Genomic DNA, 141,999 nt, shown 5'->3' on the forward strand with positions numbered 1-141,999 from the left:
GGGAATGTGCCTGCCCTGTGGATGGGGCAGATAAGCCTGTGGGCAGGGCTTGATGGTGGCAGCTTCCTGATCTGTTACATTCAACAGAGGACAGAATGAAGCCCTTTCGACAATAGCAGAAAAGTTTTATTAAGAGATAAAGATGACCAAATAGCAAAGGGACCAAACGTTGAACGACAAATTGAGTTAATCTTTATTCAGAAGACAGTGGGCAACCAAAAGGGGTTCTTGATCAATATAGTAAAATGATAAAATCAGCACTGTAGGACATGATTAACAGAGTAGATAAACTGGTAAATCAGACACTAGCTGATAGGTTTTTAGACTAAGGAAATATATAAAGAAATGACAGAGGTGGCCAGGCACAGTGGCTCACACCTGTAATCCCAGCACTTTGGGAGACAGAGGCAGGCGGATCACCTGAGGTCAGGAGTTTGAGACCAGCCTGGCCAACATGGAGAAACCCTACGTCTACTACAAATACAAAATTAGCCAGGCATGGTGACACATGCCTGTAATCCCAGCTACTCAGGAGGCTGAGGCAGGAGAATCACTTGAACCAGGGAGGCACAGGTTGCAGTGAGCCGAGATTGCACCATTGCTCTCCAGCCTGGGCAACAAGAGCAAAACTCCATCTCAAAAAAAAAAAAGGAAAAAGAAAAAAGAAATGACAGAGATAATTTTGCTTGGAAGATTTAAAGGCGTGAATCAAAGAAAACTGAGAATTTAAGCTTAAATGACTAGGATAATAAAATGAAGCTGCTTCTTTCCCAAGATAGGTGCTTGTTCCCAAAATTGCACAGCATGGAAATAAGAAAATACCCTCAGAGGCCGGGGGCGGTGGCTCACACCTATAATCCTAGCCTTTTGGGAGGCCAAGATGGGAGGACTGCTGGAGCCCAGGAGTTCAAGGCCAACCTAGACAACATAATGAGACCCCCATCTCCACCAAAAATTTAAAAAGTTAGCTGGCCATGGTGGCACGCACCCATAGTCCCAGCTACTCAGGAGGCTGAGGTGAGAAAATCACCGGAGCCCAGGAAGTCGAGGCTGCAGTGAGCCATGATGACACCACTGCATTCCAATGTGGGTGACAGAGCAAAACTGTCTCAAAAATAAACAAATAAAAAAAATACCCTCAGTGATGTTGCATTCCACTTTTGTGAAGCAGACCACCATGCAGTTCATGTTGGGACTTGAATGAGAGGCTTATTGTAAATGCTATTATATTTAAGAAATTTCTGCTTTTGACCATTATGGAGTGACAGGAATTAGATTTCCTCTTCCACCTTAATCAACTGGAAAAAAATGAAAGTCAATGGTTTTTAAACATTTGACAAGAGTCATCGAAGGATTATGACCCCCAAGAGAAGGGAAACAAATGAGGTGAGACTTAGACTTGCCACGGCTTACTTCCCGGTGGCGATTTCCAGGCCACTGCACAGGTAGGTGGATTTCAAACAGTGTCCATTGGCTTCACTGAACTGAAGAACTAAAACCTCAGTTTAGGGAGTCAAGGCATTAGAATTTATAGAGTAAATTGCCTGAGACAAAGGAGCTGCACAAGGAGGAATGAGAGCTCTGGAGCTCAGCAGAGTGGGACCGTTGCTGATCTATGCTGAGTGCTGACTGGAAGCTGAGCTGTGTACAAGTGAGGGAGAGAAGTACCAGAAACCAGAAAGTCTAACAATTCCTAAAATTCACACAAGGAGGGATCATTTTGTACCAACCAGAATGGAAGGACGTAATATAAACTCTAGATTAATGGTAGCTTTTGATTGCACTAAAATATCTAACCTATTCTACGTAAGTTAGCTGTGCATTAGGATCAAATCCAGCATGAAACAATGTAAAATTTGTCAAAAAATTGTAAGTCATTCAAAAAAGAAATAATATTAACCAAAAGAAACTTTTTAAAAATAATTGAAATGGACCCATAAATGCCAAAATTGATTGAATTAGTATATTAAAACTTTTAATGCTATTAAAAATGTGCTCCATATGCTCAAGACAATGAGGACAAAAATAGAAGATATTAAAAACTTAATAAATTATATAAATATATATTATATATATATCCTTTAGGATATATACGATATCATATATCTATATCTATCTGACTGGTTCTGTTTTTCTGAAGAACCCTAATAAAGATTTATGTACTGAGAGTGGTTCTAGAGAAACAGAATTTCAAGGACAAGTTTTCTGATTTGGATCTGAGTTTAAAGATGCTAATGACTCTATTTCCAGTAGTAAAGAGAGCACTTATACACCATGGCATGAACTGGTAACAGAGATAAATGAAATATCTGCATTGGATATTTCTGATCAACCACTCATAAGAAGCAAGGAACTAGGCAACTAGCAGCATTTACTGGCACATGATAAGCACTACTGAAGTTTTAGCTTTAAATGTTAACATTGCTCTTTTCTGGTGTTCAAGTCTTTGCATTACACATCTGAAGATTGAGGACCAGTGTTCTGTCTCAGAAGAGACGGTAATTCCAGCCTACGTTGCTGAGCTCCTGTATTAGATCTTTGAGGCACTGCTATTTCAATATGAGAGAAAACTGTCTCCCCAGCATCTGCAGACACAATATATCTGATTTATAAATTTAGTTTGATCTCTTTGCATTACTTGCCAGGATTGCCAAAGGGCAAGCTTTTGAAGCAAAATTCCTCAGAAACCCACTGAATGAAGCAACAGTTTCACCCAAAAAATCACACCAGTTCACAGTCTTTACTACAGACTGAATATTTGTGTCACCCCACCCATTCATATGTTAAAGCTTTAATCCCCAGTGCAATGGTATTTGGAGGTAGATTCTTTGGGGGATATTAGGTATAGATGAGGTCATGAGGGTGGGGCCCTTTTGATGATGTTAGTGCCCTGATAAGGAGAGTAAGAGACCAGAGCTCCCTCTCTGTCCACCATGTGAGGACACAGAGAAAAGGTGGCCTCACTAGGCCAGCAAACTAGGAAGCAGGCCCTTGATAGACACTAAATTTGTCATCTTGGACTTTGCGGCCCCAGAACTGTGAAAAATAAATGTTGTTTAAGCCACCCAGTCTGTGGTATTCTGTTATAGAGACCTGAACCAACTAAGACAGTCCCCTCCTTTCTCCCATCTAAATGGGAAAGAATGTTTATTGCAGGATCATAATTCCCGGTATACATCCAAAAGAACTGTTAGCTCCAGTCACCTCCACTGTTAGAAGCAGGACTAGCAGTCTCTTCATAAGCCAAAGTCCCAAGATCAACTTTTCCAAAACTTAGGCCTATTTGTCAACATTGTTTAGATCTCAGTAATTGCTAAGCTTCCTCCTTAAGCCTTCTGGCTCCTTGTCTACCACAATTTTCAACTTCCCTACCCTCAATCAATGCTCCACAGGGAAGGTTACAGGAAACCTCCATCTATAGTCAAAACAAGGAAGGAAGATAATTAGGAGGATCATACTACTCATGGAACAAAAGAAAAGTCTTGCCTATTTAAGTCGATGCTGGCATTTCATAATACTAGCGCTCTAGCTATAGCAAGAAACCACCCCTACATGACTCATTTAACTATGCTGCTGTCTGGCAAGACACAACTAGCATATAATAGCCGCAAGGTCTACAAGACAGTAAAGGGGCCAGTGCTAGAGTGAAACAGGATGAGCTCTACTCTGGGAGATAAAGAGATTTTTTAAGACTAGACTTTCTGCTAACTAGCTGTGAGACTGTGGAAAGTGACTGTAAAATGGACATTTTATTGACCATATACAGCCAGTGTACTGAGCAATGAGGATAAGTCACTATTTTCACCAAGCTATAGGGGATTTGGGAACCAGATTTCCTCAAAAGTGCCTTTCTCTGCCACATTTAATGAATCTGTGCCCATGTCCATGCTAAACAGCCAATCATTACATTATTAAGACACTCAAGATACTTTGGAAGGCTCATTATCATCATACCAAAGCTGCTTAATCCTATAGGGTCACATGGGGGTCCAGTCAGTGGGCTTGAATACAGCTTTATATAATGCCTGACTTCAGGAGTTGCTCTTGGTGCTATCTGTGCAAAAAAGAGTTTCTGGACTTAGAGTTCAGTTGTGGCCCCTTATTAAATACTGTCATAATGCACACGTGGGTTGTATATGGCCTAATGATACACCAATCCTGAGCCTTTCATGTTAATCCATTTTCTCTTAGGGATGCCAGGCAAAATTTTTCTTTAATAAGAAAATTGTATTTTACTGTTGCTGAAAATTCCTTGACCTCTCTGTGTTCCCAGTTGACTAGGGCAGCTGATTATTTCGTAATAGACCCTCAAGCCAACATCGCATGCGCTTCGTTTTTCAGTCAATGTTTCTCTGTCTTGGACATCATTGATCTGCCATATACCTAAGTCCCCTTCCCTGGAATTCAGTGCAAGTCTCCTCTCATAGAGATGCATGGAAATAACAGTGATAACAGAGCAGTTCCTATGTTTGTCTTTTCACAGGAAATTGTCCTCAGCCTATGAATCGAAAAGAACATTTTCACGTTTTCTTCTCTTGCCCACTTTCTCACCTCCAGCCCACCCCTTTCAAACAACGGCAGTCTTTCCATCTGGTCTTGTTAACCCTTGGCTGAGGAAGCAAATTTTTCTATGTGATTGATATCTTGAATGTAAATCTAGAGCTTTGCCTTCACAGCCTGACAGGAATAAATAAAAAGACAAATTGTAGGTGCTTTGGTTGTCACAGCAGGGGCTCCTATCATGGCATCAGCTTTCTCGTCCACAAATGTGTGAATGGCCTGAAAGTCCAAGGTAATTGAAAGGCAGGCATAAACCTGTTTTCTCAGACATTAACGGAAATTGCCTCCTACTGAGGTCGCTTTTCTGGCTTAGTGTTCTGAGAAAGAAACAAGCCATTCTGTTTTTAACACAAGTATTGAGTACGCTTTAACTAGTCCATCAAGGAAGAAAAATCTCAGTGGACTGGTATGGCTACTCAGTTCTGCCAATCCCATACTAAGAATGGCCCAATTTATCTCTCTCTTTCTATCTCTCCTGCCTCCCCTTTTCTTTTCTCTTCTGTTCTTTGTCATCTGCTCTACTTCAGAGAAGAGAAAGAGAAGTATTGGATATCCCTGAACACCCACTTCATCTTGTGCCCAAAGTATGCAATATCTTAGTTTTCTTCAAGTTTATGATGATGACCACTTCCACTAGCTATTATGCTGTGAAAATAATCCAAATGCCTGTGGTGGGTGAGTATGTGTGTATAAGTGAGTAAGTTTGTGTGTATTATGTGTGAGTATGTGTGTATTATCTCCAAATAATCCAAATGCCTGTGGTGGGTATGTGTGTATAAGAAATGTGAATAGGAACATAAAGAAAATACAGAAAAATGATAAACCATGGTGCCGTGGTTTGCATGTGTTTCCCAAAGTTCATGTGTTGGAAACTTAACCTCCAATGCACGTGTTGGGAGGCAAGGCTTCATAAGAAGTGATTAGGACATGAGGTCTCTGCTGCTATGAGTGGATTGTGTTGTTGTAACGGGAATGGGTTAGTTATCACGAGGGTGCTTTTGTTATAAAAACGAGTTCAGCCCCTGCTTCCTCTTGCTCTCTCTTGCCCTTCCACGTTTTGCCATAGGATGATGCAGCATGAAGGCCCTGCCAGATGCCAGGACCATGCTCATGGACTTCCCAGCCTTCAGAACCAGCAGCCAAATAAATTTATGCTCATTATAAATTACCCAGTTGGTGATATTCTGTTATAACAGCATAAAACAGACTGAGACAGGATGGGTTCAAAAAATATTGATTAATACACATACCTTGACTGAAAGAAAAAGTGATTACTAATTGGACACATAAGTGGACACATAATAAGCTGGGCACATAAATGGACACATACTAGGCTGTTTCAGGGAATGCTGTATAAACCAGCTGCTCAGCACTTGCAGCTCTTAGCAGTTACAAAACAACTAGATGGTTCACAAGACTCATGTGAAGCTGAGATTAGCCATGATCTTCCCAGCAAAGAGGGCAACCCTCAATCAGATTAGCCAGTTACCTGGCTAGTTGCTAGGTAATCCAAAGTTCCGGGGGTCACTTGTCAGATTTCCTGCTTGGCACTCCACATCCCTACCATACCCTACCTGAATACCGAGAACCCTCCTTCTCCTTCAAGGTGATTACAAGTCATCCTGCACTGGGAAAGAAGGTTACATTAATAACAGTTTGAATGGGGCTTATTAAATCTCAGGGCTTAGAGAAGCAGCACTACTTTTGATCAATTAGGAAATACATAAGATGTCACAGGAAGGCACTTCTCAAAACCATTAGCAAATATTCTCAGGCACCTTCTCTGCCCAGGTAACTTGTAGCGTCCTCATGAGTGGTAAGCGATGATCTGTAGGATGTGCCTTGGCCTCCACATAGCTCCCTGAAGCTAGTGATGATTAATGCACCAGCCAATTTCCTTCTCTTTGTCTGTTCCTTCTGAGGGCCAAATGACTCTAATCTCAGCAGTGCTTTCTGCCCTCTGCCTCCTCCAAGGCTCTATCCCCTTCTAACCCAGATGACCCTCACCTGATCTGAGGCACAGGAAAGGGCAGGAAGATGGAATTCTCACACTCTTTATTCTTTTTCCATTTATTTTTGTGGTATAAAATCATTCCCTTAACTTTCCTCAAAGCCTCTCCATAGGTGTTCAAGAACTTATTTTGGAAGTTTCAAAACATTTTTAAAAATTTAATCTTAAAAATGACTTTCTCCTTGCTGACCTGATGCGACAATCCTAATTCTCCACAGGCAATTGTGAATGCCTCTGTTGGACTAGAGGAAAGGTCAGCACAAGAATGTTCAGAAAAGAAAAGGAGGAAAAAAATACAGTATTTCAAGACAACACCTCTTCATGACAACATTCACTGCTCCTCTCCTTCTCCTCTCCTTGACTTCTCCTTCAGTAACTCTGCTGAAATTCCTTTCTCAAACCTCTTAGTTACATCTACTCATTTCCTTTTTTTTTCAAACCTCAATCTCTGATGATATTTGATAATGCTGACCATATCCTCTGTATTATTTAGGAAGGGGGCATGGTGATACATAAGCGGTAGGAATCTAACTTCATACTAGCTTAACCTAAGAGGAGAAATTATTGGAAGGATACTGAGGTATTTCCTTCCAAATGAATTACTTGTTCAACCTTTTGTCTCAGGGTCTGCATCCGGGCCTAGCATGTTCAAATGTGTCCTCCCATCCAGGGTAGAAATTAACTCTGTAATAACCTCTAACAAATGCAGTTGCAATGTCTGAATGTCATTGTTTTTAACCAATTGAAACCTGCCTCCTTGTAACTTCAACATATTATATCTGCATCTTCCCTTAGGGCACACTTTGATACAAAAAGCTAGATCTGGATCAGACATAAAACTTCAGGCAAGAACACATCAACCATTCATCATGAAAATCTTCTCTAAAATGAAACATCATACAAATGAAACAATTCTGAAGAATAGCATCTTTAATGAGTTTTCTAATCCTTGTCATCTGAAGTTTTGAAATATATTTACCAGGGTCAGAACAATACAGAGATAGTATTTGTATAATATAGCTTATTTTAAATTTCATTTAAGCCCTCTCATTTCTCCTCCCACAGCTGCTGTTTTGTTTTGATGAAAGAGAAATAAGGAATAAATAAAAGGTCAATGCTTCAAACTAATCTACCTGTGTACTCCCTGAAAACTCTGGGACTGTATCCACAGAATAGGGAAAACTATTCTCAAATGCACAATCACTCATGCCTCAGGTATGAACTGATGTTCTTTCAAAAGAAAAAAGAACAGGGGCAAACTTCCAGTCCTATGTTTGACACATACTAAAACCCCAAAGAGAAGACTGAATTGTATTTGTTCTCAGACAAGACACCCCTGTGACCACAGCATAATGAATTCTGCTCTGACATTTTAGTGGTTCAATCTCCCGACAAGAGTAAGTATTCCAGCCAGGCGTGGTGGTTCATGTCTGTAATCCCAGCACTTTGGGAGGCCAAGGCAGGTGGATTACCTGAGGTCAGGAGTTGGAGACAAGCGTGGCCAACATGGTGAAACCCCATCTCTACCAAAAATGCAAAAATTAGCTGGGCGTGGTGGCAGGCACCTGTAATCCCAGCTGCTTGGGAAGCTGAGGCACAAGAATCGCTTGAACCCAGGAGGCGGAGGTTGCAGGGAGATGAGATCACGCCACTGCGCTCCAGCCTGGGCAACAAAGTGAGACTCTGTCTTAAAAAAAGAAAAAAAAGAATAAGGAATTCCTATCTGTGGTGGTTGACTCTATAGGATGAAGTGTGAGATTACTACTCAGGATAGAAATAGTTTGTATCTGTCATTTTTGTTCAAGTCCTCTTTATATTTGGTTCCATTGAGGAAAACCACCCTCTCTAATCAGGAGATCACGTTCTTTCTGTTATACTAGTCATTTTGTAGAGTGTGTTCTGGCCCATGGGCTGTGTCAATCATATTTAATAAAATGATAGGCCTGAATGGAGCATTCAAGTTTCTCTAGCGCAGTCCTCTAATTTTACAGATTTTAAAAAACCAAGGCCCAGAGAAGGTAACATGTATTTCAAGAACACGCAGCCAGCCTGTGCAAAGGCTCATATCCTTACTGATATTAAAAAGGAGGCAAAAGAGTAATTCGATTCAGATTTGGGAGAACAAAGGATTGTGTTTATACAGATGGCTGGGAGTTGAGGAGGAAGGTAGACACTGGAGAAGAAGGAAAAGCTGTCCAGTGCCCAGTTGTGCAGATGTTTTCACTCAGCCCCAGCTGCCTGCTGGATTCCAAGCAAGCTGACCAGGGCCTCCAGGAGACTACTGGGTTTCCGCAGCACAAGGCCTTATGCTGGTGACAGAGATGCTCTGCCCTCTGCATCTCAGAGCACCCGCTTCACACTCAGACATTGTCTGCTCCTTGCCGTTCACTTCCACACAAATGCTAAACCCTTCTTCCTCGCACTCCGATGCTTCTCGGCAGACACATTTGCTGCTCTCAGCTGGAAAAGTAAGTGAAAGAGGCTTAATGGTACATTGTGGAGGTCGGGGAGTCAAAGAACATCACCTCCAAAGTAATAATGTGGTGATCAGAGCTGTAGAAGCTCCTGCCCGGAATGATATAATAAATTATCCCCTGGAAAAGCAGTAGGACCAGGAAATTGGGGCATTTTGCTCCACTCCAAAGAAATAGGTTTTGAGGTTGGTAGCAGGCTTTATATTGGTTAGACCCACATGGGGTGGTTTTATCCAAGTCAAGAGCTCTTCAACTATCTCCTACATACATGCTGCTGTCCATATGAGCCAGCAACTGAGGTCAAATGAGAAGCCCTCAACAAAGAACCAAGTCAAGACTCAAACAAAGAGAGAGAGAAAAAAAGAGAACTTAACTTGCTTTGAGAAAGAGCATGCCATGCAAAAGGCTACAAATCCCAAAAAACAAACCAGAAATGAGTTAAGGAGGCAAGGAGTCTGTGCATGGAAAGTCCATGGTTGGAATACACCAGCCAGGAGTCTTCCGAAGATGAGTAACAAGGTCAGCCAGCAGACAGTGGTGACCGCCTAACGAAAAGTGACCCAGACATGGCTAGAGTCACATATGTATGTCATCAGTCTGTGCTGCAAACCTTGAGGAAGTGAGGGGACAGGTGCCAGCGGGTACAGGCCAAGAGGGCAGAGAGTGAAGAGCCAACAGAGACCTTACAAGTCATAGAGTCCAGCTCCCAAATTTACAGATAGGGAAGCCCAGACAGTGACTTGGCTCTGGAGACCCAGCCATTCCCCTTTCATAGTACTGCCCAAATCATGGGAGGTTTGCCGTGCTCTTGGGGGAGTTCAAGATCACTGTAAGTGCTACTTAAACATAGTGTTAGCAAATATTGAATCACAACGTGAAAAAGTAACTTCTTCTTCTATTCTCTTCAAATCCATCTGATTACTTCTAGAAGAAAGTGTCAGCTTGGTGCTAGTATGTTTTTAACACCCGTCTAACACTTGCTAAACTCACAGAGAAACAGCATAGTCAATGTTGGACCAGTATCTGGCTAGAGTCCACAACTTTATTTAGTTCCATTACATATAACTTTTATAGTTACCTAGTATTTATGGCACGTGATACCTCCTTTTAAGGACATGATATAAAGTTTTCATTTGAAAGTTATTTTTATGTCAGACTTTTAAGAAATGAGTACACAATATGGATAATACAAGGACAGAGTAAAAATCATGAAGGTGGCATGGAATCACCCCTGTTTGGGAGAACATTTCCACATCAGGAATGTGGGAATCTTATCCTCTGAGGTCTGTGATCTGTGCCCTTCTCCAGTGAGGGGTATAGGAGAGGTCAGTGCATGTCAAATCAGTCTGAGTCTTTAACATCCTCAAGTATCTTCTTCGGCCCACTGCTAAACTAGAAACCACATCTTTAAAATCCTCAGTACTGTGACTTTAGCATTCTTATGCTTACAAATATGAAAAGCCCCTTACCATCACATTTTCCCCACAGTGGGCAGGCACCACAAGCTTTCTCAGCTGAGGCAGGCAGAGTACAGCTGTCCCTACCAGTAAGGGTGTAATTTCTACCCTGACAGTGGAGAACATGCATCTTGCAAACTGTCAGAGGCAGTATCCTTTTGCTTCTCTCATCTCGAGCACATACATCCAAGGAAGGTCTGAAAAGAATTTTTAATGACATTATTTACAAGATTTTTGTTCGTAAAAGCTGAGAAGGAGAAATGAAAAGTGATGCTCTGAGCTTAGTGCCCCCAGATGTTATCACCCACAGCAAAAAAAAAAAAAAAAAAAAGGTGGAAACTCAAATCCCCTCATTCCTAGGTCCAACTCACTTAGGTCTTCAAAATATTTGTATTTACTCTTTATTTGCTCACAATTTTTCTAAGTGTAGATATCTAGTGTTGATCTAGTTCTATCTAGAACAGATCAGGTACAGCAAATTAGATGAGAAGGCAAGGTCTGCTAGCAACAGCTGACAAAGGAGACAGAAAGCCAGTGGAGACCAAGCATTCAATGTGATCATAGTCAAATGGGACCATTAATTGCAGGAGAAATGAGCTCATCCCAGCCCAACAGCCAAGAGTTCACGTCCATAAAACTGCATCGTCCAAAAATGGATGACCCTAAATCATCACGGGAAGATGAAACTGTATTTTTCAATGCTACTTTTAAAAGTATCTATGTTTATAAAATAGTTTAGAAATATTTCCATAAGTTTGGGAGCCTGTAATCCCAGTGTTTTGGGAGGCCAACGCAGGTGGATCATTTGAGGTCAGGAGTTCAAGACCAGGATGGCTAACATGGCGAAACCCCATCTCTACTAAGCATATAAAAATTAGCTGGGCGTGGTGGCACACACCTGTAATCCCAGCTACTCGGGAGGCTGAAGCATGAGAATCACTTGAACCCAGGAGGCAGAGGTTGCAGTGAGCCGAGATTGCACTACTGCATTCCAGCCTGGATGACTGAATGAAACTGTGTCCCAAAAAAAAAAAAAAAAAAAGAAATATTTCCATAAAATGTGTTACCTTCTTCATAAGCATTGGTGCTAAAATAGTGGAAAAAAATAGCTATTTAGAAATGTCACTATCAGAAAACTCCACACTTCTGAATGCTGATAGACAAGGAGGGCATTACTGTCACTGAAACCTTAGACAACAGAGCATTTTTGTATACCAGATGGAGTCAGAAAGAGTCTATATTCACACACTTTATTTAGCTCTAATATTTTCCTTTTCTACCAAAAGCTACATTTACTTGGAGTTATTTATAAAACAGAAACAAATCCTGTTGTTTTGAATCTATCTTTCCATCTGTTTATTGAAACTTTAAATAGAACTACTTACAACAGCTGAAAGGGTAAAGACCTTACAATACCACCTTGTTGCCAGTATCTGAGACCATGGAATGACATGGAAATTTATACCATAACTATTAACAACGAGCTGCAGATAAACTAAATGAAATGGGGAAGTTGGAAAGAGGATGAAAATGACTCAAAATAAACAATAATTATTAAAGATTAGCAGCAAAGTCAGAATATTAGAATCACAATGTATCTAGGCTGACCACCATTTCCATCACGCCATTTAGTTATTTATATTCCTCTTCACACCAGAAATTGCTATATACAATAACAATTACCCACTGTAGCTTCAAGAAGTTGGATATCGGTTTTGATAACCAAAATCATTGAAAACCAACTAATTAGTGTTTTGGTTCTTTTTTTTTTTTTTTCTTTTTGAGATAGGGTCTGGCTCTGTCACCCAAGCTGGAGTGCAGTGGCATGAATGTGGCTCACTGAAGCCTCAACCTCCCTGGCCTCAAGCAATCCTCCCACCTCAGTCTCCTGAGTAGCTGGGACTACAAGAGTGAGTCACCACACCCAGCTAATTTTTGTATTTTTTGTAGGGAAGGGGTTTCACCATGTTGCCCAGGCTGCTCTTGAACTCCTGAGCTCAAGCAATTGGCCCACCTTGGCCTCCCAAAGTGCTGGGAGTGCAGGTGTGAGCCACCACACCAGGTCATGTGTTAGTTCTTAATTTTAAAAATGGCCACTAAGTCTAGGGGCTGGATATTTCTTATTTCCTCCCCAGATCCACTTTCCACTCTTCTCCACCTGCCTGGGAGGCTGACATGTATGGGCCACATCGTGGACTTCCTCGGCCTCTAGCTTCAGTTGGTTTGATCAGTGGTGAGCACTGACTGGCAGGAGACTCGAGGCAGGAAGGACAGTGCAGTTGAGGTGTTTATGCCCCTGGCTCACGCCTGTGGGATCTCTGAAGTCCCTAAAATGAGAGTGTCAGCTCTTCCTCAGGGCCATCTCCACACAGCCCTCTCTGTCTCCAGTTTTTCCTGAATGCCCCTCTCCTTACTCCTTGGACCTGGGTATGGCTATACGGTTAAGCTGTTAGCAGTCTAGGAATACTGCCATGGGACTTGTAGTTTCCTTTCCTCTGTTCACATTTTTGTAAATATTTCTGCTAATAAAGCTTTTCTTGTCCTAATTTAATTGTGCCATCTCTATCCTACTAGGACCATGACACAGACATCTATTAACTACTTCAGAGATATCCTCCTACAATGGAATGATTTCAAGTTGGTGGCATTCTCAACCATGCAAATCTAGAGAAGATGCTTCAAGAATCAACAAAAGCAACTGCTGTTTCCCTATCAGTATTGCTTTAAGAGTTTATGTGCCAAAGGAATTTCAGTTTTAATCCTCTAATCCTCTAAAGTTCTAAATCCTCAGCTGACAGTTTTGCCATTTTGCTCCATTTTATATATAAAACAAGCAGTCCTCGAGTAGTCCTGCAGCCTTCTCCACTAGCCAGATTAGAACACTGCTTAATGCCATGGCTGTCAGCCCTAGTGACCCAGACAAATAACAGGCAGCAGATGGACTACATCGAAATGCAAACAAAGACCCTTAACTCTTGGTAAGCTCCACTTTCCATCCAACAGACACTAGCATCTAAGAAATTATCCCTTATCCTTAATAAAATAAAACGGAGAAATGAGCAAAGGCGGCACTTACCCACATTCGTAGGGCATTTTACAAACACATCTTGAATTCTGCAGTTTCTCCCAGCGCTGACATTTAGGCACTGCCTGTGTTAACAGATTTTCTAAAAAAGGATAAGGGAGATGTGGTCATTAGGAGAAAAGCTTCTTCATAGTAAACAAGGTATTATATGAATTGCTGGACCAGGGTCTGTAGTATTCTCCAACTGCAATGCGTTTGCACAGTAACAATAGCAATAATAATCAAGGTGTGATACATTTTACAAGCTATAGAGAGTTTCTAGAGCCACATTACAAATAACTGCATTGGTAGTAATAGCTACCATCTCGTGAACACTTATATTTGTTGTGCACTTTTTATACATTGGGATATTTATGCCTCCCTAACAAATGCCCACCTAAGAAATCAGAAAATTAAGAGTAAAAAGAGTTAGGAAGTTGGTGCTACTTCACACATTTAACAAACTGGCCCAGGCAGCATTTAATTCTACATTGGTCTGAATCCAAGGACAATAAAGTGGCTCCCTTTCAAGAAGCTGGTGCTTATAAACTGTTTGTTGTTTGGACTGCATTCTGCCTGCTGTGCCCATAATGAGGCAAAAAGCAGCAACATCACTTGCCTTATACATGGAGAACTCCCTGGTGTGCTGAGAAGATCTACAATAACCTCTTACATGTGAATGTCTAAGTGGTCTCCCTCAACAGTGAATAAATGTCTGGAGGTCATTACATTAATAAAATTCTTTCTATAACTTTGTGTTTTACAGAAACTGACAATTCAGTCATCATTTCAGTTTTGACAGGTAAACACCGTGGTCCAACTTACAAGAGCATAATGTGACTGCCATCCCCTCAGCTATCCCTGATTGCAATGGGAATGATCTAAAAACATCCTGACTTTTTTCACCTCGTAACAGCTTTATTACAATGAAATCCATTGCCATACACTTTTGCATCATAAAACTAGATAGTCATTTACTATATCTATAAAGGTAGTTTATCTGGAGAATATGTTTTTATGAATACACAAACTATGGAATACTTCCTTACTTTGGAAAATTCAAGAGCCTTGGACATGACATTACAATCTTGTGAACATTCATAAACCTGTAAAAATGATGGCAATGTGAAGTATGCCTGCAATGGTCAGCAGTCTCAATAACAAGATTCATTATTAAAACACTTCTCTTGTCTGGGCGCGGTGGCTCACGCCTGTAATCTCAGCACTTTGGGAGGCCAAGGCAGGCAGATCACTTGAGGTCAGGAGTTCACGACCAGCCTAGCCAACACGGTGAAACCCTGTCTCTACTAAAAATACAAAAATTAGCTGGGCGTGGTGGAACGTGCCTGTAATCTCAGCTACTCAGGAGGCTGAGGCAGGAGAATCGCTTGAGCCTGGGTGGTGGAGGTTGCAGCGAACCGAGATTGTGCCGTTGCACTCCAGCCAGCCTGAGCAAGCGAGACCTTGTCTCAAAAAAAAACAAAACACAACAAAACAAAAAAAAAACACTTCTTTTTAAAATGGTATTATCCTAAATGCAACGTAGTACCCTGAACTGGACCCTAGAACATAAAAGAGACATTAGTGGTAAAACAGGAGGTATTTGAATAAAGTGTATAGTTTAGTCAATAGCATTGTACTAATATTAATTTTTTAGTTTTAACCAAGTTGTGTTATGTAAGTTGTTAATATTAAGGAAGATGGGTGAAGGGTGTGTAGAAATTATATCTGTGACTTTGCTGAAATCTAAAGTTATTCCAAAATGAAATTTTTTAAAAATGGTGCTTCTCAACCAGGGGCAGTTTTGTCCCCCAGAGGACATCTGGAAATCACTAGAGACATCTATGGTTTTTACAACTGCAGAATGTTATTGACATAGGAGGATGCTACTGTTGGGTAGAGACCAAGGATGCTGCTAAGCACCCTGCAATGCACAGAAGAGGCTCCCATAGCAAAGAATTATTAGACCTAAAATTCCAATAGCGTTGAGGTTGAGAAGCCTTAATCTAGATGTACCAAAACTTAAGGTCAATGATTAAGCCATGTAAATTAGTTCTGCACTGTGGTTAAAAATTTACTTTAGGACAAATCGTGAAATTTTAGATTTTAAAAGTTTGCTTAAACTATTATAATGTCAAGCCGGGCGCAGTGGCTCACGCCTGTAATCCCAGTACTTTGGGAGGCCGAGGCGGGCGGATCACGAGGTCAGGAGATCGGGACCATCCTGACTAACACGGTGAAACCCCGTCTCTACTAAAAATACAAAAAAAATTAGCTGGGCATGGTGGCGAGCACCTGTAGTCCCAGCTACTCAGGAGGCTGAGGCAGAAGAATGGTGTGAACCCAGGAGGCAGAACTTGCAGTGAGCTGAGATTGTGCCGCTGCACTCCAGCCTGGGTGACAGAACGAGACTGCATCTCAAAAAAAAAAAAAAAAAAAATGTATTATAATGTCTTTGTGGAAAAAAAAAACGATAGAATTACCTAGCCCAAAGAATTTTTGCATTTAAGAAGAACATAGCTTTGTTGCCTTTACAGCTTGGTTAACCAAGTAAACACACTCTTAAGGCCCACCGAAAGTATGTGCTTTTGCTATTTTAAAAGCAAATTTATTCCCATCAAGACTAACTACAGGGACAGTAGGGGAAAGTGAGGAATTAATGTTTAATGGATATAGAGCTTCAGTTCGGAAAGATGAAAAAAAAATGTGGTGATGGTTGCACAACAATGGGAATTACTTAATGCCACTGAACCATACATTTAAAAATGGATCAAATGGTAAATGTTATGTTATGTATGTTTTACTAGAATAAAAAAAAAGACTAAATACTAGAACAGCCAACATTTTAAAACATCAACTTTGGAAGCTGGTAAGTCTTGGATTTTTTTGTTTGTTATAGGCTTAGAAGTAGTTACTGTTATTCACATCTTCAGAAAAACACACAGATCTGAAAAACATCCTTAATTAAAATCCACTTTAATAGAATTTTCTACTGGGTAAATGAAACTTCATACCAAACTGTGCCATAAAATAGCTGAAGTAGCATTTTAGACAGACTAGTCTACAATCTCATTTGGACCAAAAGTGCAACCTCGTCAATTGTATATTGTTCTCTTTCATTTTTAGAATTGTAAGTACTGGTCCATGACTTTAAATATTCCAAGTAAACTCATGTTTATACTTCAGTGTTTACAGAACACAAAACAACTGTCCTCTGAGATGAGCTTTGATAACTTAAAAGCACATCAGGACAGGCAGGGAGGGCACTCCAAGGACGTGTGTCTTGCCTATTGTTCTGCCTCTCATCCACTTCACATCACAGCCCATATCTACCATCAGTATCTGAGTGCTCCATACCCTGTCACATGGAGAACTTAGTTAGAAACATCTAATTCACCTCACACCATCACCTGTGAAATCTAGTACTTCATCCTCACTATTAAAAATAAATTTCAGCGTTTAATTAAAAATCACATACTAGAGAGATAATATCACATAAAATAGTATGCAAGTGAGTTTTTCTTCATTCTCATTTTTGTTACAAATACAATATTTTCCGTTTATTTAAAAAATGTAAACAAAGAATAAATAAGGGGTTATTGTCAAACAAATCTATCTCATCTAAAATTACCTGTAAAAAGAAATAATTTGGCTTTCTAAATCCTTTCTACCTTAGGTTCTTAAAAGACCATTTTAATTTTCTTGGTGTTAAAATACTGGATTTTTGGGTTTCCACATTAAGAACAATTTCACAAATCACAACACTTTTCCTTCAATAATGTCTGCTTTAAAGTGTTAAATGAAAATGCTTTCTAAATTTTCAATTTCAGAACTACTGATAAACTCTTTGAAAGCCCAAAAATGAAACATACAGAACTTTAAATAAATTATGATCTCAACTCTGTACTTATGAAAAATGCAGGGGAAAAAAATCAAGAGGAAACAAACAAACAAACAAAAACAGGTTTTAAAAATCCTTTATTGTCTTGGCACCATAACAGATATAAAGCTAATCTTTCACAAGGAGGATTTAAGTTAAAAGTTTCAGAATCACCAGGCTATCCTTGCCTTTCCTTGCTTTCATGAGTCTTTCTGTGCCATGTGAAGAAAATCTGTTACTCAGTCTACAACCTGACCCCATCTTAGGGAGCAAGAATGGAGGGAATGACTCACAGCTATGGTGATACAGTACCATGAAGGTTGCCACAAGGACTCTCACTTGCCTGGGTACAAGTGTCCTTGGATAGACACGGAAGCCACTCACCTTTTTGTACACAGCGGGCATTTTTCATCTCAGGACTCCACTTAAGGCTGGAGCCACAGAGAAATGCTGAAGGACCTTCTAAGGACATGCCACCTGAACAGGAAACAGTCACCTTCTCACCAACTGTGTAGAAAGGCTTTTGGGGGTGACTCTGTATGCCATCCATCAGTACAGGTAGAACACAGGCAATTTCTAAAGATAAAAGAGAGCAAAATATAAGGGTCATTGCTCTCCTAAACCATCTTTTTAAAAAAGTCTTATGTGATGCAGATACACTTGTTCTGCTTTTTCATATTAGAGGACAAGGAGAAAGACGTAAGTTCACTGTTAGGGTGGACTGAAAGACATGTCACACAGAGCCTGGCATGTAATTGACCCATGAATAACTAAAAACCAAAACAGCTCCCCCTCTCCCACCCCTCCCCTCAAAACAATGTGACAACTTAAAATGAGCAACCCCAATAGCGTCCTAATGCCCAGCCTACTGTTGAAACCAAACTTTTCACAGCTGTCACTTATTTATGTGCTCTAGTGATGTTCCACCAGGAGAGTTTCATTAACTTTCATCCAGTTAGATATTTTGCCATCTGAAATTATTAAAACACCACTTTTATTTATTTATTTATTTTTATTTTTTAGGGACAGGGTCTGTCTTGTTGCCCAGGCTGGAAAGCAGTGACTATTCATAGGTCTAATCAGTGTATACTACAGCCTCAAATTCCTGGGCTCAGAAAAGCAATGGGGAAACGATTTCCTGTTTAATAAATGGTGATGGGAAAATCGGCAAGCCATATGCAGAAAACAGAAACTGGACCCCTTCTTTATACCTTATACAAAAATTAACTCAAGATGGATTAAAGACTTAAATGTAAAACCTAAAACCATAAAAACCCTAAAAGGAAACCTATGCAATACCATTCAGGACATAGGCGTGGGCAAAGACTTCATGACTAAAGACATAGGCATGGGCAAAGACTTCACGACTAAAACACCAAAAACAATTGCAACAAAAACCAAAATTGACAAATGGGATCTAATTAAACTAAAGAGCTTCTGCTCAGCAAAAGAAACTATCATCAGAGTAAACAGGCAACCTACAGAATGGGAGACAATGTTTGTAATCTATCTATCTGACAAATGGCTAATATCCAGAATCTACAGGGAACTTAAACAAATTTACAACAGAAAAACAAGCAACCCCATCAAAAAGTGGGCGAAGGATATGAACAGACATTTCTCAAAAGAAGACATTTATGCAGCCAACAAACATGTGAAAAAATGCTCATCATCACTGGTCACCAGAGAAATGCAAATCAAAACCACAATGAGATACCATCTCATGCCAGTTAGAATGGTGATCATTAAAAAGTCTGGAAAGAACAGATGCTGATGGGGATGTGGAGAAATAGGAATGCTTTTACACTGTTGGTGGGAGTGTAAACTAGTTCAATCATTGTGGAAGACAGTATGGCGATTCCTCAAGGATCTAGAACCAGAAATACCATTTGACCCAGCAATCCCATTACTGGGTATATACCTAAAGGGTTATAAATCATTCTACTGTAAAGACACATGCACACGTATGTTTATTGCAGCACTACTTACAATAGCAAAGACTTGGAACCAACCCAAATGCCCATCAATGATAGACTGGATAAAGAAAATACGGCACATATACACCATGGAATACTATAACGGGTTAATGTCCTTTGCAGAGACATGGATGAAGCTGGAAACCATCATCCTCAGCAAACTAACACAGGAACAGAAAATGCATGTTCTCACTCATAAGTGGGAGTTGAACAATGAGAACACATGGACACAGGGAGTGGAACATCACACACTGTGGCCTGTCAGGGGATGGGGGGCAAGGGGAGGGAAAGCATTAGGAAAAATACCTAATGCATGCGAGGCTTAAAACCTAGATGATGGGTTGATAGATGCAGCAAACTGCCATAGCACATATATACCTATGTAACAAACCTGCACATTCAACACATGTATCCCAGAACTTAAAGTAAAATTTTTAAAAAAATTAAAAACTCCTAGGCTCAAGCAATCCTCCTGACTCAACCTCCTGAGTAGGTGGGATCACAGGCACATGCCACCACACCCAGCTAAAGCACCACCTTTAAACTTGCAGACATAAAAGTGTTCAGTGTTCCCTGACTTTTCATCTGTATTCTTTCTTACTCAATTACAGTCATTAGCTCAAATAGCTTACTTCAAAAAATAAAAGAGAAGAAGAAAAAACACACATAGTATAAACAGCAAGTCAGAATTCATGATTAAAAAAAAAGTCTTGCTAATATCCCTAATGGACTTTGGACAATATTCTACAAAGTATTGCTGTATCTTTACAGCATTGTCATCAGAAAACCCATTCATTCATTTATTCATTCAAAAACAGCATTTGATGGATGCACTGAAGGCTTTGACTTCATCACAATGAGATATATCAACGTAGCAAAATTGAGCTAATACTCCATGAATATATACAAAAATCCACAGCATTTTTTGAATGCCTATATTTTGCCAAATATGTTGCGCACTGCTTGGGACACAGCAAAGTACAAGTCACATCTTATGCCTTCCAAAACTTCATAATCTAGTATTGAATCTGCTTGTTTCTAATGCGTTTGCTGCTTTGACATTAAATCTCCTACCAAGACAAAAAAAATAGAAAGACTGTACAAAATTAAAAGGAAAACTATTTCTGAAAGAATCAGAGCACTAACAAGGCAGTGCAAGTTTGAAAGTCCAAGATTTCAGAGAGAAGGGAAGTCTAATGTGGTGATTACATTTACATTTGGTAACACATTTTTCCTTGAGGTATTTGTAAATTAAAAAAAAAAGAAAATATGCTGAAAGGCTGCTAAACTGAAGAGAAAACCATAGCTCAGAGGCTAAAAAGATAAACAGCTTTTAGCAGTCTCACAGGACCAGGGTTTTAAAAACTAGAGTCCAGTCCTGTCAAAAAGAAGGGGCCAGGTAGAAAGCCCATACCTTCAGTTGGAATCCCTTAATGGACACATCCTTGGAATAGAGATAACCCAGACATAAGCCAGCCTTACTGGTTGCCATAAACAAAAGTTAGTCTTCTCTAGAGGAAGATAGCATCATCCAATTTTTAAATTTTCATACGTAAAGTCTGACATTCAATTAAAACTAATTTAACATTCAAAAAGACAAGAATTGACCAAATTCCAACCAAAAAAAACAATAGAAACAGACTTACAGTAACAGACTTACCTAAAGAATGAAATTAACAGATACAGGCCCTGAAACAACTGAAATTAATATATTTTTTTAAATGACAAGATGGAGAATTACAACAGAGAATTAGAAAATATAAAACAGTAAACATAAATGTTTGAAGTAATTGATGTTATTTACTCTGATTTGCTTACTACACACTGTTTACACATATCAAAACATCGCTTAAAAACTATATTTTTAAGTGAAAAATTTTAATATTTTTAAATATAATAATGTAAGAATATAGGCTCATTCATTATAATAAATATACCACATTAATGGAAGACGTTAATACCTAATAGGGAAACTGGGTGGGAAGTAAGGAAGTAGATGGGAGCTCTCTGTACTTTCTAGTCAGTTTTTTGTAAGCTAAAACTGCTCTAAAAATGAAGTTATTAATTTAAAAATTCACTATGCAGTAAAAAAGTAGACAAATGAAACCTCTAAAGTTGAAAAATAGCCAGGCATGATGGCTCACACCTATAATCCCAGCACTTTGGGAGACTGAAGCAGGCAGATCACTTGAGCTCAGGAGTTTGAGAACAGCCACGGCAACATGGTGAAACCCCATCTCTACTAAAAAGTTCAAAATTAGCTGGGCACTGTGGCAAGCATCTATAATCCCAGCTACTCAGGAGGCTGAGGCAGGAGAATTGCTTGAGCCCAGGAGGCAGAGATTACAGTGAGCCAAGATCGCACCACTGCACTTCAGCATGGGTGACAGGAGTAAAACCTGTCTCAAAAAAAAAAAATATATATATATATATGTGTATATATATATATATATATATATATATATAAAAAATATATATAATTGTTTTAAGTTGAAAAATAAAATTGATAAAATTTAAAACTCTATAATAGAGTTCTTAAAAGGAGATTATACAGAAATATACAGAGAATTAATAAATTGGAAGATAGGTCAGTTGAAAATATTTAGAATGAGGCCAGGTGCAGTGGCTCATGCCTGTAGTCCCAGCACTTTGGGAGGCCCAGGCAGGGAGATCACTTGAGGTCAGGAATTCAAGACCAGCCTGGCCAACATGGCAAAACCTCATCTTTACTAAAAATACAAAAATTAGCCAGATGCAGTGCTGCATGCCTGTAATTCCAGCTACTCAGGAGGCTGAGCCAGGAGAATTGTTTGAACCTGGGAAGCGGAGGTTGAAGTGAGCCGAGATCGCACCACTGCACTCCAGCCTGGAAAACAAACCATCTCAAATAAAAACAGGAAAAAGAAAAAGAAAATATTTAGAATGAAACAGAGGGAGAAAAGATGGAAAACAAACAAAAAAAGGATGTTAAAAAATATAATGGTCCAAAAAATGTATAATTTGTGTCCCATAAGGACAAGTGAGCAAGAATGGGACAGAAGCAATGTTTTAGGACATAATGGTCAAGAAATGGTCTAAAACTGACAAAAGACTTAAAGCACAGGTTCAGTAAAAGCCCAGAAAAATATAAAGAAAATTATACCTAGACATCAGAGTAAAGTTGCTGGAGAAAACCAAAAACAAAAAACAATTAATAATACCCTTTTCCCACCCCAGCACTACTGGGCCTGCAGGTCTCTGTCAAGCCACAAATGCAGGTCTCTGTCCCACAGGATGGGGTTTGTTAAAGTTGTTAATAATAAGGCCTACTTTAAAAGATACTAAGTGAAATTTAGAAGATGACAAGAGGGTAAAACTGATCACTATGTTCGGAAATGCTTGGTGATACAGGATAAAAATAAATACAGCACACCCAAATACAGGATGATATTTTGTGTAACAAACAGAGTTATCATTTGTCAGATTGCTTAGTCCTGTGTAGAAGGGAACGTGATAGTCTGTGCAGTGTATGCACATGAACTGCCAAAATATGGTGTGAAGATTGGAGCCAAGATCGCTCCATTGCAATCCAGCCTGGGAGACAAGAATGAAACTCCGTCTCAAATAAATAAATAAATAAATAAAATAAAAAATAACTGCTAGCTTAGAATGTCTTACCTAATAAAAATATCCTGGCCAGGTGCAGTGGCTCATGCCTGTAATTTCAACACTTTGGGAGGCCAAGGTGGACAGATCACGAGGTCAAGAGATGGAGACCATCCTGGCCAACATGGTGAAACTCCATCTCTACTAAAAATACAAAAAGTAGCTGGGCATGGTTGTGCAAGGCTGTTGTCCCAGCTACTCAGGAGGCTGAGGTAGGAGAATCGCTTGAACCCAGGAGGCAGAGGTTGCAGTGAGGCAAGATCACGCCACTGCACTCCAGCCTGGCGATAAGCAAGACTCCGTCTCAAAAAAAAAAAAAAAAAATCCTTTGAAAAGTCAAGGTAAAAGACAGACATTTCATCAGTCGGTTCACAATAAAGGAAAAGAAGCCCTTCAAGTAGAAGTTTCTTATTAATCTTTTCAAAGAACAAACTTTTGGCTTTATTAACTCCCAACTAGCAAATATTCATATTCATATACTATTTCATTTATTTCTGCTTAAGGATTCCAAGAGAAAGAGAGAGAGAGAGATTAATAAGTAAAAGACAATGCCCATCAGTCAATGAACGAGTGGATAAAGAAACTGTGGTATATATATACGATAGAATACTACTCAGCCATAAAAAGGAATTAATTAATGGCATTCTCAGCAACGTGGATGAGACTGGAGACTATTATTCTAAGTGAAGTAACTCAGGAATTAAAAACCAAATATTGTGCCAGGCGTGGTAGCTCATGCCTGTAATCCCAGCACTTTGGGAGGCCGAGTCAGGCAGACCACGAGGTCAGGAGTTCAAGATCATCCTGGCCAACATAGTGAAACCCCATCTCTACTAAAAATACAAAAATTAGCCGGTCGTGGCGGTGTGCACCTGTAGTCCCAGCTACTCAGAAGGCTGAGGCAGGAGAATTGTTTGAATGCTTGAACCCAGGAGGCAGAAGTTGCAGTGAGCTGAGATCGTGCCACTGCACTCCAGCTTGGGCAACAGAGAGAGACTCCATCTCAAAAAAAAAAAAGAAAGAAAACCAAACATTGCATCTTCTCACTCACAAGTGGGAGCTAAGCTATGAAGATGCAAAGGCATAAGACTGATGTAATGGACTTTGGGGATTCAGAGAGAAAGGGTGGGAAGGGGGTAAGGGATAAAAGACTACAAACTGGGTGCAGTGTATACTGCTTGGGTGATGGGTGCACCAAAATCTCACAATCACCACTAAAGAACTTACTCGTGTAACCAAACACCACCTGTTCCCCAAAAACCTATGGAAATTTTAAAAAATTAAAATTAAAAATTAAATTAAATTAAAAAATAAGAAAAAGACAGACAAACCAATTATTTGTAACGGGCAAAAGACATGGACAGCCATTTCTCCAAAGAATAAAACCAATGGCTAACGAACATATGAAAACAAGCTTAACATTATTAGTCATTAGAAAAAATATAAAAATAGGCCGGGCACAGTAGCTCGCACCTATAATGCTAGCACTCTGGGAGGCCAAGATGGGTGGATTGCCTGAGTTCAGGACTTCGAGACCAGCCTGGCCAACATAGTGAAACCCTGTCTCTACTAAAAATACAAAAAATTAGCAGAGTGTGTTGGCACACACCTGTAGTCCCATCTACTCAGGAGGCTGAGGCACAAGAATCACATGAACCTGGGATGTGGAGGTTGCAGTGAGCCAAGATGGAACCACTGCACTCCAGCCTTGGCAAAAGAGTGAGACTCTGTCTCCAAAAAATATATATATATATATCACTATACGCTCACCACTGTGTCTGATGCTATCAAGTGTTAGTAAGGACAAATGCAATCTTGATTTATCAGATTATGCTAGAGATGTAAATCAGTACAACCACTTGGAGGGCTGGCAGCCTCCACTAAATCTAAATGTATGTATACCCAAAGTATGCATACCCAATTACTCAGAAATTTCACAATAGGTATATTCCCAAAGGGAGAAATATATGTATGTGTGTGTGTGTACACTAGGGCTTTCCTCATATAGCACAGAGCAACTGATTTAGGAAAAATGTATCACTGCAGCTCGGCCTATTCATTTGCTGAACAAACTTATATTGCAAGAGAGATGGAAGCCAGAGTAGTTTTAGGGTGGTGCAGCATGCAGATGCTGTTATTCAGATGCCTCTATCCGAACAGAACAGGAGGCAAAGCATTTAAGAAAGTTGTTTGATTGTGGTACATCCTGAGTAACTGAACTCTAAAGAATATCCTAATGGTCTTCATCTAAAGAGAATTCCCTGGCCTACTTTAATTTGCATCAGAAAGTTTTAAATTGCAATGAAATTGACCTCACTGCATGGGAACATTACCAACTAGAGAAGGCGGAGGGCTTATTCAAGTCATTCCTAAAACTTGAACAGGATCATGTCAGACTTACAGGAAAGGAAGGCCGACACATGGGCCATATGGTGAGTGTTATTTATCTTGATTCATTCTCTTCCACGTAATTTTCTCATCTTAAATTATATACAACTGACGCCACTCACTCTGACAATGCATTTCCCCAACAAGCCATCGTAAATCTTCTCCACATCTGGCCACTGGGTTTCCAATAAGAGAGTATCCTTCATTGCAAGTGTACACTACGTTTTTCCCCACAGGAAACATTGTACCTTCATCCTAAACAAAAGTAAAAGATGGAAAAGGAAAGAGTTTGTCTATTTTGCATTAACAAAACGTTTCTTTACATATATTTGGTCTATAAATCATAATCATCAGGCAAGCTACATTTAATTGATTCAGAAAAGTGTCTATAAAAACATTTTCCCCTATATAGTCAATAACACTAGCACCACCATTAATTGAAATAAAACGATTAATACCACTGTCTATAATGTATTGATTGCTCCCAAAATACCAAGGACTATACTAAGCATTCTACTAAAATTACATTCTATTAAAATTATTTGGACACTGTCCAAATAATTTCTTTTCCTTTAACTTTTAGGAAAAATCAGTTCTTTATTAGATTTGGAGAACATCTTTGTCCGTCAACTCTTCATATTAAGTTATTACCAGGCCGGGCATGGTGTCTCATGCCTGTAATTCTAGCCCTTTGGGAGGCCAAGGCAGGTGGATCACCTGAGGTCAGGAGTTCGAGACCAGCCTGGCCAACATAGTGAAACCCTGTATCTAATAAAAATACAAAAATTAGCAGGGCATGGTGGTGCATGCCTGTAGTCCCAGCTACTCAGGAGGCTGAGACATCAGAATCACTTGAACCTGGGGGATGGAGGTTGCAGTGAGGCGAGATAGTGCCACTGCATGCCAGCCTGTGTGACAGAGCAAGACTCTGTCTCTCCCTCTCTCTCTAAAAAAAAAAAAAAAAAAAAAGTATTATGAGCTGTTCATTGACAATACTGCCATACTGCCTACAAAATGTCAGTATGAACACCCAGAAATTTTCCAATCCTATTAGTATGTTCATGAAAGTTTAAGTTTCTTGCTGATAACTTTTAGGGGAAGCATAATGTTGATCTTCTCCCATCCTACCTCCTACTCCACACTATATGTATGGAATGCTGCTGGGGCTGGGTCAGATTCAAGAACATTTCACTAACCTATAATGGCAGGAAGTAAGCTTTCATGGCGAAGCAAGGAGGAATTTGAAGTCTGAGCCTGGGGGTGGATGAAGGGTAATCACACTCATTCAGGGTCTCTCTTTCCTTACCCTTCTCATTGTTTTCCACCCAAGGGGATGGTGAAAAACTCAAGCCTGGGAGAGGGCTTGGAGCTCAGGCCTTTTCCAGCTCTGCTCTAGGGATTAGAAAAAGATTTCCTGGTATCTCCTTCCCATTGTCAGTCTGCGCTTCCTGGCCCACTCTGGCTCTATCATGGAAGTTAGTAGAAAACAGAATGGGCCAGGCTGATGCTGAGGTTTGAGGGAAATGGGGAGGAGCACATGTTCTGTTTCGACTCATGATCCTATTCCTTCCTCCACCTTGCAAAAACAAAACAAAACAAAAACTTTCATATGAGGAAGTCTGATTCAACAGTGCACAAATGTGGCTGTATATCATAATCACTTGTAGAAATTACAAAATAGACTCTTAGGCTGTACTCCCAACCTATCAAATCAGAAAATGTGGAGGACAAGGGAGAAAGAGCCATCTCTAGTTTTAAGTTCCCTGAGTAATTCGGATGCAGCCAGTTCACAGAGCAATATTTGGGACTCCTGGCTCCTAAAACAACACTACACACACTGCAGTTGGGGACAGCAGCCTCATGGTTTGCTAACATGCATGAGTTTGCTTGGCCTATTCTCTGAGCATATGTTCCATTCAGGAACTCCATGAATTACGGTGACTGTGGTAGGACAGAATGGGTGGTAGAGATGCTAGGTTGATTTTCTCTCTCTCTCTCTGCACAAACACACACACATGTGCGTGAACACACAACTTTCATCTCCCAATAGTGCCTACATTTGGGGAAACAGTAAATTTTCAGTGAATGCATGTTCAAGGGCCTGGGGTTTGAAAAGCAAAATCCCTTGTGAGGAGAGCAGTGCTGGTAACATAGAGAGAGTCCTCATGAACAATATCCTGTGTGAGCCACGAAGAGGCACCACTGGGGCTTCATGCCAAAGCCTCTTCATAAAGACTGAGAGCAGCATTAACGAAAATGTCCCAAAAGCCAAGAACAACAAAAGTCCCTAGAATGAAAAATGGCAGATGACTACTCTTCTTTCCTGAACAGGAAAGTTCAATTGCTCAAAGTAGAATGATCCATATCTCACTAGACTCTAGCTAACTGTCTTATTGACTCCTGGAATAAACCTAATACTTCATCCCAGGGCCTACAGTTATGAGGGGGGAGAAAAAAAGTCAGTGGCAAAAATAAGAGAAGCTCTGTGAGTTAAAGAGCAAGCTTGTAGATTCGCAGTTTGGTGTTTAGGGTGGCAGTGTTTAGTAGCCCTCTGGCATGATTACATTTTTGATTCACTGGGTGGCAGTGTTGATTTCCTGCACCATAGAAGATACACTGCCTTCTGCAGAATTCAAATCACCTTGGGCCAAAGAAAAAAAGTCACACACTAAAACCCTCACCACTAAAACTAAAATGCACATATAAAATATTTTTGGCACGGCTTCACCATAGAGGAAGAAAATAGGTTATGGGCTCAGCAGAGAGATAGAAGTTAGAGCATTATAAAGGAAAAAAATATCTTTCATAACCAACTTGAACAAATCCATCTTTCAAGGCAGGAGGTGATGGACAGAATTCTGTTGGAACCAAAGACAAAGGAAAGCAATGTGGTTCAAGCAACCTGGAAGGAAAAAAAATGTAATTAATGTGATTGATTTGCACAGTATAATAATTATTTTGCATTACGTTGGATTTCTCCTTTGTATCTGAAGGAACTCCATTCATTTAAGTACATTGGTGTAATATTTTTGTCATTCTTAGAACCAAATATCTGCTTACATCCTGTGGTAGAAAACTCAAACATAAACTCAAGCTAACAAAAGACAGTGATTTAAATAGCTGCTAGGTCAGTAGTATGAAAAACAAACAGAAAGAATGAAAAGAAAAGGAAAGTCTTTGGCCAACATACTACTTTCTGCTTTCTAGAGGTCACCTGTTTCAAAAACTATTTTTCCTCTTGCCGTTTGGTTCTGAAATTCATTTAATACAGAATTAATTCTGTATTGAAAATAAGGTATTGGGCGAGACACGACAGCTCACGCCTGTAATCCCAGCACTTGGGGAGGACAGGGCAGGCAGATAGCCTGAGGTCAGGAGTTCCGAGACCAGCCTGGCCAACAAGGTGAAACCCCATCTCTACTAAAACTACAAAAATTAGCTGGGCACAGTGGTGCACATCTGTAATCCCAGCCACTTAGGAGGCTGAGGCAGGAGAATCTCCTGAGCTTGGGAGGCGGAGATTGCAGTGAGCTGAGATCCCACCACTGTACTCCTGCCTGGGTGACAGAGTGAGACTCCACCTCAAAGAAAAAAAAAAAGAAGAAGGTAATTAGAGTTAGTGACCCCAAAAGAGAGGTAACACAAAATTATAACTACCTTTTACTAAGCATTTACTATGTGTCAGGCACCATGGCAGTTGCTCTGCATATGTTCATTACCTCAATTCATACAGCAACACCATGAGATACATGGAAAAAACAATGGCACAGAAAGTTCAAATAACTTGTCCAAGATTATGAACTAATAAATACCAAAGCTGGATTTACGTCTAGTCAATTAGGCTCCTACAATTGTGCACCTTCTACCTCTCACAAGGCAATAGAGAAATAGGAAGTCTTAGTGTCTACATTTTTTTCTGAACGTGTATAACTGAAAGCACATTATTTGGTGAAAGCAAGTTTAAGTAAGGCTTGGAGTAAGAATCTTAAGCCTAAAAGGAAGATGGGAGAACAGAAGTCCTAATATCATCCCACAAGTGCCAATCCTGACACTTTACCATCACTATGACCATCTCTTGGGGGAGCCTGTAATAAAGATAATGATAATGATGACATCTGTCATTAAACAATGGTTTTCAAGACTGCCTCTAAGGTCAAAATAACACTAATATTATCTCCACTCCAGAGACACAAAATCTGAGAGAAAGCAGTACAAATAGCCTGGGAGTGTGGCCTCCTTCTCATCTGAGTTCCTTATAATCTTGCCATACTTTGAGGAAACTGTGGCAAGTTTAATTTTCCTGTTCGTGCTGAGAAAGATGATACTTCCCCTCCCCTGAGCACCAAGAGTGAAAAATCTCTTCAATGACTTTCTTAGGATGTACCTCTCCTCCTAGCTTTATGTCAAAAAGCAGGAAAAATGCATCCTCTCAGAGATCTCCTCCCAGACCCTCATCCTCCCAGAAACATGTGCACAGCAGCCAGCATCCTCTTCCCACCATAATTCACATGCTTGCCAGCTTCCTCAGTCAAGAGATACTGATTAATGCCAGATTACAAGGCACCAAAGATTTAGGAATAAGGCTTCCCACCTTATTCTTTTTTCTTTATTCACCCTATGCTTCTACCAGATACCCAAGCACCTCATCTCTTTCTTCAACTCACATGACCTTCAAATTATTTTACTAGAACATTTTGCCAAGTCCAGTCAGCAAAAATTACTAAGGACAATGTAAAACAGTAGGGTGTGGCATAAAGAATTCTGACCCAGGGCTATGATTCATCAACTGAGCATTTTTGAGAAGGCTTTTGCAGGGTCCTGACAAATGGGAAGTTTAGTGCCAGGCTACTGGGTTCACCCACCAAGATATTCTCCATCTCAAGCAACTGGCTGTATGCTTAATCCAAAAAATAAATAAGAATGGTATATCTGAAAAGTAATACAAACTTTAATGAATGCTTAGTAATCACTTTGGGTGCTTAATCTCATTTAATTCTGACAGTAACAATAAACAGATAATCTTAGTATCAGTTTACCTGCTATTATCATGCTAATTTTAGAGATGTGGCCAGTAACTTGCCCAAGGTCACACAGCAAGTAGGTGGCCAAAACGAATGAGAATGATCGTATCCACTCAGCAGGACTACTCCCAATTACCCAGCCTTCTGTAACACTTGTTTCAGGAAAACCTGAAGCACACAGAGCAAGCTCCTTCAACTCACCCTAGTGCTAAGGGACAAAGCAGTCCCTGGTAAAAATAGCCATTTAACTTCTAAATCTCTCGACAGCAGCGATCATGTGTTCCATGCTAACTGCAGAGGGTACTGTGTTCTATGCAACTGCCAGGGGGTCGGGTCTCCATTACCTCAAGTGCTCCAGCTCCTCATCTTCGCATTGTGTGCTTTCTGTCGTTTCTCCAATGCAGGATCTCCCACCCCCACTGGGAGGTGGGTTATTGCATTCACGGCTTCTTGTTTTCTTCCCTTGGACACAGGGGCTCCAAGAGGACCAGCAACTCCAACCTCCATCAACCCCTCCTACGAGATGAGAAAGAGGTTGATCAATAAGTTCTTAAAGAGGGCTTGGGAACTTAGTGCTATGCTTCCTGCTAACAAGTTAATTGGAGGAAGAGATCATTCTGGATATTGATTACCTTCACTCTTCATTGAGGTTTTCTACAATGTTCAGAATGGCTCTACATACAGACTAGGAATGTCCATATTAAGGTTGCATTAGTGAACCTCTTGCAATAATATCCTTAATTTGTTGATTATTTTACAACTGTTTCAAAGCACTTTTACGTACGTTGTATCATTTATTTACTTCTCACAACAGTGAATGGAGGTGGGCAGGAAATGTTACCATTCTATTTAATTAGACAGCAGGAGAGGGTGCTTCCATTTTAACAGATAAGGGGAAATCCAAGCCACAAAGGAGTGAATCACAGTCGTAGAATTTTAATTACCAGAACAGGCCACTTGGAGAGACATTTAGGGATAAGGATGCCTTTGTAATGCTTGTATATAAGCCTCTATAGTTTAGTCTTATATTTATTCATTTATCGTTCATTTAGTGACTTCTATGAATCAAGCCTTTTGTCAAGCTCTGGGAATGAAGAAAGGAATCAAACAGCCCTGACCTTAAGTAATGAGCATTCTAGAAGAGACAGACATGTACATACATATAGAAACAAAAGTATATAGATTGTAGTCATACTTTGACTACTCATAAAGTCAATTTCACATAGCCCTGTACTAAGTGCTTGAAGCACCATATACACTGTAGAGCACACAGCAGATGTTCAACAAATATTTGTGAGTGATTGATAGTACATCACACAGAATAGAAATAGAAATGTTTCAAAGAGCATGCCATCAGAAAGATTAGGCAATGCAAATATACAAGCTCCACAGACCTTTGCTACAGCAAAACCTTATTGAGATAATTACAGAGGATGAAGGTGTTTTAATCATAACTCTATTCTAATAGAGAATGGGAAGTGGAGGGCACAGTGGGGCTGTTACTTCAGGTGGATAAATAGAGATAACAGCAAAGAGCCTTAACCACAGTAGCTATAATCTGAAAGTAGGAAAGGGAAGGAGGATTCTAAATTCATTTGAGACTTCATCTCTTCAAACACAAAGAAGCATCTCAAGGAGCAGAGAAACAGGGTAATTCCCTTTCAATGTGTACAGGCTGACTAGAGAAAATTCACCCCACTGACCTGCTTGATTCCCTACGAGGACTCCTTGCTCACACGCCGCACCAAATGTGTACGGTTTACAATGGCACAGACAATGGGTCCCCTCAACAGTAGCCAAACCACCATTTTGACAAGGCCGGCAATGACAGGGGTCAAATTCATCCAGATACTCTTCAAGAGCCCATTTCAGGTATAGTTTTTTCACAGAGGCACAAGGTACTTCCTTTACCAGCTCATATAAAGGTGTCAGCTATAGAGATAAAGACATCATAGTCAGTAATCAGGGATTTAGGCAAGAATATTTTGCTTTTCATGTTTAGGCACGACTCTCATTAAAACAAAATCAAAAGCCACTGGTAAGTTTGTTATAATTGTTTCTTATGCAAATACAAAGGAAAACAGTGCACTCTCTTTGCAACAAAATCAAGACAAACAGGGAAAATTAGGGTCAGATGGGGGAGGAATTTTTTATATATCTTTTGTGCATGCATAAGATTTAAAAAAAAAAAAAAACCAGGCCAGGTGTGATGACTCACGCCTGTAATGCCAGCACTTTGAGAGGCTGCGGCAGGGGGGATCACCTGAGGTCAGGAGTTCAAGACCAGCCTGACCAACATGGAGAAACCCCGTCTCTACTAAAAATACAAAATTAGCCAGGTGTGGTGGCGCATGTCTGTAATCCCAGCTACTCAGGAGGTTGAGGCAGGAGAATCACTTGAACCCGGGAGGTGGAGGTTGCGCTGAGCCGAGATCATGCCATTGCACTCCAGCCTGGGCAACAAGAGTAAAACTCCATCTCAGAATAAAATAAAATAGGACATTCATTTTCTAGTTACAGCAAAGAAGCAAGTGAAATTAAATTTAGAATTAAATGTCCTGACTGAGAGATTTAACATATCTCTTAGTGGAAATCATGGATTCTTTCCTCATGGAGAAATTTAAAACAGGTAAACATTATTACTCTGCGTTGGCTATTTCAGAAGAAAAGCAACCTTGAAATCACAGATGTGCTGACTCAACTTTAACAGTCTGCTCTCCCAGGAACAGAAATGTCTCTGCTTTGTAGCATTTGCCAGTTTCTGCAGTGTAGCTGCTCTCACCATAGCCAATTTCAGGCTGCCACCATGATGCCTGAACTGGGAAGAGATATGCACCATTGGTTCCTGAGAGCCCAAGCTGTTGCGAAAACGATGGCTTTGCATAGTCATGTACCTGTACCTGCATAGTGCCTTTTCTTCTTCTATTCCTTTTTTGCCCTGCTAAAATGTGAGCACAAATATGATAATTTATAGTCTTATGTGGAAAAGTACATGGAGACTGTTAAAGAACATGCGTCTTTCTCTAATCCATAATTTAATCTAATCAAGAGTTTCTAAAGATTTGTATGGGATGCTGACAATGAATACAGGCCATTTTGAATATTAACAGATGGTCCTTTAAGATAAGACTTTCTAGGAAAACTTCACCCTCCCTCCCTCACCCATATTTGGAAGCCAATGGGCACTTTATGGGTGTTAGGAGGGGACTTGAGGACCTATTGCAATTTTTGAGTTTATAAAATGTATCTCTGAAAATCAGGCTTTGCCTGGGACATTGACTTTCATGCAGGGAATAGATCATAGAATCGGTTCTGCTATAATATTTGTTTTGATAAGGTGAATTTGTTCCATTGAGATTGATATACTGAAAATTTTGAGTATAGCACAGATTTGAGATTTTCTTATGTGCAACTATGTCCACATGAAACACAGGGTGAACACAAAATGCTTCACACAGTGGAAACAAGCCACATAGGAATATACAAAACTCATGCATACGCATGTGCGTGGACACACACACACACTCACACACCCCTCAACATCTATGTCAGTTCATTTCCTGCATTATAAACTATACCGTTCACGTCTGCTGTTACAAATGTCTGTCGGGTTTCTGACTGGTGTCCTTCTACCACTTCACAGTAACTCACAAGCTGTAACCCTTCCAAAACCCAGAAAGCTTCAGGTCTTTTTCTAGGTAATGCACCACACTTATTGTAGTATAGATACATTTTTAATAATTTAACATGTATAAAACCATGCAACTATTTTTATTGGCACCTGTCTTTTTCATATGAGTGTCACAGATGATAAATTTGAGTGCTGTGTCTCTAACCTGATTTTTTTTCCATAAGCCCTTTATTGTGCAATTTTGCATAGCTCAATGATTTTTAGAAACACATATGTTGCATTATAAAAGAATTGATGATAACAATAAAACATCTTAAAATTCTGCCAGCCAACTTGTTACTATCCTAATTTGTATGACTTCAGGAGCCCACAAGCCATGGCCACACAAAGAAAGGTGATAGGAACATAACAGAAGGCAAACCTATATGCCTTCCCCTTGCTAGAATTTATAACTCCTCTGAATTAGGGACCAAGGAAGACATAATCGAACTTAGATCAAAAGTTAAAAATGCAAATTTTGTCATTAATTTCTCTTGGAAATTGCAAGACATTTAACATTTGCAACTAAAATATGAGTATAACACATCTTCTGTTTCTTATTATTATGTGTGCATTCATTTTACTCTACAAAATATAATTGGGATACGGAAAATGCTAATTACAGCCATGTCTGTTTAACCATCTTGATTTAACCACCTTCGTTTTCCTCATGCAAATAAACATGACTGCTTCCTATTGCTTTAAACAAAGCCTGACATACCTTTTGTTTTATGACTTCAGGAAGATTAGTCACAGATTCTGCCCAGGCGGAATATCGCCTTTTGTTTCCAGCAGGATTGTCCAGCTCTAGGTAACTAAGGCCAGATATGAGGCCTTCACTTCCCCCACTGATGAACTGGTCTCCTCGCAATACATTGTTCTGGGTTCCTATACAGAAGAAAGCAAATGAAAAGTGAAAAGTCTATCAAGTATTAAAAAAAACTATCAAACTGTATGACATCCTGGAAAAAGCCAAACTATGGAAACAGTCAAAAGATAAATTGTGGTCAGAAAGAAGGGAGGGATGAATAGGCAGAGCACAAAGGATATTTAGGGCAGTGACACTGTTCTGTATAATACTACAATGGTGGGCACATGTCATTATACATTTGTCAAAAGTCATTAAATGTTCAATATCAAGAGTGAACCCTAATGTAAATTATGGACTTTGGATGACAATGTGTCAATGTAGGTTCATCCACTGTAACAAATGTTCCACTCTGTTAGGAGATGTGGATAGTGGGGAAGGCTTTGCCTGTGTGGGAGCAGGGGATATACAGGAACTCTCTGTATTTTGCACTCAATTGTGCTGTGAACCTAAAACTGCTTTAAAAACTAAGCTATATTTATTTTATTTTTGGTGGTTTTCTTTTTTTTTTTTTTTTTTTTGAGACAGAATTCTCACTCTGTAGCTCAGGCTGGAGTGCAGTGGCATACTCAATGCAAACTCTGCCCCCCGGGTTCAAGCAATTCTCATGCCTCAGCCTCCTGAGTAGCTGGGACTACAGGTGTACGCCACCACACCTGGCTAATTTTTGTATTTTTAGTAGAGATGGGGTTTCACCATGTTGGCCAGACTGGTCTCGAACTCCTGGCCTCAAGTCATCTGCCTGCCTCAGCCTCCCAAAGTGTTGGGATTACAGGCGTGAGCCACTGCACCTAGCCAAAACTAAGGTATATTTTTTAAAAAAGAAAAACAACTCTTGCCTGAGAGTAGATGATATTAGGGAATTATTGTTCATGTTCTTTATATTTTTAGTGTGAGTATCACATTATGCAAGAGAATGTTCTTCTTAGATGTTACATGCATATATTTAGTGATGAAGTATTATGATATCTGAAACTTACTTCCAAATAGTTCAGCAAATATTATAAACACTTTAAATACATAATATATATTTCAAAGAATCAGCCAATATTGTAAATATTATATGTACATATATGTAGTAAAATTACAAAATACTAATTGTATATAGGAAATGGGTATATGGGTATTTATTACAACATTCTTGTCTATATGTTTTAAAATTTTCATAATAAAATATTGGAAGAAAAACAATTTATTGCATCTGGTATACTAACAATGAATAAAATAAGCTGTTAATTAACAGGAATCTATTACTTAACACATGAAAAGTGTTCTGAAAAGTGTGAAATGCTAATGGAAGGTTCTTTTCCATTTATGTGCCTCATAATTTTAGAAATACTTTATCTCCATTTGTAACGGTCATGACAAGAAATTTCCAACCTTGCAGATCGGATTTTGAGTGGTTTTCATTTCCTTGTAACTGTCCAAATTTTGCAATTTCATAAAATAAGCATATTGTACTCATATTCAGAAATCATTAAAGCCTGACAGGTTTTTTTTTGTTTTTTTTATTTTTTATTTATACACAATAATGGTACATGTTTATGGGGTGCATGTGATATTTTGATACATGCATAGAATGTGTAATGATCAAATCAGGATATTTAGGATACCCATCACCTTACCATTTGTTTGTGTTGGGAACATTTCAAATCTTGTCTTCTAGCTATTTTAAAATATACAATAAATTATTGTTAACTATAGCCACCTGACTGTGTTATCAAACACTAGAATTTATTCCTTTTTTTTTTTTTTTTTTTTTTTTTTTGAGACAGAGTCTCGCCCTGTCGCTAGGCTGCAGTGCAGTGGCACCATCTCAGCTCACTGCAACCTCTGCCTCTCAGGTTCAAGCAATTCTCCTGCCTCAGCCTCCCAAGTAGCTGGGACTACAGGCGTGTGCCACAACATCCAGCTAATTTTTGTATTGATAGTAGAGACAGGGTTTCACCTTGTTGGCCAGAATGGTCTCGATCTCTTAACCTCATGATCCACCCGCCTCAGCCTGCCAATGTGCTGGGATTACAGGCCTGAGCCACCACGCCTAGTCGAATTTATTCCTTTTACCTAACTACAGGTTTATACCCATTAAGCAATCTGTCTTCATTGACCCCTCCTCCTCCCCAGCTTCTGATAATTATCATTCTACTCTATCTCCATGAGATCAATTTTTTTAAACCTCACATATGAGAACATGCAATATTTGACTTTCTGTGACTGTAAATCTTAATAGTTTTAACAAATCACCTGATGCTTCCTCATCTTCATTGTTAGCTGTGTTTTCAATATATACAGTAACACTTTTTGATGCAGTGAATCACGTCCCAGCCCTGTATTACTGAATCACAATCATCTGAGGGAACTGCAGATTTCTTAGTTCCCACCAAGACCTACAGGAGAATATCTGAGAGAATGAATAACCTTTGGAATCAGCATTTTAAGAGAATCCCCCAGGTAAGCGTCATGCATACTAAAGTTTGAGAATCACTGCCTTAGCCAGCACACCTATGTAAGAATTACAGATTCTTTGCTAAGAATGATGGTTTCCAGCTTCATCCATGTCCCCACAAAGGACATGAGCTCATCATTTTTTATGGCTGCATAGTATTCCATGGTGTATATGTGCCACATTTTCTTAATCCAGTTCGCAAGGACAAAAAACCAAACACCGCATGCTCTCACTCACAGGTGGGAACTGAACAATGAGAACACTTGGACACAGGGTGGGGAACATCACACACCAGGGCCTGTAGTGGGGTGGGGAGAGGGGGGAGGGATAGCATTAGGAGATATACCTAATGTAAATGACGAGTTAATGGGTGCAGCACACCAAGATGGCGCATGTATACATATGTAACAAACCTGCACGTTGTGCACATGTACCCTAGAACTTAAAGTATAATAAAAAAATAATAATAAATAAATAAATAAATAAATAAAAAGAATTACAGATTCTACCATTATGATTTTTTTTAAGGCTTTAGCCTCCCTTTCCATACCCCAGTGAGCTCTCTGTTCCAGCTAACCCTTTTCCCCTAGAAAAGGCAGCCCAATGCAAGTCAAGACCCCAGACTGTTAAGCCAAATTTTATGCATTTGCATTTCATATCTAATTCTTATTAACTATAATCTTGGGCAACATTTCTGGGCCTCAGTGTCCCTGTCTGTAAAATGAGAATATGAATAATACTTAACACACAGGTAGGAGGACTACACTGGTTTATTTTTGTACATCACTTAAAATTGTGCTGGCACACAGTAGGTGCCCTGTATTTGTTAAATGTGAAATAAAATAAAATTGGTAAGCAGCTTCCAACTGCCAGCCCAGCTGAGGACTGATGTCAACATCTTCTCAAAGCTCTCACTTCCATTTCTACGTTCAGATCATTCTTTTTCCACTTCATTCAAAAACTTTTCCTCCTCTGACATGTCAGCTTCACGAAGACAAGCACTTTCTCTGGCATATTCACGGCTGTATCTTGAGTGTCTAAAACAATTCCTGGCACATACCACAGACTCCATAAATAGTTGATGAATGAAGCAAGTGAATGAGTACATAAACCTGGTTTTACTACTCATCTTCCTCCTTTTTGCACTCATCTACCAATATCCCAAGAATCCCTGCTTCTTCACTGAGAATCATGACACATGGGTCAGTGTCCACTTTTGCCATTACCCCAAGAGGATTTAAGCTCTGATACTGCTCCGTCTATGGCCTCACACAATGCATTGCAGTCTCACTTCCATCCCCACCATACTATGGAATCTCTTCCTTTAAAAGCAACTTTCTCTTCAACGTTTATTCTAGATTCATGGGGTACATGTTCAGGTTTGTTACCTGGGTGGATTATGCGATACTGAGCTTTGGAGTATGATTGATCCCAACACCCAGGTAGTGAGCGTTTAAGTACCCAATAGTTAGTTTTTCAACCCTTGATTCCTCCCTTCCTCCCCTCTCCAGCAGTCCCCAGTGACTATTGTTGCCATTTTTATGTCCATAAGTACCCAATGTTTAACTCCCACTTAAAAGTAAGAACGTGCAGTATTTGGTTTCCTGTTCCTGCGTCTGCACAGCAAAGGAAACTATCAATGTGTAACAGACAACCCACAAAATGGGAAAAAATATTTGCAAACTATGCATCTGATAAAACTCTAATATTCAGAATCTATAAGGAACTTAAACAACTTAACAAGTAAAAAATAAATAACCCCATTAAAAATGGACAAAAGACATGAACGGACACTTCTCAAAAGCAGCAACTAAGTCTTAATCACCAAATCCAGTGAACATTTTTCGGTCCTTATCTTCACCCTGTTGACCTCACTCCTCCTTTACTTTCCATCTCTTGTTTTTTAATCCTGCCAAATGTTTCCTTCTCCATTCTTCTTTATTCTCTACAACTTTACTTAGGTAATCTTTTATTTCATCACTCCACGTATTAAATCTTTTAATGGAACCCAATAGCCATCAGAATGAAATCCAAACTCCTTAACGTGGTACCCTCACAGTCTAGATCAGTTTACCCTTTCAGTCCTCCTTCAAGCACCCAAAGACTAGCATACCACCTTCCCCCCATCTCCACTGCCAACCAGCATGCACCAAAAACCTGACCTCCACGGAGTAGCCATGTCAGCAAGTGAAACTGAACCGTCTCTTGATATAGTCACTTGTCTAGGCTTGTTTGCCAATCATCATAAGGGAGAAAAGTGCTGCACACTGATAACATATTTATAATACAGAGGAGATAACCTGGTGAACTCCCTATCCTGTGTGATGTCTCACTACCTTGACACATGAAAGAGAGAGCAGAGACAAAAATTACCAAATAGATTTTTTAAAACACAAAGTAGAACACCTGATAAAGCCTCAAAAGCCTTTGGAGATCAAGAATTAACAATAGAAGAGTGGAGTAGAGGTTAGGCTTGTAATTATTCACAATAGCGAAGACATGGAATCAACCTAAATGCCCATCAATGATAAACTGGATAAAGTGTGGTGCATATACACCATAGAATACTATGGAGCCATAAAAAAAGAATAAGATCATGTCCTTTGCAGGGACATGGATGGAGCTGGAAGCCATTATTCTTAGCAAACTAAAGCAAGAAAAGAAAACTAAACATTGAGTATTTTCACATATATGCAGGAGCTAAATGATGAGAATACATGGAAATAGACAGAGGAACAACACACACTGGGGCATTTTGGAGAGTGGAGAGTGGGAGGAGGGAGAAGATCAGGAAAAAATAACTAGTGGGTACTAGGCTTAATACCTGGGTGACAAAATAATCTGTACAACAAAGCCCCATGACACAAGCTTACCTACATAACTTCACGTGTACCCTTGAACTTAAAAGTAAAAAAAAAGAAGTTAAGTTTGCAATGCAAATTGCTCTTTTTTCATTTACCTGAAGCAGCTTTTAAAGCGTTTTCCAGTTCCTTGCATCCGTGACTTGAAAATTTAACGACAAAATGCCAACCTGAGGATTTACATTTCTTTTCTTCGACTGAATTAAAATCTAGGGGAAAAAATGTAAAAGAGACATGTTTAATTTCTGCATTCATTGAAGATCTTCAGATATGAGAGTAGGGATAAGAAGTTGTTTGCTGCTACTATGGCCATCTAATCAAGAGTGACATGATATGAACATTTTCAAGTGCTCTAGAAGAGTCAAAGATCAGAAAAAATTGAGTTTTGTTATTTTCCTTCTATCAGCTTCAGAGGGGAGGCAGAAGGGATTTCTACATAAAAAGGTGCAGGGAGTAGAAATTGAACACCCCAAAGAGTGATATCTTTCACCCATTTACAGTCAGCTTCTTAGGCATAAGATAAATCAGTAAAAGTAGGAGCATGACAGCTTCTTCCAGCAAATCTACTTAAGGCTCCCAAAGCTGGCTTCTGTTTCCACAGGAATTAACTCCTAAAATTCAAGTTCTACTGGTTCAATCTCTCCATCTTTAACATCTGTGGCTTCCAACATCTCCTTCCCATGACTTATACCCGTAGAATGTGATCGTTTCTACTCATTATCAACGGGAGTTTTTTTTTTTTTTTTTTTGCCAATGCATTTTTTGAAAGTAGGATAGAAAAATACTAAAATGTGCAAATATATTTTCTCATTTACTAACTATATTACAATAACCTTAATGTTTCTTAAAGAACAATTATTTGTGGCATACACTATATCCCAGAGGTTATGATTATATTTAAATAAAAATTTTAGGAAAAACATAAACTGCTCAAGAGTAAAATTTTTACTGAAAAATATAATTTTACCAGCTTGGAATGTTTTTTTAATCCTCTCCATTTCTTTTAAGTGCAATAAAAAGAAGTAAAACTGAATTTAGACCAAACTACTTGCTGGATTAATTCTCCAAAGAAATAGTGTCCTTGTCTTTGCTACAAAAACCTGTACTTGTGCACTCATTTCTAACCTATAAGATTTGAAAAGATCAAGTTCTAGTTAAATTTTATGTGGTAGAGAACTTCAAAAAAAAATAGCTCAATGGAAATGAAAAAATATTATAGTTTACCCATTTAAAAAGCTAAAAGACTTCCTCTGAATCTTATGTAAGAGATCTTATTCTTCTCCAAGGTTGTAACAGAATCTTTTCTGAAGAGAAAGACCTTGAAGAGGGGATTTGGAATAGAGACAGAAATGTGGGCATCAGCTAAAAGACAAAGTTAGGAAAAAAAAGGTTTGACTTGGAACATTAGTAAGCCAAGGCTAGTCTCTGAAGAGGAGGAGAGGTTGTTAAGCCACCACCATCCCTGCCCATATCTAGACAGATAGTGAGGACCCTTCTCTCAATATGAAATCAACAAAGCATTAATTCAGGGGCATGTCCTGATTCTAATCAAAATCAGGCAATTTTAGCAGTGACATAGCATAAGGAATAAGCTAAACTGACTTTGAGGCCAGTTAGACCCAGCCTTAAATACCTTCCTTGCAATCTTCGTGACCTTGGATAAGTCTCATAATAGCACTGAGTCTCTATTTCTCACTGTGGGGCAAAGATTATAATGCCCAGCTCATAGTAAGGATTATTACTAATACATGTAACTCACTTGTCATGAGGAAGGTATCCCATCAATTTAAGCTATTGTTACAAGTATTAAGTAGTAAACAAACTTATGATATTCAGAGAGGATTTTTTTTAAAAGAATGAGAGGGTAAAAAATAAAGGTAAATGAAATACTTATTTAAACATTTTGATTTCTGAAATATTACTAAATTCCTCATTTAGCTTTTCTTGAGAAATGCTGTTTAGTTTGAGAAAGCGGAAAGTTTAAAAAGCATTCTAAAAACCCAGCCAATACCCTCTAGAGATAGCCAATAATGATAATGATTTAGCTCAAGGTACTATGCAAAAGAGTAGACAGGCTTTTCTTAAACCATATAAGATTTTAAGTAGAGAATAATACATTCTTGCAATTTTAGATTCCTTTGCAATTTAAATTTGTTTGTCAAATTTTAAAGCTCAAAAGCTTACATTAACTACATGTTATTTCCCCATTAAAATCCCAGAAATGCCTTTAGACAACGAATTTTTTAATACTGTACCATTTTGTTTTAATTTTTCTGAGTCCACATAAAATAGAACTCTGTATTCTCCTCCTAACGACCCAGATTGCAGATAATGTGTCCCGTACTGGTCGATTAATCTTCGGTAGGCACTGTAGTCATACAGAGAGGGGAGGTGGGAAAGCTCCTTCCAGAATGGCTCAGCAAGTTGTAAAAATTCTGGATTGTTATTAATGAACTGAGCCACTTCAACAGTGTTCTCAACAACCAGCAGTTGGTAACTCTGTGGAAAGAAGAAAGAGTACAGGAGTTTTAGGTGGAAGATAAAAAGGCAATGGAAATAGCTCTCTGTTCAATACCTTCATCAACTCTCATCTCCAATCAACCAAGACTACATGAATTTTTATTTTTGACGCGTGATGAGCACTCCTATGGGCCCACTTACTGGACACAATCAGGAATATTTGGAGTCTCAAATAGTAATAATATCTGAGTAATGGCCAGGCAAGGTGGCTCACTCCTATAATCTCAGCACTTTGGGAGGCTGAGGCAGGCAGAGCACTTGAGACCAGCCTGGCCAACATGATGTAACCCTGTCTCTACTAAAAATACAAAAATTATCCTGCCATGGTGGTACATGCCTGTAATCCCAGCTACTCAAGTGGCTGAGGTAGAAGAATCGCTTGAACCCAGGAGGCCGTGACTGAAGTGAGCCGTGATCACACCACTGCACTCCAGCCTGGGTAACAGAGTGAGACCCCATATCAAAAAAAAAAAAAAAAAAAAATCTGAGTAATGCTATGTTAAGCCACCATCCCCCCCCACATCTGGACAGATAGTGAGGACCCTTCTCTCAAAATGAAATCAACAAAGCATTAATTCAGGGTTCAGGATTAATTCAGGAAAATTCAGCTTTGTCCTGCCTCAGCCACTTGAGTAGCTGGGATTACAGGCATGTGCCACCATGCCCGCATAATTTTTGTATTTTTAGTAGAGGTAGGGTTTCATCATGTTGGCCAGGCTGGTCTTGAACTCCTGACCTCAAGTGGTCTGCTTTCCTCAGCCTCCCAAAGTGCTGAGATTACAGGTGAAGAAATTATATGATAATTTCTTATATAAACTCCAAAACCCCAAGACCAAGTTGCTATGCCATCTTCAACTAGAAAAAGAGAATTAATCCATCAACTGATAAATATAAGTATATAAAATAATGTGTCCCTATGGTCCACATCTAGACAATGACTTGTAGGTATCATTTATCTCCCATACTAGGGTATTTGCAGGTGAAGCTACTTTATAATGAGGTCTTTTAAACACTTCCTAAGCATCTTTTAATGACGTCCAAGACAGATCACAGATCTACTTTTGCCAAATCCCCACTTTGTGAACAATATAATGTGGAGACGATAAATGTTTTTACAACTCATAGCTCCATAGTCAGTTTCTCAGTCATAAAACAAATAAAATCAATATTCCTTATATTTTCCTAAGTGATTTATTAATCAAGTTACTAACTTTAAGGATGTGATGAAATGTGCAGATTGTGAATAATAATTAGCCTAAAAAAATTATTCAGCCATAACTGTATATCAATTAGTACAATCCATCTCTACTGTTCAGGTTTCTCAAGAGGAAGGTTTTAGTATTTCAAAACAATGAAGTATTTAAAAATGTCTTTTAACTTCCTTAGATAAAAATGTTGGTATCTCAAAAGTAATAAAGTGTTTTTAAAGTATTTTATCTTCATGCACCATCTAAAAAGCCTCTAGCATTTGCATTTAAGAAGCATATATAAGCATTAATTAGATTTTTTAAAATTGTATATGACACTTAAAATAGTATCACCAGTAATCACAAATTTAAGAAATTTAAGATCGTTTAAAATAGAAGATTTCAAGGTAATAAGGGCTTTGTAAACATCTTCAAATAAAAACAAATATTTTTAATGAGAAGTTTAAAACTATAACTAAATATACATATATATATATGTATTTTTTTTTTGAGACAGGGTCTCACTCTGTTGCCCAGGCTGAAGTGCAGTGACGTGATATTGGCTTACTGCATCCTCTCCCTCCAAGGCTCAAGTGATCCTTCCACCTTAGCCTCCTAAGTAGCTGGGACTATAGGCATGCACCACCATGCTCAGCTAATTTTTGTGTTTTTATAGAGACAGGGTCTTGCTATGTTGCCCAGGCTGGTCCCAAATTCCTGAGCTCAAGCTCAAGAAATCCACTCACCTTGGCCTCCCAAAGTGCTGGGATTATAGGTGTGAATCACTGTGCCTGGCCGGTATAAATAAATATATTATCAAAGAGATTTAATGAGACAATATTGTACCTTTTAGAGAAAGATATTGCATTGACTCTTAAAGGAAATACTATTACTATTACTAATTTTAATACGAAAGCTGATCCTTTTGATAAATACAAGTTTATTAATGTAAGCAATACTTAAAAAAGTAAAACATGGAAAAGTTAACTGACATTTTATACTAACCTTTCCTTTATGGATTTCATTGTTATGTGAAGTATAACTGCGTGAAGATGATGAAGATCTAAAAAAGGAGCGCTTCCGACTAGATGATGTGTGTTCTGTCGACGTATGTTTTACATAAGACCAAGTACTATTGTAAAATTCATAATTAAAATCATTATTTATTTTCACCTACAAAGAAAATGAAAAATTTTGCTATGACTAAATTAATGCTTGGAGATACCCAAGATACTTTTGTCATGGATCCTTTATCATGCGTACTTTCTTCATGCAATCTTCCCAAAGAGAAAAGCTCTTCATTGGCACAAAGCAACTGTGACTCTCATTAAGACCAGGCCAGTAGGATTATAAAGAAAGAGTTCATTCTATGACTATTTTTTTATTAAGCAGGACACATGGTACCAACAATGGCAATCCCAAGTGACTCACAAAATGCATTCAGGTACAAACAACTTCCATGTTCCTTTAATGTCAGCATTTGGCCCAGAAGCGAGCAAATTAACAAAAGCTACACTGACAGAGAACTAGAAAGAATTTGGTTCTTGATTTTTCATCTAACAAAGAGGAAGAGAGATGCAAATAGGTGATATGAAACAATTAGCTCTTTTGGACTTTGTTTTGGAATGTTCTATGTGATCCAATAGTGGATTTAATTTTCTAATTCTGTTTCACTTGGATAAATGCTAAAATTCATTTTTTTCTTTGCTAGATAGAAGAAAGGGTCACCCCAAAAGAATTTTAAAGTAGACAATAGGTTAGTCACATGTAGCTAAATGAGAAGCGACAGCTTCAGCTTTTATTGAAGAGACAATCGTTCATTTATCCTTTATTTTGCTTTAGATCAAGTGTCAAAATGAAATGCCCACAGGGAACTGGCAAGTAATGTCAATGTTGGAAACCTCCAGTGGACAGCATGGTGATGAAAAAGTGAACATGTACCCTGTCTAAAAGGGACACACAACACTCAAATCCACTAGATAGTCACTAGATGTAACTACAGGTTCTGGTATTGACAAATTGTCTGATTTTTTCCAAGGGATAAATTTGACTCTTCATGTAAAAATCTCCTGATTTGTTAAAGTTATAGACAACTAATTTGCTAAAAATGTCAGTCCCTGTGGGAATGAAACAAATCAGGCAAGAAGACTCCCTCTCACTGTGTTTGTTCTATATAAATATTCAAATTGGGAGCTCTCCTTTCACAAGCATTTGTGTTTTTATTATATATACATACACATCTGCGTTTGAGATCCAAGCATAAGGACAGAGAAAATTGAACTGATGGAAATGATATACTTTTTTGAAAACTAAAAGGAAAGAAAATGACAATATTACACAGTCATACTAAATGATGCTTGTGAAAGCAAAATATTCATGTTGTCACATTAAATACGAAGACAGGTATAAGTGTGAAAATGCTATTAACTACAACCATGCAAGTATATGCCCAGTCGAAAAATACAAGACAGAAATACACCAAAATACCAGAAAATACAATATGACTGTTATCACTACCCCCATTGAGTATTAGATATGCGTGCTAAAAAGATAAGAAAGATAAGAAGATGGATTTCAACAAATCTTTTATTAGAGCATTATTTCCACCACATTATGAAATTGGTTTGTTTAAAAGTCAGATGCAAAAATTCAGCTTGGGCTGGGAGAATATATATATGTCTGTATGTGTATATATATACACACACACACATATATGTATATACACATATACACATACACACATATATATTACTGATTTAAAAAATATTTAGTTTATTATCTCTTTGGAGAAAGAAAAGTTATACACATCCCTTTCAATGCAAAAAAAAAAAAATTAGCCTATTTCCGCGTGTCTTTATATCCACAATTCAAATACAAATAAACCTCTCAGCTGCTTTAGTTCAGCGTCTTCTCACTCCTATCTACCTACACATAGCTGCAGGAATCATCTTTCTCAAAGTGGTGTGGTCTTATTAAATTTTCTTTAATTAATACCCTCCTTCTTCCAGCTTAGATCCTGGATTCTCCAAGACTGATTCTTCCTCTGAAATCGCAAATTCAACCATCCTATATTCTAACATCTCTTATTCTTTTAACTCTCATTTTTATTATTGCCACATCTATTATTTAACATTATAGAAACATGTTCTTCCACTTCTTCTCCCCCTTTCTCCCTATCAATACTTTCAGTTTTTTCACTTCCTTCCTGTTTCAGCTTAGGCTTCTTGGCTCATGACTTCAACCATTCTCTTGCCAATGGATTTAACTTCCTTGCCTAGATGACCTGCTATCATGTTTTCCTGGCAAAAACCCAGCCAGGGCTTGCTAGGCCAGGCATGGGCGTGGCGGCTCATGCCTGTAATCCCAGCACTTTGGGAGGCCAAGGCGGGCGGGTCACAAGGTCAGGAGATGAAGACCATCCTGGCCAACATGGTGAAACCCATCTCTACTAAAAATACAAAAATTAGCTGGGCATGGTGGTGCGTGCCTGTAATCCCAGCCACTCGGGAGGCTGAAGCAGGAGAATAGCTTGAACCCAGGAGGCGGAGGTTGCAGGGAGCCGAGATCGCGCCACTGCACTCCAGCCTGGTGACATAGCAAGACTCTGTCTCAAAAAAAAAAAAAGAAAGAAAGAAAGAAAATCGCACAACTGTACAGATTGGTGCCACTACAAATCCATTCGTGCTTTTCAACTTCAGGAGAATCCTCAAAACCAGCCAACAATACTTTATTTCTCTAGTCAGTTCCCTCCTTCTCCCATTCTCTACAGTACCTATTTTTAAATTCTGCTAAATTTTGAAAATTTTTCAAAATTCAATTCCTCGATTCTACAGACACTTCCTTCACTCTCAGAAGATGATCTTACCTCTTTCTTTACAAAAACTCTCATCTTCAGAGACCTTTTAAACTGCTGGCTAACAAATCTACAAACTTATTAACTTTTCTTTCCTTCTTTTTCTCCATAGGTGTCACTCCCTTTGTCTTAGGATAAATTTTCTCTCTCTTCTCTGTATTGCATTCTCTCTGACCTCTTCAAAGGGTGGATTAGATGGATTGATTGTTCCCTCTCCTACAGCTTCCATTTTTCTTGCTCTATTGGCTCCTTTCTATCAAAACATACATGTTCTAATACAACCAACTAAAATAAGAAAGGCTTTACCTGTTACTATATATTCCTTCTTTCCTACTTTCCCATCTCACCACCTTAAATGAGTTGACTATAATTAATTATCTTAAATTCCTCACCTCCCATTCACTCTTCCGCTTACAATGGTCTGACTTCCAGCAATGCTACTGGCACCTTCCTTATTTCACCAGACAGTGAACACTTCTCTCAACATCCTTCGGCATTGTTGACCACTCTCTCCTACTGGAAATACTCTCTTCTGTTGACTTTCTAGTTTTCTTTTTTCCTCTCTGGCTGTTCCTTCTAAGACTCCTTTACTTATCTCCTTCTATTACTCCTCTATGCTAATTCCAAGAGGAACAGTGTTCTCCACTCTGTGGCTTCAATTACCATTCCTATACCAATAATCACCAAATGTCTATTTCCAGCTCAAACACTTTCTCCTGAGCACTTGGACATACTTTAGATACCTAAACTGGATTTGTCTTCTCCCTGCAAATGGGTCTTTACCCATCTCAGAGGGTTGTATTTTCATCTGGCCATTGGTCCAAGTCAGAAACCCATTCATATCCCAGACTGCTCATTCTCCATCATACCCCGCATTCAGCCGCTCACCAAGTTTTCTCAGGCCGCTATTATGTCTCTCAGGGATTATTACAACAGTTTTCTAACCAAGGTTGTTTCCCCCAGTTGGCCACCCTCCAATCTATTCTCCACTGTTCATAAGAGTAGCAACCCTTCTTAAACTCTCTCTTTTTTTTAATCCAATCTCCTTAACTAACCAGAAAAAAGTCTTTTTTATTTACTTTCCCAATCACTTATAACCTCATTTCTTACAACTCTTCACACTTCACTCTGTAATCCAGCCAGTTTGAACTTCATTCAGTTATTCAAAAGTGCTCCTCGGGCCAGGGTCAGTGGCTCACGCTTGTAATCCCAGCACTCTGGGAGTCCGAGGCGGGTGGATCACTTGAGGACAGGAGTTCGAGATCAGCCTGACCGACATGGCGAAACCGTGTATCTACTAAAAATACAAAAATTAGCCAGGCATGGTAGTACACGCCTGTAATCCCAGCTACTCGGAAGGCCAAGGCATGAGAATCGCTTGAACACAAGAGGCAGAGGTTGCAGTGAGCCGAGATCACACGACTGCACTCCAGTCTGGGCAAATGGGTGAATGAGACTCCCTCTCAAAAAAAAAAAAAAAAAACAGGAGGAGGAGCCAAGATGGCCAAATAGGAACAGCTCCGGTCTACAGCTCCCAGCGTGAGCGACGCAGAAGACGGGTGATTTCTGCATTTCCATCTGAGGTACCGGGTTCATCTCACTAGGGAGTGCCAGACAGTGGGCGCAGGCCAGTGGGTGCGCGCACCGTGCGCGAGCCGAAGCAGGGCGAGGCATTGCCTCACCCGGGAAGCGCAAGGGGTCAGGGAGTTCCCTTTCCGAGTCAAAGAAAGGGGTGACGGACGCACCTGGAAAATCGGGTCACTCCCACCCGAATATTGCGCTTTTCAGACCGGCTTAAAAAACGGCGCACCACGAGACTATATCCCACACCTGGCTCGGAGGGTCCTACGCCCACGGAATCTCGCTGATTGCTAGCACAGCAGTCTGAGATCAAACTGCAAGGCGGCAGCGAGGCTGGGGGAGGGGCGCCCACCACTGCCCGGGCTTGCTTAGGTAAACAAAGCAGCTGGGAAGCTCGAACTGGGTGGAGCCCACCACAGCTCAAGGAGGCTTGCCTGCCTCTGTAGGCTCCACCTCTGGGGGCAGGGCACAGACAAACAAAAAGACAACAGTAACCTCTGCAGACTTAAATGTCCCTGTCTGACAGCTTTGAGGAGAGCAGTGGTTCTCCCAGCATGCAGCTGGAGATCTGAGAACGGGCAGACTGCCTCCTCAAGTGGGTCCCTGACCCCTGACCCCCGAGCAGCCTAACTGGGAGGCACCCCCCAGCAGGGGCACACTGACACTTCACACGGCAGGGTATTCCAACAGACCTGCAGCAGCTGAGGGTCCTGTCTGTTAGAAGGAAAACTAACAAACAGAAAGGACATCCACACCGAAAACCCATCTGTACATCACCATCATCAAAGACCAAAAGTAGATAAAACCACAAAGATGGGGAAAAAACAGAACAGAAAAACTGGAAACTCTAAAACGCAGAGCACCTCTCCTCCTCCAAAGGAACGCAGTTCCTCACCAGCAACGGAACAAAGCTGGATGGAGAATGATTTTGACGAGCTGAGAGAAGAAGGCTTCAGACGATCAAATTACTCTGAGCTACGGGAGGACATTCAAACCAAAGGCAAAGAAGTTGAAAACTTTGAAAAAAATTTAGAAGAATGTATAACTAGAATAACCAATACAGAGAAGTGCTTAAAGGAGCTGATGGAGCTGAAAACCAAGGCTCGAGAACTACGTGAAGAATGCAGAAGCCTCAGGAGCCGATGCGATCAACTGGAAGAAAGGGTATCAGCAATGGAAGATGAAATGAATGAAATGAAGCGAGAAGGGAAGTCTAGAGAAAAAAGAATAAAAAGAAATGAGCAAAGCCTCCAAGAAATATGGGACTATGTGAAAAGACCAAATCTACGTCTGATTGGTGTACCTGAAAGTGAGGCAGATAATGGAACCAAGTTGGAAAACACTCTGCAGGATATTATCCAGGAGAACTTCCCCAATCTAGCAAGGCAGGCCAACATTCAGATTCAGGAAATACAGAGAACACCACAAAGATACTCCTCGAGAAGAGCAACTCCAAGACACATAATTGTCAGATTCACCAAAGTTGAAATGAAGGAAAAAATGTTAAGGGCAGCCAGAGAGAAAGGTCGGGTTACCCTCAAAGGGAAGCCCATCAGACTAACAGCGGATCTCTCGGCAGAAACCCTACAAGCCAGAAGAGAGTGGGGGCCAATATTCAACATTCTTAAAGAAAAGAATTTTCAACCCAGAATTTCATATCCAGCCAAACTAAGCTTCATAAGTGAAGGAGGAATAAAATACTTTACAGACAAGCAAATGCTGAGAGATTTTGTCACCACCAGGCCTGCCCTAAAAGAGCTCCTGAAGGAAGCGCTAAACATGGAAAGGAACAACAGGTACCAGCCGCTGCAAAATCATGCCAAATTGTAAAGACCATCGAGACTAGGAAGAAACTGCATCAACTAATGAGCAAAATCACCAGCTAACATCATAATGACAGGATCAAATTCACACATAACAATATTAACTTTAAATGTAAATGGACTAAATGCTCCAATTAAAAGACACAGACTGGCAAGTTGGATAAAGAGTCAAGACCCATCAGTGTGCTGTATTCAGGAAACCCATCTCACGTGCAGAGACACACATAGGCTCAAAATAAAAGGATGGAGGAAGATCTACCAAGCAAATGGAAAACAAAAAAAGGCAGGGGTTGCAATCCTAGTCTCTGATAAAACAGACTTTAAACCAACAAAGATCAAAAGAGACAAAGAAGGCCATTACATAATGGTAAAGGGATCAATTCAACAAGAGGAGCTAACTATCCTAAATATATATGCACCCAATACAGGAGCACCCAGATTCATAAAGCAAGTCCTGAGTGACCTACAAAGAGACTTAGACTCCCACACATTAATAATGGGAGACTTTAACACCCCACTGTCAACATTAGACAGATCAACAAGACAGAAAGTCAACAAGGATACCCAGGAATTGAACTCAGCTCTGCACCAAGCGGACCTAATAGACATCTACAGAACTCTCCACCCCAAATCAATAGAATATACATTTTTTTCAGCACCACACCACACCTATTCCAAAATTGACCACATACTGGGAAGTAAAGCTCTCCTCAGCAAATGTAAAAGAACAGAAATTATAACAAACTATCTCTCAGACCACAGTGCAATCAAACTAGAACTCAGGATTAAAAATCTCACTCAAAGCCACTCAACTACATGGAAACTGAACAACCTGCTCCTGAATGACTACTGGGTACATAACGAAATGAAGGCAGAAATAAAGATGTTCTTTGAAACCAACGAGAACAAAGACACATAATACCAGAATCTCTGGGACACATTCAAAGCAGTGTGTAGAGGGAAATTTATAGCACTAAATGCCCACAAGAGAAAGCAGGAAAGATCCAAAATTGACACCCTAACATCACAATTAAAAGAACTAGAAAAGCAAGAGCAAACACATTCAAAAGCTAGCAGAAGGCAAGAAATAACTAAAATCAGAGCAGAACTGAAGGAAATAGAGACACAAAAAACCCTTCAAAAAATCAGTGAATCCAGGAGCTAGTTTTTTGAAAGGATCAACAAAATTGATAGACCGCTAGCAAGACTAATAAAGAAAAAAAGAAAGAAGAATCAAATAGACACAATAAAAAATGATAAAGGGGATATCACCACTGATCCCACAGAAATACAAACTACCATCAGAGAATACTACAAACACCTCTACACAAATAAACTAGAAAATCTAGAAGAAATGGATACATTCCTTGACACATACACTCTCCCAAGACTAAACCAGGAAGAAGTTGAATCTCTGAATAGACCAATAACAGGAGCTGAGATTGTGGCAATAATCAATAGTTTACCAACCAAAAAGAGTCCAGGACCAGATGGATTCACAGCCGAATTCTACCAGAGGTACAAGGAGGAACTGGTACCATTCCTTCTGAAACTATTCCAATCAATAGAAAAAGAGGGAATCCTCCCTAACTCATTTTATGAGGCCAGCATCATTCTGATACCAAAGCCTGGCAGAGACACAACCAAAAAAGAGAATTTTAGACCAATATCCTTGATGAACATTGATGCAAAAATCCTCAATAAAATACTGGCAAACCGAATCCAGCAGCACATCAAAAAGCTTATCCACCATGATCAAGTGGGCTTCATCCCTGGGATGCAAGGCTGGTTCAATATACGCAAATCAATAAATGTAATCCAGCATATAAACAGAGCCAAAGACAAAAACCACATGATTATCTCAATAGATGCAGAAAAAGCCTTTGACAAAATTCAACAACCCTTCATGCTAAAAACTCTCAATAAATTAGGCATTGATGGGACGTATTTCAAAATAATAAGAGCTATCTATGACAAACCCACAGCCAATATCATACTGAATGGGCAAAAACTGGAAGCATTCCCTTTGAAAACTGGCACAAGACAGGGATGCCCTCTCTCACCGCTCCTATTCAACATACTGTTGGAAGTTCTGGCCAGGGCAATCAGGCAGGAGAAGGAAATAAAGGGTATTCAATTAGGAAAAGAGGAAGTCAAATTGTCCCTGTTTGCAGACGACTTGATTGTTTATCTAGAAAACCCCATTGTCTCAGCCCAAAATCTCCTTAAGCTGATAAGCAACTTCAGCAAAGTCTCAGGATACAAAATCAATGTACAAAAATCACAAGCATTCTTATACACCAACAACAGACAAACAGAGAGCCAAATCATGAGTGAACTCCCATTCACAATTGCTTCAAAGAGAATAAAATACCTAGGAATCCAACTTACAAGGGATGTGAAGGACCTCTTCAAGGAGAACTACAAACCACTGCTCAAGGAAATAAAAGAGGATACAAACAAATGGAAGAACATTCCATGCTCATGGGTAGGAAGAATCAATATCGTGAAAATGGCCATACTGCCCAAGGTAATTTACAGATTCAATGCCATCCCCATCAAGCTACCAATGACTTTCTTCACAGAATTGGAAAAAACTACTTTAAAGTTCATATGGAACCAAAAAAGAGCCCGCATCGCCAAGTCAATCCTAAGCCAAAAGAACAAAGCTGGAGGCATCACACTACCTGACTTCAAACTATACTACAAGGCTACAGTAACCAAAACAGCATGGTACTGGTACCAAAACAGAGATATAGATCAATGGAACAGAACAGAGCCCTCAGAAATAACGCCGCATACCTACAACTATCTGATCTTTGACAAACCTGAGAAAAACAAGCAATGGGGAAAGGATTCCCTATTTAATAAATGGTGCTGGGAAAACTGGCTAGCCATATGTAGAAAGCTGAAACTGGATCCCTTCCTTACACCTTATACAAAAATCAATTCAAGATGGATTAAAGATTTAAACGTTAGACCTAAAACCATAAAAACCCTAGAAGAAAACCTAGGCATTACCATTCAGGACATAGGCGTGGGCAAGGACTTCGTGTCCAAAACACCAAAAGCAATGGCAACAAAAGACAAAATTGACAAATGGGATCTAATTAAACTAAAGAGCTTCTGCACAGCAAAAGAAACTACCATCAGAGTGAACAGGCAACCTACAACATGGGAGAAAATTTTCGCAACTTACTCATCTGACAAAGGGCTAATATCCAGAATCTACAATGAACTCAAACAAATTTACGAGAAGAAAACAAACAACCCCATCAAAAAGTGGGCAAAGGACATGAACAGACACTTCTCAAAAGAAGACATTTATGCAGCCAAAAAACACATGAAAAAATGCTCATCATCACTGGCCATCAGAGAAATGCAAATCAAAACCACTATGAGATATCATCTCACACCAGTTAGAATGGCAATCATTAAAAAGTCAGGAAACAACAGGTGCTGGAGAGGATGTGGAGAAATAGGAACACTTTTACACTGTTGGTGGGACTGTAAACTAGTTCAACCATTGTGGAAGTCAGTGTGGCGATTCCTCAGGGATCTAGAACTAGAAATACCATTTGACCCAGCCATCCCATTACTGGGTATATACCCAAAGGACTATAAATCATGCTGCTATAAAGACACATGCACACGTATGTTTATTGCGGCACTATTCACAATAGCAAAGACTTGGAACCAACCCAAATGTCCAACAATGATAGACTGGATTAAGAAAATGTGGCACATATACACCATGGAATACTATGCAGCCACAAAAAATGATGAGTTCATGTCCTTTGTAGGGACATGGATGAAATTGGAAACCATCATTCTCAGTAAACTATCGCAAGAACAAAAAACCAAACACCGCATATTCTCACTCATAGGTGGGAATTGAACAATGAGATCACATGGACACAGGAAGGGGAATATTACACTCTGGGGACTGTTGTGGGGTGGGGGGAGGGGGGAGGGATGGCATTGGGAGATATACCTAATGCTAGATGACGAGTTGGTGGGTGCAGCGCACCAGCATGGCACGTGTATACATATGTAACTAACCTGCACAATGTGCACATGTACCCTAAAACTTAAAGTATAATAAAAAAAAAAAGAAGTGTTCCTCTTGCACTCTTGTTTTTTCATTTTCTCTCTCTCTCCCACTCCCACCCACATATAGAATGAGACACGATATACATATAGATATAGAGATATTCACTGCATATACATACATATATATACTATATAAAATGCTTGTAAGTATAGTGTCTGCTACAAGGGGGTTTGGAGCCAGACTTCTAAAGTTCAAATCCCACCTTTGCCATCTTCTATGCTGTGGGTAAGGTATTTAGCTTTTTTGCCTCTGTTTTCTCATTTGTAAAATGAGATGCCAGTACCTACCTCCTTAGGTTATTATAAGGAAAATAGGTCCATGTAAAGCTCTTGGAACAGGGCTTAGTATATAAAGCGTTCTTATATGTGAGATATTTTTAACTATCATTTAAATTATTCCTAGCTAACAAGGTAGATTTAGAAATCTCAGGTATCTAATCCTCATACCAACAGAGGAAGCAAAGGCTTAGATAATGCAGCATTCATTAAAATTGCCTTTAGAATTTGTTTTTGTTTTTCATTTGATATTCATTTAGTATTTCTCTTCAAAATATATAATGAAATATATTCAAGACCAAACACAGAAGAAGCCATGAAGTTTTTCCACCTTGATCATAATTCATTCCCTTCTGCAATTCATCACACACTGAGAATAAACACAATAGTCCTCTGCCATCTCTCAGGCTGGACAAGGCAGAGGGGCACCTTCCCAAGCCACAAATGCCTTCCTTGTTGTATAAAATGTATAAGTAGACAGAGAATGTGCACAGCATCAAAGTTAAGTAGCTTACTCGACAAGAAATTGGGTTTGCCCTGGATAAACCGCGATGCTAAAAACCGAAACAGGGATTATAAGAGAGACTGGCCGATTCTGTTTTATATTTACTACTAATACTTATCTTCCAATAAGCCAAAAGTCACTTTCCACCTCAAAGAGAGCTGAATACCCAGTGGGCCCGAGATGAATTTATTTGAACCATGGAGGACATTCACCACCTCCGCGTCCACACCTGAGTTTAGCATTTGCATGGCTGACTCACTGCCTGTTGCTTCCACTTCACTTCCCTCAGACTGCTCCTCAAAACATCTCTGTTCCTCATTCTATAGCAGGCTATAATTTCCCTCTACTCTGACAAACACCTTCACATTCGGTGATGGGGAAGGCATTTCAGATGTCAATCTAAAGACCAAGCCCTGCTGAGGAAAATGAATGTCAGGATCACGTTGTTAATAAATTATCCCTCTTCTTCAGAAATGCAGACTTCCTGCCTGTCTACCTTCCAACGAAGTCAGAAACGCTCTTTCTTATTATTTTCTCTGCTCTGTAACTTTCTAAATTTGACCCTTTCAAAAATATACATGCAAGTCTCCACATTATAATTATGAAAGAATTAGGAACATATTCTCTAAGGTATAGAGGGAGAAAAAAATCATCTGTATATGCCTGTCTTACATTCTCCTTTCTGGCCAAAGGTTAAATTGTAATACATGTTATTCACCATGTTGAATTTAGAATTGAAAAATAAATTAAATGAAACACATGGGGAGAGTAAAATGTAATGGAAAAATAAAAGGCTGTGAAATCTGACAGACCAGATCTAAGCTCTACTACTTTTTAATTTGGTGACTTTGAGTATGTCAGCTGAAGTCCTCTTGAGCCTCAATTTCTACATATATAAAATAGTAAAATATTGCTTACTTTCCAAAGCTGCTGTGAGAATTAAACCTATGCTAATCACCTAAAATAGTGTAGATGCCACAGTAGGTATTCAAAAACTGGTAGCTACAATTATTTTTCAGATCTGTTTTACTTCTCATTTATATTACTCAACAACTCTTAAATGCAACTAACTTATTCTATGGTAAATTGGAAGATGGTATGTTTGCTATTTATAATCAAAGCTGCTTTCTGGAGAAGGTTAATTTGGGTAAGCAAAAGGCCCTTTTGTCTGAACATTTCAGTAGTTTGGGTTTACAAATTTACAAGTAATCAATATTAAAAGCTGAATTAGACATTTTTGGAGTTTGGGGACAAAGGGAGGAAAAGGAGTGAGAGAGGGGATATCGAAAGACGAGAGCAAGAAAGAAGCTAACACCCGATGAGACCAGAAATTTCATTGTGTTGAGGCTGTGGAAGAATGTTTTAAGATAGAAGATGCCAACCGCTATTGCTTCAACATGTTTGCATTACTGCAACAGAAAATCTCTCCTCTATCTTCCTTCTAAATCTTCCGTAAAGTTTCCTAAAGCCATAACTGTTTTGCATGAGTACGTATTGCGTTGATCAAAACCTACTCATGGGTGAGTTTAGGTGTGTATGACAGAAATAGCTTTTGAGAAACAGAAGCCTGGAGACAGAGGAGATCTGAGATCATAAGCAAAATTAAAAAGTTAAGCAATACCAATGTTGGCAAGCATGTGAAGTGGAGGCCACTCATCCCCACTGCTGGGGTATGAAATGATCCATCCATTTTGGATACTTTACCTAGTAAAAATTAGTACATACATATCCTATGAGGTAGCAATTTGAGTTCCAGATGTATGCCCTGGAGAAGCTCTAGTTCATTTGTATGGGACTCAGGCACAAGAATGTTCAAGGCATTTTCATAAGAAAAAATTGGAAACAGCAATAAAAATGCCACCTGCAACAGCATGAGTAAATCTCAAATTCATAACTTTTAGTGAAAAAAGTAACAGAAGAATAGATATGATTCGATTTATACAAACGGAAAAAACAGGCAAAACTAAATCACGAATTTATATTTAGGGACAAAGACATATAAAGAATAAGCATTTATAGAAAAAACAAAGATAATTAATACAAAATGTAAGATAGTGGTTGCCTGAGGAGTGAGAGGGATGTGATCAGAGAGGGGCGTAGAGGAGCCTTTAAGTCACTGGCAATATTCTATTTCTTAAGGCAGATGGTGGGCATATAAGGGCAGTTTTCTTCAAATTACACATATATGTTATCCACACCCTTTTGTATATATGAAATAGTTCACAATTTTAAAATAAAAGCATTTGAAGTGAGCTGACACTGTAGCAGTGTCAGGAGACTATCATTACCAGTCATGGACAGGGTCTTCAGTTTAATGCCTATACCAGCACAGACAATAAGGTCTTGGGCCCATATAGAACATGAAGTTACAAATGAGGTATAAGGATATGTCAGCTTGAATGACACATGTTCAAAGTATCATTGCCCTGTACCCCAAAGCAAAAACACTGTGTATACTTTTTAAGTCAACATAAAACATTTATAAAAATTGACCACACGTTAGGCCATAAGTAAATTCTCAACAAATACGTAAAAGTCAATATCATATAAATAATGCTCTCTGACAATTTCAGATTGGAAATCAATAACGTCGTAAGTACCTGGAATGTATAGGAGAGGACATTTCCACTCAGCCTGTAGAAATCTTTTCCATCCCCACTAAACACCTTTCTACATTGACCACCAAAACTTTTGGTATTGATGACTCTTTTCGTAAACTGGCCAGTGAGTTCATTGTAACTGTCAAAAAGAGGAGGAGGAGAAAGAGGAAATAAAAAGCCGTTAAAAACCAGAAATAGCACTTGGTGGGGAAAAACATTTATTACAGAACTCTACAAATTCTTAAAATGCATTACAGTTAAACTTCTTTGAGAGAGTTCAAATGAAGAGCACAGCATCCTAACACACACCATACATTATCCAGCTTCCCCTGCTTGGTATAATCACTAAAACTAATGGCTCAGAAAATCCAACATTCTTTCCATCTAAGAACGTATTTGGGAAACACATGGCTCTTTTGTATCTATGGCAACAGCTGGTTTTGAATTGAATCTGTAGATAAAACCAATACAATTAAGGTTACTCTTGAGGAGAGAGAGCTCTCTATAATAAATTTTAACTAATTGCCTCTTAGCATACTGAATGGTGTACTCTTTCAAATAATTTTACCCTATTTCTCTGTTAATAAATTTTTAAATATTTCAGAAAAATTACTTCTTTCACTCTAAAATAGGTTATTTTTAGGTCTTGAAACCTTAACAAGTCATATGACCCTTAAAAATTCTTCAGAATTCTCTTTGATAATGTAAACACAGTATTTTCCAAACTTCACTTGGAAACAAAGTTTCTTGGCTAGTTTAGACAATTGCTGTTCAGCCTGGATATTACAACACACTTGCTTCTGTCTCTCTTCTCATCCTGTTCTCATTCTATTGTCTCTTCATTCTCTTGAATAGCCCCACATTATTGAATTAGTCTTTTTTCTCTCTCTCTCCCTCCCTTCCAACCCCCATGAAGTGATCAACTGTCCAGGTTTCCCTGGGCCTGAGGGGTTTCTTGGAATTAGAATTTCAGTGCTAAAACTAGGACCATCCGAGGACAAGGGGTCACTCTGCATCTACCACATGTATCTACAGGTATACATGTGTGAACAAAAATACCGTCTCAGGATGTAGCAAAGAGCTCTGAGCCAATGAATAGTCTTGCCTATTAGAAGACTTGTTCGTAGACTTGCCAAACTATAAAATAAAACAAAATTTAAAACTACAATTCACTGATGTACTCAGGCGGCTGCCCAGCACCTTACCCATTTCCAGTAAGTTCTATGTTAGGAGGAGGTTTATCGATATCACAGGAAGGTCTCCTTTCTGAGTCCTCACATCTGTCTTCATCAGCACTGTCTTCATCACAGTCAGAATCCCCATTGCAAACCAATGATTTGCTGATGCACTGACCTGAACACCAGAGAAATCCACGTGCAAATGTAAAAGAGGGAAGAGGAGAAACACTACCTAGGACCAAAAAGGGTTTTCCTGCTACCTGTAACACTGCACTGATACGCCAATGTAAATGGGAGATAAATCCTCAGAGTGTCTCGGAAAGGACTAGTGAGTATTTTGTCTCCATTTTATGGCGCATGGAAATGGTTCTTAACTCAATCAGACACAAAATTGAAAATAGGATCTGAATTCAGAATTTCAGGATCTCACCCATAAACATCAAGCAGCTTGTCTAAATTATATAATTCCAACTACTGAGAAAATAGACTGACTTCCTGCCCTTCAACTTTCACTTTTTTTCTGTCATTCTAAGATGACAAAGTTGAGCTTTTTTTGGTAATTTAAATTTGTAAGCTTTAAGAGGCGGACAATTTTATCAAAAGGTTAAAATTCAACATTTCTGTAGCACAGTAGGGGCTGGGATACGAATATGAATAAAAATGGCCTTTGCCAGCTTTTCATATACTTTACAATCTAATAGGAAATACTACAAAGACATAGATCATAAGTGTTATGATAGCCATAAATATAGAGTACCAAGGAAGCACTGGAGAGTACCAGATGATCTAGTTCCTGCCTATCTCCCCAGCATCATCCCCAGCCATTCTCCTACTAGCTTCTTATACCCTAGTCATACCAGACTACCTGCATGAATAAAAGGCCAAGATTTCTGTCATCTCCAGTGATCTTGCGCTTGGTTAGTTCTCTCTGCCTAGACGGGTTTTCTCTACCTATCTCTTACTTGTCCTTCAAGAATCAAATTAAACATTATCTCCTCTTGAAAACCATCACTGCCTCACAGGCTCTGATGCATGTTCTTCCTCTATGTCCTCATAGGATGTTTGGTGCACACCTTATAGGACATGTACCCTGCTATACTGCCACTCAATCCAATGCAGCAAACATTTGTTGAGAACTTATTATGTACCAGGGACTCCAGAAGTCAACATGTAAGAAATATAATTCATGTCTTCAAGGAGTTCACAGTTCACCAAGAGAGACATTCAGGCCAACGAATCATCCAAATGACAGATGGTACAATATGCATAAGGAACATATGGAAGTGATTGCTTAATTACTTCTATCAGTTGGGGATTTAGGGCAGGCTTCCTGAAGGAGTGGTTATCTAATTTGGATTTTGAAAGTAAAATAAGCGTTCGACAGGTATCACTGAGGAGCACTTCTAACACAGGGATTATTTATGTACTATTCTGCCCATAAAACTTTAATATTTGTGAGGGAAGAGGCATGTGTTCCACTTGTATATACAACTCTCACCACTATTTGAAACAAGAATCATAAATGTTTACTAAATGTTGTTACGTTAATCTGACTGCATAAATGCAACATAGAGTATTGGTCAAATAATATTCTATGCCAAAACTGGTGTTTCAATCACCCCATGCATAGGAGAGAACTGTATTGCTCTTTAATCAGTTCATTAGGGTTACTTTTCTTGTAGATATAATAATTTAGGCAGTAACATTGTTTTCATCTAATCTCAATATATGTACAAGACTCACTCTGCATCTTTACTCAAAATACACTGTCAAGAACTATTTGGGTCTGTCAGTAACTAGAGTTCCATTCAAAGAGACAAAGAGCATTCCTATGTTTATTACCAGATGCATCCCCTTGCATTTGAAAAAATGATAGCTGAGTGGGTGATTAACATACCAACAAAAATCCTGATGATATTTGGGGGAATTAACTTTAGGCCAATATAAATTCAGTAAAATTTAACAAATATATAACGAGCAAGTTCACCAAATAACATTTGAATTTACAATCTGCATGCTGAGCCTATGGAAAACAAGTTACCTGAAAAGCATCTGAAACGCTCTCCACATCCCTCCTCTGTTGGACATCCTCTTGTAGGTTCACAGGACTGTGTTTCAAAAGCATTTCCAACACAAGGCTGGCCTCCATACTGCCCATACACAGCAACTGACCGCCTGCGAGTCTAAACACAAAGCAGGCAGTGGTTTGTTTGTTTATTTGTTTGTTTTCAAAGAAATCTCTAGTTTCCTTTATCTGAGTAATAAAATCTGAGAGAAAGCAATACAATTAGAAAAACAACTTCTGGAAAATTGTTCTGGTGTTCTACAGAAATAAAACCTCAAAATCAATGAATTCACAGACCTACTTGTCCTTGAGTTAAGCAACATTTTGGCTATTATTTATAGAGAGCTCCCAGGCATATATTGACTTTCAGGATTAAATGCAAAAAAAAAAAATGATGTTAGTGAATCTTTAAGAAAGTAACCTGATTGCAGTGAGCTGAGATCACACCACTGCACTCCAGCCTGGGCAATAAAGTGAGACACTGTCTCAAAAAAAAAAAAAAAAAAAAAAAGAAAAGAAAAGAAAAAAGAAAGTAACCTGAGTAAAGCTTAGAGGGTAGACACATAAGCAAATACATTAGAGCATAGAATGATTAATATATTTACCAAATCTGTTTTCCAAGAGCTCATTAGAGAAAGTGAAATGACTTTTTCTGGAGACAGGATAAGGTGCTGGGAAAGGGGTTAAGATGAAGCAGAGTTAAGGAAACCTTCAGAAGAGTGATGGTGATTCCTTTCAGCTAAACTGTAAGCCTTCTTCACGAAGAAAGGCAAGCAAAAACAATTCAGAGAGAAATACGTGAATATGGAAGTCAAATTTATAAAACAGAAGCCTAAGTAATCCAAAGGTGAAGCTACATCTACAAAGGAATATGTAAAATACAAACCTCTTGAGGGAAAAGAATATAGGAAAAGTGAAGAAATTATCAAACTAAATGAGAAACTTACAACTAATTCATACTAAAGTTTATTTAATCCTCATTCACTACGAAGACATGTATCTAACATTCAAACAAAAAGAAAGATCTACCCCTGGCAATCAGTGAGCATCTTCCAGGCCTCTTCCTGTACTCACCTCTTCTCCATTAAAAAACAAAACGGAACCAAAACTGAGCATACTGAGGATTTAAACCTTGAGTGAAGATCAACAGGGAAGAGTTGCTGTACATATCTATGTCGAACTTATTCATCCATCCTAAATTGGGTTAGAAGTGGGAATTCCTTGGCATGAGGGGTCACAGTGGCATAATTTGAACTCTGAGCAGTTACGCACCAGCCCGAGCATGGCTCTGGTGTCTTTCATCATGTTTAAGCAAAGGAGCCACAGAGGAATATGAGTGGGGAATGGAACTCGGTAAGGTTTCTTGATACCATTTTTAGTCTCTTTGTAAGTGATAAAGATACCACTCATGTGTGACTTAACAGTGTCCTTTTGTGAAGTTCCAGAGCCCAGATGGTGTTGTTTGCATAAGAAAGTGTTTTTCTTCTCCATATTACCAGGGAGCCCTTGATGGCAGCCACTCTCCACGGTCTCATTCTCACCTGTCAAAGTCTGACCCTACAACCCCTTTCTCATTTTCACTTGTCTCTTTCTGAATGAAAATTTTGTTTTTATAATCTAGGATGTATCCACTGCATAATGACCTTCACTCAAAGAAAAAAATTGCTTGTATAAAAAACACCCTCTATCTCTCTGCTTCTATTTAGTGTTCTTTCTTCTTTTTAAATGATAAAAATATTTAACGTGTTTGATGTTTCTTTGACCTTTGCTTGTTATTCATGTACCTGGTTGCCTGTAATCAGAGCTGTTATTTATTATACTTGCTAGAAGCCAAATTCTTTATTCGTGTAATTTGTTTTGAAAATACTACTCATGTAGGTACTAAATAAATACCTGATCTTAATGATGATGCTTCAAAATAATAATCTTCTACAGTATGATTCTGTTATTTTAATAATTAAAAGTGATTTTTAAATATAATTTTACCCAAACTAGACTATTTCTAGAATATTTAACTCTTGAAATGTTCAGAAACTTTAAGATAAACATTTTATTTCTAGGACTATCCTCAGAAAATTATGGGAAAAGAGGACAGATATCTACGTTCAAAAACGTTTATTAAAGTTTTCTTTATAACAAAAATGGAAACAACTTAAATATCAAACAATAAAAAAGTGGAAAAATAAGAAGGCTATATTCATATCATGGAACATAATGCTGCTGTTATAAATTATTTTGCTGATAGTATAATGTTAGATTAAAATAGAATACAAAACTATGATAAAATAATCTCAATTTTTTTAATTATAAGCACACACAGAGAAAAAGTAGACAGAGCTGAGGGAATAAATACCAAATGCTGTTATATCATTTGTTTCTTCTAAATGGTAGAATTGGCCAGGTGCAGTGGCTCACACCTGTAATCCCAGCACTTTGGAAGGCCGAGGCAGGTGGATCACGAGATCAAGAGATCGAGACCATCCTGGCCAAGATGGTGAAACCTCATCTCTACTAAAAATACAAAAAATTAGCCAGGTGTAGTGGCACGTGCCTGTAGTCCCAGTTACTTGGGAGGCTGAGGCAGGAGAATCACTTGAACCCGGGAGGCGGAGGTTACAGTGAGCCAAGATCGTGCCACTGCACTCCAGCCTGGCGACAGAGGGAGACTCCGACTCAAAAACAAAAAAAGAAAAAGGCAGAATTGTGAATAATGCTTTATTTCTTCATAACTTTCTGTATTTTCTCCAGTGAACATTTTATAATAAGTAATACAAACATTTTTAGAAGCTTTTTATAATATCCAGATTAAGCCCAACATTGTATTTGTGTTACTTAGCAATTAAACTTTAAGACATTTTGCAAAATTTTTTTCATGGTTGTTCGCTATTTGTGAAGTAAAATCAAGCAGCCATTTTGCTATTTGCTAGTGTTTGTTTGAGATGAGAAGAAAAGTTGAACTCAGTGAACATAAAACATTTTAAATTATCTAAAAATGTCATTCTATGTTATTCCTATTTCTCTCATAGTTAAAGAGTTAGTAAATTGCCTTGAACTTTTAGCCTATATACATTTCTAGCTCCAAGATAAGGTCTAGAAAAATGAATATACAAGTTACTTTATTACAATATTACAAGTTACTTTATTACCACATTAATTGTTAAACAAGTCATAATTTTCTCCCCTCAAAATTACTAACATAGTTTTCAAAAAACATTGACACTATTTAATGAGCATTCAAAAGTTAATACCATTTTGGCCATGCCTAAGTATTTCTGCAATAAATAATCAAATACAAAGTTTTGCATGGTCCTACCTGAGTCTTGGTACAGCCATTGCATTCTGACCAAGGGGCATAGGAGTCCCACTGGCAGTTGACTGGAGAGGAGGCACTGCCACAATGTCAAATTGTCCATCATAAAGCAGGTGGAAAGATACGCAAGGGAACACAAAGAATAGTGAAAACAGTCAAAAATAGTTAAATGTTGCCTCAAATATTTTTTCCTAAGAGACACTAAAAGTATCCTAAAATATATAAAAATGGAGGGAGCCCCACTTTCTTAGAGACTAACACTTAATAAATATCTATTATGCTGGCACAGTGGCTCAAACCTGTAATCCTAGCACTTTGGGAGGCTGAGGCAGGCAGATCACCTGAGGTCAGGAGTTCGAGACCAGGCTGGCCTACATGGTGAAACCCTGTCTCTACTAAAAATACAAAAAAAATTAGCCAGGCAGGGTGGCACGTGCCTGTAATATCAGCTACCCGGGAGGCTGAGGCAGGAGAATCACTGGAACCCAGGAGATGGAGGCTGCAGTTACTGGAGATTGCACCACTGCACTCCAGCCTGGGCAACAGAGGGAGTCTCCATCTCAAAAAAACAAAATCTATTATGTACCAGGTTCTAAAGACACTAGAATTGTAGAAATAATAAAAGAGGTAGGTCATTGGCCGGGCATGGTTGCTTATGCCTGTAATCTCAGCAGTTTGGGAGTCTGAGGCGTGCAGATCACTTGAGATCAGGAGTTCGAGACCAACAGGGCCATCATGGTGAAACCCCGTCTCTACTAAAAATACAAAAATTAGCCAGGCGTGGTGGTGCATGCCTATAATCCCGGCTACTTGGGAGGCTGAGACAGGAGAATTGCTTGAACCTGGGAGGCAGAGGTTGCAGTGAGCTGAGATTGCACCACTGCACTCCAGCCTGGGTGACAGAGGGTGACTCCATCTCAAAAAAAAAAAAGAAAAAAAAAAAAAAAGAGGTAGGTCATTGACTATTGGTAGAAGGAAGGACAGAGACACAGATGTATAAACAAATAATCATAGTACAATATATCTCATTTGATGGATTTCAGAACAGAAATGCATTCAATATAATGTGTTATGGGAACATAGATAAGGGAGAGTTTGAGTTAAGAGGGTAGGTGAAAACATATGTAAATATGTCTTATGGCCTTTGAAAGGAGGAAGGTTTTATGGCCTTTGAAGGGATTCTGAATGATGAGTTGAAAAGTTATCCAGAAACACTTAACTGAGAGACAAGAAACTATAAAAAGTCCCCATGAGAAGTGGAAAACTAAAAATTGGCAGAGGCTGAATGGACAGGAATTTATTTAAATGCATCCCCTGTTCATTTAGGCCACTTTTCAAGCATACAACCAAGGAGGGCAATCTGAGCTTAAACAGCTCCACTAAAATAAAGTACATGTGAAAATGGAGAGTTGACTCTCATACAATGCTCACGTTCTGGCCATGTCATAGGGAAAAGACTACCTGAGTCAGCTTTAAGAGACTAAGGAAGGCTTGCCTAAAATGATGCTGTACGAAGAATAAAAGAACTAGTATCCTGATTTCTGGATTCCCAGCACATTCCTCGGCTGGGCAATATCTTGAGTCAAGATGATTCTTGCATGTCTTAAGAGGGTCAGGTTACTCTGAAAGTAATGACTCTCATTCTATAGTGTGTGCCTCGGCTGCTTTTACAGGGCCAATCTTGCCAACCTGTAGTTTTCGTATGGTACCAATGATCAAAATACCTGAATACTTTTGACCCTTGAACAATCTGAACTTACTGTTATTTTTCTAGCCTCTGTCCTGGGGAAATGCAGAGGGCTTCCCCAAACATGGAGACTTAGGAGAGGAAGTTTGCTTGACCTTCCTGCTGTGCTCCCACATCACCCTGAGCAGGCTTCTGTCAGAGCCCTTAACACATTCATATTGCAATGAACTGGCTCAAGATACGAATCACCCAGCATGCTCCCAGTGCCTTCTTGCTCCTTGTGGTATCCCCAGTACCTAGCACAGCCCCTGACACATTTTCTGATAGTTCCATAAAATGAACTGACCTGGCTCTGTCTCATCAATCTGACACAGTGAGAGCATAACAAAGCCTTGGATAAATGATGCTGGCTTTTTTCCAGGCCTCAAGAACTGGTAAGACTATTTTCTTAAAAAACTCTCAACCTTTAAAATCCAGAGGATGCTTTGCAAGGATTACATTTAAAGATCAAATATTGCTCTAAGATATATAAGTCCACTGTGATTATCTGCATTACAGATAAAACCACGGCACTGAGACAAAAAATTTACACTTTTAGTCTTCAATTTTTAAAAATAATTTTACAAGAGAATTATTCTTCTTTAAGTAAAAGAATAATAATTAAAAACACACGCTTTTGTTATCATTGTCTTTTATAAAAATATGGAAAGAGAAAATATGTTGGAGGGATACACAGATTCAAAGTGCAATGTCAAAATTAGACTAAAGAATTTCTAAAACATTTTTTAAATTTAATGATTTTTACACACAACCCAAAAAGTCCTCACCTTGAAAAACTTTGGAACTCTCCTATAAATCCCACCAAAATGAATAAGCTTATCACCTGGAGAAGAAAAACAATAAAGTATTATTTTAGCTTGCATTTCTTTTTATAACTATAAATTGACAATTTATAATTGTATAAATTTATGGGGTACAAAGTGATGTTATTATTTCTCAATACAATGTGAAATAATTTAATCAAGCCAGTTAACATATCTATCACCTAAAATATTTAACATTTTTTGTGGCAAAGAAATCTGAAATTTACTTTTGGCAATTTTGAAATGTATGATACCCCAATTTAACTATATTCACCACACTGTACAATAGAATTCAAAATATATTTCTGCTAACTGAGATTGTGTACCCTCTGACCTTTATTTCCCTATTACCCCAGTCTCTGTAACCACCATTCTACTTTGCTTCTACGAGTTCGATTGTTTTACATCATATAAGTGAGAACACGTGCTATTTGTCTTCCTGTGCCTGGTTTATTTAACTTAACATAATGTTTTCCAATTCCATCTATGTTGTCATAAATGACAGAATTTCCTCCTTTTTAAGGCTAAATACTATTCCATTATGTACACCCACCACATTTTCTTTATCCATTCATCTGTTGAGGGACACTTAGGTTGATTCTATAACTTGGCTATTGTGAATAGTGCTGCAATGAACATTTACTTTTGTAAATACCCAAAAGTAGGATTGCTAGATCATATGATAATTTTTTAAGTTTTATGAGAAACCTCCATGCAGCTTTCTATAAGAGCTGTACTAATTTACATTACTACCAAGTGTACAAGTGTACAGGGATTCCCTTTTTTCCACATCCATACCAACGCTTGTTACCTTTTGTCTTTTTGATAATAGCCATTCTGACAGGTGTGAGATAATAACTCAATGTGATTTTAATTTGCATTTCTCTAATGATTAGCAACGTTGAGCACTTGTTTTACGTATCTGTTGGCCATTTGCATGTCTTCTCTTCAGAAATGTTTACTCAGGTCTCTTGCCCATTTTTTATTTTTACTTTACTTCCATCTCCCTTTCCTGGTATTTTGCCAATTTTTTATTGGGTTTTTTTGTCTTTTTGCTATTGAGTTGTTTGAGCTCCATATATATTTTTGATATTAGCTTCTTCTTAATGTATGACTTATAAATATTTTCTCCCAATCTGTAGGTCATCTCTGAAAACTGATCATTGTCTCCTTTGCCATGCAGAAACTTTTTAGTTTGTTGTACCCATTTGTCTATTTTTGCATTTGTTGCCTGCACTTTTGGAGTCAGATCCAAAAAATCCCTACCTAGAACAATACAGTTTTTCCCTTAGATTTTTTTCAAGTAATTTTTCAGTTTCTGGTCTTATGATTAAGGTTTCATCCCATTCTGAGTAGATTTTTATATACGATGCTAGATAAGGTCCAATTTAATTCTTTTGCATGTGGATATCCAGTTTTCCCAATATCATTTATTAAAGAGACTATCCTTTCCCCATTGTGTATTCTTGGCACCTTTGCAAAAACAACCAATTGACCATATATGTGGGGTGCATTTCTGGGCTCTCTATTCTGTTATACTGGTTGATGGGTCTATTGTTTTTCCAGGATCATGATGTTTTAATTACTATAGCTTTGTAGTATAGTTTAAAATCAGGCAGAGTAACACCTCCAGCTTTGTTCTTTTTGCCCATGATTGCCTTAGCCATTTGGGTTTTTTTGTGATTCCATATGAACTTTAAGATTTTTTTCTATTTCTTTGAAAAATGATGTTAGAATTTTGATAAAGATTGCATTAAAACTCTAGATCACTGTGTTAGTATGGACATTTTAGCAATATTTTCTTCCAATCCATGAACAAGGGATATCTTTCCATTTGTCTATGTCTTCTTCAATTTCTCATCAATGTTTCATAATTTGCAATGTACAGGTCTTTAACTTTCTTGGTTAAATTTATTCCTAAATATTTTTGTAGTTATTGAAAATGGGATTGTTTTCTTAATGTCTTTCTCATATAGTTTGTTGTTAGTTTATAGAAATGTACTTTTTAGTGTTTATTTTATATTCTACAATTTTACTGTATTCATTTATTAGTTCTAACAGTTTTCTGGTGGAGTCTGCAGGGTTTTCTACATATAAGATTGTGTCACCAGCAAACATAGGCATTTTCACTTCTTCCCTTTCTATTTTAATGCCTTTCATTTCTTTTTCTTGCCTAATTGCTCTGGCAAGAATTTCCAATACTATGTTGAATAAAAGTGGCAAAAGTGGGCATTTTTGTCTTGATCCAGAGCTTAAATAAAAGGCTTTCAATTTTTCACTGGTGGGTATAATGTTAGCTGTGGGCTTCTCATATATGGCCTTTATTGTGTCAAGGTACTTTTCTTCTGTACCTAACTTGGTGAGAGTCTTTATCTTGAAATGTTGTTGAACTTTGTCAAATGTTTTTCTGCATCTAATGAGATGATCATATAGTTTTTGTCATTCATTCTGTTAATCTCATACAACATATTTATTGATTTGTGTTGAACCATCCTTGCATTTCAGGAATAAATCCCATTTGATCATAGTAGATTATACTTTTAATGTGTTGTTCAGTTTGCAACTATTTTGTTGAGATTTTTGTATCTATGTTCACTATGTTCATCAAGAATGTTGGCATGTAGTTTTCTTTTTTTGTAATGTGCTTCTTTGGCTTTGATATGAGGATAACACTGGCCTTATAAAAAGAATTTGGAAGTTTTCCCTCGTTTTCAATATTTTGGAAGGGTTTGAGAATGATTAGTATTAGCTCTACTTTAAATGTTTGGGTTATCTCTTGCACCCACCGTTGCCATGTGACATGCCTGTTCCCACTTTGCCTTCTGCCATGAGTAAAATCTCCCTGCAGGCTTCACCAGAAACTGAGCAAATGTTGATGCCATGCTTGTACAGCCTACAGAACCATGACCCAATTAAACCTCTTTTCTTTATAAATTACCCAGCCTCAGATATTTCTCTATAGCAACACAAAGAACAGGCTAACACAGAAAATTGGTACTGAGAATTGGGGCATTGCTATAAAGATACCTAACAGTGTGAAAGCAGCTTTGGAGCTGGGTAATGAGCAGAGGTTTGAAGAGTTTGGAGGGCTCCAAAGAAGACAGAAAAATGAAAGAGAGCTTGAAATTTCTTACAGACTGGTTAAATGATTGTGACCAAAATGCTGATAGTGATAGGCACAGTGAAGTCCAGGCTGATGAAGTCTCAGATGGAAATGAGAAACTTATTGGGAATTAGAGCAAAAGTCACCTGGTTTTGTCTTAGCAAAGAACTTGGCTGCATTCTGTTTATGCCCTAAGGATCTGTAGAAGTTTGAACTTAAGAGTGATAACTTAGGGTATCTAGTAGAACAAACTTCTAAGCAGCAAATTTCAAGACGTGGTCTGGCTGCTTCTAACAGCCTACACTCAGATTTAGGAGCAAAGAAATGACTTAAAGTTGGAATTTATACATGAAAGGGAAGCAGAGTACAAAAGTTTGAAAAATCTGCAGCCTGGCCAAGCAGCAGAGAAAGAAAAAGCATCATCAGGAGAGGAATTCAAGGAGGGCTGTGGAGCAACGACTTGCTACAGAGATTTGCATGACTAAAAGGAAGCCAAGTGTTAATAGCCAAGACAATGGAGAAAAGGTCTCGAAGGCACTTTAGAGATCTTTGAGGCAGCCCCTCCCATCACAGGTCAGGAGGTTTGGGAGGAAAGAATGGTTTCATGGGCCAGGCCCAGGGTCTTGCTGCCCTGCACAGCCTTAAGACACTGCTCCCTGCATGCAGGCCACTCTCTAGCTCCAGCCTTGGCTCAGTGAGCCCCACATACAGCTTGGGCTGCTGCTTCAGTGAGTGCAAACTGTAAGCCTTGGCAGCTTCCATGTGGTGTTAAGCTCATAGGCACACATAGTGCAAGAGTGAAGGAGGCTTGGCAGCCTCCAACTAGATTTCAGAGGATGTATGAGAAAGCCTGGTTGCCCAGGCAGAAGCCGGCTGTAGGGGTGGAGCCCTCACAGGGAACCTCTACAAGGGCAGCAAAGAGGGGAAATGCAGGGTTGGAACCCCCCACTCAGTCCCCACTGGAGTACTGCCTAGTGAATTAGTGGAAAGGGGATCACTGTCCTCCAGACCCCAGAATGGCAGATCTACCAGTAGCTGGCATATTGAGCTTGGAAAAGCTTTAGGCACTCAACTCCAACCCATGAGAGCAACTGTGGTGGCTGAACCCCACAAAGCCAAAGAAGTAAAACTGCCCAAGAGGTGGAGTGGAGCCCATCCCTCACAGCAGTGTGTCCTGGATGTGGAACCTGGAGCCAAAGGAGATTATTTTGAAGCTTTAGGATTTAATGACTGCCAAGTTATGTTTCAGACTTCCATGGGGCCTGTAGCCTCCTTCTATTGGCTGATTTCTCTTCTTTGGGAAAGGAGAGTTTACCTAATGCCTGTACCCCAATTCTATCTTGGAAGTAAGTAATTTGTTTTGATTTTACAAACTCATAGGTAGAAGAAACTTATCTCCAGATTGGACCTTGTCCTTCAGACTTGAGACTTTCCAATTAATGCTGGAATGAGTTAAGACTTTGGGTGACTATTGGGCAGGTATCATTGTCTTTTATAGTGTGAGAAGGCCATGGGATTCAGGGGACCAGGGGTGGAATGGTATAGTTTAGATGTCCCTTTCAAATCTCATGTTGAAATGTAATCCCCATGTTAGAGGTGGGTGCCTGTTGGAAGGGGTGGATTTCTCATACATTGTTTAGCACCATCCCGTCAGTGTCATCCTTGCAACAGTGAGTCTCATTAAGATCTGATTGTTTGTTTTTTTGTTTTGTTTTTTTTTTATTTTTTATTTTTTATTGATCATTCTTGGGTGTTTCTTGCAGAGGGGGATTTGGCAGGGTCACAGGACAATAGTGGAGGGAAGGTCAGCAGATAAACAAGTGAAGAAAGTTCTCTGGTTTTCTTAGGCAGAGGACCTTGCGGCCCTCCGCAGTGTTTGTGTCCCTGGGTACTTGAGATTAGGGAGTGGTGATGACTCTTAATGAGCATGCTGCCTTCAAGCATCTGGTTAACAAAGCACGTCTTGCACCGCCCTTAATCCATTCAACCCTGAGTGGATACAGCACATGTTTCAGAGAGCACAGGGTTGGGGGTAAGGTCACAGATCAACAGGATCCCAAGGCAGAAGAATTTTTCTTAGTACAGAACAAAATGAAGTCTCCCATGTCTACCTCTTTCTACACAGACACAGCAACCATCCGATTTCTCAATCTTTTCCCCACCTTTCCCCCCTTTCCATTCCACAAAACCGCCATTGTCTTCATGGCCCGTTCTCAATGAGCTGTTGGGTACACCTCCCAGACGGGGTGGTGGCCGGGCAGAGGGGCTCCTCACTTCCCAGTAGGGGCGGCCGGGCAGAGGCGCCCCTCACCTCCCGGACGGGGTGGCTGGCCGGGCGGGGGGCTGACCCCCCCACCTCCCTCCTGGACGGGGTGGCGCCGGGCGGGGGGCTGACCCCCCCACCTCCCTCCCGGACGGGGCGGCTGGCCGGGCGGGAGGGCTGACCCCCCAACCTCCCTCCCAGACGGGGCGGCTGGCCGGGCGGGGGGCTGACCCCCCACCTCCCTCCCGGACGGAGCGGCTGGCCGGGCAGAGGGGCTCCTCACTTCCCAGTAGGGGCGGCCAGGCAGAGGCGCCCCTCACCTCCCGGACGGGGCGGCTGGCCGGGCGGGGTGCTGACCCCCCCACCTCCCTCCCGGACGGGGCGGCTGGCTGGGCGGGGGGCTGACCCCCCCACCTCCCTCCCGGACGGGGCAGCTGGCTGGCCAGGCAGAGGGGCTCCTCACTTCCCAGTAGGGGCGGCCGGGCAGAGGCGCCCCTCACCTCCCGGACGGGGCAGCTGGCCGGGCAGAGGGGCTCCTCACTTCCCAGTAGGAGTGGCCGGGCAGAGGCGCCCCTCACCTCCCGGACGGGGCGGCTCGCCGGGCGGGGGGCTGACCCCCCCACCTCCCTCCCGGACGGGGCGGCTGGCCGGGCGGGGGGCTGACCCCCCACCTCCCTCCCGGACGGGGCGGCTGGCCGGGCGGGGGGCTGACCCCCCCACCTCCCTCCCGGACGAGGTGGCTGCCAGGCGGAGACGCTCCTCACTTCCCAGACGGGGCGGCTGCTGGGCGGAGGGGCTGCTCACTTCTCAGACGGGGCGGTTGCCAGGCAGAGGGTCTCCTCACTTCTCAGACGGGGCAGCCGGGCAGAGACGCTCCTCACATCCCGGACGGGGCGGCAGGGCAGAGGTGCTCCCCACATCTCAGAGGATGGGCGGCCGGGCAGAGACGCTCCTCACTTCCCAGATGTGATGGCGGCCGGGAAGAGGCGCTCCTCACTTCCTAGATGGGATGGCGGCCGGGCAGAGACGCTCCTCACTTTCCAGACTGGGCAGCCAGGCAGAGGGTCTCCTCACATCCCGGACGATGGGCGGCCAGGCGGAGACGCTCCTTGCTTCCCAGACGGGGGGGCGGCCGGGCAGAGGCTGCAATCTCGGCTCTTTGGGAGGCCAAGGCAGGCGGCTGGGAGGTGGTTGTAGCGAGCCGAGATCACGCCACTGCACTCCAGCCTGGGCGCCATTGAGCACTGAGTTAACGAGACTCCGTCTGCAATCTCGGCACCTCGGGAGGCCGAGGCTGGCAGATCACTCGCGGTTAGGAGCTGGAGACCAGCCCGGCCGACACAGCAAAACCCCGTCTCCACCAAAAAAATACGAAAACCAGTCAGGCGTGGCGGCGCGCGCCTGCAATCGCAGGCACTCAGCAGGCTGAGGCAGGAGAATTAGGCAGGGAGGTTGCAGTGAGCTGAGATGGCAGCAGTACCGTCCAGCTTCGGCTCGGCATCAGAGGGAGACCGTGGAAAGAGAGGGAGAGGGAGACCATGGAAAGAGAGGGAGAGGGAGACCGTGGGGAGAGGGAGAGGGAGAGGGAGAGGGAGAGGGAGAGGGAGCAGCATTTTTTCTTTAGGCAGGGATGTCCTATACGTTGCAAGGTGTTAAAACTTCTGGGCCTAGTTGTGAAATATTGATGACATTCCTTAATCATTCTGACAACAAATTTCCTTCTCCATCCCCAAATTTCCAAAAGTCCTCTGGAGAGCAGTTCTGAATCTGGTTCAACCACTCATAAGCTGTAGAGAGATTTTATTACTTCTTTTGTATCATCAAGAATGAGTGTTGAATCCTACTGAATGTTCTTATTCCACCCATTGAGAGGGTCATATGTATTTCTGTTACTGGAAAGGGGTCCTATTTCAGACCCCAAGAGAAGGTTCTTGGATCTCACACAAGAAAGAATTCAGGGCGAGTCCATAGAGTAAAGGGAAAGCAAGTTTATTAAGAAAGTAAAGGAATAAAGAATGGCTATTCCATAGACAGAGCAGCCAAGATCTGATTGTTTTAAAGTGCATGACATTTTCCCCCTCTCTCATTCTTTTTTTTTTTTTTTTTTTTAGACAGTCCTTGCTCTGTCGCCCAGGCTGGAGTGCAATGGCACAATCTCGGCTCACTGCAACCTCCACCCCCTGGGTTCAAGTGATTCTCCTGCCTCAGCCTCCTGAGTAGCTATGATTACAGGCACCTGCTACCATGCCTGGCTAAATTTTGTATTTTTAGTAAAGACAGGGTTTCACCATGTTGGCCAGGCTGGTCTTTAACTCCTGACCTCAGGTGATCTGCCTGCCTCAGCCTCCCAAAGTGTCAGGATTACAGGTGTGAGCCACCACACCTGGCCCCCTCACTCATTCTTGCTCTCACTATTGCCATATGACATGTCTGCTCTTGCTTCACCTTCCACCATGAGTAAAATCTCCCTGAAGGCGTCACCAGAAGCTGAGCTGATGTTGATGCCATGTTTATGCAGCCTGCAGAACCACAAGGCAATTAAACCTCTTTTATTTATAAATTACCCAGTCTCAGGTATTTCTTTATAGCAACACAAATAATGGCCTAATACAATTAGTGATATTGAGCATTTTTTCATATACCTGTTAGCCATTTGTATGTCTTCTTTTGAAAAATGTCTATTCAGAGCATTTGCCCATTGTTAATCAGATTAATATTATTATTAATATACGCTACTGAGTTACTTCCCTATATATTTTGATTCTTTATCCCTTGTCAGATGAACAGCTTGCAAATATTTTCTCTAATTCCATAGGTTGTCTCTCTTTACTCTTTTGATTGTTTGCTTTGTAGAACTTTTTAGCTTGATATAATCCCATTTGCCCATTTTTACTTTTGTTTTCTGTGTTTTTGAGATCTTACCCCAAAAAACGTTGCCTAGACCATTGATCTATGCTGTTTCCCTATGTTTTCTTCTAGTCGTTTCATAATTTCACATTTTACATTTAAGTCTAATTCATTTTGAGTTATTTTTGTATATGACAGAAGATAGGAATCTAGTTTTATTCTTATAAATATGGATGCCCAGGTTTCCCAAAAACATTTCTTAAAGAGATTGTCCTTTCCCCAATGTATGTTCTTCTTTTTTTTTTTTTTTTTTTTTTTTTTTTTTGACAGTCTCACTCTGTTACCCAGGCTGGACTGCAGTAGTGCGATCTCGGCTCACTGCAACCTCCACCTCCTGGGTTCAAGCGATTCTCCTGCCTCAGCCTCCTGAGTAGCTGAAATTACAGGCACGTGCCACCACGCCCAGCAAATTTCTGTATTTTTAGTAGAGACGGGGTTTCACCATGTTGGTCAGGCTGGTCTCAAACTCCTAACTTCATGATCCACCCACCTCAGCCTCCCAAAGTGCTGGGATTACAGCTCTGAGCCACTGCGCCCAGCCCCGAATGTATGTTCTTCTTATGTTCTTCTTTTTTTTTTTTTTTTTTTTGAGACAGAGTAGTCTCACTCTGTTGCCCAGGCTGGAGTGCAGTGGCATGGTCTCAGCTCACTGCAACCTCCACCTCCTGGGTTCAAGCAATTCTCCTGCCTCAGCCTCCCAAGTAGATGGGACTACAGGTGTGTGCCACCATACCTGGCTAATTTTCATATTTTTAGTAGGATGGGGTTTCACTATGTTGGCCAGGCTGGTCTTGAACTCCTGACCTTGTGATCTACCCACCTCGGCCTCCCAAAGTGCTGGGATTACAGGCATGAGCCACTGCGCATGGCCTCCAATGTATTTTTTTTGTTGTTTTTTTTTGTTTGTTTGTTTGTTTTTGAGACAGAGTCTTGCTCTGTCACCCAGGCTGGAGTGCAATGGCATGTTCTTAGCTCGCTGCAACTTCCACCTCACAGGTTCAAACCATTCTCCTGCCTCAGTCTCCTGAGTAGCTGGGATTACAGGTGCGTGCCACCACGCCCAGCTGATTATTGTATTTTTTTTAGTAGACACGGGGTTTCACCATGTTGGTCAGGCTGGTCTCGAACTCCAAACCTGGTGATCCGCCCACCTCGGCCTTCCAAAGTGCTGCGATTACAGGCATAAGCCACCATGCCCAGCCCAATTTATGTTCTTACCACTTTTGCCAGAAATGAGTTGGCTGTAAATACATGAATTTATTTCTTGGTTCTCTATCCTGTTCAGCCATCTATGTGTCTGTTTTTAGGACAGTAGTATGCTATTTTTGTTAGCATACTACTTTTTTTTGTATAAACTATTTTTGTTTTTTTTAATAATCTACTTTTGTTGTAGCTTTGTAGTATAATTTAAAAGCAGGTAGTGTGATGCCTCCAGCACTATTATTATTCAGAATTTCTTTAGCTACTTGGAGTCTTTTGCTGTTTCATAAATTTTTAGAATTTTTTCTATGTCTGTGAATAATTTCATTGGTATCTTGATAGAGATTACATTGAATCTGTAGATCACTTTGGGGAGTATAGATATTTTAATGGTATTAATTTTTCCAATCCATGAGCATGGGATATCTTTCCTTTTTTGTGTTCTCTTAAATTACTTTCATCAGTGTTTTATAGTATTTTTTGTAGAATCATTAACTTCTTTGATTAAATTTATTCCGTGGTATTTTATTTTATAGCTTTTATAAATGGAATTTATTTCTTGATTTTCTTTTCAGAATCATCTCTGTTAGCATGTAGGAATGCTGCTGATTTTTGCATGTTAATTTGGTAGCCTGAAAATTTACTGAATTAATTCATCAGTGCTAAGATTTATTTAGTGTAGTCTTTACTTTTTTTTTTTTTTTTTTTTGGAGACAGAGTCTTGCTCTGTCACCCAGGCTGGAGTGCAGTGGCATGATTTTGGCTCACTGCAACCTCGGCCTCCCAAGCTCAAGCAATTCTCCTGCCTCAGTCTCCTGAGTAGCTGAGATTATAGGCATGCACCACTATGCCCAGTGAAGTTTTGTATTTTTAGTAGAGACGGGGTTTCCCCATGTTGGACAGGCTGGTCTCAAACTCCTAACCTCAGGTGATCCTCCCTCCTTGGCCTCCCAAAGTGCTGGAATTACGGGCATGAGCCACCATGCCCGGCCTACATTTTTTTCTAAATATAAGTTCATGTTGTTTAAAAGCAAGAATAACTTGACCTCTTCCCTTTAAATTTGAACACCATTTATTTTGTTGTCTTGCCTAATTGCTATGGTTAGGACTTTCAGTATTATGTTGAATAAAAGTGGTGACAGTGAGGAAAAATAAAAAATAAATGTTTGGTAGAATTCAGCCATGAATCCATCAAGTCCTCTGCTTTTTTTTTTTTTTTAATGGGAGAACTTTTATTATAGATTCAATCTTTTTACTCATTATTGGTCTGTGCAGATTTTCTATTTCTTTATGATTCAGTCTTTTTATGTTGTATGCTTTGGAGCACCTAAACATATAAAACAGATATTTATATTTATACAATATATAAATATTGTATTGCAACCCATCTCTTTCTTCAGATCCACAGGATCTGATGGATTGCAATGTAACAGTAGAAAACTTCCATACCTCACTTTCAATGCTGGAAGATCATCCAGACAGAAAATTAATAAGAAAACATTAAACTTGAACAACACTTTACAGAAACACTTTACAGGACCTAAATGGACAGAAGAATTTAACCACTTCTTCTTAGTTATCCAGTTTGTTGGTGTATAATTGTTGATGATAATCCCTGATGATCTTTTGTATTTTTGTGGTATTATGAATCTTCTCTTTTTTTTAAATTAATCTAGTTTGTCAAATTTGTTCATCTTTTCAAAAAAGAACTTATTTTATCTATCTTTTGTATTGTTTTTCTAGTCTCTATTTCATTTATTCCTGCTCTGATTTTTATTATTTCCTTTCTTATGCTAACTTTGGCTTAGTTTATTCTTCTTTTTCTGTTTCCTTGAGGTATGACATTAGCTTATTTATTTTAAATCTTTCTTCTCTTTGATGTAGGCATTTATTGTTATAAACGTTCCTCTTTGAACTGTTTTTGCTGTATCCCATATGTTTGCTATGTTGTGTTTCCATTTTTGTTTATCTTAAGATAACAAGATTTTTATCTTGTTATCCAAAGATTTTTAATTTCCCTTTTAATTTCATTGACCTATTGGTTGTTGAGGAGCATGCTAATTTCCATATATTTGTGGATTTTTCAAAATTACCCCTATATTCATTCATTTATTTTTATTTATTTATTTTTAGAGACAGGGTCTTTTTCTGTCACCCAGGCTGGAGTGCACTGGCACAGTCATAGCTACTGCAGCCTTGAACTCCTGGACTTAAGCAATCCTCCCACCTCAGCTTTCCAATTAGCTGGGACTACAGGCACATAACATGACACCTAGCTTCCTCCCATAATTGATTTCTAGTGTCATATCACTGTGGTCAGAAAAGATACTTGAGGCCAGGTGTGGTGGCTCACACCTGTAATCCCAGCACTTTGGGAGGCCAAGGTGGGCAGATCACTTGAGGTCAGGAGTTTAAGTCCAGCCTGGCCAACATGGTGAAACCCCATCTCTACTAAAAATACAAAAATTAACTGGATGTGGTGGTGCATGCCTGTAGTCCCAGCTACTCGGGAGGGATGAGGTGGGAGAATCACTTGAGCCTGGGAGGTGGAGGTTGTAGTGAGCTGAGATCAGACCACTGCACTACAGCCTGGGTGACAGAGCAAGACTCCAACTCAAAAAAAAAAAAAAGATACTTGATATAATTTCAATCTTCTTAGATTTGCTGAAGCTTGTTTTTCCCCCTAACATGTTATCTGTCCTGGAGAAAGTTCTGTGTGCACTTGAGAAGAATGTGCATTCTGTTGCTGTTGGATGGCATGTTCTGTGTGTGTGTGTGTGTGTGTGTGTGTCTGTTAGATTCATTAGGTCTAAAGCGATATTCAAATCCAATGTTTTCTTACTAATTTTCTGGATTATCTTTCATTGTTGAAAGTGGCGTATTGAAATACCCTACTATAATTGTATTGCAATCTGTCTCTTCCATCATATCCTTAATATTTATTTTATATATTTAGGTTCTCTGAAGTTGGGTGCATATATATTTACAATTGTTATACCCTCTTGATGAGTTGACTCCTTTATCATCATATAATGTCCTTACATTTTTTTACAGTTTTTGACTTTAAGTCTATTTTGTCTTATATAAGTATAGTTATCCCTGCTTTCTTTTGGTTTCTATTGATGTGGAATATCTTTCTTCCATTGCCTAATTTTCAATCTGTGTGCCCTTAAAAGCGAGGTGAGTTTCCTGCAGGTAACGTATAGTTGGGTCTTGTTTTTTTATTCATTCACTTACTCTATATCTTTTTATTGGAGAACTTAATTCATTTACATTCAAGGTCATTATTGATAGATAAGGACTTACTACTGCCATTTTGTTATGTTGTTGTTGTTGTTTTTCTTGTTGTTGTTGTTTTTCTTGTTGTTGTTGTTGTGGTATTGTAGATACTTTTTTTTTGGAGATAGGGCCTCTCTTGCCCAGGCTGGAGTGCAGTAGTGTGATCACAGCTCACTGCACCCTCGACCTCCCAGGCTCAAATGATGCTCCCACCTCAGCCTTTGTGAGTAGCTGGGACCACAGGTATGTGCCACCACATCCAGCTAATTTTTTTTTAAGTTATTGTAGAGATAGGGCCACCCTATGTTGCCCAGGCTGGAAGATACATTTTTCTTTCTTTCTGTCCTGCTGTCTTTGTGGTTTCGCGGTTTTCAATAGTGGTATTCTTTGAATACTATTTCTGTTTTGTGCTTCTACTAAAGATTTTTGCTTTGTGCTTATTATGAGGCTTCCAGAGCACATCTTATAATCACAAGAGCCTATTTCAAGGTGATTACAACTTAACTTTGCATACAACTCTACATTTTTACTCTCCCGTCAAACAGTTTATATTTTTTTGATGTCAGAATTTACATCATGTGTATCCTTTGATAAGTTATTTTAGTGTTACTATAGTTGTCATTAATAGTTCTAGCTTACATTTCTTAAATGATTTGAAAACTATTACATTTGTACAAGTCAAGATTTGTGACTTGGCAGTATAAAAATGAAAGAACCATGGAGAAGGCTAAGTGACTCTGCTTATCTTTTTAAGTTTCTATTTTAAATAGAAGCTTGAAGGATCTTCAAAAAATTAAAAATAGAACTAGCATATGATTCAGCAATCCCCTACAGGGTATATAGCCAAAGTAAATGAAATCAGTATATCAAAGAGAAATGTGCACTCCCATGTTCATTGCTGCATTATTTACAATAGCCAAGATACAGAACCAACCTAAGTGTCCATCAAAGGATAAGGGGATAAAGAAAATGTGGTAAAGAGACACAATGAAATAGTACTTGGCCTTAAAAAAAGAAGAAAATTCTGTCATTTGTGACAACATGGATTAACCCAGATAACATTATATTAAGTGAAATAAAACAAGCAGAAATAAATCATTCAGTATTTTTCTTTCTAGAAAAATACTTACATTTGGAATCTAAAAATGTTGAAGTCTAAAAAGTAAAGAGTAAAATGGTTACCAAGGGCCGTGGGAGCAGGGTGGGGATTGTTGAAGAGATGTTGGTCAAAGGTTACAAAACTTCAGTTACATAGAAGGAATAAGTTCAAGAGATCTATCATACAAAATGGTGACTTACTTAATACCAATATATTATATTCTTTTTCTTTTCTTTTTTTTTTTTTTGAGATGGAGTCTCGCTCTGTCACTCAGGTTGGAGTGCATTGGCGCAGCCTTGGCTCACTGCAACCTCTGCCTCCCAGATTCAAGTGATTCTCTTGCCTCGGCCTCCCAAGTAGCTGGGATTACAGGTGAGCGCCAACATGCCTGGCTAATTTTTGAATTTTTAGTAGAGACTGGGTCTCACTATGTTGGCCAGGCTGCTCTAGAACAATGTATTATATTCTTAAAAACTCCTAAGAGAGTAGATTTTAAGTATTCTCCCTACAAAAGTATGGGAGGTAATGCATACGGTTAATTAGCTCAATTGAGCCATTCTACAATATATACATATTTTATAACATCATGTTGTGCACAATAAATAGACACAATTTTTATTTGTCAGTTAAAAGAAATAAATTACAAAGATAAATAAATGCTTTTTTTAAAAAAAATAAAAATTTGGTACAATCCTGTCAAACCCTATCTCCTACCGCTGAATTCTGTAAAGACAAGTAAGGGTTGGGTGATGCCATGGACACACAAATTGAAAATACTCAGTAGACTTAAATGGTTTCGAGCATTTCCTTAAGGTCCCATCATCTTTTAATCCCTTATTCCACTCCGGTTCTCTCTGACTACAGCACTCCGGAGGGATACCAAGAGGAGAGAAAACCTGAATGAAGTAGCAGTGCAAATGGCTGATTTTAAAAAGAAACCAAGCTTCCTAAGTTGGTAATCAAGGTTGAAGCACAGCAGTAAGCAGGGGGCAGTGACTCTCATCTTATTCTTTAGTACTGTGGGTGGTCCTTTTGATGTTTAAAACACTCCTGAGGCCTTTTATAATCATCTTTATGTGATAGCACAAGCCTAAATATTGAGGATCTGATAGGTTACGAAATTGTACATAAGATGTGATTACATTTTGTTTGAAAAATCTAATGTGCATTGAAAAACAAAATCTAGAAAGAAATATAATAAAGCATAATAGTTTATTTCTGGTTGTCAAATTATAGGTAGTTTCTATTATATATTTTCCTACTTTAACTGTATGTATTTTCCTACTTTAACTGATAGCTGAAGGTGATGGAGAAGATACAATTCAAATCTTTACTGATTCTCTAAGAATATCAAATGCATCCAGTTTATAACTCTGGATAAAGGACTTTAAAATCATCTCACATTTTAATAGTCCAATATTTTCTCTCTTCTTCCTGAACTCCCCAAAACTCTTTTTCTCAATGTACCTATGAAAAGTCTTCTTAACATTATTTTCTGGATCTTTCCACTATCCTTAGATAACCCATTCTCTTATTAGGTATCTTTTTTTCAGTTGTAAAATTCTGCCTGCCTGCTTCTGGCTGTTAGAGTTCTAAAAATGTTTAAGCCTATTGTGCTGATTAGCATATCCGAAAGGGTGAAAAGGTGCCAAGGAGTTGGGAAACCGTGAACAATGTTGGGGGAAGTTATTTGGGGGAGATTATGAATACTTTTCTGACTTCAACAAACATGTGGATCGTATAATTTTTTAAGATGTTTTTGTTTTAAATTATAAGCTATGTGGGGTGTGTTTTTTATTTTCCAATAATGTGGCTTTCCTCTGTGCTGTGTCAGCTCATTTTTTCTTGTCCCTGGGAAAGCCTATTTCACAGCTTTACTAGTCATTTTTAGGCATTAACCACTAGTCACATTTTCAGAAAACAATCTATTATAATATTCAAACTTCAATTTATCCTCCAATTTTAAATCTCTCTCTCTTACTTTCAGTTTCTGGGTGCTTGTAATGAGGGAGGAGTGGGGTCCACTTCAAAATTGCGCCACCTGACTCCTCTTCCCCACCTCCCCAAGCTGCCTCTTTCCTCTCCAAAATCAGAGCAACAGGAATGAGAGAGACAAGAGTAAAACAGAATCTTGCTTGACTGATCCAGTTGGAGTCTGGTGATGGCAAATCAATGTGTTAGACGTTTGACTGCTGATTGTTTATCTCTCGCAGTGTTTTTGTGGTTCTTTGGACGTCTTCCTACTACTCTGTAGCCACTGTACTCTGGCACAAATGATTCATCCCTTTGTTAATCACTTTCGATTCTCACCCATGCCTGCTTCCTGGGGGTCCTTTCCAAACTGATGCTATTTCTTGGGGTTGCTTCATCCTGCAGTCAAGCACTCTCTCAGGCAGTGTCTCTGACAGTCCAAATCTGGTTCCCTTTTAACCATCCATATGCAGGCCATGGGATCCCTGCACACATCCATGTCCTGCCAAACTCTGAATGTCCACGCTGTAACTGATACTGCTGGGTTTATTTACTCTGCTAAAGGACGTCTGTACCTTTACATTTTCTCAAATGTGCATAGGGTAGCATTTCCTATATCCCCTATGCACAATCTTGTATTCTCTTGAGAATGGGGATGGCCCAAGGGTTACCAAACAGATTTGGGAATACTCTCTTTGTAATATTGCATAGAATGTCTAGCATCTCACTTTAAAATGTGAAGGTCCTCCTGTCTCTCACCTTATACAAAAATCAACTCAACATGGATTGAAAACTTAAATGTAAGACCTGAAACTATAAAAACACTAGAAGAAAACCTAGGGAAAACTCTTCTGGACATTGGTCTAGGCCAAGAATTCATAACTAAGGCCTCAAAAGCACAAGCAACAAAAACAAGATTAGACAAATGGAACTTAATTAAAATTAAAAGCTTCTCTACAACAAAAGAAATAATCAACAGCGTGAACAGACAACCTACAGAATGGGAGAAAATATCTGCAAATTATGCATCTGACAGAGAACTAATATCCAGAATCTACAAGAAACTCAAACAATGATAACAACAAAAACAACAACAACAAAAACATTGAAAAGTGGGCAAAGGACATGAATAGACATTTTTCAAAGACATACAAATGGCTCACAAGCATATGAAAATGTGCTTAACATCACTAATCATCAGAGAATTAAATTAAAACCACAAGGAGATATCATCTTACACAGTCAGAATGGCTACTATTAAAAAGTAAAAAAACTGGCTGAATGTGATGGCTCACACCTGTAATCCCAACACTTTGAGAGGACAAGGCAGGAGGATTGCTTGAAGCCAGAAGTTTGAGACCAGCCTAGGCAACATAGTAAGACTCTGTCTCTACAAAAAAAATAATTCTTAAAAAATTATTTGGGGCGGTGGGACGCAGTGACTCACGCCTGTAATCCCAACACTTTGGGAGGCTGAGGCGGGAAAATCATGAGGTCAGGAGATCAAGACCATCCTGACTAACACGGTAAAACCCCATCTCTACTAAAAGTACAAAAAATTAACCAGGCATGTTGGCACACACCTGTAGTCTCAGCTACTTGGGAGGCTGAGGCAGGAGAATCGCTTGAACCCAGGAGGTGGAGATTACAGTGAGCCGAGATCATGCCACTGCACTCCAGCCTAGGTGACAGAGCGAGACTCCATCTCAAAATATATAAATATACATATATATATATTTGCACATGGTGGCACATGCCCAAATAGTGCCAGCTACTCAGAAGGCTGAGGCAGGAGGATCACTTGAGCCCAGGAATTCAAAGGTGCAGTGAGCTATGATTGCACCATTACTCTCCAACCTGGATAACAGAGCAAGACCCCATCTCTCTTTAAAAATGTCAAAAAATAACAGTTGTTGGTAGGAATGCAGAGATAAGTGAGAATAGGGAATAGTATATATTCCTACCAATGTATACTATTGGTGGGAATGTAAATTAGTACAACTTCCATAAAAAACAGTATGGAGATTTCTCAAAGAACTAAAACTTGAACTACCATCGGATCCATCAATCCCACTACTGGGTATCTACCCAAAGGAAAAGAAATCATTATATCAGAAAGATACCCGTACTCGTATGTTTATCTCAACACTATTCACAATAGCAAAGATATAGAAGCAACCTAAGTGTCCAACAACAGATGATTGGATAAAGAAAATGCAGTATGTACACAATGAAATACTGTTCAATTTTTTAAAAAAGAATGAAACCATGTCTTTTGCAGCAGCATGGATGGAACTGGAGGTCATTATATTAAGTGAAACAACTTAGAAACATAAAATCAAGTACCTCATATTCTCACTTACAAGTAGGAGCTAAATAATGTGTACACATGGACAAAAAGTATGGAATAATAGACATTGGAGACTCAGAAGAGTTGGGGATAGAAAGGGGAAGAGTGATGAGAAATTACTTAATGGGTACAATGTACATTATTTGGAAGATAGATACACTGAAATCCCAGACTTCAACACTACCCAACATATCCATGTAACAAAATTGCACTTGTACCCCTTAAATGTATACAAATAAAATAACTAAATGAATAAAATTTCCAAAAAAACCATAAAATTTCAAAAAATCTTGAGTACTTATTCTTGGCCTTTGACTCTCAGCCAAAATGTGGATACTGAAAATAATTATTTCTAACTTTCTGTCACAGGTGTTTTAAAATAATTTCAGCCAGGTTTGGTGGCTCATGCCTGTAATCCTGGCATTTGGGAAGGACAAGGTGGTAGGATCACTTGAGCCCAGGAGTTTGAGGCCAGCCTGGGCAACATAGTGAGACCTCGTCGCAACAAAAAATACAAAAATTAGCCAGGCATGGTGGTGGGCACTTGTAGTCCCAGCTACTCAGAAGACTAAGGTGGGAGGATCACTTGAGCCCAGGATGTAGCGGCTGCAGTGAGCCATAATTGTACCACTACACTCCAGCCAGGGCAACAGAGCAAGATCTTCTCTCAAATTTAAAAGCATTTTTTAAAATAAAGAATTTCAATGAAATTTTAGGAAATATAGTTTTTATCATCATGGATGCCTTTGTCATCACCTTCTTCATATACATACTCATTATAACCCATCAAGGTCTGCTTATTACAAGACCAGTTCTGTTCATGAGTTATACAAAGTGAATCTACTAACCAAAAGCATTTCTTGAAATTTTGCTAGCCTTAGGATAATTACCTTTGGAAAAAATACCTTACAAATGAACAAGAGAGATAGAACAAACACAAATCACGTGAATGACAGTGATAGACATACATCTGAACTGACTCTATAAAAGAATTGTTTGGTTGAAGAAGTATGTGGGGCCGGGTGTGGTGGTTCACGCCTGTAATCCCAGCACTTCGGGAGGCCGAGGCAGGTGGATCATGAGGTCAGGAGTTCAAGACCAGCCTGGCCAATATGGTGAAACCCCATCTTTACTAAAAAAAAAAAAAGTACAAAAATTAGCCAGGCATGGTGGCGCACGCCTGTAGTCCCAGCTACTCAGGAGGCTGAGGCAGAAGAATCGCTTGAACCCAGGAGGCGGAAGTTGGAGTGAACAGAGATCGTACCTCTGCACTCCAGCCTGGGCGACAGAGTGAGACTTTGTCTCAAAAAAAAAAAAAAAAAGAAAGAAAGAAAAGGTGTGTGGTATTTTTGTTCTGTGTCAATGTAGCTAAGCTGGAACTACATTCCCCTGAATTATCTTCTCCTCTTTATCGTCAGTGAATGAGCATTAGCTCTACCTCCTTCTTCCAGTATGTCCCAGCTACAATCCTGATTTGAGACATTACTGTGCTTGACCATCACTGTGCTTGGGCACTGTGACGACCATTCCCTAGGTTCACAGGCCCCAGGCTCAGCTCTCTCCCGGATGGACAGAACAAATGGCTGGGCCACAGCCAGCTCCGAGGGAAGTCCCTTGGCCCTGACATCCTTCTCAAACACCTCAGACCCAAGTTATTTCCTATCCAAGAACACAGAGAGAACCAAAGGGAATCCTGTGACTGTCTCTCTGAATTTAGTTCACGTGGGGGCTGTGGGGCCAAAACATTGCTTCCTCTTAAAAGGTCTGACATAGAAACCATTTCTAGCTTCTTGATAGCCCAAGGCTTTCACAAGTGTCCCTTCTTTATCACATATCACCAAAGCATGTCCTTCAGGTTTACCATAAAAATATGAATGTCCACTTTCAAATACAGGTAAGAACTCTACATGCGACTTGGAGTGAAATAATTGCTTTAGTGTTACAGCTGTTTTAGAACTTGTCTATCAGGCTTCCCAACTTTTGCTGGAAAGCCCCTATATGTAAAATTTTTAAAAAATTAATTGCTTTATTTGTTGATATTTTGTCAACTAATTAAAGGATAGAAGTATATTTATTATTACAGCAGTAAAATATTATAATAATGATTGTAAACATGTTTTTAAGCACAAAGCAATTATTAAGATTTCTTATTGTAAAATAAAGTAAAAGATTAATAGTTAACACAAATATTAGGAAAAAACATTTTGGCTAGATAACTTTCAGAAGAGCATCATATTCTTTTCTTTTTTTTTTTTTTTTTTTTTTTTTGAGACAGAGTCTCACCTTATTGCCCAGGCTGGAGGGCAGTGTCTAGTGTTGCCATCTTTATGTCCATGAGTACCCAATATTTAGTTCCCACTTAAAATTAAGAACATGGGGTATTTGATTGTCTGTTCCTGCATTAATTTTCTTAGGATAATGACCTCTAGCTGCCTCCATGTTGCTGCAAAGGACATGATTTCATTCTTTTTTATGACTGCCCATCATAACTTTAAACAAATTAACTTTGTTATTTGTGTTTAATTTTTAATTATTTAATTTCACAGAAGGCATGGCTTAATCAAGACCCATATCTTCCTCCTCCTCTAACCCCAATAATGAGCGAGCTTGGATTCGGTGCCCCAATGGACAATACAGTGACTATGGAAGAAATCTAGCCACTGACAGATCTGTGAAATTATTCCTACAGTCTTACAATGCAACATTTTTAAAGTTTAAATACAAAAACTCAAAATAATAAAATTTGAATAGCAATCTCAACTTATTTTTGCATTCCAGAGATTTAGTCTATGATAGTGATTTCTATCTTTGGTCTTATCTTTTGTTGAATAGTTTTTTGGTTGTGTTTTGTTTTGTTTTTTAATATTTGGCCTTTTTGCATTGGGCCAACATGTATGCTTGTTAGACCTTTAGTTTTATTCCATCTACTCATATCTTGTGTTCTCACAATGCTGACTCTTTGATCCAGGATTTCAAATTCTCAAGTTCCAAGCCTGCAAATTTGCTTTTCTATTAGCTCTTAGATAAATCGCAGGACCCTACTGCATGGCTCCGAATCCAAACAAGCAAAAATATATATATGTGTATATATATATATATATATGTGTGTGTGTATATATATATGTATATATATATACACATATATATATGTATATATATATATACATATATATATGTATATATATATATACATATATATATGTATATATATATATACATATATATGTGTATATATATATGTATATATATATACATATATATATATATATATATATATACCAGAGGAAAGTTTTTCCCAAGAAATAACAATAGTATTATTGTATTTCTTTATGACTTTATCGGGACTTTCATAAACATTGTCTCCAATTCCTGATTCCCAGACCTCTGGACCTATAATTTCACCACAAGTTAAAAAAAAAAGGAATTCACTTTGGCTGAACTGTTAAATATGTTTAAATAAGGATTTCTAAAAATCACCCCCAGGTCTTTTGCTTCTGTATTTTCCTCTGGCCTTCTATTTATTTGATGTCTTTCAGTTAAGTATTACACCTCTTCATTTAAATTACACTTATATTACCCCCGTTCATTTGAAAAGATAGCTTCATTTACAAAAGTAATGAAATTATTCTTACCTTCATGTTTGGGAAAACATTCAGGGCAGAAGAGAGGAGGAAAATTTCCTCTGTAAGGGCCGGGTAAGTTTTCAACAGCAGGAAGAGCCCAGCAGGCTGCCTGCCTCTCTGCCTCTCCCTGCTCTAGATTATCTTGGCACTCATATATAGAGCAAGTGGTCCTGAGATTTAGCTCCTACCGCAACCGGATTCTCCAGCGACAGCAAGAGCCTGACCTTGTACTTAATCTGTGCCTTGAAACCAGATGCATCTTATCAATTACACAGCCTTAGCTACAGCCAGCTGGGACTGTTTGGAAGTTATAGATATGTTTCTTAGAAACATATCTACAAATCAGGAAACACAGCAAATGTTCTCAGTTCAATGTTTAAGTGATTTTCAACCAAAGGAGACTCTGTAAGGCAAGGGATGAGCCTCCTTGTTTCAATCTACTAAACTAAGTGGATGTTTTCATGATTCTCTTAAAAGGTGTTATACGCCAGACTTTGAGATTAAATATTTTGTGAAAGAAAATATTTAAATGCAGTTCTGTCACTCAAAATGTAAATGGAATATTCTGGAGTAGAATTTTTCCCCAAAGTACAGCCTAATACAACCCAATAGTCATCTCTTCATGCTTAACTTTCACAGAATAATCACAAAGAATATCAATTTTTGTAAACATATTTGAGGACGTCACTAATTTTCTCAAGAACTTCACTTAATCCTTTGATAATCAGATCACTGTGTTGGAAAGTTCTTCTCAGGGTCATTATCCACATCCATTTTCTCTCCTTCGCTTTTTATCCTGTCTTATTCTACCAGGTCTTTATTTGCCCATAGCTTTGCATTGATTCTAGCAAGTCCCCAACATCGCCTTCATACATTTAATAAAATACTGCTTATTTTGCAAGATTTTAGATTTCCTATTGAAACTGAGCTACAGTTGGCCGGGCGCGGTGGCTCATACCTGTAATCCCAGCACTTTGGGAGGCCGAGGCGAGCGGATCACTAGGTCAGGAGTTCAAGACCAGCCTGGCCAATACGGTGAAACCCCGTCTCTACTAAAAACACAAAAAAATTAGCCAGGCATGGTGGCATGCACTTGTAGTCCCAGCTACTCAAGAGGCTGAGAGAGAAGAATCACTTGAACCCGGGAGACGGAGGTTGCAGTGAGCTGAGATCGCACCACTGCACTCCAGCCTGGGAGACAGAGTGAGATTCCATCTCAAAAAAAAAAGAAAAAAATTGAGCTACAGTTTTATTTGTATTGTTGGACCAAATATTCTAACACTAGCTGCTAGTGCATTATGAGTGAGGTAGAATAAATGTTAAGCGGGAAAGAAAATTTGAGTTAAGAATAATTTTATAAGTAAACATTCCATTAGTGAAGATTTTCTAGCTTTAATGACTTTTTCTTCCTATATCCAAAGCACTGGAATAATAAAGACAACCCCTATCTTCCCCTCATAAATTAATGGTGGTTTCCAGAGACAAAGCTTCTGCATCTTTTGTTCAAAGCTTTAGTGATTTGTGTGGAAGAAATTTTGTCACAGAGACAAAGATCCTGACTCCTGAAAGAAATATTTTTTATTCAGCTCCAACTGCATAAATTCCAGATGCCGGAGACTCATCTTAAATTCTCAATATGCAATTCCATTTCAGCGGCTCTCTTAGTTTGGGTTCCCCCAGAAGTAGATTCAGAAACAAGAATTCAATTGCAAGTAGTTTGTTTTTGTTTTAAGAGATAATCTTAGAAAGCACCGCTGGAAGTGGGAAAGTGAGATTGGGGAGAAAAGAAAGTCAATAAAGGGTGTTTTATCAAGCAAGAGACTCCAGTGGGCAATTTGAGTTCAGTTCTAATGAGGAACTCTGAAAGACATTGCACACCAACTCTGCAATTAAGAGTTAGTCCAGCCAGGTGTGGTGGTTCACACCTGAGATCCCAGCACTTTGGGAGGCTGAGGTGGGTGGATCACTTGAGGTCAGGAGTTCAAGACCAGCCTAGCCATGATGGTGAAGCCCCATCTCTACTAAAAATACAAAAAAAAAAAAAAAATAGCCAGTTATGGTGGTTCATGCCTGTAATCCCAACTACTCAGGAGGCTGAGGCACGAGAATCACCGGAACCCAGCAGGCGGAGGCTGCAGTGAAGTGAGATTGCACCACTGCTCTTCAGCCTGGGTGACAGAGCAAGAGCCTGTCCCAAAAAAAAAAAAAAAAAAAAAAGAGTTAGTCCAATTAAGGGGTAAGGAAATCCATCGCTGATGATGAAGGTAGTTTCTGAACCCATTGGCTCTCTGGCACTACCAGCTTGCCCTGGGGGCAAGCTAAGCACACACCTGCAGCCATAAGTAAAGGTTTTCAAGCAGGGAATTGTAGCATTTGCAATATTTGCAGGTGTTTACCTTTGTCATTTAGAGGCGAGCAATGAAGGAATATGGGTAGGGTACCAACAGCATCTGCTACAGTAGCTTTTTATTTATATATACATGCATGTATTAATTTTTTCATCCTGAATTTGATCAATATTTTCCAAAATGTGTAATATGATAGGCTATCAGCTTTGACAGGTAGAAGCCTTAAGCTATATCCTTCCTTATTTTTGTTCTTTACATGCTATAAAGGACCGCATTAGCCCATTTACAGAATATCCTTAATCTAGAGGATGATTTGGATATACTTATAGTAATTTAGAACTTGAATTGTTCAGCTCAGGTATCCCATAGATCATTCAATTCTGAAAGGGTTACAGAAACTTCCTTTCCCCAATTGCCTTGCACACTCCTACCTTCATATCTGTAACATCACAAGAGCATTTCTTCTGTCTGCAATTTTAATGGAGGAACCATTAGCACAAAGGCTTTAAATGCAGGTGGGAGCAACACTGTGGGAAGTTTTACTGCTAGCATAAGTTGTATGGACTTTATTCACACAATGAGTCACTGAGAATTCACCCACTGGAAGTTTTTAAGAAAGAATCAAAGCAGTGTTTTAGATTGATTGAAACAGTAGCTGTGTGCAGCCTACATAGAATAGGTAAGGAAAGGAAGCAGGAAGCGTGACTTGGAATTTATTTCAGTAGTTTAGACAAGGGGATCAAGGCCTCATTTAAAAAGGGATTGACACAGCTGTCTCTACAAAAAACACAAAAATTAGCTGGGCATGATGGCACATGCCTGTAGTCTCAACTACTCAGAAAGCTGAGGTGGCCCAGAAGGTTGAGGCTGCAGTGAGTTATGAGCAGGTCACTGCACTCCAGCCTGGGTGACAGAGCAATGCCTTGTCTCAAAAACAAAAACAAAAACAGAAACAACAAAAAAAGAAGGGGCTGGGCACGATGGCTCACACCTGTAATCTCAGCACTTTAGGAGGCCGAGGCAGGTGAATCACTGGAGAGGTCAGGATTTCAAGACCAGCCTGGCCAACATGGTGACAACCCCATCTCTACTAAAACTACAAAAATTAGCCAGACGTGGTGGTGGGCAACTGTAATTCCAGCTACTTGGGAGGCTGAGGTAGGAGAATCACTTGAACCTGGGAGGCAGAGGTCGCAGTGAGCCAAGATGGCACCACTGCACTCCAGCCTGAGCAACACAGCAAGACGCTGTCTCAGAAAAAAAAAAAAGAAAAAAAAAAAGAAAGATAGACAAAAAAGCCAGAAGAATTCACAGGGTTTAGTGATTAAATATGGTTTCAAGTCTGATTGACTCAGAGAATTGAAAGAATTTAAGAAAAATTTAAAGGAGGAAGAAAATTAGAAGTCAAAAAGGAAGAGATGGTTTTCGAGAGGGGACATTTTTACTTTGGGGAAAGCATCCAACATATAATGGAGGTCTCTTTGGGAAGAGACAGGCTTCACCTATGTCTCTTGGAGGGGGACATGGGTGGAGCTGCTAGCATGGAGGTATCTAACTAAAATCATGGACTTCAGTGAATCTTCTAGAGACTGAACATAATTAACCATAAAACCACAAGAAATGCCCCTGTTCAGGAGTAAGAAAAAAAAAAGTCCCAAAAAGGAGAGGTTACAGAAAAAGAAGAAAAACCAAAACAGTGCAACATCAAGCCAATTCAGGAGAATTTCAAGATGAAGAACCCAGTCAACAATTACTTCCAGCAAATGCCCAGCCTTGGATTTGCAAAGCACAGTGCATTGTAAATTAAATGTTCTGAAAGTTCTGTAACAAGTAAAACTTTTTTAACTTTTTCAACCCAGAATTTCTCAAGTTCATGTGACCCCCTGGACTTTTATTTCTAACAAACCCCAAAACTGGTATATGGGCATGCTTTGGCAAATAAATGGTGTCTGAGCCAAAGCTAAATCAGTAGAAGGATAAAGCAGATTTCTGCCAGACTGGGGAAGGGTCAATAAGGGCTCAGCCCTCTCCTCATCTCCTGTGACACCAGCTCTTCCCCATTTGCCCTCATCTCCCTTGGCAGCTCCTCAAACACTGTTAACATCCCCAAACCCTAATGAAACTATTACACCACCAATGATATCAGGAAGCAATTCTGGTTCACCACAGGGAGATATTTGAAAACATTTTAACGAAGCTATTTCATTTACTAGTCATTTCATTTTGCTCTGAATTGTTCCAACAGATTTAGCTGACTCTGGGGGTTTCAGAGGAACAAACTCACTGGGGAAGAGTAAAAGCCTCCTTTTTCCTCCTCTCTTGTATTGAGGCTGGTAAGGTCAGAATTGAACCGGCCAGGAGTTGGAGTGAAGAAGCAAGAGCATCCCCTAGTGGCAGACTGCTCCAGGCCCTAGAGTCAAAGAATACCATTAAGCTCTGGAGTTAACCCACTCAGGAGGGAGTGAAACACAGTGAATCTTCCTAGGCTCCCAGGCAAGTGCTTGTTAAGCTAATAAGTACTCCAGGTGGTATTGCTTTTTCCATTTAAAGTGTCACACTGTGAACAGTTTGAGAATGAAAAATGGCTGCCAAGCAATGCCTTATTCAAAGGAAGATTTCAGTAAAATGATGATCATTAAATGCTTTATCATTACACATAATAAGATGCTGCCCATCTTTGCTGGAAGCACTGCATTAAATGCTGTGATCTGTGCATTAATTTAAAGTGAGGCCACTAGATTAATACTCTCTGTTGGCATCCGGTTCTTCATAAGAAAGTTGTTTAAGGTTTAAACAGATTAGGAAATACAAGGTTTCACACTTCCCTTCTGGACAGACTTCTGGACAGGTGCCATTGTACTTTTCCACACTGGACAAGCCTTTGCCCTGGTGACCCCGATGGCTACAGATGGCAAGAATCAAATTACAATCACGAGGAGATAAGAAGTTTTGTCGTTATGGTTTTTAATAGTGACAGGCATTTGCTAAATTTAGGAGAAGGCCCAGATTTGTTTGGGTTTCTGAATGGCATCTGGGTTTTTCAGTTATTGCAATGCACGTTGTAGCAGTAGCCTGCAAGTACAAGATACATTTCATTTGGTTTAAATTTGAATTAAGTCAAACAGCTCTGAGAAGGAAGACATAAAATACAAAGATTTCAGTGGTTCTGTAACTGCCTTATGTAAAGTCCTGTGGAGGAAGGGTAAAAAAGGACAAGGTCATTTATTTGATCTACACTTCAAACTTGTGGTGCCTAAACAGAAAGTTGTTTTTGTTTTCATACCAAGAGCTCAGCATGCAATAGACCTAAAATAAAAATCACTCACTCAGAAAATGTCAGGCCACCCCTTAATTTTAAGCTTTAACTCTTTAAACAATCTTTAAGCAGATATGTTTTAATATCAGATTCATCGTTAAATATTCCACAGGCCAAGAAAGAATAAACAATGTGGTTAAAAAAAAGTAAAATCCTAGGCGGGTGGATCACAAGGTCAGGAGTTCGAGACCATCCTGGCCAACATGGCAAAACCCCATCTCTACTAAAAATACAAAAATTAGCTAGGTGTGGTAGCACACCTGTAGCACATGCCTGTAATCCCAGCTACTCAGGAGGCTGAGGCCGGACAGCTGCTTGAACCCTGGAGGCAGAGGCTGCAGTGAGCCGAAATCGTGCCACTGCACTCCAGCCTGGGTGACAGGGAGGGACTCCGTCTCAAAAAAAAAAAAAAAAAAAGAAGTAAAATCCTGAATTGTGCAACCTTTTTTTCACAAATGTTTGTGAAAAAAAATCTTAGTAACCAGGGAAGAAAAGTCACAAATACCTAACTAGAAACTTCTTAGGAGGAAAATTTTTCTAAAAGCAAAATGAGTACTAATTTGTATTTCTTTTGTTTATTTTTTTATTTTTTTATTTTTTTGAGACAGGGTCTTGCTCTGTCACCCAGGCTGGAGTGCAGTGGTGTGACCACAGCTCACTGCAGCCTCAACCTCCTGAGCTCAGGTGATCCTCCCACCTTAGCCATCCCTTGAGTAGCAGGGACCACAGGCCCATGCCACCATGTTCAGCTAATTTTTGTATGTTTTGTAGAGCTAAGGTTTCATCGTGTTGCCCAGGTTGGCCTCACACTGCTGAGTTCAAGTGAACCTCTTGCCTTAGCCTTCCAAAGTGCTGTGGGCCTCTAATTTGTGTTTCATTTATACAAATATGTGCTCTGAAAACAGATAATCTGGGTTCAAATCTTGGGCAGGTTTGTTCATCTCTCTGACTTTCTGTTTTCTTATCTGAAAGGTGGAAATCATATTATCTAACCCCTAGGGTTATTATATTAAATGAGATAATCCAAATACAACAATTAGCATCATGCCCAGAATATAGTGAGCTTAGTCCAATAAATATGAACTAGTATGCAAATTATCATAAACAATCCAGCTGGGCACAGTGACTTGCTCCTATAATCCCAGCACTTTGGGAGGCCAAGGCAGCAGGATTGCTTGAGGCCAGGAATTCAAGACCACCCTGAGCAACATGGCAAGACCCCGTATGTACAAGAAAATTTTAAAAATTATCCATGCATGGTGGTGCATGCCTCTGGTCCCAGCTACTCAGGAGGCTGAGGTGGGAGGGTCACATGAGCCCAAGAGATTGAGGCATCAGTAAGCCATGATCGTGCCACTGCATTCCAGCCTAGGCAACAAAGCAAGAACATGGCTCAAACAAACAAACAAACAAACAAATTGGGCCGGGTGCAGTGGCTCACACCGGTAATCCCACCACTTTGGGAGGCCAAGGTGGGTGGATCACCTGAGGTCAGGAGTTCGAGACCAGCCTGACCAACATAGTCAAACCCTGTCTCTACTAAAAATACAAATATTAGTCGGGCATGGTGGTATGCACCATAGTCCCAGCTACTTGAGAGGCTGAGGCAGTAGAATCGCTTGAACCTAGGAGGTGGAGGTTGCAGTGAGCTGAGATTGCACCACTGCACTCCAGCCCGGGCAACAAAGTGAGACTCCGTCTCAAAAACAAACAAACAAACAAAAAACAGTGAAACAATCCGAATAGTCATCAATGATGGATTGGTTAAATAATGTATAGCATATACACACTTTTTTTGTTTTTTTTTGTGAGACTTGCTTTGTTGCCAAGGTTGGAGTATAGTGGCGCCATCTTGGCTCACTGTAACTTCCACATCCTGGGTTCAAGCTATTCTTGTGCCTCAGCCTCCCGGGTAATTGGGACTACAGGCATGCGCCACCATGCCTGGCTAATTTTTTTTGTATTTTTAGGAGAGACAGGGTTTCACCATGTCACCCAGGCTGGTCTTGCACTCCTGAGCTCAGGCAATCCACCTGTCTTGGCCTCCCAAAGTGCTAGGATTACAAGCGTGAGCCACTGCACCCAACGACAGTATGTACACACATTAAATGGAATATTATTCAGCTAAATAAATGGAAGAAACACTCTATGCACTGATATGGAAAGATCTACAAAATATACTCTAGAGGTGAAAAAAAGGTGCAGAACAGTATGGCATTTTGGGTTAACAGAAGAGAGGAGAATAAGAATATATATTCCATTTGTTTGCATTTGCATGAAAAAACTCTCATAGGATACACAAAGAAACTAATAAAAATTCTTATCTGAAGATTAATGTGGGAAGGAAACTAGGTGAAGAGATGGAAACAGAATGAATAGAAAAAGGTGGGACTAAGAATTTTACTTTCCATTAGTTTTATAGTTTTAATACATTAATGAATGTATTTCCGATTTTTTAAAAATATAATTACTTAATTTTATTTTGTTAGCTTTTATTATTTTATAATTCAAAGTACAAAACAATAAGCATCCTGGCTGGATGTGGTGGCTCATGCCTGTAAACCCAGCACTTTGGGAGGCCAAGGCAGGTGGATCACTTGAGGTCAGGAGTTTGAGACTAGCCTAGCTGACATGATGAAACCCCGTTTCCACTAAAAATACAAAAACAAAAATTAGCCAGACGTGGTGGTGCGCACTTTTAGTCCCAGCGACTTGGGAGGCTGACGCAGGAGAATGGCTTAAACCCAGGAGGTGGAGGTTGAAGTGAGACAAGATCACACCACTACACTCCAGCCTGAGTGACAAAGTGAGACTCCACCTCAAAAAAAAAAAAAAAAAAAAAGAATAAGCATCCTAATATATTCTTTGTCCTTTGTTTGTTTGCTTGTTTGTTCATTTGTTTATTTGAATGAATCATGGGATACTGTAGGGATACACATAGCACTAAAAGTAACAGCAATCTTACTAAAATGCTTCATGGTCACCAGGGCCAAAAGGATGGTCTGGAAGGTAGATATAGTGATTCATAGATCTTTACTTTAGTGCACCACCAATCTATTTCTTTGATATTTATGTGACCAAGTTTCCAAATGCAAGCTCTCAAAGTGAGCATATGAGTAAACATCACTGCTGCTATGTAATTAAATATACATGAAATGTAATAAATTACCCAGACTCACAAAGAAATTGGTTTCATTCTCTTCTTTCTCCTTTTCATCTTCTACTGATTTGGGCCTGTTTCTGGAAAGAAAATGTGGCTTGCCAAAAAAGGCATCAAACAAATCTTGTCTCAAATTTAGAGTTCACAATCTGCTATCTGTATTATCCTCATAGGCCTCAATTTTCTTACATAAAAAAGGGAATGAAACTTTTTATAGGATTGATGAGATTCAAGATATATAAAAAACATAGTACATCATCTTGAGCACACATAAGCTCCACACTCATGAACAATAAATGAGTTTCTTTTAAATATGCATAAGTAAATGTGAACCAAAGAGAAATTTTTACCAAAACAGTTTATTTTTTTCTTATTATACTTTGAGTTCTAGGGTACATGTGCACAACATTCAGGTTTGATACACAGGTAAACATGTACCATGTTGGTTTGCTGCACCCATCAACTCATCATTTATATTAGGTATTTCTCGTAATGCTATTCCTCCCCCAGCCCCCTCCCCCCAACAGGCCCTGGTGTGTGGATGTTCTCTGCCCTGTGTCCAAGTGATCTCATTGTTCAATGCCCACCTATTAGAGAGAACATACAGTGTTTTGTTTTTTGTCCTTGTGATAGTTTGCTCAGAATGATGGTTTCCAGCTTCATCCATGTCCCTGCAAAGGACACGAACTCATCCTTTTTTATGGCTTCATAGTATTCCATGGTGTATATGTGCCACATTTTCTTAATCCAGTCTATCATTGATGGACATTTGAGCTGGTTCCAAGTCTTTGCTATTGTGAATAGTGCTGCAATAAACATACATGTGCATGTGTCTTTATAGCAGCATGATTTATAATCCTTTGGGTATATACCCAGTAATGGGATTGCTGGGTCAAACAGTAATTCTAGTTCTAGATCCTTGAGGAATTGCCACATTGTCTTCCACAATGGTTGAACTAATTTACACTCCTACCAACAGTGTAAAAGTGTTCCTATTTCTCCACAGCCTCTCCAGCATCTGTTGTTTCCTGACTTTAATGATTGCCTTTCTGACTGGCATGAGATGGTATCACATTGTGGTTTTGATTTGCATTTCTCTGATGGCCAGTGAGGATGAGCATTTTTTCATGTGTCTGTTGGCTGCATAAATGTCTTCTTTTGAGAAGTGTCTGTTCGTATCCTTTGCCCACTTTTTGATGGGGTTGTTTGTTTTTTTCTTGTAAATTTGTTTGAGTTCATTGTAGATTCTGGATATTAGCCCTTTGTCAGATGGGTAGATGGCAAAAATTTTCTCACACTCTGTAGGTTGCCTGTTCACTCTGATGGTAGTTTCTTTTGGTGTGCAGAAGCTCTTTGGTTTAATAAGATCCCATTTGTCAATTTTGGCTTTTGTTGCCATTGCTTTTGGTGTTTTAGTCATCACGTCCTTGCCTATGCCTATGTCCTGAATGGTATTGCCTGGGTTTTCTTATAGGGTTTTTATGGTTTTAAGTCTAACATTTCAGTCTTTAATCCATCTTGAATTAATTTTTGAATAAGGTGTAAGGAAGGGATCCAGTTTCAGATTTCTACATATGGCTAGCCAGTTTTCCCAGCATCATTTATTACATAGGGAATCCTTTCCCCATTTCTTGTTTTTGTCAGATTTGTGAAAGATCAGATGGTTGTAGATGTGTGGTGTTATTTCTGAGGCCTCTGTTCTGTTCCATTGGTCTATATCGCTGTTTTGGTACCAGTACCATGCTGTTTAGGTCACTGTAGCCTTGTAGTATAGTTTGAAGTCAGGTAGCATGATGCCTCCAGCTTTGTTCTTTTGGCTTAGGATTATCTTGGCAATGTGGGCTCTTTTTTGGTTCCATATGAACTTTAAAGTATTTTTTTCCAATTCTGTGAAGAAAGTCAATTGGTAGCGTGATGGGGAGGGCATTGAATCTATAAATTACCTTGGGCAGTATGGCCATTTTCACGATATTGATTCTTCCTATCCATGAGCATGGCATATTCTTCCATTTGTTTGTGTCCTCTTTTATTTCATTGAGCAGTGGTTTGTAGTTCTCCTTGAAGAGATCTTTCACATCCCTTGTAAGTTGGATTCCTAGGTATTTTATTCTCTTTGTAGCAATTGTGAATGGAAGTTCACTCATGGTTTGGCTCTCTGTTTGTCTGTTAATGGTGTATAGGAATGCTTGTGATTTTTGCACATTGATTTTGTATCCTGAGACTTTGCTGAAGTTGCTTATCAGCTTAAGGAGATTTTCGGCTGAGGTGATGGGGTTTTCTTTCACATATATATATATATATATATATAATTTTTTTTATTACACTTTAAGTTCTAGGGTACATGTGTACAACGTGCAGGTTTGTTACATATGTATACATGTGCCATGTTGGTGTGCTGCACCCATTACAATCATGTCATCTGCAAACAAGGACAATTTGACTTCCTCATTTCCTAATTGAATACTCTTTATTTCTTTCCCTTGCCTGATTGCCCTGGCCATGGCCAGAACTTCCAACAGTATGTTGAATAGGAGTGGTGAGAAAGGGCATCCTTGTCTTGTGCCGGTTTTCAAAGGGAATGCTTCCAATTTTTGCATTTGAGTGAGTTTCTTAATCCTGAGTTCTAATTTGATGGCACTGTGGTCTGAGAGACAGTTTGTTGTGATTTCTGTTCTTTTACATTTGCTGAGGAGTGCTTTAGTTCCAATTATGTGGTCAATTTTAGAAAATGCAATGTGGTGCTAAGAAGAATGTATATTCTGTTGATTTGCGGTGGAGAGTTCTGTAGCTGTCTATTAGGTCTGCTTGTTGCAGAGCTGAGTTCAAGTCCTGGATATCCTTGTTGACATTCTGTTGCATTGATCTGTCTAATATTGACAGTGGGGGTGTTAAAGTCTCCCATTATTGTTGTGTGGGAGTCTAAGTCTCTTTGTAGGTCTGTAAGGACTTGCTTTATGAATCTGGGTGCTCCTGTATTGGGTGCATATATATTTAGGATAGTTAGCTCTTCTTGTTGAATTGATCCCTTTACCATTATGTAATGGCCTTCTTTGTCTCTTTTGATCTCTGTTGGTTTAAACTCTGTTTTATCAGAGACTAGGATTGCAATCCCTGCTTTTTTTTCTTTCCATTTGCTTGGTAGATCTTCCTCCATCCCTTTATTTTGAGCCTATGTGCGTCTTTGCATGTGAGATGGGCCTCCTGAATACAGCACACTGATGGGTCTTGACTCTTGATCCAATTTGCCAGTCTGTGTCTTTTAACTGGGGCATTTAGCCCGTTACATTTAAGGTTAATATTGTTACGTGTGAATTTGATCCTGTCATTATGATGTGAGCTGGTTATTTTGCCTGTTAATTGAGGCAGTTTCTTCATAGCATCAATGGTCTTTACAATTTGGCATGTTTTCGCAGTGGCTGGTACCAGTTGTTTCTTTCCATGTTTACTGCTTCCTTCAGGAGCTCTTGTAAGGCAGGCCTGGGGGTGACAAAATCTGTCAGCATTTGCTTGTCTGTAAAGGATTTTATTTCTCCTTCACTTATGAAGCTTAGTTTGGCTGGATATGAAATTCTGGATTGAAAATTCTTTTCCTTAACAATGTTGAATATTGGCCCCCACTCTCTTCTGGCTTCTTGGGTTTCTGCCAAGAGATCCACTGTTAGTCTAATGGGCTTCCCTTTGTGGGTAACTTGACCTTTCTCTCTGGCTGCCCTTAACACTTTTTCCTTCATTTCAACCTTGGTGAATCTAACAATTGTGTCTTGGGGTTCCTCTTCTAGAGGAGTATCTTTGTGGTGTTCTCTGTATTTCCTGAATTTGAATGTTGGCCTGCCTTGCTAGGTTGGGGAAGTTCTCCTGGATAATATCCTGAAGAGTGTTTTCCAACTTGGTTCCATTCTCCCCATCACTTTCAGGTACACCAATCAAATGTAGATTTGGTCATTTCACATAGTCCCATATTTCTTGGAGGCTTTGTTCATTTCTTTTTACTGTTTTTTCTCTAACCTTGTCTTCTCACTTTATTTCATTAATTTGATCTTCAATCACTGATACCCTTTCTTCCACTTGATCGAATCGGCTATTGAAGCTTGTGCATGTGTCACAAAGTTCTCGTGCCACGGTTTTCAGCTTCACCACGTCATTTAAGGTCTTCTCTACACTGTTTATTCTAGTTAGCCATTCGTCTAACCATTTTTCAAGGTTTTTAGCTTCTTTGCAATGGGTTCGAACATCCTCCCTTAGCTCGGAGAAGTTTGTTATTACTAACCTTATGAAGCCTACTTCTGTCAACTCATCAAAGTCATTCTCCATCCAGCTTTGTTCTGTTGGTGGCGAGGAGCTGCGATCCTCTAGAGGAGAAGAGGCATTCTGATTTTTAGAATTTTTCAGCTTTTCTACTCTGGTTTCTCTCCATCTTTGTCGTTTTATTTACCTTTGGTCTTTGATGTTGGTGACCTACAGATGGGGTTTTGGTGTAGATGACCTTTTTGTTGATGTTGATGCTATTCTTTTCTGTTTGTTAGTTTTCATTCTAATAGTCAGGTCCCTCAGCTGCAGGTCTGTTGGAGTTTGCCAGACCCTGTTTGCCTGGGTATCACCAGTGGAGGCTGCAGATCAGCAATTATTGCAGAACAGCAAATATTGATGCCCAGTCCTTTCTCTGGAAGCTTTGTCCCAGAGGGGCAGCTGCCTATATGAGGTGTCTGTCAGCTCCTACTGGGAGGTGTCTCCCAGTTAGGCTACACGGGGGTCAGGGACCCACTTGAGGAGGCAGTCTGTCCATTCTCAGAGCTCAAACGCTGTGCTGGGAGAACCACTGCTCTCTTCAGAGCTGTCAGACAGGGACATTTGTCTGCAGAAGTTGTCTGCTGCCTTTTGTTCAGTTATGCCCTGCCCACAGAGGTGGAGTCTAGAGGCAGTAGGCCTTGTTGAGCTGCGGTGGGCTCCACCCAGTTTGAGCTTCCCGGCCACTTTGTTTACCTACTCAAGCTTCAGCAATGGCAGACGCCCCTCCCCCAGCCAGGCTGCCACCTCGCAGTTCGATCTCAGACTGCTGCACTAGCAGTGAGCAAGGATCTGTGGGCATGGGACTGGCTGAGCCAGGCACGGGAGAGAATCTCCTTGTCTGCCAGTTGCTAAGACCTTGGGAAAAGTGCAGTATTTGGGTGGGAGTGTCCTGTTTTTCCAGGTAGTCTGTCACAGCTTCCCTTGGCTAGGAAAGGGAAATCTGCCAACCCTTTGCACTTCCTGGGTGAGGCGACACCCAGCCCTGCTTCTGCTCGCCCTCCGTGGGCTGCACCCATTGTCCAACCAATGCCAGTGATATGAACCAGGTACCTCTGTTGGAAATGCAGAAATCACCTGTCTTCTGCATCAATCACGCTGGGAGCTGCAGACCGGAGCTGTTCCTATTCAGCCATCTTCACTCCTTCCATCTCAAAACAGTTTATTAGTCAAACACAGTGGCTCATGCTTATAATGCCAGCACTTTAGGAAACCCAGACAGGAGGATAGCTTAAGGCCAGGAGTTTGAGACCAGCCTGCACAGCATAGTGAGACCTCATCTCTACAAAAAGTAAAAAAAAATTAAAAAGCCAGATATGGTGGTGGTGCATGCCTATAGTCCTAGTTACTTGGGAACTGTGGTGGGAGGATAGCTTGAGTCCAGGAGTTTGAGGCTGCAGTGAGCTATGATCATGCCGCCACTGTACTCCAGCCGGGGTGACAGAGCAAGACTTTGTCTCTGAAAAAAAAAAAAAAAACAGTTTATCCAAAGATATGCCTTCAATAATACACAACTAAATCAACCTACAAACACTCAGTCCAGGAGTCCAGAAAGAACCCAACTGTAATTACTACCAGAGTAATTGCCAACTATATGAAATTAGATTCTTATGAGTTTGTGAAGACAGTCATTGTGTACCTAGGGCTATCTTTAAATTTACATGATCCAAAATGAGAGTGCAGCAGCCTATTAAAGTATCAAAACTCTTTTCTTTGGATTGAAGATTATATCAACTAGCATTGTGATAGTGATGGTATGGCTCACATTAATCAGAAGGTCTAGTTAACATTTGCATATATTATAACTTTGATTAAGCAAAAGATGAAACAAATTATGTTAATAAATGCTTTATTATCAAAAAAAAGTATCTCAAAACATGTAGTCCAACGCAGGATGAAGAAGAGGCTACCTCATATGTGAATAAGCTAGGAAGAAGGTTTTAAAATAGCAGTGTAGAAGTAAACGGGCTTCACTACTCCCCAAAGAAAATCTAAAACAAATATACAGCACTAAGATTTTCACCAGCAACAACCCAGAACTCAAATATGAGAATGAGACAGATCCTGGGGCCACAGAGAAATGAAAAAAAAAAAAAAAAAAAACTCTGACCAGGTCGTAGGAGATGATTCGTCCTCATCTGCAAGGCCCACCCCATTCTGCCCAGCAACAAGTGCATAAAAAAATCTCCCCCCAAAGCCCCGTTTCCACACTAGAAAAACTGAGACTGAAGTGGTCAACCAGCTTTTCCAACATCTTGGATTTTCTGGCAGGAGACCTGTCCTTGCCTTAACCCATGAGAAGAATTGTAGCTGTCTGAAGGGAGAAATATACCTAAGAATGGGCAGCAACAAAAGGTAGAGGCAAGATTAGCATCCCCAGCCCTGGAAACTCTGCTCTATAACTTGGCCAAAGGAAATGCCAAATTAGAGTGGGTATTCAGCAGCAGCACACTATAGGAAGTATGTTTCATAGGTCCCTTTGGGCACACCCCTAGTAAGCTTACCCACATGGCCAAGATAATTCCTTTGGGATAGGTAACACTGCAGTCATTTTCTAGAGCCAAGGAGACCCTGGACTTAAGGTGCCACCCAAAGCTGAAAAAAGGCAGTGACCTAGCAGTAATGACTTGCTAAGAAAATATATCCAATAAAAACCAAAACAAGCCAGAGAGAGAACACTGGAATAAATAAATTCTTCAATGCAAAGACATAAATTTATACCCATGAGAAACAACAGTAAACAGGGAACGACAAGCTCCCTCAAAAGGACAAAGCAAAAATCCAGTGATTGACCCTAATGAGATGGCAATTTGTGAGCTCCCTGACCAAGAATTCAACAGCACTTTTAAGGAAACTCAGTGATCTCCAAAATAATACAGAAAAGCACTTCAGAAATTTATCAGAAATTTAACAAAAATATTGGAGTAATAAAAAAAATCCAACAGAAATCTTGGAACTGAGAAATACATTTGCTGAACTGAAGAACTCATTACAGACTTTCAAGAGCTGAATGGATTAGGCAGAGGAAAAAAAATTAATGAGCTTGAAGACCAGCTATTTGAAAATACACAGTCAGAGAAGAAAAAGAAAAAAGAACAAAAAGGAACAAAGACCACCTACAAGACACAGAGAATTACCTTAAAAGAACAAACCCAGAGCTCAACAAGAACAAGGGATAGAAATCTTATTCAAAGAAATAATAACAGAAAACTTTCCAAAACTTGAGGAAGATATAAATATCTGGGCACAAGAAGATCTGAGAACATCAAACAGATTCAACTTAAATATGACTAACCCAAAGCATATAACAAACTCTCAGCCACACACAGTGGCTCATGCCTGTAATCCCAGCACTTTGGGAGGCTGAGGTGGGCAGATCACTTGAGGCCACGGGTTCAAGACCACCCTGGGCAACATGGCAAAACCCCATCTCTACTAAAAATACAAGAATTAGCTGGGCATGCTCGCATACGCCTGTAATCCCAGCTACTTGGGAGGCTGAGATATGAGAATCTCTTGAACCCAGGAGGCAGAGGTTGCACTGAGCCAAGATCATACCACTGCACTCCAGCCTGGGTGACAGAGTGAGACCCCATCTCAATAATAATAATAATAATACTTTACTGCTAAAAAATGCTACTGAAGTGAATATGTGCCATTGGAAAATCAGTACTGATAGTTTTGCTTAACACAGAGTTGAGCACAAACCTTCCATTTATTTTTTAAAATGCAATATCTGCAAAGCGCAATAAAGCAAAGCACAATAAAATGAAATATGCTTGTATTTTCTCTCATTCTGTAGGTTCTTTTTGCACTTTCTGGTGAGAAAAGTTTTAATAGACTTTTGATGGACTAAAGTTTTTAATTTTGATAAAGTCCAATTTATCTAATTTGTCTTTGGGTGCTTATGCTTTTGTTGTCATATCTAAGAATGTATTGACAAATTAAAGGTCATGAAGATTTAATCCTTCTTTTCCAAAGAGTGTTATAGCTCTTTTTTGGTCTTTCATCCATTTTGAGTTTATTTTGCATAGGTTGTGAGACAGGGGTCCAACTTCATTCTTTTGCACTTGGATCTCCAGTTATCCCAGCACCATCTGTTGAAAAGACTTTTATTTACCCATTGAATATTCTTGGCACCTTTATCAAAAATCGATTGACTATAAGTATATGGGTTTATTCCTAGACCCTTAATTTTATTCCATTTATCTAAATGTCTATCCTCATGCTAATACCACAGTATTTCAATTACTTCAACTATGTAATAAAGTTTGAAATCAAGAAGTACGAATCTTCTAACTCATACTTCTTTTTAAAGTTTGTTTTGGCTATTTGGGGTTACTTACATACAATTCCATGTGAATTTTAGGATCAATTATTTCATTTCTACAACAAACACCATTTTGATTTTGATGGGAATTGCACTGAATCTTAAGGTTGCATTGGGTAGTATTACCATCCTAACAATATTAAGTCTTTCAATCCATGAACATGATATGTCTTTTTATTTATTTAAGCCTTCTTTAATTTCTTTCAGCAGTGTTTTAAAGTTTGTAATGTATAAAATTTGAGATGTTTGGCTAAATTTATTCCTAAGCATTTTATTCTATTCTGTTTTATGCTATTATAGATGGAATTTAAATGTTTTTCTGGCCAGGCACAGTGGCTCATGCCTGTAATCCCAGCACTTTGAGAGGCCAAGACGGGCAAATCACTTGAGGTCAGGAGTTTGAGACCAGCCTGGCCAACATGGTGAAGCCACATCTCTACTAAAAAAACAAAAATTAGCCGGGCATGGTGGCAGGTGCCTGTAATCCCAGCTACTCGGGAGGCCAAGGCATGAGAATTGCTTGAGCCCAGGTGGTGGAAGTTGCAGTAAGCCAAGACTGCAACACTGCATTCCAGCGTGGGCTACAGAGCGAGACTCCATCTCAAAAAAAAAAAAAAAAAAATTCGGATTGTTAATTGATAGTGTATAGAAATAAAGTAGATTTCTGTATGTGGACATTGTATCTCACAACCTAGATGAACTGGTTTGTTAGATATAATAGTATTTTGTGTGTGAATTCTTTATAATTTTGTGTCTAAAACCATGTTATCTGCAAGTAGAAATAATTTTACTTCTTCCTCTCCAATCTGGATGTCTCTCTCTCTCTCTCTCTCTGTCTCTCTCTCTGGCCTAATAACCTTGTTTAGAAACTACAGTACAATATTATATAGAAGATAGAAATTGAAAGAGGACATCTTTGTCTTGTTCTTCATCTTAGGAGGAAAGCTTTAAGTTCTTCGCCATTAAGTATAATTTTTTTTTTTTTTTTGAGACAGAGTCTGGCTCTGTCGCCCAGGCTGGAGTGCAGTGGTGCAATCTTGGCTCACTGCAAGCTCGGCCTCCCAGGTTCATGCCATTCTCCTGCCTCAGCCTCCGAGTAGCTGGGACTACAGGCACCCGCCACTCGTTTGTATTTTTAGTAGAGACGGCGTTTCACCATGTTAGCCAGGATGGTCTCGATCTCCTGACCTCGTGATCCGCCCGCCTCGGCCTCCCAAAGTGCTGGGATTACAGGCATGAGCCACCGCACCCCACCATAAAGTATAATTTCAGATACGAGTTCTTCATAGACACCCTTTATAATGTTGAAAAAGCTCCCTTCTATTTCTATTTTGTTGAATGTTTGTGTCATGAAAGGCTGTTGGATTTTGTCAAAATTTTGTATGCATCTATTCAGATGATCATGTGCTTTTTGTCCCTTATTCTCAATATGGTGCATTACATTGATTGGTGTTCATGTTGAAACAACATTACATTCCTAAAATAAATCCTCATTTGGCCATGGTGTATAATCCTTTTTATACACTGTTTGATTCTGTTTGCTAGTATTTTGAGGAATGTTATGTCTATACTAATATGGAATATTGGTCTGTAGTTCTCTTTTCTTCTGATATATTTTTCTGCTTTTGGCTTCAAGGTAATATGGGGCCTCATAGAATGAGTTGGAACATGTTCTTTCCTCTTCTATTTTTTGGAAGGGTTTGCAAAGGATTGGAAGGACTCCATTTCTGCCCATCTCTATCCTCCTCCCTATCTTCTCATTAGTAACCACTTGTGTTAGTTTTGGGGCACCCTTTCAGTGTTCTTTTCATACAAATATAAGAAAATACAAGGCCAGGTGCAGTGGCTCACACCTGTAATCCCAGCACTTTGGGAGGCCGAGGAGGGCAGATCACAAGGTCAGGAGTTCGCGACCAGCTCAACCAACATGGTGAAACCCCATCTCTACTGAAAATACAAAGTTAGCCAGGCATGGTGGTGCATGCCTGTAATCCCAATTACTCAGGAGGCTGAGGCAGGAGAATTACTTGAACCCAGGAGACAGAGGTTGCAGTGAGCCGAGACTGCGCCATTGCACTCCAGCCTGGGCAACAAGAGCGAAACTCCGTCTCAAAAAAAAAAAAAGAAAAGAAAAGAAAATACAAATATATGCTTTTATTTCTCCTCTTACACATAATTTGTATATGCAAACTCCCTGTATGTATGTGTTTGTGTTTGTGTGTGTGTGAGAGAGAGATAGAGTGAGAAAAAAGAAAGAGAGAGAGAGACAGAGACAGAGAGACAGAGAGTTTGAAGTTATGAGAAGAGAAGAAAATCATGAAACAGCCATAAGTCTTTCAGTCTAAGCATCCTTGGATTCTTTCAGTCTAACCTACCCTTGTTAATTATCCTCATTCCACCCCTCATTTATCTCTACCATGCTAACATGTCAAAATGTAGTATGTCAAAATCACAGCCCTATTTAAATACGGTCCACCTGTTCGCTGACTATACTCTGTGATTGGTCTTACTTTAAATTCATGATTATGAACTTCAAGTGGACCTTCAAGTGGCAATCACACCACTTTGCCTAGTCCACCGAGTAATTCACTACGATTATTTCACACTTTCTTCTCTAAACCTATTCCCATAAACTCACTTTCTGGTAATAATCTTTTTTCCTACTTCATTGAGCAAAACAAACTGAAAAAACTTAAACCTGCTCCCACTGAATCAATGCACTCTGCCTTTCTTCCTGTTACAGTGAATTACTTCTCTATGTTCCTAACTCAGTAGCTAGAAATTCTGTCTCATGTTTCTCCTTGAGAGGCCCTGAATGGAGGAAGGTAAGTCTGGACTCAAACTGTGTCTTTTCCATCTTCAGAATTCCTGGGGTACTTATCAGAGCAAATTGGTTAAGAATACTGTTGAGCAGGGTCAGACACGGTGGCTCATGCCGTAATCCCAGCACTTCGGGAGGCCAAGGCGGGCAGATCACTTGAGGTCAGGAGTTTGAGACCAGCCTGGCCAACAAGGTGAAACCCTGTCTGTACTAAAAATACAAAAATTAGCTATCTGTGTAGCACACGCCAGTGGTCCCAGCTACTCAGGAAACTGAGGCACAAAAATCGCTTGAACCTGGGAGGCAGATGTTGCAGTGAACTGAGATTGCACCACTGCACTCCAGCCTGGATGACAGAGTGAGACCCTGTCTGACAAAAAAAAAAGAATACTCTTGTGCAGGCATTCCAGACAGGAAAATGCCTCTGCCCCTACTCCTACCCATGTAATCAAGCTGATGTCTTTGGGGGGCACTGGGATGGGCATGAAGATGGATGAGTTGATGCTACCAAGACTTTAGGTGACAGGAACAGAGCTCCCTCTCAGCCCCATGGGGCTTAGTAGAATCGGTACTGAGCTTAACCATTGCATGTCTGTGCCCTGTGATATTCTTCTCTTGTTCATCACCATGAATCTTTCTTCACTGGTTTCTATATAATGTTGATAATTTGGATGCCAGGGATAGGTGAGTGTGATGGGGAAAGTTGATAAGTATACCTTAGACTGAAAGAATCTAAGAATTCTTACACTGGAAGACTGTGGATAACCATTTCACACTTCATTTTTCCCTCATACCTCCAATATCTACTGTATCATATTCATTCTTAGCCAATAATTTTCTTATGTCATTGATAAAATGGAATCCATTGTAAGAGTATTTACACACATTCTTATTGTCTATCCATCCACCCACCAACATCGGTGCCCAAAATACTCTGCCTTACGTTTTGTCACCATAGGTGAACTCCACATGCTCCTTGCTGAGGCGAATTCCTCCACTTGTATACCAGATCCCATCTCGTCCACTCACAATTACAGCCTGAAAAGCCAGCCTTCATCCATCTTAAAACCTCTGCTCAGGAACAACCCTGCACCACATGAGATTGCATCCCTACTCTCTTTACAATTCACTTTGCATGGCAGGGAAATTATGTGGCCCTTCTTCTGGAAAACATTTGTAAGCATTCCTCCAAACAATCTGCATTTTAAGACTCGATGATGCTCTGCCTTTGGGCCCATAGTAGGTGCTCATAGCATTTTGCACATTGACTAACATTCATAGACACAATCCCAGATCTCAGGGCTGCAACTTCAGCCAGAGAGTTTCTAACTAGGAAAGGTTTTACCTAGTGCTTGATCCATTATTGATGAATGACCCCAGTAAAGTGCTATAAAGTATATTGATGTGGCCCATTCCACGAAAGCTTATTATATAATCTAATCCAATAAATTCCTCATACCTTATGCCAAGGGAACTTTTTTCACTCTCATAACTAATAAATACTCTGCTGAGTAATTGCCTGTGTGCCCTTCTAGTGCAAAAAGATAAAATTGACCCTCTATTCACCCTAAGTCCCTTCAGCAAGAACATAAAAAATATGACACTGCCTATAACTAAAATTGGGTTTCTTAAGCATTTTATATTTTATCTGAGAGCAACCTTCAAAAAAAAATCATGGGAGGAATGCCACTGATGAATTAAGCTCCTAGGCAATGAAAGGTGCTATTGATCCTGATTATTTTGGAATACATTAAAGCAGTGTTTCTCATGAGTTATTGGTAACACAAGTTCATTGAAAAGACTTAATTGTGACACAGCCTCTGTCCTCTGCCCTCCCTTTTTTTACTTCTGTTTCAACCAAAAAAAATTCTTCCATGTAAATTTTCATGCACTTTCAGGCATATTTTCCAGATACTCCTGACCTAACTATTCTCTCTCATGAGGCCTGACATTATAGCCTTAACAATTTATTCTTTGCTTCCAACAATTCATCTCCAGTCTGGGCAACTTAAAAGTATTATACTAGAAAAGAGTACTGATCATGTGGAAGAAAAGAGAAAAGAGGGGAGTGTTCGTCTGTTTTGTGTTGCTATAAGGGAATACCTGAGGCTGAGTCATTTATTTAAGAAAAGAGGTTTATTTGGCTCATGGTTCTGCAAGCTGTACAAGAAGCATGGTGCCAGCATCTGCTCTTCTGGTGAAGGCTTAGAAAACTTCTACTCATGGGGGAAGTCAAGGGGAGCCAGTATGTCACATGGCAAGAGAGGGAGCAAGAGAGAGAGGTGAGGTGCCATGCTCTTTTGTTTAACAACCAGTTCTCATGTGAACTGACAGTGTGAAAACTCACTTATTACTACAAGAAGGGCACCAAGCCATTCATGAGGGATCTGCCCCCATGACCAAAATACCCCCTACTAGGCCCCCCACCTCCAACATTGGTGATCACATTTCAACCTGAGAATTGAAAGGGACAAGCATCCATACTATATTAGGGGGTAAGGGAAAGACAGGAAAGCAATTAAGCAGTGTATTAGTCTTTCAGTCTCAGCTGTGGCAGGGCCAAGCAAGTAATGCCACCAGCTCTGGCTCTCAAAGCTTCCACTCTGACCTCACCTTCTCCTACAGTCCACTCTGCTGCCATGACTGAACTGGTCATCTACTTTGCAGAGGGTTTCTTGGCTGCAACATCACCACCACTGCTATCTCCAAGACTCCAGTGGTTCAATCAAATGGGTTAAGCTGCTCTGTCATTTACAACCGATTGCTATGAGCAAACAGATTGCTGCTGACTCCTGTCCAAAGGCACAAGGCAAGGCCAGGTGTGGTGGCTCACGCTTGTAATCTCAAAACTTTGAGAGGCAGAGGCAGGAGGATTGGTTGAGCCCAGGAGTTAGAGACCAGCCTGGACAACACAGGGAGAACCCATCTCTGCAAAAAATTAAAAAAAATTAGCCAGGCATGGTGGTAAGTGCCTGTGGTCCCAAGTCGTAGAAGGCTTAGGCAGGAGGATGACTTGAGCCTGGAAGTTTGAGGCTGCAGTGATCCCTGATCATCATGCCACTGCACTCCAGCCTGAGTGACGGAGTGAGACCTTGTCTTAAAAAAAAAAAAAAAAAAAAAAAAAAGGCCAGGCACAGTAGCTCACGCCTGTAATCTCAGCACTTTGGGAGGCCAAGGCGGGCAGATCAACTGAGGTCAGGAGTTCAAGACCAGCCTGGCCAATATGGTGAAACCCTGTCTCTACTTAAAATACAAAAATTAGCCAGGCATGGCGGCAGGTGCCTGTAATCCCAGCTACTCAGGAGGCTGAGGCAGGCGAATCGCTTGAACCCGGGGGGCGGAGGCTGCAGTGAGCCAAGATCACGCCATTGCACCCCATCCTGGGCAACAAAAGCGAGACTTCGTCTCAAAAAAAAAAAAAAAAAAAAACTTAAAAACTTGGTTGGGTGTGGTAGCTCACACCTGTCATCCCAGCACTTTGAGAGGCCAAGTTGGGTGGATCACCTGAGGTCAGGAGTTCAAGATCAGCCTGGGCAACATGGTGAAACCCCGTCTGCTAAAAATACAGAATTAGCGGGGCATGGTGGTGCACACCTGTAGTCCCAGCTACTCAGGAGGCTGAGGCAGGAGAAGCACTTGAACCCAAGAGACAGAGGTTGCAGTGAGCCGAGATCGCACCACTGCACTCTAGCCTGGGCAACAAGAGTGAAACTCCATCTCAAAAAAAAAAAAAAAAAAGAACTTGATAACAACCACCCCCCAAAAAATTTTTTGACAGAGCCTTGCTCTGTCACCCAGGTTGGAGTGCAGTGGTGCAATCTCGGTTCACTGCAACCTCCATCTCCTGGGTCCAAGTGATCCTCCCACCTCAGCCTCCCAAGTAGCTGGGATTACAGGCACCCACCACTACACTGGGCTAATCTTTGTATTTTTAGTAAAAATGGGGTTTCACCATGTTGACCAGGCTGGTCTTGAAGTCCTGGCCTCAAGTGATCCACCCACCTCAGCCTCCCAGAGTGCTGGAATTACAGGAGTAAGCCATCGCACATGGCCAAAAATTTTTTTAGTAATAAAGAAATAATTAAAACAGAGGCATAAGGCATTGTGTACTCCATCCAAGTGCCAAGGAGGTTTCTTTCACCACTACAACTTGAAAAGTACTACTCTAAAACACACAAAGTTTGCAAGACAGCAGACCTAGAATAGGTCAATAATGTCACAGTCAAAAAGATGAAAAAAGAAGCAGGAAAATGTTATGGTTTCTCAATCTAGTTGTCAAATGTTTACTGAGCACCTAATGTGAGCAAGGCTCTCGTCTAGGCCTCAGGAATATAGCAGTGAACAGAACAGACAAAGCTCCTGCTCTCTTGGGGCTTACACTGTTTATTCATGTGAAAACATGAAAATGCCCTTCAGGAGTTTCAGTGAAAGGGCTGAGCAGAAAAGATGCTTGTCGACATCACTAGAAAAAGACCTACCCTTATTCTCTTTCAACATAAGAAGAAGAGGGCCAGGCATGGTGGCTCACATCTGTAATCCCAGCAATTTGGGAGGCCAAGGTAGGTGGATCACCTGAGGTCAGGAGTTCGAGACCAGCCTGGGCAACATGGTGAAACCCCGTCTGCTAAAAATACAGAATTATCCAGGTGTGGTGGTGGGCACCTGTAATCTGAGCTACTAGGGAGGCTGAGGCAAGAGAATTGCATGAACCGAGGAGGCAGAGGTTGCAGTGAGCTGAGATCATGCCACTGCATTCCAGCCTGAGCAACAGAGCAAGACTCTGTCTCAAAAAGAAGAAGGAGAAGGAGAAGGAGAGAGAAGGAAGAAGGAAGAAGAGTCAACATTTACTCAGTACTTACTGTGTGCCAGACAGTGAGTTAGGTACTTCATATACATTACCAAACATTCTAATATAGCATTTGCACTATTTTTTCCCTTTTGACCCATTTTGGTATAACAGAAAAAATGTTTCAGATGAATTCAGAATATTTGGGCTCAAGTCCTGAGTTGACCATTTGCTAGCTGTGTGATCTTTAGCAACTCACTTAACTTTCCTTACTCTCAATTTTATTACATAGGAATAATACCTTTACAAGTCTTTCCAGAATCATAGAGAGGATTAAGTGACATTACCTGTTAAGCACTTAGGACAACACTTGGCATGTAGAAAAGATTTAATAAATTAGATCAGTCATCGTTATCATAACTATTTAAAATTTTATTCATAGAGAAATGAATATAAGTAAAAAGACATTGTACAGTAGATTCAGCCTCATGGCATGCATTTCACGGAGCACTAAATTTTTCTTTTTGTTAGTTCATATTTGTATTAAGTAGAAACTACATAGTACAACTTATACTCAAGTTATTTTTATCTTATTTATTGTATCATAGATTATAAAGCCAAGATTATATTTTACTGCCTCATCTTCCATTTTTTAAAATCTGAGTGCATCTCTCTTCTAGCAGCAGAAACCAAAATGCAGTTTTTACTGCATAAATATCTACTAGTAAGAAATATTAAAATGGTACTTATTTTGTATAATATTTCCCAGTTTCAGGCCAATATTTAAAACACATTACAAAGCTCTTATAATGTCAGTTATTATTGCCAGCATGTTTATACCATTTTTTAAGTCACTTGTTTTATTAATCTGTTTTCATGCTGCTGATAAAGACACACCAAAAACTGGGAAGAAAAAGAGGTTTAATTGGACTTACAGATCCACATGGCAGGAGGTGAAAGGCACTTTTTCCATGGCAGCAACAAGAGAAAACGAGGAAAAAGCAAAAGCGGAAACCCCTGATAAAATCGTCAGATCTTGTGAGACTTATTCACTATCACAAGAATAGCACAGGAAAGACCAACCCCCATGATTCAATTACCTCCCCTGGGTCAATCCCACAATACGTGGGAATTCTGGGAGATACAATTCAAGTTGAAATTTGGGTGTGGACAGAGCCAAACCATATCATTCCACCCCTAGCCCTCCCAATCTCATGTACTCACATTTCAAATCCAATCACGCCTTTCCAGCAGTTCCCTAAAGTCTTAACTCATTTCAGTATTAACCCAAAAGTCCACAGTTCAAAGTCGCATCTGAGACAAAGCAAGTCCCTTCTGCCTAGGGGCCTGTAAAGCAAGCTAATTACTTCCTAGATACAATCGGGATACAGGTATTGGGTAAATACAGCAGTTCCAAATGGGAGAAATTGGCCAAAACAAAGGAGTTACAGGGCCCATGCAAGTCCGAAATCCAGTGGGGCAGTCAAATGTGAAAGCTCCAAAATCATCTCCTTTGACTTCAGGTCTCATATCCAGCTCACATTGATGCAAGAGGTGGGTTCCCATAGTCTTGGGCAGCTCTGCCCCTGTGGTTTTGCAGGATACAGCCTCCCTCCCAGCTGCTTTCATGGGCTGGCGTTGAGTGTCTGTGGCTTTTCCAGGTGCACAGTGCAAGCTGTTGGTGGATCTAACATTCTGGGGTCTGGAGGATGGTGGCCCTCTTTTCATAGCTCTACTAGGCAGTGCCTCAGTAGGCACTCTGTGTGGGGGTTCCAACCCTACATTTCCCTTCTGCACTACCCTAGCAGAGGTTCTCCATGAGGGCCCCACCACTGCAGAAAACTTTTGCCTGGGCATCCAGGCATTTCCATACGTCTTCTAAAATCTAGGCAGAGGTTCTCAAACCTCAATTCTTGACTTCTGTGCACCCACAGGCTTAATACCACATGGAAGCTGTATAGGCTTAGGGCTTCCACCTTCTGAAGCCACAGCCCAAGCTGTACGTTGACCCCTTTCAGCCACAGCTGGAGCAGCTGCGTCATAGGGCACCAAGTCCCAAGGCTACACACAGCATGGGGACCCTGGGCCTGGCCCACAAAACCACTTTTTCCTCCTGGGCCTCCAGGCCTGTGATTGGGAAGGACTGCTGTGAAGGTCTCTAACATGGCCTGGAGAAATTTTCCCCATGGTCTTGGGGATTAACATTAGGCTCCTTGTTACTAATGCAAATTTCTGCAGCTGGCCTGAATTTCTCCCCAGAAAACGGGTTTTTCTTTTCTACCACAGAGCCTGCAAATTTTCCAAATTTTTATGCTCTGCTTCCCTTATAAAACTGAATGCCTTGAACAACACCCAAGTCACCTCTTGAATGCTTTGCTTCTTAGAAATTTCTTCCACCAGATAGCCTAAATCATCTCTTTCAAGTTCAAAGTTGCACTAATCTCTAGGGCAGGGGCAAAATGCCACCAGTCTCTTCACTAAAACATAACAAGAGTCACCTTTGCTCCAGTTCCCAACAAGTTCCTCATCTCCATCTGAGACCACCTCAGCTTGGATTTTATTGTCCATATCACTATCAGCATTTTGGGCAAAGCCATTCAACAAGTCTCTAGGAAGTTCCTTACTTTCCCACATTTTCCTGTCTTCTTCTGAGCCCTCCAACCTGTTCCAATCTCTGCCTGTTACCCACTTCCAAGGTTGCTTCCACACTTTCAGATAACTTTTCAGCAACGCCCCACTCCTAGTACCAATTTACTGTATTAGTCTGTTTTCATGCTGCTGATAAAGACATACTAGAGACTGGGAAGAAAAAGAGGTTTAATTATAGTTCCACATGGTGGGAGGTAAAAGGCACTTCTTACATGGTGGCAACAAGAGAAAATGAGGAAAAAGCAAAAGCAGAAACCCCCGATAAAACCATCAGATCTTGCGAAACTTATTCACTATCACAAGAATAGCATAGGAAAGACCAATCCCCATGATTCAATTACCTCCCCTGGGTCAATCCCACAACACATGGGAATTCTGGGAGATATAATTCAAGTTGAGATTTGGATGGGGACACAGCAAAACCATATCACTTGCATAGAATGACATTGCATAAGCATAGTATCATCATTTTCTTAAGTATTCTGGGTTTTCCTAATCTTTTATAAACAATGTAAAATTGTACATCTTTTACATATATACATTTTTACAGACATTAAAAAGAACATACGTAAGTAGAATTCACAAAGTAAATTTTCTTGGTCAAAAGTTCCATGGTTTTGTTTGTTGTTTGTTTGTTTGAGATGAAGTCTTGCTCTGTTGCCCAGGCTGGAGTGCAGTGGCATGATCTCAGCTCACTGCAACCTCTGCCTCCTCGGTTCAAGCAATTCTCCTGCCACAGCCTCCCAAGGAACTAGGACTGCAGGCATGAGCCACCAAACCCAGTTAATTTTTGTATTTTTAGTAGAGACGGGGTTTCACCATGTTGGCCAGGCTGGTCTCAAACTCCTGACCTCAAGTGATCCACCTGCCTCAGCCTCCCAAAGTGCTGGAATTACAGGGGTGAGCCACCATGCCTGGCTTTTATTTTTATTTTTTATGAATAAAATACAATTGCCTTCCCCAAAGGCAATAATAATTTATACCCTCACATGCAGTGAATGTGCTTTTATACCCACACCTTTATTAACATTAATCTTAAAAACTGTAATTGGAAGAGGTTGAACCTAACGGCCAAAACGTGGCTGTTGACCTGAAGATTAAGTTGTTATAAAACCCAAAGGGAGGGATTGAAACCTCCTTTGCAAAATTATGACTGAGACAGTGAAAGAGATCTAAGTTAACCGACTCCATCTTGCTTCTAACCTCCAAGCTGTCCTTGTTCATTCCTGGCACAGGCTGAACTAACTTTAGGGGAAACTTTGTAGTTTATAGTTAAAGCAAAGACGGTAACAGCCATTTCCCAAAGCAGATCTCCTTCTTGCCTGGGGACTAGATTGCCTTTATAGGACTAACATTGGCCACAAGATTAGAAATTATGGTTTAGGAGTCATGCAGCTGGAGGCTACAAGATTCTGACCCGCTCTAAACTGTTCCTAAGATCAGTGCTTGAGATATTTTGCAGACCCTGCACTTGATGGATCAGCTGGCACCACCCAGATCAATAAACTGGCTCAACTGATCCTGTGGCCCCCAACCAGGAACTGATTCAGCCCAAGAAGACAACTTCCACTCCCTATGATTTCACCTCTGACCAATGAGCACTCCTGGCTCACTGGCTTCCCCGCACTCACCAAGTTATCCTTAAAAACTCTGCTCCGGGCCAGGTGCGGTGGCTCACACCAGTAATCCCAGCACTTTGGGAGACCAAGACGGGCAGATTACTTGAGGTCAGGAGTTCTAGACCAGCCTGGCCAACACGGTGAAACCCGGTCTCTACTAAAAATACAAAAATTAGCTGGGAGTGGTGGTGGGCACCTGTAAGCCCAGCTACTCAGGAGGCTGAGGCAGAGAATCGCTTGAACCTGGGAGGCAAAGGTTGCAGTGAGCCAAGATAGCACTACTGCACTCCAGCCTGAGCGATAGAGCAAGACTCGCTCTCAAAAATAAAAAAATAAATAAAAATAAATAAACTCTGCTCAGTGAATGCTCAGGGAGACTGGTTTGAGTAATAATAAAACTCCGGTCTCCGAAAAAAAAAAAAAGTGGCTGTTGAATTACTAGTAAAGTTTAACTGTACACGTTTTTCTCCATCCTCTACAAACAAAAATAATAACCAACCTCTGAATACATTTAATTTTATCCTCCATATTTGATATGTATTAAGTTGAGAAGAACTCTCTCAATTCACTAAAGAAATATTTTTACTGTCTCTGTCTTTAAAGAAAAATAATTATAAACAAAATGTAATATGTCACCACGAGATTTGAAAGAGTTGGACAGACCTGGTTTCAGATATCCGTTATTAATGTGTAAGTATTCCAAAGATCCAGAAGGTGGCAGTATAATAATGTTTTCCCAAATTTTGGACCCAGATTATCTGAAAATATATAGATTTTTCCCATTTTTATTTTCTCTTTTCTTAAAGTGATGCATGATCATAAAATGCAAAGCACTAAGGAACAAGAGGAGGAAACCTCCACACACTTACAGAAAGAGGAACGGTGAGGGGATGGAATGTGCTCAGGTAGGGAATTAGAGAACTCGCTACAAATTTCAGCTCCTTGGGCAAGTCCCTTAATCTTGAAGTCTACGTTTCCTTGTAGGTGAAATCATATGGCAATGTTCACCCACAAGACCACTGTGAAGACTACATGAGATAAATTATTTAAATGTACGCAGCACACTGGAACATAAGAATGTAACAAGCATTCAATCAATTTTTTTTTTGAGATGGAGTCTCCCTCTGTTGCCCATGCTGCAGTACAGTGGCACAATCTTGGCTCACTGCAAACTCCACCTCCCGGGTTCAAGCGATTCTCCTGCCTCAGCCTCCCAAGTAGCTGGGATTACAGGCATGCGCCACCACACCCGGCTAATTTTTGTATTTTCAGTAGAGACGGGGTTTTCACCATGTTGGCCAGGCTGGTCTCAACTCCTTACCTCAAGTAATCCACCTGCCTCAGCCTCCCAAAGTGCTAGGATTACAGGCATTAGCTATCGCACCCGGCCCAATCAATATTATTTTATGCAGTTCTGTAGGGAACTACTCCAAGACTTAGAATAATATTGTTTAGGAAACAATGAAATAGAAGCCTCATACATATATAATAAAAACCTATTATGTTAAAGGCCTACATCTTGAAAAAGAGTAATAAGACACACAGGAGAACGTCCTCCCTCCTCAAGGGGTGGGGAAAGAATTACCTAAGCAGGTAACAGTGCAAGGCAGTGAAGAGAAAAAAAGGTCTCCAGCGGGTATGATGCTCTGAAAAGTCTTCACCTAAAATAAAAGGAAATAATTTGATATTTGAAGGAGAAGAGAAAAGATATTTCAGAGGTAGGAGTGGTACAGCTCTGGGTGTGTTTGGAAGGCCATCAATGAATAATTTGACTTCTCTAGAAATTAGGTAAATAGGCAGGGCGCTGTGGCTCACACCTGTAATCCCAGCACTTTGGGAGGACGAGGCGGGCGGATCACGAGGTCAGGAGATTGAGACCATCCTGGCTAACATGGTGAAACCCCGTCTCTACTAAAAAATACAAAAAATTAGCTGGGCGTGGTGGCGAGTGCCTGTAGTCCCAGCTACTCGGGAGGCTGAGGCACAAGAATGGCCTCAACCGGGAAGGCAGAGATCGCAGTGAGCCAAGATCACGCCACTGCACTCGAGCCCGGGCAACAGTGCGAGACTCTGTCTCAAAAAAAAAAAAAAAAAAGAAAGAAATTAGATAAATAAGGTACATTAGAGTTGCATTACAGAGAGGCACAGATTAGGCTAATAGTCACTGACTACATGCCAGTGTTTCTCAAACTTTAGGTGAACAAGTAACCTCCAGGTATCATTCACATGGAGATTACTATTTAAATCATAATCTGGGATGTAGCCTGAGAGTTGTTAGATATGAGTTCTGAATTTCTCTTCAAAGAATCAGTATGTCAGTATGTTCAATTCTTTGCCTTCTACTTTTAAACTTAATTTCCTCATAAAGCAATCTTTTTCGATTACCTGCTCCACCCTGATTCATTCTGATTACCTGCTCCACCATGACTCATTCTGATTACCTGCTCCACCCTGACTCACTCTGATTACCTGCTCCACCATGACTCATTCTGATTACCTGCTCCACCCTGACCCACTCTGATTACCTGCTCTGCCCTGACTCATTCCCCACCCTGACTCATTCCGATTTCCACTCTGCCATAACCATTTTTCCCACCATACCACTCACCCTGTCACTCTTTAAATTAGCCAATCGGAATTAGTTTAGCCAGTGCGGTCTAACCCTAGCCAACAGGGGAACAACACAGTAGCAGGGGCCACATGCCTCAGGAATAAGAACCCCTTCCCCTCCCTTGTCCAGCTGTGCACTCACCATTGCTCCATCTGTGAGGGTGCACCCTTCTATAGGAGTAAATTGCCTTGCTGAGAAGAAAAAAAGAAAATTTTATATTTGAGTGCTATTTATTTTGTGGCACCAAAACTTTATTTATAACAGAGTCTATGTTTCTAAAAAGCTCCCAGGTGATGTCAATGCTGCTGATCTGAGGACCACATTTTGAGTAGTGAGACTATAAATGAAAAGACCCTAAACATTTGAACAAGTTATAAAAGAATCTGAATGTGGTGACAATTCATCTAGAGACAAGATTCAGGTTTGATTGAAATAACGAACATGGAGTAAAACACGATATAAATGTTTTCATGTTGGGTACTAAAGGACCCATGAAACTTATAATTTGAGATGTTGGGAGAAGAAAACTACAAGCATATAAATAAACCAAAAAAAAGGCAAATGTAGAAAGTTATATGCAGAGAATTAGCATAAGGTGATGTAATAGAGAATGACAGGGTAGATACTCTAAAGGGAGTGGTCAGGGAAATCTGAATGACAAGAAAAATGAATCTGAAATATGTTATCTGACTATTAATGACAAGGAGGAGCAGATCATGCCAAAATAGGAGCAGAAGAGCATTTTATTTTTTTTTTTATTTTTGAGATGGAGTTTTTGCTTGTTTGTTTGTTTTTTGAAAACAAAGCAAACTCTGTGGCCCATGCTGGAGTGCAGTGGTGCCCTCTTGGCTCACTGCAACCTCTGCCTCCCGGGTTCAAGTGATTCTCCTGCCTCAGCCTCCTGAGTAGCTGGGATTATAGGCACGCGCCACCACACCTGGCTAATTTTTGTATTTTTATTAGAGATGGGGTTTTACCACGTTGGTCAGGCTGGTCTCGAACTCCTGACCTCATGATCCACCTGCCTCGGCCTCCCAAAATGCTGGGATTACAGAGGTGGAGTTTCACTCTTGTTGTTCAGGCTGGAGTGCAGTGGCATGATCTCAGCTCACTGCAACCTCTGCCTCCCAGGTTCAAGCAATTCTCCTGCCTCAGCCTCCCGAGTAGCTGGGATTACAGGCTTGTGACACCATGCCCAGCTAATTCTGTATTTTTAGTAGAGATGGGGTTTAACTATCTTGGCCAGGCTGGTCTCGAACTCCTGACCTCAGGTGATCCACCTGCCTTGGCCTCCCGAAGTGCTGGAATTACAGGCATGTGCCACCGCACCCAGCAAGGAGAACATTTTAGATGGAAGTCTTGTTTTGGGAAGACTGTGAATGCAATGTGGCTAGATTTTATGAATAAAGGGATGAGTGGTATGAGATGCTGCTTGGAGACACATTCAGTCCAGGTCAGGTCATGTAGTGCTTTGTTTTTGGTTTGGTGGGTGGGGGCTGGGGGCTGTTTTTTGTTTTGTTTTGTTTTGTTTTTTGTTTTGTTTTTTGAGACAGGGTCTTGCTCTGTCACCCAGGCTGGAGTGCAGTGGTGCAATCATGACTCACAGCAGCCTTGACCCCCTGAGCTCAACTGATCTTCCCACCTCAGCCTCCCAAGTAGCTGGGACTACAGTCTCATGCCACCATGCCCAGCTAATTTTTTTTACTTTCTGTGGAGATGGGGTTTCGCCAAGTTGCCATGGCTTGTCTCAAACTCTTGGGCTCAAGCCATCCACCATCCTAGGTCTCCCAAAGTGCTGGGATTATAGGCATGAGCCACTTCACCCAGCCTGTTTAGTGTTTTGCAAATTAAATTGTAGAATTTGGATTTCATTCTAAGTGCAATTAGTTGCCACTAGATAGTTTTAATCAAGGAATATATAAGTGATGTGATTTAAAACTTTTTAGAAATTATTTTGACTTGAAAATACTAATCAATCTTAACAAGACTTGTGCCACCTGATGTCATGCAATAGGAAAAGCCCAGTACAACCTATGAGGTATTCTTTCCAAATGAATTGAACCCGGATCTTATTAAGCCTCAAGCTCTACCTACCAGTTTACAGAAAATTTGGAGGTTAGAAGAACATGTTTAACAACACTACAAGGAATCAATTAGCTAGATACAGAAAGTGGAGTATTCTACAGGATAAATAACATTTTATTTTCCAAAAACAAATGGATAAAATGGGTATACTAGTATAGTCTTACAAAACACAACAACAAAAAAAAAAGCTAGAGAGGCATACCAACCAAATGCAATGTGTTTAATTTAATGATAATTAAATAACAAAGCATATATTGAGAAATAATTGATCATTTTTAGGTGAAATTATTCCATACTGGTTTTACTCTTTAAAATTCATACCTGTTGGAGATATCTACTGAAACATTTATGGTTGAAATGATATATCTTGGATTTGCTTTAAAATACTTAAAAGAAAAAAAAGAAAATGTGTTATTGGGAAAATAGATAAAGATGGGGAGATTATTGATAACTTTTGGAACTGCTGTGGTAGCATAAAGAAATGTGATATACTATTCTATTTATGTGTGTGGGGTTTTTTGTGTTTTTGTTGGTGGTAGTGGTGGTGGTAGTTGTTGGTTTTGTTTTGTTCTGTTCGTTTTGTTTTTCTTTTTTTTTTTTTTGTTTGAGACAGAGTCTCGCTCTGTCACCAGGCTGAAGTGCAGTGGCATGATCTCGTCTCACTGCAACCACCACCTCCCAGGTTCAAGTGATTCTCTTGCCTCAGCCTCCCAAGTAGCTGGGACTACAGGCACGTGCCACCATACGCAGCTAATTTTTGTATTTTTAGTAGAGATGGGATTTCACCATGTTAGCCAGGATGGTCTCAGTCTCTTGACCTCATGATCTGCCAGCTTTGGCCTCCCAAAGTGTTGGGATTACAGGCGTGAGCCACCTCACCCAGCCTCTGTTTTGTTTTTCTAATACAGGGTCTCACTGTTGCCCTGACTGGAATGCAGTGGTGCAATCATAGCTTACAGCAGCCTCAAACTCCTAGGTTCAAGCAACCCTCCCACCTCAACCTCCCAAGTAGCTAGGACTACAGGAACATGCCACAACTTCTGGCTAATTTTTTATATTATGTATATGTTTTTAAATTTCCCCATGTATACACACACACCTCACTCTGGTTGAAATGCAGAGAATGGGTTGCAGGGAGGCAGTAGTGAAAGCAGGGATGGCAGTTAGAACACTGTTGCAGTGGTCCATGTACGAAGAGCTGGTGGACTAGACTCGTGGTGGTGGTGGAGATGTTAAAGAAGTGGATGGTCTCAAAATATACTAGGGAAATCAAATTGACAAGACTTCTTGATGATTTGGGATGGGGTTGAAGTGAGTTGGAAAAGAAAGGGAAGATGCACTTTGAAGATAATTTCTGAATTTTTAGCATTATTTTGATAGGTTGTGGGGAGGCTGGGGTGCAGGGTTAGGAAGAGTTCTATTTTGTCCATGGTAGTTTTGAGATTCCTATCAAGAGCCTTTTTTGGAAATGCAAGATAAACTATTGGGTGGAATTTGCAGTACAAGTCAGGACTAGAAGTGTAGATCTGGAGGTGAGTCTTGCAGATAATATTTACAGTCAAGCCACTGGGGGATATCACTGAAGAAGTGGAGAAATAGAGAAGGAACCTCAGAATAGATGCTAGAGACTGAGCACAGGAGAATCCAATGGAGCATCAATGTGCCCATCTGTATAGCAGAATTGTAATAGGGCTATCAAAAGGATTGTGCATGATTTTGTATGCAAAGCCCTCTGTGGCACATGGTAAATGTTCAATAGCCATTATTCATCTTTGACCCATTCATTTTTAGCAAATAACCTCTCCTCTTACTTCCCTGAGAAAAACAGGAAGCAAAGACCTGCAGGAGGCAACTCCATCACTTTCCTTCTCCCCAACCCTCAAACTCACTTGTAAGTCTATCATCCATCCCCTCCTCCTTTCAGTATCAGAAGACAAATTTCCTTTCCTTTTCTAAGTTCATTTTTTTCAACAGGCTGTCAATTCTATTCCTTCCACTTCTTCTGAGATGTTGCCCTACCAATTATGACATTCTGTCTTACACTTTCCCTTCCTCTCCCTTTCTAGCTTCTTCCTTTCAGCCTATAAATATATGACTTCATTCTATCTTCTTGCTTTTTTGTTTTTGTTCTCATTTTTGTTTGAGACAGGGACTGGCTTTGTCACCCAGGCTTGAGTGCAGTGGGGTGATCTTGACTCACTGCAACCTCTGCCCTCAGGATTCAAGTGATTCTCATGCCTCAGCTTTGCGAGTAGCTGGGATTGCAAGCATGTGCCACCATGTCTGGCTAATTTTTTGGTAGAGACGGGATTTCACCATGTTGCCCAGGCTGGTCTCGAACTCCTGGCCTCAAGCGATCTGCCTGCCTTGGCCTCCCAAGGTGCTGAGATTACAGGTGTGAGCCACTATGCCTGGCCACTTTTGCTCATTCTTGTGCTGAGGCCATAACAGTCCTTTCTTTGAACTGATCCCCATCATTTTCAAAAATTGCAACCATATTTGTGAAAACTAACAATAGGTCTCAAGTTAGAATTACGGAAAGGGCCTGACCTTTGCTAAAGAATAAGCATAGTTAAATAATGACCTGCCACTGCCTAGCTTGCTTTTTTTTTTGAGACAGAGTCTCTCTCTGTCGCCAGGCTGGAATGCAGTGGCACCATCTCGGCTCACTGCAGCCCCTACCTCCCGGGTTCACACCATTCTCCTGCCTCAGCCTCCATGGTAGCTGGGATTGCAGGCGCCTACCACCACGCCCGGCTAATTTTTGTGTTTTTAGTAGAGATGGGGTTGCACCATGTTGGCCAAACTGGTCTCAAACTCCTGAACTCAGGTGATCCTTCCGCCTCTGTAGCAGGACAAGCCACAGACAAAACTCCTCAGACACTGAGTTAAAGAAGGAAGAGGTTTATTTGGCCGGGAGTATCAGCAGGACTCCTGTCTCAATAGCCGAGCTCCCTGAGTGAGCAATTCCTGTTCCTTTTAAGGGCTCACAACTCTAAGGGGATCCACATGAGAGGGTCGTGATCTATTTGAGCAAGCAAAGGGTACGTGACAGGGGCTGCATGCACTGGTGGTCAGAGTGAAACAGAACAGAACGGTCAGAGTGAAACAGAACAGAACGGGAGGTTTCACAATGTCCTTCCATACAATGTCTGGAATTTATGGATAACTTCAGTTGCTAGGTCAGAGGTCGAATTTTAAATATCAGGCTTAGGTCAGGCAAGCCCAGGCCTGGTTTTGAGTCTGGTTCCTTGGTTTCGGGTCTGGTTCCTAGGCGCCAGGCTACCTGCCTTTAGTTTCGTTTCTCTTTCCTTTTCTGAGTATAAAGCAATATAAAACAATATGAGAGGGTCTATCTCTCTTCTCTCACCTCAGCCTCCCAAAATGCTGGGATTACAGGCATGAGCCTCTGTGCCCGGCCTCTAGCTTGCTCTTCTATAAGTTGCTTACTGCCCCAGAGTCATGTAACCAGAGACTGCAATATTTATAACTTTCCCCACTACTCCTATAGATAACATCACTATTAGAAAACCTAAAGAAATGGTCTTTGAGATATTTTTCCAATTTAGCATTTTGGCAGACCAAGAAGACATCAACAGGCCTTCAGACCCCCTCCCATGACCTGAATCAGCGGCGTGAAGACAATTTAGATTGTCTGTGATTTCATCCCCAGCAATCAATTGTTTCAGTTCCCCAGCCCCCTGCCCACCAAAGTACGCTTAAAAACCGTAGCCTCTGCCAGGTGTGGTGGCTCGCACCTGTAACCCCAGTACTTTGGGAGGCCAAGGTGGGTGGATAGCTTGAGCCCAGGAGTTTGAGACCAGCCTGGGAAACATGGCGAAACTCCATCTGTATACAAAAATGCAAAACTTAGCTGGGTGTGGTGCCACACGCCTGTAGTCCCAGCTATTCGGGAGGCTGAGGTAGGAGGATAGCTTGAGTCCCGGAGGGCAAGGCTGCAGTGAGCCATGATTGCACCATGACTGCACTCCAGCCTGGAAGACAGAATGACACCCTATCTCAAAAACAGACAAAAAAAACAAATCCCACCCCCTAGCCTCTGAATTATTGGGGAGGTGGATTTGAGAAATTTCTCCCACCCTCAAGCTTGGCTGGCCCTGGGATAATTAAACTTTCTTTGCTGAAAAACCTGCTGTTCTCAGTGCATTTGTTTTTTTCAGGCAGCTGGCAAGAAGAACCTGTCAGGCTGTAATAGCAGTATAAAGGAAAATAAAAAATCTCAGGAGATTCAACCTCCTTATGCCAAAGGGAAAGTAAAGCCTAGAGGCTGAGTCATGCAACGCCCTCTTCCAAATGAATAGCTGTTACTAGCACTATGCATCTGCCAGATTCCTGCAGAAAGGTAAAAACCCCAGGCATCTGGGAATGACAGCCCCCACAGATCATTCATAAGTAAATTCTTTTCTGGCCTCCCATAAACAAGGACACGCCAATTGTAACTTTCGATTTGCCATCTAAGTTTAGCTCCTAAAACCAAAGTCTGTTCAATTCTACACTGATAATGTCAATTACAAGCCTTATCTTTTCAGATGTGGAACAAAGACAAGAAGAGATCAATCATTCCTCCACTCACCCAGATTGGTCTGCGTAATCGATGCTTTGCTTACTCCCTTTTTTTAATTCAGACATTCACCTTATCATATATAAAGTGTAGATTTACTGGGCACTAGCTAAAGTCTCTCAAGAATGTAGCCATTTGCCTTACTGCCTATCTGTCCCTCTTCCTAGATGCTTTCCCCTCCTGTATAAGTGTAGAAATACTAAACTTCCCAAAAACATCTTTGGAAAGAACAGCCACAGATGTGTCTGTAGCTTGTGCTTTTCTCAGGCACACCATAAAGCTGGCTTAATAAACCTCAATTGATTGAGATCCTTGCCTTGGTCACTCATTTGGGTTATCAGTAGCAATGGTGAACAGTAAAAAACAATCACAGTTGTGGACATGAAGATTTTTTTTTTTAACTAGAGCTTTGTGCATGCATTGAGCATTTTATGTTCCCATGTATCATTAAACACTGTTCTTTGCTTGGTGACAATAATCATTTTATAATGTATTATTCTCATATAAAGAGAAAAATAACGGACAGTGCTTTTGCTTCCTAGGGGCTCCAAAAACATTAGCCAGCTGTATCAAATAAGTCAGAAAAATCAGTAAGATAATAACAGATGTGTCTCCTTGCATTGTAGTCATTGTCAGTACATTTAAGGAAGAAAAGGACACAGAAGCCAGGCTGAGAAGGGCTGAGGTGTGAATGGGAAGTGTGGAAGTGGACATTTATGAAATCTGATTGAGAAGGAAAGGGCTGTAGGGCCAGGAAAGGTTTTTCTTCCTTTCTTCTTTTCCCTTCTTCCTCATTCCCTTTCTTCTTTAATTATTTCCTTTTCCTTCTCCTCATTCTTCCAATTCATCTTCCTTTTCTTAAAATCCAAAGCAACATAATATTTGGAAAAAATTTCAAACACTGTAGAAATATATGATGTAGGATGCCCCTGTAGCTAGGAGGAGCATTTTTTTTTTTTTTTTTTTTGAGACAGAGTCTCGTTCTGTTGCCCAGGCTGAAGTGCAATGACACAAACTCAGCTCACTGCAACCTCTGCCTTCTGAGTTCAAGTGATTCTCCTGCCTCAGCCTCTGGGGTAGCTGGGATTACAGGCATGAGCCACCACGTCCAGCTAATTTTGTATTTTTAGCAGAGACGGAGTTTCCCCATGTTGGCCAGGCTGGTCTCGAACTCCTGACCTCAGGTGATCAGCCTACCTCGGCTTCCCAAAGTTCTGGGATTACAGGCATGAGCCACCGCACCCAGCCGCTAGAGGAGTTTTTAATATTGGCTACATATTACATAACCTGGGGAGGTTTTTAAAAAAGTCTGATACCAAGCCCACAGCCCATATCAAATACCTCAGAATCTCTGAGTGGCACTCAAATATCAGTATTCTTTAAAGCTCTGTAGGTGATTCCCATAATGCAGTCAAGGTTAGGACCACTGCCCCAGGGCTTTTTTCCTCAAAGAGTGGTCTGTGAACCACCAGCATCAGCATGAACATTCAGCTGAATCTCAGCTCTGCACTCCTGTCTGCCTAATGAATCCTAATCTGCATTTTAACAAGGTCTCTTGGGATTTCATATGCACACTGAAATTTGAGAAGCACTTTCTAGAGAAAAACCACTGGAAGCAATAGAGAAGTTTTGTTATTGTTTTATTTAAAGATAGAATGGTAGGCCAGGTGTGGTGGTTCACGCCTGTAATCCCAGCACTTTGGGAGGCCAAGGAGGGAGGATTGCCTGAGGCCAGCAGTTTGAGACCAGCCTAGGCAACATAGTGAAACCCCATCCCTACAAAATATACAAAAATTAGCACCCGGGTGTGGTGTCACATGCCTGTAATCCCCACTACTTGGGAGGCTGAGGCATGAGAATCACTTGAATCCAGGAGGCAGAAGTTGCAGTGAGCAAAGATTCCACCACCACACTCCAGCCTAGGTGACAAAGCAAGACTCAAAAAAAAAAAAAAAAAAAAAAGGAAATTTAGCCTGGTAGAAGCAACATGGAGTCAGTTATGTCAGATTTCCCTTACTACTACAATTTTTGCAAAGGCAGCTTCACCACCAAAAGATAGAAACTTTTTTCATTCACCCACTCCAAATCAATTTACTTACTTTAGATTGGATTTAATAATTTCTGTCAATGATTTCCACCCCAAGAGAGTTAATAAAAAAAAGAGTCAGGTCAGGTGTGGTGGCTCACACCTGTAATCCCAGGACTTTCAGAGACTGAAGCAGGAGGATTCCCTGAGCCCTGGAGTTCATAAACCAACCTAGGCAACATGGTGAAACCCTATCTCTACTAAAAATGGAAAATTAGCTGGGCATGGTGGTGAGCACCTGTAGTCCCAGCTACTCAGGAGGCTGAGGCAGAAGAATTGCTTGAACCCAGGAGGCAGAGGTTGCAGTGAGCCGACATAACACCACTGCACTCCAGCCTGGGCGACAGAGTGAAACTCCATCTCAAAAACAAATAAATAAATAAATAAAATAATTTAAACAGAGCCAAATCACTCTACTCTTTGAAGTACACTCTCACAATGATACAGAATGGCTGGGCTCCCAGTTAAACACCTCCCTCAAGCCTAGAACTCTGGCCCTAAGTGAAAACAGCTGACCCCGCTTTTTTTGGCCCAAATGATTGCCTTTTGGACTCACCCTGTTACAGGAAAGTGGTCCTGATCCAGACCCCAAGAGACGGTTCTTGGATCTTGCACAAGAAAGAATTCAGGGCGAGTCCATAGAGTAAGATGAAAGCAAGTTTATTAAGAAAGTAGAGGAATAAAAGAGGGACTTGTACTGAGGGATGCTGGTTGCCCATTTTTATGGTTATTTCTTGATTATATGCCAAGAGGTGGACTATTCATGCCTCCTTTTTTATAGACCATATAGGGTAACTTCCTGACATTGCCATGGCATTTGTAAACTGTCATGGCACTAGTGGGAGTGTAGCAGTGAGGAAGACCAGAGGTCACTCTTATTGCCATCTTGGTTTTGATGGGTTTTAACTGGCTTCTTTACTGCAAACTGTTTTATTAGCAAGGTCTTCATAACCTGTATCTTGTGCCGACCTTCTATCTCATCTTGTGACTTAAAATGCCTTAACCATCTGGGAATGCAACCCAGTAGGTCTCAGCCTCATTTTACCTATCTCCATTCAAGATGGAGTTGCTCTGGTTTACACGCCTCAACAGCCCCTCCCCCATCCTGTGCCCATAAAATCCAGACCAGCTGGCAGAAAAAAAAAAAGGAAAAAAAGAGCAACACAAGTGGCTGAACCTCAGGGATACAAGCTGCTGAGCCTTGGGGATGCAAGCAGTTGAGAGGTGAGCAGAGAAACAACTGAGCATGAAAGACTATGGATAAATGTGGCTAACTTCAGATGGTGTGATTTCGGAGGGGAGCCCAGCCAGAGACGGCTGGGTTTCAGGGAAAGATCACCTTCTTCCTGCACCATCCCGTTTCCAGCTCCCCTTCCATGAGAGCCACTTCTACTGCTCAATAAAGTCTTCCACATTCATTGTCTTTCAAACAGTTCCTGTGACTTGATTCTTCCTGGACACCGAACAAGAACTTGGGTGTCGAAAAAGGGCAGGTGCAGGAGGCTGTCACCCTGACCCTTCACTGAGCTGTTAACACTTAGCCGTCCATGAACTGCAGGCTGAGTGAAACGAGACACTCCAGTTCCTGCCCACGAAGGGGGTCAAGATCAAGGGAAAAATCCCATCTCAATAGTTACAGACAAAAATCCCTGGGTCTGGATTCTCACAAAAAGGAGAGTGGGGTAAGTATGTGAAACCGCTCAGACATTTGAAAAAAGAAGAAACACTTTTCACAAAGATCTTGTGCCAGTTCTGGTCCTCTGGGAAGCAGACGGTGAGATGGAATTAGAAGTGTAAGAAAAGTCTTTGAAGCATGAAGGGAGGATAGAGCCTGAGAAGGCAGGGATAGCCTCACACTGCCATGCAGGGCTGATACCTATAAAGAGAGAAAGAGGGGATGGAGGAATGGACAAGCTTCTGACTACAGCACAGCTCAGAGAAAGTCTCAACCAGGCCAACAAAGAGCCCCAGAACAAAGATTGTCTGGTAGAGGAGTCCCACATGACAAAGACTGGCCCAGCTCTATTACACTACCATGCCCAGTCACTGGCTGGAAGCAGCTTATGAGAGTGTGGCTTCAGCAAAGCTGCAGAGTGGACCCCCAAGGTGTCACGGAGGGGGACAGCCGGCCAAGCACACTCCTTACCACAGGAGCTATTGTAAAGGGAGAACGAAGCAACACTCTCATCAAGCAGCCCTGGACTGAAACTGTATTGGTGATATCTGAATAATTTTAAACATAGTTTAGGCAGAGTAAAGAGGCAGCAGAATACTCCTTTGATGGTGCTGTCTCTTAGCTTCTGAAACATTTATCTCATTCCTTATCTTAAAAGCACCTGAAGTAGGTTTTGTTCAAAAGTAAGGAAATTGGCCCTAATCTGATAAAAAGCCTGAGTCTCCATTGTCTTCTTGAAAGTGCCCCATCCGGGGCTTCCCAGCACCCCTCGGGGCTCCTCTTCCCCACCCAGACTGGGGAATTGACCTTACTGACTTCTTAATGTGCATTACAGGCTGCCCTTGCTCAAGCCACTCTTGCCACTCTGTCCCCAAGGCCCAGGCTACTGTTGTGTTGGGATGATATCTCAAGTATTGGTTGACATATTTTTGTATTAATAGTATTTCCTGCTTTCTTACTCCATCCCTTCATTGAATTCAATTGTGGGAGATAGGACAGATATTAAAGGCATGCAGTAGTCAAACCTGTCTTCGGGTTTTATTCTTTATCCTGATACCCAGAAATGGGGGTGGAGATTACCAAGGACAGGGACTAGGGAGCCGAGGCCCTTCAGGAGAACTCACAGCATCTCAGTATCTGAATATCTTTAAAAAAAATTTTTTTTTTAATTTTTTGAGATGGAGTCTCATTCTTATCACCCAGGCTGGAGTGCAGTGGCCGATCATGGCTCACTGCAACCTCCACCTCCCAGGTTCAAGCAATTCTTCCACCTCAGCCTACTGAGTAGCTGGGATTATAGGCATGCACCACCACACCCAGCTAATTTTTGTATTTTTAGTAGAGACGGCATTTCACACGTTGACCAGGCTGGTCTTGAACTCCTGACCTCAGGTGATCCGCCTGCCTCAGCTTCCCAAAGCGCTGGGATTACAGGTGTGAGCCACTGCGCCCAGCCAGAATCTCAATATCTTGATCTATTCTCCACTCTCTCTGCCTTGACCGTCACTGAGAAATTCATCTAGTCCATGAGGCCTAAAGACATGGCAGTATCAAATCAAGCCCCAAGCCAAAAATTATACTGCATGTTACCCTCGTAAAGTGATTCTCTCAACACTGAAAGAATGATATTATATTCCCCAGTGACACTGGGCAAGAAGAAGGGAGGATTGAGGCTTAAGAAAAAAAAATCAAGTCCTAGCCATGGAGCAAGGAGAAAGAAGCACATGTTGAAAAAATATAAGGAGGTCACTTACATTTAATCAGGTACAAAATTTGCAGACAAAATTAAAAGTGCTAGATACAGAAACTTATAGGTAGAACAGCCCTAATCTTAAAGGGCTATAGATTTTTACCTCATTATCATCTCATTTCTATCAGGGGAACCCACCCCCAATATTTCAACATAGGTTCTTTCTATTTTCTCTAAGTGTCAGCCAGTCTGAGAAATAAAGAGAAAGAGTACAAAGAGAGGAATTTTACAGCTGGGCCTCCAGGGGTGACATCACATATCGGTAGGTCCGTGATGCCTACCTGAGCCACAAAACCAGCAGGTATTTATTAAGGACTTCAAAAGGGGAGGGGGTGTATGAACAGGGAGTAGGTCAGAAAGATCACATGCTTCAAAGGGCAAAAACAAAGATCACATGCTTCTGAGGCCAATAAAGATCACAAGGCAAAGGGCGAAGCAAAGATCACAAGGCAAAGGGCAAAATCAAAAACTCCTGATAAGAGTCTATGTTCAGCTGTGCACGTATTGTCTTGATAAACATCTTAAACAACAGAAAACAGGGTTTGAGAGCAGAGAACTGGTCTGACATCAAATTTACCAGGGAGCGGTTTTTTTTCCCCACCCTAATAAGCCTGAGGGTACTGTAGGAGACCAGGGCGTATTTCAGTCCTTATCTCAACTGCATAAGACAGACACTCCCAGAGCGGCCGTTTATAGACGTCCCCCCAGGAACGCAATTCTTTTCCTAGGGTCTTAATATTAATATTCCTTGCTAGGAAATGAATTTAATGATATCTCCCATACTTGCACGTCCGTTTATAGGCTCTCTGCAAGAAGGAAAATATGGCTTTTTTTGCCTGACTCCACAGGCAGTCAGACCTTATGGTTGTCTTCCCTTGTTCCCTAAAAATCGCTGTTATTCTGTTCTTTTTCAAGGTGCACTGATTTCATATTGTTCAAACACACGTTTTACAATCAATTTGTACAGTTAACACAATCATCACAGTGATCCTGAGGTGACGTACATCCTCAGCTTATGAAGATAACAGGATTAAGAGATTAAAGTAAGACACATGTAAGAAATTATAAGAGTATTATTAGGGAAGTGATAAATGTCCATGAAACCTTCACAATTTATGTTCCTCTGTCACGGCTCCAGCCGGTCCCTCTGTTTGGGGTCCCTGACTTCCTGCAACATATTTCACCAGCTTTTGTGCCCAATTTTCCAGGAGGAGATGAATAATGAGTTTAATAAGAGTAACGAAAAAGACTACCCCAGCCAGGATTCTTGGTCTAAATGGAAATATCTTTCTCTGAGCACCTGAAAACAGGCTTTTCACCCAGGCTATATCTGGGTTTTTCACGGAGAACCCCTGCTATCCGCCTCAGCAGGGGTTCCTGTTAAGAGGCAGATTTCTCAGGTTAAGCACAGTGGCTCACTCTTGTAATCCCAGCACTTCGGGAGGCCAAGGCAGGAGGATTGCTTGAGTCCAAAAGTTTGAGACCAGCCTGGGCAACACAGTGAGACCCTGTATCCACACAAAAAAATGAAAATTTTAAAAATTTAAAAAAAAAGGCAGATTTCTCAGGCCCAGCCCAGACCTAGTGAACCAGAATCTAAGGGTGAAGCTCTGCAATATGCAATTTTAACATCTACCCTAGATGATTTTTACACACATTCAAATGTTAAAACCACTGCTTTAGATTTTTTTTTTTTTTTTTTTTGAGACGGAGTCTGGCTCTATCACCCAGGCTGGAGTGCAGCGGCCCGATCTCGGCCACACTGCAAGCTCCACCTCCCGGGTTCAAGCAATTCTCCTGCCTCAGCCTCCCAAGTAGCTGAGATTACAGGTGTGTGCCACCACAGCCAGCTGATTTTTATGTTTTTAGTAGAGATGAGATTTCACCATGTTGCCCAAGCTGGTATCGAACTCCTGACCTCAGGTAATCTGCCTGCCTTGGCCTCCCAAAGTGCTGGGATTACAGGCATGAGTCACTGCACCAGGCCAGGAGGGTATGAAAAATATTGACACCTCGGATTAGAAAAGGCAATCTAGGGGCTGGGCACGGTGGCTCACACCTGTAATCCCAGCACTTTGGGAAGCCGAGGCAGGTGGATCATGAGGTCAGGAGATTGAGACCATCCGGGCTAACACGGTGAAACCCCATCTCTACTACAAGTACAAAAAAAAATTAGCTGGGCATGGTGGCGGGTGCCTGTAGTCCCAGCTATTCAGGAGTCTGAGGCAGGAGAATGGCGTGAACCCAGGAGGCAGAGCTTGCAGTGAGCTGAGATCGTGCCACTGCACTCCAGCTTGGGCGACAGAGCTAGACTCCGTCTCAAAAAAAAAAAAAAAAAAAAAAAAAGACAATCTAGTCTGGGCTCAGTCTAGGAGAGCGGATCACCTGTCAGGAGTTCAAGACCAGCCAGGCCAACATGGTGAAACTCTGTCTCTACTAAAAATACAAAAATCAGTCGGGTGTGGTAGCACGTGCCTGTAATATCCCAGCTACTCCAGAGGCTGAGGGAGGAGAACATCGTGAACCTGGGAGGCAGAGGTTGCAGTGAGCCGAGATGACCCACTGCACTCCAGCCTGGGCGTCAGAGCAAGGTTCCGTCTCAAAAAAAAAAAAAAAACAAAATGAAAGAAGGAAAAGGCAAGGCCAGGTGCGATGGCTCACACCTGTAATCCCAGCACTTTGGGAGGCCGAGGCAGGTGAATCACGAGGTCAGGAGCTCAAGACTAGCTGTCCAACATGGTGAAACTCCATCTCTACTAAAAATACAAAAAATTAGCTGGGCATAGTGGCAGGCGCCTGTAATCCCAGCTGCTCTGGAGGCTGAGGCAGGAGAATCGCTTAAACCTGGGAGGCGGAGGTTGCAATTAGTCCCAGAGGTTGCAGTGAGCCGAGATCATGCCACTGCACTCCAGCCTGGGCGATGGAGCGAGACTCTGTCTCAAAAAAAAAAAAAAAAGAAAGAAAAGAAAAGAGTCTACAGTCTAGTTTACGGAATAACAGAAATCTTTATGGCCTTGCAAGGTTTTTGGTGAATAAAGTTTTTTAAACATGAAAAAAATAAAGAAATCTTTATGGCCCTGTCAACCTCAATTATAAGCAGAGAGGCTCTCTAACGGAAAATGTTAATCTGGGAATACAGTGTGCAATGGGAATAGGCATGCTTGGTAAACTATGTATTCGTGGAGGAAAAGGAAGACAAAGGTTTTTAAAGGAAAGAATGAGGAGGATTATGTAATTGTTTTGAGATAATTACCGTTGGCTACAAAGATCAATAACAAGGGTGACATCAGTCCAAGGTCAGATAGACAGTTGCTGGGCAAATGTCCTTGTAGTAGTATCTTTTTGTATAAGGTTTGAGATGGTCTTTGTGCAAGGTTGTGTTTTTTGTAGTCTTTTTTGTTATTAGGCATAATACATGAGACTTCTCTCTCTCTCCTTCTCTCTCTCTCTTTTTGTAGACACAGGGTTTTGCCATGTTGGCCAGGCTGCGTTTGAACTCCTGGCCTCAAGTGATCCACCTGCCTTGGCCTCCCAAAGTGCTGAGATTACGGCCTGAGCCACCGTGCCCGCCTGAGAACTCTCTCTCTCTCTCTTTTTTTTTTTTTTTTTTTTTGAGACAGAATCTCACTCTGTCTCCCAGGCTGGAGTGCAGTGGCACGATCTCAGCCTCACTGCAACTTCCGCCTCCCAGGTTCAAGGGATTCTCCTGCCTCAGCCTCCTGAGTAGCTGGGATTACAGGCACGTGTCACCATGTCCAGCTATTTTTTGCATTTTCAGTAGAGACGGGGTTTTACCATGTTGGCCAGGCTGGTCTCGAACTCCTGACCTCAGGTGATCCACCCACCTCGGCCTCCCAAAGTGCTGAGAATACAGGCATGAGCCACCGCGCCCCGCCAAGAATTCTCTCTTTATAGCTTTCCCTCACTCCCTTTATCAGTGTTTTCCTAATGTTAGTGACTCCATTTTGATTCTGATAACTTTCACAGCCTTCATGTGTGCTTTAGGGTAAGGAGCAGCCATACCCAGATCACAATAGCAATGTTCCTTTATCAAACGAGTGTATAAGCTAAAAGCTTTTCATCATTGCAACATCATTCAAAATTCGCTCTTCAATTTAGGCAATTGCTACCACTCCCCATCAGTAAAATAATGTATAGTCTATAATAAGTAGTAAATTGTGATCAATGTTTGTTTTGAGATACTATCTGTTGACTTTACCTGGGCCTCTTTCTTTTCTTTTCTTTTTTTGAGACAAGATCTCACTCTGTTACCCAGACTAGAGTGCAGTGGCATAATCTGGGATCCCTGCATCTTCAACCTCCCTGGCTCAAGGGATTCTCCTACCTCAGCCTCTCAAGCAGCTAGGACCACAGGCACGTGCCACCATGCCCAGCTAATCTTCTTTACTTTTTGTAGAGATGGGGCCTCACTGTGTTGTCCAGGCTAGTCTCAAATTCCTGGGCTCAAGTGATCCTCCCACCTTGGCCTCCCAAAATGCTGGGATCACAGGTATAAGCCACTATTCCAGCCTAGTATTTTTGATATTCTACAATATTGTGACTGACTGTTTCTCCTCCTCTTGTTCCTGGATGCATGGTCTTGCCACTAGTAACAGCATTTCCCAACCTCCCTTGCAGCTACATGTGGCCATATGACCAAGTCTGAGCCAATGGGAGCTGATTGTAAAACATCTAAAATTTCCAAGTCATCTCTAACTTAAACTCAAGTTGGTTCCTCTGAACTTTGCCTTTTCTCATGTTTTTGTAAACTGAATCAAAGAAATGAGAAAGACCAGCTTCATTCATACACAACAGGATGATGCCAAGGAGATGAAAGAACAACAAACTAGAAGAAATTTAGTTCTTGATTAACCCTACTAAGAAAAGCTGCTCCATCAACCTAGACAGGCTGAAGTGTTACACAAGAGAGAAATAAGTTCCCATATTATTTAAGCCATTATACTTTTGCCTTATTTTTACTACAGCATTTTAGCCTTTACTCTAACAAATACCAGTAACTAATTAGCACTTAAAGGCACTGGTATTTGTTAGAGTAAAGGCTAAGATGCCCTTAGCTAATTAGCACTTAAAGGCACTTATTAAGTCAGACTGAACCATTGGCAATCAGAATGACATTTATCTTCCGCACCAAATATTTTGTTTCCATGAATCCTATATAGCAAACATTGGAAAGGTGATTATACCTTAATCACAAGAGGAGACTACGAAAAATTCAAAGACCTAAGGAAATGTAGGAGATCAAGTGAATACAGGTAAAACCTAGGTTTATGAAGTTAATTTGATTCATTAAGTGCACAACTTTGTCCCAATGCCCAGTCTTTGTATCACACTGGTATGCATGCCTTTCAAGCATCTCAACAAAGAACACAATTTTTTTCATGTTAAAAAGACAAATTTTATTTACTTTCTTGTACAAAATATAAATGGATGTTTGAGATGTTTGAGGCAGAATTTTCAGGCCAGGCAGGGTGGCTCACGCCTGTAATCCCAGCACTTTGGGAGGCCAACGTGGGAGGATCGCTTAAGCCCATGAGTTTGAGACCAGCCTGGGCAATATAGAAAGAAGAAAATAGGATTTTCAGGTGTCGAAAGTGGTAAATCATTGAGTAGACTGTGGCATCTGCTTACAAAAATAGTCAAGTACAAACTTGAATGCTCTCAATGTAGTAAATAATATATATATATATACACATATACATACATAAACAAGTTTTTGTGTTTCGTTGTTGTTGTTGTTTTGAGGCGGAGTCTTGCTCTATCGCCCTGAGCTGGAGTGCATAGGCACCATCTTGGCTTACTGCAACCTCCGCCTCCCGAGTTCAAGCGATTCTCGTGCCTCAGCCTCCCGAGTAGCTGGGATTACACGCGTGTACCATCACGTCTGGCTAGTTTTTGTATTTTTAATAGAGACGGGGTTTCACTATGTTGGCCAGGCTGGCCTTGAACTCCTGACCTCAGGTGATCCACTCGCCTCGGCCTGCCAAAGTGCTGGGATTATAGGCATGAGCCACCACTCCCGGCCCAGACTTTCTTAATACATCTGAAAAAACCAACATTTCGTGCTATCTATACTGCCTGCTCCTAACACTATGTTTGACTTTGACACATTCAACCCTAGTACAAACTCAAAAATGTAATAGGCTACCTGTAAATATATATATATAGAGAGAGAGAGAAAGTCCAGGAAAATGTTATTCATGAGTAATGGGACTACCTTACTAGTTACTCTTCATTATAAGACTACAGGTTCACCGGGCTCATGCCTGTAATCCCAGCACTTTGGGAGGCCGAGGTGGGTGGATCACCTGAGGTCAGGAGTTCAAGACCAGCCTGACTAACATGGTGAAATCCCGTATCTGCTAAAAATACAAAAATTAGCCAGGCATGATGGCGGGTGCCTCTAATCCCAGCTACTCGGGATGCTGAGGCAGAAGAATCGCTTGAACCTGGGAGGCGGAGGTTGCAGTAATTGCACCATTGCACTGCAACCTGGGCGACAAAGCGAGACTCCATCTTTAAAAAAAAAAAAAGACTACAGGTTATTTTTATACTTTTTTTTTTTTTTTTTTTGAGACAGGGTCTCACTGTCACTCAGGCTGAAGTGCAGTAGCACAGTCACAGCTCACTGCAGCCTAGACCTCCTGGGCTCGGGCTGTGAAGTAGCTGGGACCACAGGGGCACTCCACTATGTCTGGCTTTTTGTTTTGTTTTGTAGAGACAGGGTCTCACTATGTTGCTCAGGCTGGTCTTGAATTCCTGGGCTTAAACGATTCCCCCACCTCAGCCTTCCAAAGTGCTGGGATTAAAGGTGTGAGCCACCACGCCTGGCCTTATTTCTGCATTTTCAAAACTATCTATAATGAGCTTGTATTAAATAGTTTTATAATAAAGAGGGAACATGGAGATTTATAGGATGTCACAACTACCGTGGGATTTCTCATTCTTTTCCCATGTCTTCCCAGTTCGTATTCCAAAGCCTTGCATGTAATAGATGCTCAATAAATAAATGTTAGAGAAGGAAGAAAGAAAAAAAAGACAAGGAAAGAAGAATGGGATGGAAAGGGAGGAATCTGCTGGATGTCTCCTGCTTGACCCTGCAAATTCACTGTCCATTGTGCTCTAAATCCTAAAAGGCTGGACTACATGGGCTACCTGGACGGGCTACCTTACCCTCTGGCTTCTGATTGGGTTTGGCCAAGGAGATGCACCAGCAGCCGACCTGAGGTAGGGAGGAGATATTTATTTCCTTCAGGTCACTCACTGTAGCTTGCTGTATCCCTCAACCAACTAGACCTAAGACCATTTCCATACAGCTCTTCTGATTGGGGAAGGCACTTTCTTCTCCTCTCTAGTGTGCTTTTACTGGATCCAGGGTACTGCACTCTCCTTTGCATTTTCTTTTCCTTTATCTTGTTCAGCCCTTTAGAAATACTTCCTTTAGGGCCAGGCACGGTGGCTCACACCTGTAATCCCAGCACTTTGGGAGGCCAAGGCGGGCAGATCACTTGAGGTCAGGAGTTCAAGACCAGCCCAGCCAACATGGTGAAACCCCATCTCTACTGAAAAACACAAAAATTAGCTGGGCTTGGTGGGGCATGCCTGTAATCCCAGCTACTTGGGAGGCTGAGGCAGGAGAATCATTTGAACCCCGGAGGAGGAGGTTGCAGTGAGCTGAGATTGTGCCACTGCACTCCAAGCCTAGGCAACAGAGAGAGACTCTGTCTCAAAAAAAAAAAAAAAAAAAAACATGGACACACTCAATATTGATTGTTTAATACATGCACAAAGGAAAAATATCTATTGTGATATGATACCATTCTCAAGGATTAATTATTGCTTTTCAAAGACCAGCTCTCATTCGTCAGTATGACTTTTTCTTTTTTGATGTACTTGAAGGTACTTTTTTTACACATGAAAGACTATTTGGGGACTACTGTAGTGCTTTAAATTAATATTAATTTTACTAGAGTTACCAATTCACAAACTGAGGCTATTAAGTTCAATTTATAAATGTTATTATTTTATTCTTAATCTAGTGACTTTTAACAGCTACTTTTAAAGTGTCCTTTTATCCATATTTGATGTCATTTACAAACCTAGTTAACTAAATGTCACTTAAATATTTTAAATTTAATAAACTATTTTTCCTTAATACCTCTAACAAGCAGAATTTACCCAAATGTTTAGAATAATATGAAT

General features: G+C 40.4%; 1 protein-coding gene and 1 non-coding gene across 2 annotated transcripts; one reads left to right on the plus strand and one right to left on the minus strand.

Annotated features, from left to right (window-relative positions):
* Positions 1–7,483: 7,483 nt before the first annotated feature.
* C7 (complement C7) lies at positions 7,484–89,993 on the minus strand. Its single transcript, XM_031003284.3, has 18 exons — positions 89,687–89,993; positions 67,847–67,902; positions 65,336–65,411; positions 61,999–62,140; positions 59,985–60,132; positions 58,780–58,918; positions 45,034–45,201; positions 42,577–42,820; positions 40,420–40,530; positions 34,868–35,034; positions 32,180–32,408; positions 30,821–30,992; positions 28,270–28,357; positions 25,578–25,710; positions 17,831–18,022; positions 13,579–13,669; positions 10,515–10,699; positions 7,484–9,031 (listed from the first exon to the last, which is right to left on the minus strand). Exons 1-18 carry the CDS (start codon positions 89,690–89,692, stop codon positions 8,850–8,852), a joined length of 2,529 nt encoding a protein of 842 aa, XP_030859144.2. The 5' UTR covers positions 89,693–89,993; the 3' UTR covers positions 7,484–8,849.
* LOC115931321 (U7 small nuclear RNA) lies at positions 87,989–88,050 on the plus strand. The gene has a single exon (XR_004067829.1). It is a non-coding gene; the product is annotated as a U7 small nuclear RNA (small nuclear RNA).
* Positions 89,994–141,999: the final 52,006 nt, after the last annotated feature.

This window comes from Gorilla gorilla, chromosome 19, assembly GCF_029281585.2.
Source record: "Gorilla gorilla gorilla isolate KB3781 chromosome 19, NHGRI_mGorGor1-v2.1_pri, whole genome shotgun sequence".
Classification (NCBI taxonomy): domain Eukaryota; kingdom Metazoa; phylum Chordata; class Mammalia; order Primates; family Hominidae; genus Gorilla; species Gorilla gorilla.

Bases quoted from the DNA above. Each gene is read 5' to 3' on its own strand.
- C7 (XM_031003284.3), bottom strand. The intron at 18,023-25,577 runs GTGAGTGGCGTC...TTTTATCTTTAG, and splicing joins TGGGGAAATGCATTGTCAGA to AAATTGCCTGTGTTCTACCT. The intron at 10,700-13,578 runs GTAAGTGCCGCC...AATTCTTTTCAG, and splicing joins AAAATGCCCTACGAATGTGG to ACCTTCCTTGGATGTATGTG.